The sequence below is a fragment of the Mastigoproctus giganteus genome, chromosome 1 (assembly GCF_048544385.1).
Source record: "Mastigoproctus giganteus isolate SK-2022 chromosome 1, ASM4854438v1, whole genome shotgun sequence".
NCBI lineage: Eukaryota > Metazoa > Arthropoda > Arachnida > Uropygi > Thelyphonidae > Mastigoproctus > Mastigoproctus giganteus.
This window is the reverse complement of record NC_143575.1, coordinates 191,906,607-192,050,785: the sequence shown is the minus strand read 5'-3', so window position 1 is coordinate 192,050,785 and position 144,179 is coordinate 191,906,607.

The window sequence follows — 144,179 nt, the reverse complement described above, 5'->3', positions numbered from 1 at the left end:
CTGGAACTTGTGGGTTGGTCACTCACACACTAGTCAGACTTTTGTGGATTTATTGGATGATTGTTTTCTGCAGCAGCATGTTCGAGAGGCAACCAGAGAAAGTAATACTCTTGATCTGGTTATCAGCAGTGATCATTCGTGTATTAAGAATTTGCAGATAAAGGAACCACTAGGTGGCAGTGATCACAGTGTGCTGAAGTGGGATTTACTCAAAGAGGTAACTACCGTCAGGGGTAAAGGAAAGGGTTTTTGCTTCCGTAAAGGGGAGTACAGTGGTCTCAGACAGTTTTTAAATTCTGTACAGTGGGATCGACTGACGATGTTACAAACAGTAAATTCTAAGTGGGAAGCATTCAAGGAATTAATCGTGGAAGCTACTAGACTTTTCATACCGATGAAGAAATATTGTTCAAGGTTTAGGCCTAAATGGTTATCAAATGAACTAATGAGACTCGTGACAGAGAAGAAAAATGCATGGGATGCATATAAATTATCAGGCGACGCAGAAACCTGTAGCAGATATAAGCTAGTCTGTAATCAGGTCACAAAGGAGGTTCGGCAGGCAAAGGCGGATTACGAGAAATCTTTGGCAAAAGATGCTAAGAAAAACAGCAAGGATTTCTTTACTTATATAAACTCTAAAAGGAAGGGGCTGAATATGATTGGTCCACTTGACATCGATGGTTCGACTGTTGATGATCCTGCTCAGATAGCAAACAAACTGAATGAGTATTTTGCATCTACATTCACACGTGAGGAATCATTACAGTTTGAAAATGGAAGAAGGTTATCAAATTGTAGCAGTGTGCTTAATGATTTTGTAATAATAACATTCACACGTGAGGAATCATTACAGTTTGAAAATGGAAGAAGGTTATCAAATTGTAGCAGTGTGCTTAATGATTTTGTAATAACTGAGAGCAAAGTGGAGGAGAAATTGTTGAAGTTAAACATAAGAAAGGCACCTGGGGCGGATGGGATCTATCCAGTTATATTAAAGGAGGCGGCAAAGCAACTAAGCAAACCCTTAGCCATAATTATGAGAGCATCCTTGGATTCAGGGGAGGTTCCCACGGACTGGAGATGTGCAAATGTATCCCCAATTCACAAAGGAGGTTCGAAGGGTGACACGAATAATTACAGACCAGTTAGTTTAACTTCTGTTCCGGGTAAAATAATGGAGTCACTGGTTAAAGATGCATTGCAGGATCATCTAGACAAGACTGCAGCAATAATTCAGACACAGCATGGGTTTGTTAAGGGAAAGTCTTGTCTGACAAATTTGATTGGTTATTATGATGTGGTCACAAAGGAACTAGATGCAAAAAATAATTTTGATATCATATACTTGGATTTCAGGAAAGCTTTTGACACTGTTGCGCATGGAAGACTACTGTACAAATTGGAGCAGAATGGTATTAAGGGTAAGTTGCTACAATGGATAAAAGGATGGTTAAGTGGGAGAAGACAGAGGGTGGTAATCAATGGGTGCTGCTCTTCGTGGACTAATGTTATTAGTGGAGTCCCACAGGGTTCGGTGTTGGGGCCACTGTTGTTTTGTATATTTATCAATGATATTGATGAAGGTATATCAGGCTTAATGTCGAAGTTTGCAGATGATACAAAGGTTGGCAGGGTTGTTAATGACAGTAATGGCAGTGTGCTACTGCAACAGGATCTAGATAATTTGGGCAGATGGGCTAAGAAGTGGCAACTGAAGTTTAACCTTGACAAATGCAAAGTACTGCATATGGGTAGAAGTAACCCCAGAGAAACGTACCAACTGTGTGGTACTACACTTAAGGTGGTAGAAAATGAAAAAGACCTGGGAGTAATTGTGCAGTCAGATATGAAGTTTTCTGAGCAATGTAGACAGGCTGCTAGGGCAGGTCATGGGGTTTTGTCAATGATATATAGGAATTTTGCTAGCAGGGAAAAGGAGGTGATTGTCCCTCTGTATAAGGCAATGGTCAGGCCACGCCTTGAGTACTGCGTACAGGTCTGGAGGCCTCATTTTAGGAAGGATGTAGATTTGCTTGAGCGTGTACAGAGAAGAGCAACACGATTGGTGAGGGGAATGAAGGGATCCTCTTACCAAGAGAGGCTTAAGTTCTGCAAATTGCAGTGGCTGGAGACTAGGCACCTGCGTGGTGATCTGATTGAGGTCTATAAGGCCTTGAATGGGTTGAGCACGCTGAATTCTGATGGGATCCTCCCACTTGTTCAGAATACGAACCTACGGGGACATAAGTTCAAATTAAGAAAGGATAGATGTAGAATAGATGTGCGGAAATTTGCCTTTAGCCAGCGGGTGGTTAATTGCTGAAACAAACTTCCATCTGTCGTTGTGGAAGTTGATAGGTTAAATAAATTTAAGGAGGAACTGGACAGGCAATTGGAGGGTATGGTGTGATTTTTTTTTTTTTTTTTTTTTGGCTGATGCTGCATAAGCTCCTACACTGCTTTCTTGCATCAAGTGCCACTACTACTACTACTACTACTATAGAGTCATCACATGTGAGTAAGCTGTACGAAAGAGTGTTGGAGCGGAAGATAAGAGGAACGATTGAAACCCAGATGGCTGAGGAACAGTATGGCTTGATGGAGAAATATTATTAAGATAACAAAGAACTATGGATGGCATTTTTATACATAAGGAAAGCGTTTGGTGCCTTGAAGAGTGAGAAAGTGTGAGGAGTTTTGAGAAACTTGGGGATAGGAGAGCATCTTGTGGAGAGAATTAAGGATATCTACACCAACACAGTGAGCAAAGTAAGAACTGCGGTTGTGTTGACAGAGAGCTTCGAAATAACTTCAGGTTTGAGACAAGGAGGCGTCCTGTTATCGCTGTTATTCATAACTGTTATGAATGATGTTCAATGTAGAGTCGCAGAACAACTTTGACAAGATCAGATGAAAGTGACGCTCTTTGCAGATAGCCTCTGTATATGGGGAGAAAACAAGTGCAACGGCAAGCTGATGAGTGGACTGGTCTGGCCAACGAATTTGGACTAGTTTTCAGTTAAGAGAAGAGTGAAGTAATGGTTCTAAAGAGGAGTGGTGAGCCTGATGGATACATCGCAATGGAAGGGAAAGCTCTGAAAATGGTTAAAAACCTTAAGTATATTGGAAGTACCATCACAGACTGGTAGTGATAGATGAAGAAATAAACAGAAGGATAAAAGCTGCCGGGAATTTCTATAGGCAGGCAAGAAATCTGATCTGGAGCAGGAACATACCATTGAAGTGTAAAAAGGCTATATATCAGACCTATTACGTACCAATTGGGACATTTTCATCTGAAACTTGGACTATGAGGAAAAAGGATAAAAGCAAAATGCAGAAGGCAGAAATGAGATTTGTGAGATGCATAGCGGGAAAGACAAGACGTGACAAATTTAGAAATGATTGATGTGATTAGGGAGAGAATTCAGGTAGAGAGAGACTACAGAGTAGGATCGAAAGGTCCTGCTTGAGATGGTTCGGACGTGTCAAAAGGATGAACGAGAGGCGGTTGCCAAGAAGAATGAAGTGGAAAGACATGATGAAGACCGATGTTATTTAGAGAAGAGGAAACTGGAACGAAATCAATGAAGGAGAGAAGTTCATGGACAACACGTGGTGGAGAGGCTTCTTACGTCGACCCGTGGAACGATGATGGATGATGATGTAAGTGATAGTTAATATTATATATATGAAATACACACTCTATCCCAAAAAGTACGATCCTTTATTCAGTATCGAATCGGGCCACCTTTTGTTTCGAATAACAGCAAGTGTGTGGAGCAGCATAAACTCTGTAACGTGTTTTAGTCTAATTGTAACCATTCTTCCAACAAAATATTGCGTAGCTGCGACAGAGTTGAAGGAAGAGGACTTCGTTGCCGAATAGCTCTCTCCAGATCTACACATTCTCAGTAGGATTGAGACCAAGTGAATGCAGGGACCAGGAAGATGGTGGTATTTCGAAAGGTATAGAACTGAAATTCTAGAAGACTATATATATACAGTCGGAGCTCTTTATAGCAACTCTCTTTTTAACGTCCCACTCGTTATAATGTCCTATGTGGTTGGTCCCAGTCAATTTGTCATTAACCCAATGCTATTTTATGAGCAATCGATATAACGCCCTTACGATACAACGACCGATTTCTAATTTAGGTGGTTGTTATCTAGAGCTTCAACTGTATAATAATAATAAAAATAAAACGTTTTCTGCTTCTGTTCGATAAACAAGATAGATGTAGTTACAATATATGCAATGAAACAGCCATACCAAACTTGTTCGGGAATATTTTTAAACGTTTTTCTTTTAAATTCACGCCATAATATCATTATTTCAGCGTTCAACAACTTTCAGTTTGATAAAGAAATAAAAATTAAATTATTAGAGAAAATTTGCGATTTATTAGAAAATATTTATAAATTATTTTGTATTTTATACATTTTCGATGTTCACTCTGGTTTAAACTTGAAATATTTTTGATTCACTGAACTCAACCTGTGCGCATGCTATTTGTTTTTCAAGCACCTGACATCTTTTTATCCGTACTTTGTTTGGTGTTAGTTTCTGTGTTACTTTTTTAGTGATGGGCAGTCTCTGCGGTGGGTTATTTATCTTTTAAGAGATAACGGATTAATTGGTCACGTGAGCCACTGCTGTGAGGACCTCTTTCAGTATTAATTGGTCACTCATCAAATAGCAGTTGGCCACTCCTTTTTTCATGGATTCTTAAAGAAAAATGGATGATAGATGTAAGAGTTCCGGTTTGCTTTCTTAATATTTGTAAAGTGCTGGATTTTACTTATTTTACTGTATTTGCTTATTATATTAATCGCAGCAGATACTTGAAATATGCGTAAGCTTTCGACTGTTATTTAAATCCAAGAGGAAATAAGTACAGTAGTACAAAAAGGTGAGTGAACATAATGTTGCAGTAGGGGCAGTGAAGTAAAAACAATTACACTGCTTTTATATATTATTAGTTAATTAATTTGTTACAAGATAATTAGCTGTTTAGTTTTCACTTAATCACAGAAAAAGAAAAAAAATTCAGTTTAATTTTAATTGCGGTTAATTTCGATTCTATATCTAGTTTTGCTAATGATAGCAGCATGTTCGAAAGGCAACCAGAGAGGGTAATACTCATGATCTGGTTATCAGCAGTGATTATCCATGCATTAAGAATCTGCAGATAAATGAACCACTAGGTGGCAGTGATCGCAGTGTATTGATGTGGGATTTACTTAAAGATTTAATTACCATCAGGGGTAAAGGAAAGGTTTTTTGCTTCCTTAAAGGTCACTATAGTGGTCTCAGATAGTTTTTAAATCAGTGGGACCAACTGATGATGTTACCAACAGCAAATTCTAAGTGGGAAGCATTCAAGGAATTAATCGTGGAAGCTACTAGACGTTTCATACCTATTAAGAAATATTGTTCAAGGTTTAGGCCTAAATGGTTATCTTATAAACTAATGAGACTCGTAACAGAGAAGAAAAATGCATGGGATGCATATAAATTATCAGGTGACGCAGAAGCCTGTGGCAGATATAAGCTAGTCTGTAATCAGGTCACAAAGGAGGTTCGGCAGGCGAAGGCGGATTACGAGAAATCTTTGGCAAAAGATGCTAAGAAAAACAGCAAGGATTTCTTTACTTATGTAAACTCTAGAAGGAAGGGGGTGAATCTGATTGGTCCACTTGACATCGATGGTTCGACTGTTGATGATCCTGCTCAGATAACAAACAAACTGAATGAGTATTTTGCATCTACATTCACACATGAGGAGTTATTAAGGTTTGAAAATGGCAGAAGGTTATCAAATTGTAGCAGGATACTTAATGATTTTGTAATAACTGAGAGCAAAGTGGAAGAGAAACTGTTGAAGTTAAACGTAAGAAAAGCACCTGGGGTGGATGGGATCTATCCAGTTATATTAAAGGAGGCGGCAAAGCAACTAAGCAAACCCTTAGCCATAATTATGAGAGCGTCCTTGGACTCAGGAGAGGTACCCACGGACTGGAGATGTGCAAATGTGTTCCCAATTCACAAAGGGGGGATCGAAGGGTGACACGAGTAATTACAGACCAGTTAGTTTAACTTCTGTTCCAGATAAAATAATGGTGTCACTGGTTAAAGATGCATTGCAGGATCATCTAGACAAGACTGCAGCAATAATTCAAACACAGCATGGGTTTGTTAAGGGAAAGTCTTGTCTGACAAATTTGATAGGATATTATGATGTGGTCACAAAGGAACTGGATGCAAAAAATAATTTTGATATCATATATTTTGATTTCAGAAAAACTTTTGACATTGTTGCGCATGGAAGACTATTGTAAAAATTGGAGCAGAATGGTATTAAAGGTAAGTTGCTACAATGGATAAAAGGATGGTTAAGTGCGAGAAGACAGAGGGTGGTAATCAATGGGTGCTGCTCTTCTTGGACTAATGTTATTAGTGGAGTCCCACTGTTGTTTTGTGTATTTATCAATGATATTGATGAAGGTATATCAGGCTTAGTGTCGAAGTTTGCAGATGATACAAAGGTTGGCAGGGTTGTTAATGACAGTAATGGCAGTGTGCTACTGCAACAGGATCTAGATAATTTGGGCAGATGGGCTAAGAAGTGGCAACTGAAGTTTAACCTTGACAAATGCAAAGTACTGCATATGGGTAGAAGTAACCCCAGAGAAACGTACCAACTGTGTGGTACTACACTTAAGGTGGTAGAAAATGAAAAAGACCTGGGAGTAATTGTGCAGTCAGATATGAAGTTCTCTGAGCAGTGCAGACAGGCTGCCTGGGTAGATCATTGGGTGTTGTCAATGATATACAGGAATTTTGCTAGCAGAGAAAAGGAGGTGATTGTTCCTCTGTATAAGGCAATGGTCAGGCCACACCTTGAGTACTGCGTACAGGTCTGGAGGCCTCATTTTAGGAAGAATGTAGAGTTGCTTGAGCGTGTACAGAGAAGGGCAACAAGTTTGGTGAGGGGAATGAAGGGATCCTCTTAAGAGAGGATCCCCTCACCAATCTTAAGAGAAGCTTACGTTCTGCAAATTCTAGTGGCTGGAGACTAGGCACCTGCGAGGTGTTCTGATTGAGGTGTATAAGGCTTTGAATGGGTTGAGCACGCTGAATTCTGATTGGATTCTTCCACTTGTTCAGACTACAAATCTAAGGGGCCATAAATTGAAATTGAGGAAGGACAGATGTAGAATAGATGTGCGGAAATTTGCCTTTAGCCAGCGGGTGGTTAATTGTTGGAACAAACTTCCATCTGTCATTGTGGAAGTTGATAGGTTAAATAAATTTAAGGAGGAACTAGACAAACGTTTAGAGGGAATTGTTTTGTATAAATTTTTTTTTTTTTTTTTTTTGGCTAATGCTGCATAAGCTCACACACTTGCTTTCTTGCATCACATGCTACTACTACTTCTAGTTGAGAAACCTTGCCCTGCACAGACAACTTCAACTTCTCCACTGTTGACCAATTCGTTAAATGCTTTTATCCCGGCAATTCTCCAATAAGGCGAGGAAAACTTAGTTAAGTTCAACCCTGCTTAAACTGAGTCATGTCTTATTTTTCGAGAAAAGTAGTTCTATGGTACTTAGATTTCTCGACAAGATCACTCATCTCTATTAGGCGATTGTCCTGACTTAATCTTTCGTGATGACATAAATCAAAAAAGACTGGGTTTTCTTTTTCGCTCTCGATGTTGCTTTACTTCCAAATAACTGCATTGGGGAAAGGGAAGAACCACACGGAATTTTAACGGAGACTGATTTGCGGTGCTAGAAAGGTGGGAGCCAACATCTAAGCAACCGCAGACATTGTCGACTGCTCGAGGGCTACCGTGGCGGGAATGGTCAGAAGAGGGACACAAAATCAAGCAACGTTCCGGGACGGAGAAACCACCACTGGTTGACAGTCGAAGTGAACGGCAGTTGGGCACGTGCTGTTCGGTACAACGGGCAGCTTACGATTCTTCAATTATCAGGGGATTACAACTAGGGCGAAAAGAGAAACGTTTCTGAGCACACCATCTCTTGGGGAGAGGCCTAAGGAATAGGCAACCTGTTCATGTGCCCATGTTCACCAACTGTCATCGGCACTTTGCCTGCAGTGAGCACGGGAGCGCCGTTTCTTTTCCAGCCGTCCATTCTGATGAGTCATGGTTCAGCTCCATTATGCCGATGGACGGTTGCGTATTCGACTGTGGGCAGTTGAACGGCTGCAACAAGACCGTACCGTTGGGCGAAAAGAGACCATGGCTGTGATATCATGGTTTGGGGGATATTTTCATGGACATCACTGGGTCTCATCTCCATCGAACACGCTCTTGCTGCCAGATACTGCCTCGGCATGTCTCTGTATTTTCCCGACTGCAGGTCCCTCCCCCTCTGTCTCTGTGGACAACTTGAAGACTAGGAACATGTCTCTACTACCAAGACTCGTAATCCTCTGGCTTTCTTCTGCAATCTGCATACTGATGTGTGTTTGCGTTTGGCACTGGGTTTCATGCGGTGGTTGTCGTTTGAATTGAGCATTGAGCTGGCTTTCCTACCAAGTTTTTTTTTTTTTTATTATTATTATTTATAGTAGCCCTTTTGAGGACAAGTTTTCAGTCTCTCAGCTTTCTTGGGGCGTATTTTATTTTATTTTTTCAATTTATTGTTAATATTTTTATTATTCATTTATTTATATATGCATCTTTATTTTATTTTTTCCTGGCCTTATGCTAGAGACGGAATTTGGACTCCTGGGTATGGGGCTACTGATATCTGCTGCTCTTTCACTCTACCAGTGGATACGGGAACTTTATTTTTAAATGATCCAAACTTGCTTGTTGCATTCTGTGCCGGATATTTTTGGGTCCACCATGATTCATTCCTAGTTATGGCGTACTTCCTCGTGGTGTAGACCGGCGCTGTCCAGGCTTTCCAGGTGAACACACACACACAACCAGAACATACATTTCTGGCCGTTTTACAGAGTCCTGTAACTTTACAGAGTACCACGGCCGAGTTGAACTAATGCACGATTTCACAAGGTTATTAAGATGGAAGGCGGCCCAACACGCTATTAGGTAGGTGGTCATAATAATTTGGCGCATAACTATATATCGCCATTCCCTTAAACTATTTAAATCTGACTATACAGTAGACTCTCAATTATCCGAGTTTTGTATAATGTTAATGTTCCTTTTCTACTCATTGGGTAGTATATCGTCCAGAGTTATGTTTTCGGAGACCGAAGTCCTGGAGGATATTTCAGGCCTAGATCAGCATCTCCTACTGAGTCAGCAGCAGGCACATTTAAGTCTACTGAATATATTTATAATTTATTATGTTTCAGTTATTATACCGCATATTGAGTACAGAATACAGATCTGGAAGCCTCACTCTAAAAAGGATTTGGATCTGTTGGAAGGAGTGAAGAGAAGAGTGACCAGAGACAGAGAAGGATACTCTTACCAGAACACTTCAGCTCTGCAAATTGGAGCGCCTAGAAATCTCGAATCGTTGTGTACAATAAATCTGGGTTCATTGGTCTTTCTAGTTCTAGGGCGGCCTCTACTAGGTTTTCTGGTTCCTGATTCTCCATATCTTCTCTAAAAATAGTGAGGCACCATACGATCAATATTGGGCCATCTATCTTAATCCGTTTGAGATTGGCTACCATCAGGCACACTCCAGTACAAACATCCAGTAAGGTGATTGCTTTTTGAAATTCTCAACGCGTTGACAAATCTGAGTTCTTGGTTCGATGCGATTGCACTGGGTGGTTGTTGTAGGGTTTTAGTAGCATCAGCAACTAAGGCTATATTGCTCCCTATAGATGTCTGCAAATTGCGTGGTCAGTTTGCTGTTCGTTGGACGAAAAAAATCGTCCACCCGGTATGGAGGGTGGTTATTATATAAACTGTGCTATCCACGAGGCCATGTTGGGAGGCATTAATCCATTTTCCTGCTGTCTGCTCCCTGATTTATTGTGATTTTTGGATAGGAAATGTCGGTGATGATTGCAGGCGTTGTTCAGGCATGTAGTACCTAAAATGAACGCATGTAATGATCCGTTCATTGTATGTTCACAGTATACGTGGAAAATAAGTTACATAGTAGATGGGATGCTTCAGTTTTTTTTTTTTCCTTAACTATTCTTTGATACTTTTGAGAGAAAAAAAAATTAACGATGTGATATAAATAAGAGATATATTAATTTAAATATAAAAATGTCACCAGGGAACCTTTTTTTTGACCTTAGATTTTTTTTTTTAATATTTGAAAAATATTGTTCTCTTAAATCTTCGGGATTATGATATAAGATTAGTATTTTTTTTTTTTTTTTTAAACCATATGCAAGGCGGTGTTTTCATTCTTATCAGCGTATAATTCATCATAATTGATGGTCAGGTCAACTTGTTTATAAATATTACCCATCTTTATAGGCAAAATATTTGCATATTCCGTTAAAAAAAAGAAAAAAAAACACGAAGAAGAAACTAGATAATATTCGCATTTGATTTAGGATCTGCTTCTGTCCCATTTTAAATATAATCATCAAAGAGCGATAATGTTGTTTAATTCGTACCATTACCAGCAGATGGAGCCACGCTACCTACAGTGATTTTGGTTATTCAAAACATTTCAAAAGTGTCATTAAGGCTTAAAATTAGTTTTATAAAAAAAATTAATTTATAACTATATTTTAAAGTAGATATTTATTATTTTACATTTAAAAGCAGATGCTTATTTAATTTGAGAATAGAACTTGAGGATGCATAGGGCCAAATTAAGTTACGATTTTATTGTATCTTAAAATAAGATATACAGTATTCATAAACCTTTATAGCCTCTCTCGACGTGGGCACCAGTCCGTGCTGAGGGAATCTCCCAGTGATGCTGCTGGTCTGCCAGATTAGCATCGCTTGGATCTAACGCCCATATCTCGGTTTCAGAGTTATATCATTGGAATTCGGCGTGCGCCGCGATGTGCGAAAACTCGGTAAGGGGGGATCCTTGTGGTTGAGGGACCCAGCCTTGATTCACCACTTCGGTCCCTGCTTCCACAAGACGGGTGGTCCTGTACCGGCCAGACTGGGATCAATCGGCAGGTGATTCTTACTGCTAGGGCTAACTGTGTTCTAATAAGTCTCCCTCCGTTTGGTCCTGGGATGGGATCAAGGCTTATTGGAAACGTGGGTATGGTGCTCCTAAGCGAACTTGGCGTCCCATTCGTGTACGCAGTACCTGCTAGTTCACGAGTGGGTGTTCCCTCGTAGGGCGCCGTAGTGGGTGAGGTACTTAGGGCATCGGAAATTTTTACCTTACTCATATGAGTAATTGAAATTCTATTTCTTCTGGGGCCTCCAACAAGACTCCTATCTAATCGATCGGAAGATACCGATAACTGCAGTTAAAAAAGGCCCTGAACTGAGGACAGACCACCATCTGTGACACCGCTTTTCCTAATTCTCCATTCCATCGGAGAGCAGGCACTCTGGAAAATTTCACCTTTCTTCTTCCAAAAAGGATTAGAAGGGTTGACAGGATCTCCAAAATCTGTCAAAAGGCTACGTTTTGGAGACATTTTAGTCGAGGCTGCAAGCCAAAAATATGCACAGCAACTTCTGAAAGCCACATCGTTAGGGGTTTACCCATCATCGTGATCCCCCATAAAACCCTCCGCGCCTCCGTAGCCAGGTGGGCAGGAGCAGCAGTGTGTAGCACACGCTTCTTGATTAGACCGGGGTTCTAGCCTGTGACCACCAAACACGGAGAATGCGGAAAGGTCAGGGAATGACCACCGCATATCCCGGAGCAATATGGCCTTAGTTGCTAATTCTCCTAAAAACCAAATAACAACAACAATAAAACTCTCAATTTTTCACGCAGTGTCATATAAGAGTGTTACCTTCATGTTTCTGAAGAAGACATCTGCTCTGAATTAAGAGATCAAGGAGGGACGGCTGTCAAAAGAATATCGATGCTGAAGGATGGGAATCTCGACCCTACCTGAGTTCTCACCCTAATGTTCAACACCCCACGGCTTCCAAGTTCCATAAAGGCAGGATATTTAAACTGCCCAGTGAGGATTTATATTTCCGAACCCACTGAGATGTTTTAAATGCCAAAAGTACGGCCACTCTCAAACAGCTTGTCGTGCCACCCCTGCCTGTGCTCGCTGTGGTGCTAAAGACCACGAGAGCAAGGAATGTTTAGCTTCTAAGCCAAGTTGTACTAATCGCCAAGGAAAACACCCTGTGTACTCTCGAGCATGCCAGCGGTGGAAAGATGAAAAGGAAATTCAAAAACTAAAAACAGAGCTGAACATCTATCAGTAGGCTAGAAAACGCATCCAACCAAGAAATAGCGCCAACCCCTCATACGCCCAGAAAGCTTCTGGGAAAAGTACCATCGGTACTCAGACTGATACGAGTATTCCACCAAGGGAGTCATTTACTCCCATTGAGCGCTATTTATTAAGTTCCCAAAAGCCCACTCAAAAATCACAGTCAGCCGCCACTCCTATATCTGTACCTCCTAGTGCTCCACCACTTCCAAAACACAGTGCTAAAGAAATTCCAAAGAAATTGGAATGCCACTCACAATCCAAGAAACAATGGATGTAGAAGATAAGGAGGTACAGGATGGGTCTGTCCTGTAACTCTTTGCTAAAGAAGAAGATATATATACAGGCCAACGCTCAGTCTTTCCAAAGAGAGGTAAATCCTGGACTGAGAAAACAAAGCCCTCAGCTCTTCGGAAGCCACCAGATGGACCCAATAAATATAAATAATGGGTACATTTATATTTCTACAATGGAATTGCCGTGGATTCCGTAGAAACAGTGATGACATCAAGGCTCTCCTGAGTAAGCATGAGCCGACTTGCTTTTGCTTACAGGAAATGTATCTAAAGGCAAACGAGGATCCTTACTTACGTACGTAACTGTTCAGTTATTAGCAGAGACAGAACTGGGGATGGACCTACCCACGGAGGATCTCTATCCTTGTGGGCAACCACACCTCCTTTCAAGCTATGGCACTTCTACTACCTTAGAGGCTGTAGCAGTTCGTCTTTCTGTAGGGTTTCTCTTAACTGTTTGCTGCACGCATTTGCCACCTAGGAACGACATCTCCCATGCAGACCTTGAAAATCTCATTAAGCAATTGTCACCCTCTTTTCTATTATTAGGGGATTTCAACGGACATAATACTCTGTGGGGTAGTTCTGACATTAATAGAAGAGGTCGCATTATCGAGCGATTGCTTGAAAACAATGATCTGGCCCTTCTAAATGTGGGATCTAACACCTTTTTCCACATGCCTACCTGTACATTTACTGCCATTGATCTTTCCATCTGCTCCACTTCCCTCCTGCCTCTGAGTACATGGGAATTTGAAGAAAAAACTTTATGGTAGTGATCACTTCCTGGTGGTATCCACCATTTCTAATCGAAGACAATGTCACCAGTCGAGGATACCACGTTGGAAGTCCGATCACGCCGACTGGAATGCCTTTCAACACCTGACAACATTCAGTACCACTTCGGTCGGCCAGGGGCCAATTAACGAGCCAGTAAAGCACATCACAGAAAGTATCGTCCAGGCAGCGGCAGTTGCAATTCCAAGGACATCGTCACGGTTTCTACGTTTTCCAAAACCATGGTGGGATGCAGAATGCACAACAGCTAGGAAGGCTCAAAACAAAGTATGGGGAATATTTCGTCGTTACCACACCACAGATAATTTAATAGCCTTCAAACGTACATTTGCCAAAGCACGTTACATCAGATGTCAGAGCCAAAAGGAATCTTGGATCTGATTTTTATCTTCCCTGACACGGGTTGCCAATCCCAAAGCTATCTGGGACAAAGTTCGGAAAATGAAGAGCAAATACATCTCACACCCTTCATCGATCCTGGAACATAATGGATGTACAATCATAGACCTAACTACAATTACAAATACTCTCGGGGAGACATTCACTAAAGTATCTTCAGAAACATCTTACCCCCCAGAGTTCCTCGAGCTGAAACAAAGGTCAGAAAAACATCACTTGAAGCTAACATCACATGACAACCGTCCTTGCCTTTTCGAAACCAGGAAAGGATCCAAAAATACCAAAAAATTACCTTCCTTGCTCTGACATCTGATGTAACGTGCTTTGGCAAGTGCACAATTCTTTCCAGGATCTTGCAAATGTGCAAGGTCCTGGAAAGAATGGTCAATGCTCGTCTTTTGTGGTATTTAGAAGCTAACGGCCTCCTTTTCGGGATACAATGTGGCTTCCGAAGGAACAGATCAACACTTGACCATTTAATCCGCTTGGAAACATCTATACGTGATGCTTTCCTGAAACGCGAGCACCAGGTGTCGGTTTTCTTTGATATGGAAAAAGCGTATGATACAGCTTGGAGATATGGAATTTTAAATGACAACTTTGGTCTTAGAGGACACATTTCCCTTTTTATGAAAAATTTCCTTGTAGACCGGACTTTCCAAGTTTATGTGGGATCCACCCTCTCCCGGCCATTTTGCCAAGAAGAGGGGGTTTCACAAGGATCAGTTCTAAGTGTTATGCTTTTTGCTATCAAAGTTAACTCTATAACTGAACAACTTCCTCCAACCGTAAACAGTGCCCTCTTTGTAGACGACTTTAGCATCTTTTTGCAGTCATGCAATATGAGGGCCATTGAAATACAATTGCAACATGCCATTGACCACATCATTTCTTGGGCAGTGACTAATGGTTTTAGGTTCTCGCCACAGAAGACCGTCTGCTTATACTTTTGTCGCAAACGGAACCTTCACTCTGAACCAGAACTTAAACTCGGACAAGACATCATTCCAGTAGCACCCGAGACAAAATCGTTGGGGCTCAGTTTCGATAAGAAGTTGAATTTCTACCATATACCCGTCAACTGCGGACAAAATGCACGAGAGGGTTCAACCTCCTACGTGCTATTTCCTCCAATAAATAGGGAGCAGACCGCTCCAGTTTACTTCGCCTTTATCGTGCGCTTGTCCAATCTAAATTAGACTATGGGTCCGAAGTGTACGCATCGGCTAGAAATAGCGTACTTAGGTGGCTAGGCCCACTTCACCACCAAGCCATCCGTATTGCTACTGGAGCATTTAGAACATCCCCTGTCCAGAGTTTATATGTTGAAGCAACTGAACCACCACTGTCATTCCGACCAAAGCAATTGCCTTTAAAATATACCTTTAAATTAAAATCCCTGCCGGACAACCCTACGTGGACATCCGTTTTCGAGCCACGATGGAAAAATCTATACAAGACTCGTCAGACTGCCAACCGTCCTTTTGGTATCCGTGTCCAAGAGCTGCTCAGAGACATGAGTGGACATGTTTTGTGTCTTATGTACGGCGGCGCCTAAACGTTAGTTCAACTCTGCCATGGTACACTGTGATGAGTACAGAGCTCTGTGAAATGGCCAGATACAAGTATGGTGTGTGTGTGTTGTATCTGGCCACTTAGCTACTAGGGAGCAGCGATCATGAGGATGGCTGCTCCCTAGTACCCGTCCACGCCATGAGGAGGCGGCCCACAACAATATGCGTACTGTCAAACGAAAATGACAAGGTAAGAATTCCGCATCCACTGTAGGAAAAATCAATTCCAGTGGATGCCAACAAATCCCGTACCACTAGAAGCCAAAACCGGTGGTACCAGCAGATAAATTAAAAAAAAAATAATAAATATTAATAACATAAAATGAAATGAGAAAAAAAAATAATAATATTAAAGTAAAAAAGTTAATAAAATTAAAAAATAATAATAATTTTAAAAGAGATATAAAATAATAACAATAATAAAATTAAAAAAATCAGAATTCTAAAAAATAAAAAAAATGAAAATAGGCAAAAATAAAAAAAATATATGTATAAATAAAAACCGCCAAGAATAATGAATTGAACACTGGTCATGTAGTTCTGTGATAGGGTGGCAACCAGCAGTAATCGAGTCGTTAGAAAAATCAGTAGTTAAAGTCTGGTTCCCCTTGGTTCATAATAAAATTTCAGGTAGACTTGGCCAGGGTGACACATGGTAGAACAGAAGACTCAGTGGAACTGATTCCAGGAAGAGAGGAAAAACATATACAGTCAATAATGGTAGATGAAATCACAATTCAGTTATAAGGCAGATATCCTGATAGTAGGGAAGCCAGCTGGCGCCGTCTGTTAAAAATTTCTTTTGCAAATTCTTGGAAGATTTCAAGAGTTTCCTTATTTGTAATTAAATCGTATTCATTTCCAGGAGCAACGTGATGAGATGTAGTTGAGATCTGTTGCTGAAGGTCTTGGTAAATTGGGCAAGAGTAAATTACGTGTTGCCAGTCCTCGATGCCACCGCATAAGCAAGAATCTGCAGTGGTCAGATTAAATTTTAAGAGTTTTGCATTCAATGATCCATGACCTGTTCAAAGACCTCGACATCATGGTAGACAACGTTACCCAGTCATTAAGGCACCCACTTCCACCCTGGCATGCTCGTTTACTGTCATGCGACATCGACATTAAAAATTGGGGTAAGTCCATAACTCCATCTTCTGTCTACCAACAACTCTATGCTGCCCACAGAACCAAATATTCTGACTTCTTGTCTGTCTTCACTGATGGCTCGAAGTCGGAGTTGTTTGTCGGATCTGCTGCTATCTGTCCAAGTCGTTCTATATCTGGAAAGATTCTCCAAGAATGCAGCATATATACAGCTGAGTTGTATGCTATAGAGTTAGCCTTGGACCACATTAAAACCCATAGGTATCAAAGGTGTATGGTGTACACTGACTCTCTAAGTACACTGCAGGCTTTATCGGGGATGAGGTATAATCCTCACCCATTTGTGACCCGGATTCAGCAGACGCTACACTCTCTGTCTGAGTGTTCTTTCGACATTCGTTTCTGCTGAATTTCAAGCCATATTTTGATCAGAGGGAATGAACTGGCAGATGCTGCGGCCAGATCTCTAGAACCCCACAACACTCATTGCCTGAGTCCCCTATACAGACTACAGGCAGCTAATACACGCTAAATTACTCTCCTGACGCAAACTATCTCATAGTCTCGAAACTGCCAAATGCTGTTCGATTATATTCTTATCGAAATGATTATTTGTAAACTCTTCTAAGTTGCGTGGTTGTAAGCAGAACGGACTTCATGAGATCATTGGAACAGGCCATGGTCTATCGATGAATAGAATATTCACTAATGCAGCGTGCAACGGTTTGTAATACAATACGTTTAGCAGTAGGACATCTAAGGTTACAGAATAGTTTGACATACCTCTGTAAACATACAAATCCAATTTGTTAGTGGGATGCTCTATGTTTAGACAGTTTATACTAAGTTGATCTACTGCGTACGCTTAATATTTTATATTTATTGTTGGACATCATTTATTTTTAGCAAAACTCACTGTACAAATGATGTAATTCAAGGATTGTAACATTCTTTGTGTGGCTTCTGTTAAAAAAAGAACCGTTTTGATAACGGTTAATATTATAATATCTAGATAACAAAGGGATAGCGAACCTTTTCTGTCTGCCAAGAAAACAGGGAAATTCTTATCGTTAAGACATTCCCTCTCACCAAATCATCATGGCTGCCCAATTCAGTTTTGAATTTTAAACTCTTCCCTTCGACCACTGTGGCAGACAATTCATTCCGTTGATCTACAAGACACTGACCGAACAAACTTCAGGAGATCCAGCCTTCTGTTACTATTCAGAACGTATTTTTGTCCTCTAGTTCTTCTCCCTCTTCCTATGCGAACATTTATAAATTCAGAATGAGTAGATCTTCACATATACAATCTGTAGATGTGAAGAGCTAAGCACAATTAAGTTTCATTTACAATGTATAGACTAGAGGCAAAGATATATTACCCTTTCTGTTAATGCATATATGCCCTACAGAGAAGTGGGTTTTATATTTTTATGTCTTCTTCGTATCCAGTATTAAGCATAGTAGCCTGTTACAGTTTCATCCCATATTTGCGGGTGTCTGCTTCTGTCTCTGAATTAAGGGCTAAGAGACAGAATTTAGCAGCACAGGATAACTGTATCCTCCAAAAATGTTATTTTGCAGACAAAGCAAAGTTAATAATTAACGTGTTGATAATTAACTTATGAGTAATTCTCTCGCAAGATTAGAATATCTTTAAACGAATCTACTTAATCCGTATTTATTTTCCATTGATGAAGTTCTTCTAAATAAGAGTATCTTTTTATTTCTTATGTTTTTCTAGATCAATGCAACATCTGCATCTTATTTTTCTGCATCAGAAATCGGTTTTCTTCTCCTTTTTAATGGCTGTTCCTTTGCGTGTCTTGCGTACTCCTTTTACCCTTTTTCATAACTTCAACTCGTTGCTGGTTTCACTAACAACTCTTTGTATATTTATCGACATCTCCAGCGCTCTACCGATCCCCAGCATCATCTTCCGTTCATGTCCCTTAATGAGATTATGAAATTCACTTAACTCCGGTAATTGGTAATATAACAAGACGACAGCAGTGAGTGCTTTGTAATTATGGCTTCTCCAGGTATCACTTTACCATCTTGCACTTCCTGTCTGCTTTTCCTCTTACCAGGAAGAAACCTATTTGATCATAATTATTTCCGCTTACCCACCATCTTGTATATTTATCGTTTTTTTTTTGTTTTTTTTTTCATTGATCTCTTATTTGTTTTTAATAAAAAATATCGCTATTGATTTTCTTTGTTTTGAAATTTTAAACTTCGATCCTTAAATAAATTGAAAATAATTAAAACATAATTTTATTTTCTTACTTTTTTTTGCAATTACTAAAGAGACAATTATTCACGCACCTATTTAGATAGCATATATAACTCTAGTTGTTTATTTATACATTATATATATATATATATATATTTGAAAATTTAAATACATTACAGCATGTTTTTTTTTTTTAAATAAAGGATCCTAATAAAGGATTCTTATTATTATTTTTTTAAATAAAGGATCATAAAGAGAAAATTATTCACACACCTTTTTAGATAGCATATATAACTCTAGTTGTTTTATTTATACATTATATATATATATATATATATATATATTTGAAAATTTAAATACATTACAGCGTGTTTTTTTTTAAATAAAGGATCCTAATAAAGGATCCTTATTATTATTATTTTTAAATAAAGGATTCTAAAGAGAAAATTATTCACACACCTTTTTAGATAGCATATATAACTCTAGTTGTTTTATTTATACATTATATATATATATTTTTTGAAAATTTAAATTTATTACAGCGTGTTTTTTTTTTTTTTTTAATAAAGGATCCTAATTTATAATGAAATATAAGTTTCATAAAAAGAAAGAGCCAAGAAAGTTAATCAATAAATATAAGATGCTTACAAAATTTACCTCTTTTTAATTGTGATAGTTTACACTGAAGTCTGAAATAGCAAAGATTGATTGAGATTAAAAAAAATAATAAAATAAATATCTTTAGAGAAAGTTGCCATATGAGAACAAAACCAGGGAAGGTATATTGGCACTTTCCAAACCATACTGGACATCATCAGAGGAGTTAAAAGTGGATGTGCAGTCAAAGGAACAGATACATAAAGTACAATTTTTCTCTCTCTCTCTCTCTCTTTCTCTCTCGTCCTTCAGCATTACAAGACTATTATCTTTATTGTTTACCTCCTTTAGCACTCACCAAGAGGCAGGCTTCAACCGGAAACAATCAAGAGCAAAGATGCCACGTCTCAAAACGTATTTCCTATCTACTATCGGTCATTGAGGATGGAATGTTACTTTAGATAACTACTTGAAATGTCACCCGTTTGCGCGCTGTCTTTGACGACCAGGCCGCAGGCGTTCTCCATACCCCCCTCATCCCCTGTCCCCTTTTCACCATAGCGCATCGGATCCTAGAGTATCAATTATAATCTGGCCCGTAGCTTAACTCCGGGAAATGCAAGTGTCGTCAATTAAATAAAGGAGTTAAACCAGCCGCTATGTCTCTCTGACAAGATGAATCTCTGCGTCAGGAACAATTAAATCGCACGCACGAGCCTTACGGTATATTACAAGAGCGGGACGGAGAGCCTTGAAGCATTAATTATGGACCTACAAAGATCATTAGCATGGGCTACTCGGTATACTGTTATTGTCAAGTGAGTGCTCTCCTACTCCTTTCATGCTAGTTTTCTCTAAACCGACAATGATCTAAACTACCGGTATCCAATTTTTATCTCTCTCTCTCTCTGCCCCCCCGCCCTCCTATCCTCCTCCATTCATGTGCTGTAGACTATTCCTTCCCGAATTGCTTTGCACATCGATGGATGTTTGCTATTCGAGATCAAAGTGAATTATTCAGTAACGGATTAACTGAATACCCATTCGGTAGATTCGGAGGCTGTTCAATAATGCACTTTGAAGCCGTGATTGTTGATAGGAAGGGCACGTGGTGATTTGGCCTCTAGATGTCCCTTCTGTTACAGGTAATGATTTGCAAGCAGTTCACGAAATCATTTGCAATTCTTTGGAAAATAGTTGAAGTATTGTTCGCTAGATGGCGCGTCTTGAAAATTTGTTTCAAATAGTTTGTTTGTGTATTCAGTTAATTAGTGTCTTATTGAAAATGTAAAATAAAGGCAAAAATATTATAAAAGGCTTTTTTAAACGGTTAATCTGATAGAATTTAAGTAGAGCATTCACAGCTTGGTATATTTTGGAAGGGGGAGTAACTAATTTAATTTTTATACACTGAGTAGCCACTTTATTAAGTACACTTAACCCTTTCATGAATTGAGTGCTATTTCAGTAACATCATCATGCTTTTCCAACTGATATTAATAATAATAATAATAAAGCAGGTGCGTATTGGTCAAGACGAAAGATTTAAATGACTTTTAACGTGGAACAGTAGTGGGTGTCGGACGAGCTGGTATGAGTATCTCAGAAACTGCAATCCTGCTGGGATTTTCACTTACAACTGTGTCTCGGTTGTATCGAGATTGGTCCACTAACCAAATAAGAACCAGCCAACGGAAACAACTCTTTGATGCGAGAGGCTGACGTAGGCTGAAAGACTTGTACAGGAAGGCAGAAAGGCCACAGTCAATCAGACAACAACGCGGTACAACAGTGGTAACCGAAGTGGCATTTCAGAAGCGCAACTCGTCGCATTTTGTCACAGATGGAGTGTCACAGCCAGTGACCGAACCGAGTTCCATCCCTGCCAGAAAAGCAACAAGAAGGTACGCAGCGGACTCAGGAACACCGGACAGTGGAGGATTGGAAACAAGTTGTTTAGTCTGACGAAATTCAGTTCCTACTGCTTTATGCTAATGGAAACACCAGAAAATGGTAAAAATAGCAGGAGTCCATGAATCCATCTTGTTAGGTGTCACCAGGCTGGTAACGGCGGTGTGGGGTGGGGAGTGTTGCCTAATGCGCCATGTCAAAATTGGTTCCAGAGACATGCGAATGAATTAAGCCTAATGCAGTGACCTCCCCAATCACCCTTTCTCAGTCAAACCTTAATGGTCTCCATTTACTGTCTCGGTCTCAATCAACTGTTCCATCAACTCTATGTTACGGTCTCCATCAACTGTTCCAGTTGATGGAGACCGTAACAGAGTGATTTGAGGATATGGGTGTGGAAAAGATGGATTGGCCAGCCCAAAGTGTTGATCTGAACGCTATCGAGCATCTTTGGGTTGTATTGGATTGTCGGGTACGTGCACATCGAGATGGCCCAAAGAACAAGGTCGAACTGGTGGCTGCGTTGAAGGCCGAGTGGAGGAACATATCACGTGACATTTATAAAAAGCTGGTTAAGAGTATGCCGCGAAGATTAAAGGCCGTCATAAAAGCAAAAGGCTTCAGAACAAAATATTAAATAACACAACAAAAGCCCTTTTTTTTTTGTCTAAAGGCAGGTGTCCAGATATTAATGGTAAGGCAGTGTATATTAAAATACTTTTAGGAAACTTAACACTTTTCAAGGTTCATCTCCAAGTTTATGTAGTAGTAGTAGTAGTAGTGGCACATGATGCAAGAAAGCAAGTGTAGGAGCTTATGCAGCATCAGCCAAAAAAAAAAAAAAAAAAAAAAATCACACCATTCCCTCCAAATGCCTGTCCAGTTCCTCCTTAAATTTATTTAACCTATCAACTTCCACAACGACAGATGGAAGTTTGTTCCAGCAATTAACCACCCGCTGGCTAAAGGCAAATTTCCGCACATCTATTCTACATCTGTCCTTTCTTAATTTGAACTTATGTCCCCGTAGGTTGGTAATCTGAACAAGTGGAAGGATCCCATCAGAATTCAGCGTGCTCAACCCATTCAAGGCCTTATAGACCTCAATCAGATCACCGCGCAGGTGCCTAGTCTCCAGCCACTGCAATTTGCAGAACTGAAGCCTCTCTTGGTAAGAGAATCCCTTCATTCCCCTCACCAATCGTGTTGCTCTTCTCTGTACACGCTCAAGCAAATCTACATCCTTCCTAAAATGAGGCCTCCAGACCTGTACGCAGTACTCAAGGCGTGGCCTGACCATTGCCTTATACAGAGGGACAATCACCTCCTTTTCCCTGCTAGCAAAATTCCTATATATCATTGACAAAACCCCATGACCCGCCCTAGCGGCCTGTCTGCACTGCTCAGAAAACTTCATATCTGACTGCACAATTACTCCCAGGTCTTTTTCATTTTCTACCACCTTAAGTGTAGTACCACACAGTTGGTACGTTTCTCTGGGGTTACTTCTACCCATATGCAGTACTTTGCATTTGTCAAGGTTGAACTTCAGTTGCCACATCTTAGCCCATCTGCCCAAATTATCTAGATCCTGTTGCAGTAGCACACTGCCATTACTGTCATTAACAACCCTGCCAACCTTTGTGTCATCTGCAAACTTCGACATTAAGCCTGATATACCTTCATCAATATCATTGATAAATACACAAAACAACAGTGGACCCAACACCGAACCCTGTGGGACTCCACTAATAACATTAGTCCACGAAGAGCAGCACCCATTGATTACCACCCTCTGTCTTCTCCCACTTAACCATCCTTTTATCCATTGTAGCAACTTACCCTTAATACCATTCTGCTCCAATTTGTACAGTAGTCTTCCATGCGCAACGGTGTCAAAAGCTTTCCTGAAATCCAAGTATATGATATCAAAATAATTTTTGCATCCAGTTCCTTTGTGACCACATCATAATAACCAATCAAATTTGTCAGACAAGACTTTCCCTTAACAAACCCATGCTATGTTTGAATTATTGCTGCAGTCTTGTCTAGATGATCCTGCAATGCATCTTTAACCAGTGACTCCATTATTTTACCCGGAACAGAAGTTAAACTAACTGGTCTGTAATTACTCGTGTCACCCTTCGATCCACCTTTGTGAATTGGGGACACATTTGCACATCTCCAGTCCGTGGGAACCTCCCCTGAGTCCAAGGATGCTCTCATAATTATGGCTAAGGGTTTGCTTACTTCCTTTGCTGCCTATTTTAATATAACTGGATAGATTCCATCCACCCCAGATGCCTTTCTTATGTTTAACTTCAACAATTTCTCCTCCACTTTGCTCTCAGTTATTACAAAATCATTAAGCACACTGCTACAATTTGATAACCTTCTTCCATTTTCAAATTGTAATAATTCCTCACGTGTGAATGTAGATGCAAAATACTCATTCAGTTTGTTTGCTATCTGAGCAGGATCATCAACAGTCGAACCATCGATGTCAAGTGGACCAATCATATTCATCCCCTTCCTTTTAGAGTTTATATAAGTAAAGAAATCCTTGCTGTTTTTCTTAGCATCTTTTGCCAAAGATTTCTCGTAATCCGCCTTTGCCTGCCGAACCTCCTTTGTGACCTGATTACAGACTAGCTTATATGTTAACCACATCGCTTTATCACAGACACTTTTGATCACTATTGAACCTTGGAAGTAACCAATTAAATTATTGTATTTTTTTCCTTTTTTATTGTGTTAACATAAGAGCTTTAAAAGTTATTTTTAATTAAATTTATCTACCTTTTTTGATTTACTTTAATTTTGAATTAATACCTACTTAATACTTGATAAATAATACTTAGTATTAATTAAGACATGGCCAATTAAAAAAATTAAAACTTAGAGCCAATTTTTTTAATATTTTAAATCCAAGTAGAACGCCTATATATAACGATAACAAATGTACAAATATTTTGCTTCTTAATTGCGAAAAAGCTCACCAGATGGCGGAGATGGTCCTAGCATCAATTTGAACACAGTTTTTGTACTTTTGGCTTACAATATTAAGGCTTTCTTAATATTGGATGAAATGAAGATGTTATCACGAGAATTTGAATCTTACAATCGACAGCAATCAAGAAGTACAAAAATCACCAAGAGCTCGTTTAAAATTTAAACTTAAATTTCCAAACTGGATAAAAAAAGAATCTAAATTAGAGTTGAGCAGTACAATTGCCTCAATGACTACAATAAACATTATTCTCCATGACTTTTAGCTGTTTAAACAGAAAACTTTTTGTGACCACACTCTCCTTTACATTAAAAATCCTATCTGACAACGAATATTGATTTTTGTGTCATATTTTCCAACAGAAGATTTGGCTCGTGTGAGTATCATGGATGCTGTGGGTAGGGAGAAAATGATGGAGAAGAAATATGAACGTCTTAATTATTCTGTTATCTTCATTCCGCAGCCTTCTTCCCGAGATGTTCATTAATCCAGACATAATTGCAAACTCCGCTTATGGGAGGAGGATAGAAATAAAAAGAAAAAAAAAACTGGCGATTCTCATTTGCATCTAGTTTAAATACCCTCTTTGTGTTCCTGCCAATGGCTCCCTTGACAGTGTTAAATACTTAATGTAGTGTCTCTGGCTTCTTCGTTTGGGTTAAAGTTGCGATGATAAATGGCAACAAAGGTCTCTTTGGTTCGTTTATGGCCCTTTAATTGGTCCTCTGGCATTAAGTGCGTTGGAACGCGATGAACGCCTGGCATGTAATAGTTAAAAGCCTCTCTCTCTCTATCGTACTTTCCACAACTAATGACAAAATCTATATTTCGCGGGATTATACTTTGCCAATATTGACAACGCTGTCATCTTGCGGTTTTTATGTTATTTCCTTGCCATACCTGAAAGTGGACACACCTCGAAGTAGTAAGTGTTCTTTATCCAGTTATCAAATCATATCTTCATATTTCAGCTGTTATTTAAGAAGAAGAAGGTTAAATATAGTTTCTAATTCAATTTTGTTTTTATTTTGTTTTATTCTAAGGAGGAGGAGATCTATCTTTCTTGATTCATAACTTTTTATACGTTAGTGTATATATTCCGCGATATTTTTTTTAAATTAAACCAAATCGGGTCATTTATATAATCACGATTCAATAAATAATATATTCGATAGATTTTTTCCCACGCAAAGTTATTTTCCATTTTATTTTTTCTGAGTTTAACCCGATTTAATAAAACATTGTTTTGTGTTTATTATTTTCCTCTCTTGGAATCATTGTGATTCCAGCTCAGTAAGCGAAGATCGACCCTATTAATTCGTATAATTCCTCTCCTAAATATGCACCTGTTCGCTGCATGTTTAGAGGAGGATTTGAGGAATCCTCTTCCAAAATTTGTGCCAACTGGATCAATGTATATGATGAGAAGCTTAACCGAAAGGGAAATGCCGCTAACATAATATTGATTAGATGCGATGTTTGTAAACTGCGACAGATTAATGAAGAATTGAAGTGCAAAGTGAAGGACTACAAATAAATAGAATGAAACAAATTCAAAACAATATTGTTAATTGTTTAAAATGCATCATTCTGCACGCCTGGATATATATTAATTTGTTTCTGAATTGTGTCTCTAGATGGCGGCACGATACATTTTTTTCTTCCCCTTTGAAACAATTCAGAATATAAAAAGCGAGTTGATATATTTCAAGAATTACTAATTATTTTATATTATTCTATTCTATTCTATTCTATTTATTTTAATTATTATATTTATTTTAAACTATTATAGGGTACATTACGTATCCTATAATAGTTAAAATAAATAGTTAATATCTAAAATAAATTTCTAGTAGATCAGGCTAACTTTGTTAATAGAACACTTCCATTTATAAAGTTTTGAAAACATCGGATGAAGCACTAATAACTAAAAACATAATTTAAAAGTTAACTGAAAAGATTAGTTAAATACAGAACAGTTAATTAGTAGTCAATGTGAAAAACTGAGAATGATTAGTTTTTAATTAATTATAAGAGAAGTTATAATTTCTCTTAGGAAAGAGAAAGTTAAGTGGTGCAAGATCAGGGAAGGGATCTTAAAATTTTATTGTAATCCTCGATGCGATAGAAGAGACCTCGAGCGTCAGGTGTGTACTCATATTGATAAGAATATTGTAATCACTGACCTGAAAAATACAAATACATTACAAAACATTTCACCGTGCAGTTTCAAAGAGCAGCATTGTGGCAATTATTTATGAGGTAATCAACAGCGAGTTGAGAGAATCTTCTGTTGTCGAGTTAGATCACTGAGAAGAGAAGTTCACGGGGTTGGGACAAGGGTCTGCTAAGTCATAATGAGTTTGGTTTAAGTCATATTTCATTAACTGGAAAATTGTATCGTACTTCAGTCAGAAGAGAAGTGTTTGATCGCTTGTGTGTAATCTTCACAATGGAATTAAAGGTATCATTATACAGGGACATCGTTAAAGTCTGAAGAACACCCCGCGATCATTTCTGAAAATAGAATTCTTTCAAGATGTTAGAATAAGAAAACGAAGTGCGTCTAACTTGAGTATTTGCTTCAGCCATTGCTGATTGTCACTCTGCAATCACCTATTACGAACTGCTATGGCTGTTGGGGGTGAGGGGAGGGGAGGCGGAATGTCTGATAAATCTCCGTCTCTAGACCTCTTAATGTCGTTCTCATCGTTGGCTGCGGCATCGTCGGAGATGTAAACGACTTCCGCGCCGAAAGCCGAGATAATTACAAGCAGTTCGAATTAGAGCAGCTAATCGCCGAAGACAGTGGCTTTTCTACAAGAACGCATTCTCTTGAAAAGAGCGCCGAAAGGGGGTCAAGGGATTGCCGAGTACGAACTTGTAGCGGGGAGAAGTCAAGCGTTTTCTCTCTCTCCTCGGTTAGACTTAAACACCACAACTTTTGTTCCCGCGCGCAAACTATGCGCCATCATGATGTGATTTAATTAAAGCAACGTCTGCTTCGACGCACTTTTACACCGCCATGGCCGCGATTTTTAATGAGGGTAAAAGAGGCAGTGCAGGGAGCTTACGGAGATGGTTCATTTTACACGTGCCAGGATACTTGGTCGATAAATCCCCGACAATACAGAGGTTTCTTCGAAGTCAGCATATGTTGTATTTAAAAAAAGAAAGACATCTATAATAATTCATTACACAGATTTGCCACCAGATGGTGCTGAATTTGTGTGCATTCGAACTGGCTGAATAGTAGTTGGTATCGTTTAGAAAATATGCCAGGAGCACACTTCGATTTTGTTCGCTTAAATATACGTTTCGGTATATTTAAGTTAACCTTCTTCTGGCGTAACACAAAAAACGCGAAAACAGTCGCTTATAAACGATAAATTTAGGACAAAACGGACATTACATAACTGCACCCCTTTCTTTATTAAAAATCTGTTCTTATATAGTGTATATCTTGTAGAGAGCAAGAAATATTATTTTTTCCCTCATTAATCCTTTAACGTTCTTAATTTTCGCCTTTTCCTCCCTTCTCTTTCTTTCCCTTTCAACTCATTTTCATTTCCAATATTTATCTTTCTTTCCTAACTCCTCTGTCATCATCATTCCATTCTCATTGTGTTGTTTCTGTAATTTTTTTTTTTCTGGCAAATCTTTACTCACTGGAACCAAGCAAATGCTGTCACCTCGGGAAACAACCGATCGATTTTGTTTGAAAGCACCATCCCACGTGTTTACTTCGAGCGCGTGTGCGGCAATTAACTGCATGTGCTCTAATGTAACTCACCCTGATTTAATGCGGATGTAATCTGTTTAAAATATGGGAAACTGATAGAAAATCAACGCTGTAAACAGAAATGTGCGTATGCGTGAACACTCTCCATTGTGTATCACAGATGTTGTATAACTATCAAAATGAAATACAAATCCAATGGTAAAGTATAAAGTATAAACGATAGTTTCCTTCGGAAGTTTGAGCTTATTGTATCAAGAATTAGCCTTCGTAGCAAAATGCTACGTTAAACATACAAAGTTATTTTCAAGGTACGTTTCGGTATATTTAGATTAACCTTCTTCTGGTGTAACACAAAAAACGCGAGAACAATCGCTAAATAAATTTTCCTTTTCAAGTGATGGTAACTGATTTTGGGAAGGGAATTCGGAATTATACCGAATTTCCCCATAGTATTAGGAGGTACTAGACATAACCTCATTGTTTATAGTGATGTAGTGTCAATTTTCGTTACAGTTAGAACCTCTATATTTTTCTTACTGGCATTAGGTCTATCATTGGTCACTAGATGGCGACACCGGGCGGTTGCTCTTTTCGAACAGAATACTCTTGTTTATCACTCTACCAGAAAGTATTAATTTCTCACCTAAATGTTTATGTTCACCTAAAATTGAAAATTAAGATAATTTTAAAACACAAAATAATCAAACATTAAGATTATTTTAGAGAATAAAATAATAAAAACTTCAGATAAATTTTAAAGCATAAAATAATAAACATTAAGATAATTTGAGTACAAAATAATAAAAATTTAAGATAATTGTTAAAGCATAAAATGATAAAATATTAAGGTAAGTTTAGAGCATAAAATAATGAAACATTAAGATAATTTTTAAAGCATAAAATAATAAAAATTTAAGGTAAGTTTTAAAGCATAAAATAATATAATAAAAACATTAAGATAATTTGAGCAGAAAATAATAAAAATTTAAGATAATTGTTAAAACCAAATAATGAAACATTAAAGTAATTTTTAAAGAATGAGAATTACGTCTTATTACAGTCCAGTTAACATTTTGGAAAATTCCTTGGAAAATAACTTGGAAAATAGTTTAAATATTTTCATATTCGACTATGAAAACTATATAAAATATATATATTATATATTCGTGTTCATACTGCGCATGCGTTAGAGATTTCTTCCTCAAATGATAACTTATGTGGACATTTTTGTTGAAAAAATTCTTTAACTCTTCCAAAGCGACCCCTAGTGGACATTTCAAAAATATTTCCCAAATTTTAAAGATATATTAAGCGAAAAGAACTGCTTATAGCAGTTTGAGACTGAGGAAGTGACAATTTTTTTTTTCTTTTCACTTTTCATCCTCATTGATCGACAGGATTATTTTCCATCTTTTTGTCAGAAATCGATGCTTCTTGTTTGTATTATTCTGAAAGCATTCTTTATCATTTCCCTCATATGGTTAGACTTGTCAAAGCAAATATCAGGGAAAGAGGAGGGGGGGGGAGCAGAAGTAGCCACGCTCTTACGTTAATATATGACTACTTTCGATTCAGAGAGTGCGCATCCTTCATATCTCAGGGCAAACAGATGAGAATATTAAGCCAGCATACTAAGAAGTATCTTCTGGAGAAGCGTTTGAGACCAGCAACGTCTAATGTCATACCCAATGCGAAAAACAAAACAACCTCGTCTTTATGAAGACCAAAATCGAATTCTGGAAAGATAAATACGCTTGTCTGAGGGTGCAGATACATCAGAAAACACATATATGCATCTTCATTTCGTGTCGAGGATGCTCGTGCTTGCACACGGACGCTATACGTCTTTTTTTTTTTTCTGTTACGCCCGCCATCGATGCATTAAACCGGACACAGTAATGTCGTGTTTACTGCCGCTATGAATCACGTGGCTACTACTTCCGACACCGTTTCCCCGTTTCAATCATTCCATTTGGAACCGTTGTCATGGTGATTTTCTAACTATGCGGTGTGCGTTCCGTGCGAAGAATCGTAAACGGACGACGATGCCGTTTTCAGTTTATTTAGAATCCGCTACCGATGCTCTGTAAGTTTTGTGTTTATAATTTATGTAAAATTGAGACAGCGCGTCTTTTTTTTTAATTGTTGATAATAACTGCACGTGCATTGTAGACGCGCTAATATATACAATCTTTCTCTGGGAAACCCAAGAAAAGATTTATTTAACTGTAAATTCTCAACGAATGCCATCTTTGACTGCTCCATTCTTGTGGCTGGGGGGCAAATGGACGGGTCAGGTATCGAAGTGTGTTCCTAATGTATCAGTCGATGCGCGCGCGCGAGAATGGAAGAGCAATGGGTGAACATTAAATTTTTCTTCGAGCTGGTAAGAGTGTACTGAACCTCATAATTCGTTATTAAAGATTACGATTATGCAGATTTACTTAAAATCACGTGCATTTCATCGGTGAAGTCCTGCAACTTTTGAGACAGAGGTTGCAATTAACTTACTGCCTTTATTGTACATGTAGGGAACAGCCGCATTTTGAATGTACCAATGGGTAAACGATATTTGCTACTTGACTCATCGATCCTATATTATGGAGCTACAACCACCAATTGTTGGTAAGGGCTGTACAGAGTTCTGCAACTTCGGTTTTCATAGGAGAGCGGCGGCGCATAAGCCAAACTTCGCCAGCCCCAATCAGCAGTCGCAGTCTTGCGTTGTTTAACGAAAGCTTTGATGGCCAAAAGGGAATGACACGCTGTTGAAGTGGGTGGTGACATCATTGTGAAACCGACATGTTTAGAATAATTTTGGGAGAACAATGTACTTTTCCACTGAAGGGATGCTTTTTATTTAGAGTAGTGAACTACCGAGGCAACTCGTGGGGAAGTGCCACCACATGCAGCGGGTTTGCTCATTGCTGCTCACGTACACTAATGTTTTATAGCTCTTGTAGCGTGAAACTATGGCCCTAAAGTTACTTGGGCTCCTGCCTTTATTGATACATCGTATTGTTTGCTTAAAAAAATGCCAAATATTGGGATTACATTGTAGCGCAGTCTGGTTAACTGAATGTCTGTAAATAGGTTTCCTCTTCTTCTTTTCCAGGATGAAATACAGGTTGCAGAGCTTGGACCTTGTTTTTCATTAGGGATGACATAAGCCTCACTTAGTTGATGCCTCTGCATCAATTATCTCTGAATTCTCTAAATAATTTTCTGATACCAACGCTCTTTTGTTTACTCTTGTTTTTTTTTTTCTCTTTTTTTGGATTTATCTTCTGTCCGTATCCCCTTTAACCTCACCTAACTCCTTTTCGTTTTTTTTCTATCTTCTGTCATTCTCAGTCTTTCTTTCCATATCAGTGCAGCGCAGAACCAAAAGTGGGCAGGCTCTTACTGGGTTTAGATCCCTCACTAAATCATGCTTTACTGCATATCCCGATAAACATTGTACACGTCTGAGCCTCGACGATTCTTGCACAACGACCTCTTTAACAGGTTTATGTATCCTCGTCCCCAGTCATTTATGCCTGGCGAAGTTTACGGTGTGTCCTTAGCTATTCGTAGAAAGAAAAGAGAGTGGCAGGCACCGCTTACGCACAAAATATTGGAGAATAAAGACAGAGGGGCTCGCTATAAAACTCGAGGATACGTTCGGGTCAGGTGTCAAAGGAATACGTGCTCTGTAAATTACGCTGGATCTTCGCAAAACGTAATGGCAAAATCGATTAAAGACAGATTACACGTAAGATGTGTCTGTAAATTTAGCTTTCGCGTGCGTCCTGAATGCACTCATTTCTTCCAATGCATCCGTACATTCAAAGAATTCTTTTTTCTTTCTCCTTCTTTTCCTCGAGTTGCTCTTAACCACGGGTGGAAGCTGAACATCATCATCTTACCGAAGTTTTCTGGTCACGATCTGCGATTGCTGCAAGCGGGGGAAGATTTCGTGCGAGTTTTAAGCAGACAGACTTTGTTACATGTTGTACTTGATCTACGCGTTGTGCGTCTGTAGCGTGCTGCTGGTGATTTTAACAAACAAAGGCTGTAGCCAAATAGCGATTTGGATTAGGTGAAGACAGTTTTATGGAGGTTTGGTAAGAGTTTAAATCTACGAGTTGCCTTTATCTTACCTTTTGTGAGCTATGAAGAACCCGGCCCTTTTCCTGATGATGTCAGTTTAGAAATAAGAACTGGTATTTTGCAGATTTTTCCTCGTAGAATTAAAATTGTCCAAATTAACGCCAAGTTGGGCTTTCTGCCAGCGAGAAAGACAGAAAGCGATGGAGGAAACCAAAGATGAGAGACTTCGAAGTAGCTGAAAGTTTAAAATTCTTCAGACGTGTAATTTTTCTCGAGAAACTATCGCCATCTGTAATCAGACCGAGGGTGTAGCAAATCCTCTGTTATTTCAACTGCAGCGAGTCGTTATTGTCTGTTGATTTAGACCTCCCCACCTTGGCCTTTACTCCCTGCTTTGTTTCTCACCACATCGCACTGTAAAAATGATTCCGACTCCTTCTCCCCCCCCTCTCCTCCCTCGCTAAGAGCCCCCTAATGGAGCTAGTGTGGTTAGTGAGATGAGCATTGTTGATGTCTCTGTCACTGAGGTTTGCGGTTCTGCTTCTATCTTCATTTACGTGCCTTGTCTTAAGACTCCCGTGTATCTTCAAAGAAAGAGCTCTCCTAAGACATTTTAGCCTTCTCTGATATTTCTCGTTTCTTTCGGGACGCGTTCATATGGCCATTAAGGAAGAACCATACCATTTATATCACTTATATGGCCTTGTCACAACGCACCTTTTCAAAACAAGCTATGGGAGACCCGCTAGATAAGAAACATATTCTATCATTACCATAGCAACGCGTCATCCTTTGGTAAGAAGAAGAAATAATCATCGGAGAAGTCTCTGTGAGTTGTGGGAATGCATTTTCCATGGCGTGATTCCAAACTGTGCTAATATTTTGTTAGCGTGTTTGCTTAAAATAAACTGCTTCGTTGCTTAGAGTGCTTACAAGTCGCATCTGGTTGGATTTTTCTACCGGTATCTCTCAGAATTCATTTTCAATGGATAAGCTGAAGTTCATCCATGAACACTTTCGGCTTCAGCCAGAATATTTTATTGGGCGTTTATACAATATTAAAATGACGTATATAACGTACCTTAATTTATCAGTTCTCGATTATCCGAATGTAAACCAGTTCCAGTTTACATTCGGATAATCGAGGTCATCCAATGCCTTCCTCTCTCTCTCTAATATATTACGTTTATCCTGATATACGACACGATACTATACAGCAAAATATTCATTAGTTGCCACATTATAGCTACAATTAAAATTCGTTTATATTTAATCTCGGTTGTTACTGGCAATTTCTTTTAAATATTTATAACCGGAAGATTTTCGTTTTATCTCACACGTTTATTTTCTTTTTCTTGCTTCTTGCTGCCTCTGCTCTTCCCCCCAACCCTCTTCTGCTGTAGCAGGAAAGGACAGTTATACGCAGAATCCTGCTGTGTGGGATGTCCATCTCTGACTCACAACAAGAACGCTCTTGTCATTGATTAATGCCCAGCTTTTACGACAGACAAGGTTACTTCTAAGGGGCGGTTTCCATCACACTTGACTTCGTTAACTGAGGGTTGTTTGAGAGGCTGAATGAAAAACTACCGTCTTCTTGTCTTTCCGAATTCTAATTATGTTGTTCGCGCCAGAAGAGATACCAGAAAGCCCTTAGACTTTCATTGAGGGAAACGCGATGCCATGTTGGCATCTTAGAACAGTATTAATGGAATCGAAGCTATAATGTGGCATCTAATGAATATTTTGCCGTAGTACTGTGTCGTGTATCAGAATAAATGTAATATATTACAGGGAGGAAGGTATTGGATAACCTCGATTATCCGAATGTAAACTGGAACTGGTTTACATTCGGATAATCGAGAACTTTATTTTCTTATTGTTGTAGAAAAAGAGTAAGTTGTAGGAGAACTTGATTTGGTTTTTTTGATATAACAAACTGTGGTCAGTGAAGCAAATCCAATTGTACAGGATGTCCCAAAAATTTTTTTTCAGTTTTAATCGTATGTTTTTACCTCAATTTGTCCCAAGGAATCCTGATTTATGGTTAATGTTCGCAACTTCTTTGGACAGTTGGATAAGATGACTGCACAGCAACTTAATATCAGAGAAAATATTATATTTTCTACAAACAGCCGCGAATAAATTGGGTTTACTATAATAGAGATTATTCTGTAAGTCTAGTGGAGAAAGCGCAAGCGGAAATTTGTTGGATAAGAGATTCCGCTGAAGTTGTATTAATCACCTTGATTCTGCTGCAAACTTTTCGTAGTAGAGGCAGCACTCGCGCGCGCGGGTATACACTTAAAACTCAAGGACCATAACACTAACTCAGAATGTCCGCTGGCGATGAAATTTCTGACTTCCATGAAAGGCAAAGGAAGAAGTGATTTGTAGAGTACAGATTTTCCAGAGAACAAATCCTTACGCTACGGGCAATTTAATTAGAAGTAGCTGAACAATTAATGATAGGAATGCTGGAAACACTTAATGAATTAATTTCATTTAATTGAGTATTCTGGGACGATCCATAAATAGCTACACTTTCATGAAGGGGGGTCAAAATATGAATTAGTTGTTAAGATATAATTGAAAGTTTGGAAGACGAACAAAGTTTGCTTTAGGTTGAATGCCTCCTCAACTCTTCCCCAACCCCATCATAAAATTTCGGACCTTCAGTAACCTACATGCTCTCAATTTAACATTAGTTTTTCACTTAAGAGTTATGATTTTTAAGTAAAAAAAAATTAGGCTTAAGAACTAATAGTTTTTCTATGTCACGTCAGTACAATTATTAGGCTTAAGAACTAATAGTTTTTCTATGTCACATCAGTGCAATTATTAGGCTTAAGAACTAATAGTTTTTCTATGTGGCATCTGTACAATTATTAGGCTTAAGGACTAATAGTTTTCTATGTTGCATCTGTGCAGTCATTAGGCTTAAATACTAATAGGTTTTCTATGGTCCCACGTGACTTTCTGCCAGTTGCGCTTTTATTTCTTTGTAGCCATCCCATCAAAGAATTTCTATCTTTTTCATTGTTTCCCATCCTTGGGATGAATAGGTAGGGATGAGGGGGGGATCTTTTAAAACCAAAGTTCGCTTCCAAAATGGCAACTATTTGACTGCACTCACAGTCCCATCTTGAACTTTCCCCCTGCGGCAAATTCTCAGTGTTATGGAAAGACTTAGTTCGTGTCTGTTTTGACTGAATATATTTATGTTGTGGGGCAATTGTAAGTAAGATGACACGGAGCGCGAGACTCGTGCCTCCAGTGTAACGGCGTCTATGATACGAGTTGTTGTAAGAAGTTAAGTAACCCGGAAAAAATCGACTCTAATATAGCTTAGTCCTCGGGAGACACGTAGTTTACTTTCATTCGCCAGAAGACATCAAAGAAAAGCGGTGTAGACCTGATCCATCGTCAACAGAGTACAAAACGTACGGTACACCGGTAGCAGTGACATGGAAGCTTCCCCCATTACACCGAGAGAAGATGTTTCAGTGGTGCATCCCTTGAGAGGTTTGGTATATATGACCAGTACTCGGCATTCTACTTCAGTCTCGTCAATCGATGCTAATGGCTAGAAGTCCTCTCTGCACGCGCAAGGAAGCAAACGTAATAATCCACTTATCTTGGCTTCGGTAATCGTGTTAGGAAATTCACCGACAACACGAGAGTATTAGGATTTTATGGTTTAGTGGCCGACAGAGTGGTGGCAGCAGTGTCGTACCTGCTGCTCATGTTTATCCTTGGGCATCTTTCCATTAAATCAAGCCACTCGAAAATTTCTACACGAATCTTTCATCCCACTTACTGTTGTAGTATTTAAAGACGCCGTGTACTACTTAGAGGGAATAATGTCTTTATTTACCGATTAGGCTGCGTCCGTGTTAACTGCCGGCCAAGCGTTAAGATTGCAACGATACTCGTGAAATTCGAAAGTCGACTGATTGAAGTAACTTAGGAAGAATTCGTTTACCTCAAGGCAAGTTTAAGGTTGCTCAACGCTGTTTTATATAGGTTTTGATTTTTGAGATTTTTCTGAGCTGCTTCTGTCGTGGAGAAGTATTGATGACGGTGTGCACCAAGTAGAATGAAGAATGTCTTTATTTACAGTTATCTCAATACTTATTCAAGTTGAGTTCGGAACTGCTGGTTTACCAGGACAGGTTAAATAATTGGCTTATGCTTCAATTTCATGAAGAGTCTGCTGATTTCATCTGAGAAGTAAGATGGTGCGTCTCTTCAATCGTATCTTCAGTCGTAGATGTTGGAGAATACCTCAATAGACATTACCTCTGCGATGGAGGGTACAAGATATTGAAGATGATGGTGCTCTTGGCCTGACTGCCGCTGACTTCTTTTAAAGAATGGCGAATTGTGCCCAATTACCAACAAATGTTCCTAAACTGAAACAGGATCATTGAGGCAATGATGTTAATTACGCTAGAACAGCAATTTTAAGTCTCTGTTTTTTTTCTCGAGAAATCTGGTACATTTCGTGATTTGATGAGCTGAATACAAATTTGAAGACAGATATTGCCTAGCACCCACAGATTTGGAGAAGAGTGCAGGTTATCTTTCTGTACATTAAAAAAGTTTTCCTCCTAGTGATATTTATTCGAGCCAATGGGAGAAGAGGGCGGGGCAATTACGTCGCTACAAATGCGAAGGTAAATAATTACATTGTTGTCGTCCTTTGAAAGATAACTGCCTCCATAACGTTCACCAACCTCATGCACGAGTTTCACGCACGACATCATTTGATGTTTCATTGTAATGTCAGCTGATGGAGGAACCCGATATAGTTTGTATATTTGTAAATAGTTTAGTATTTTGTAAATATTTGTATAGTCTGTAAATATTTTAGTCCTGCTCTTTCGGGTGCAACAATATTCCCCATGCATTATTGAACCCGAAGCAAAAGGCCTTTTCCTAAGTGTGACCTATGTAAACACAGGTAAATAATTATATAGTGATATTTATTCGACCTTGAGAATGCCGCGTGGTGGGGGATGAGGTGGCTAATAGAAGAAGAGGGATGCGAGTCACGTGGTACGTGGGAGGGGCAGTTACATCACTACAAATGCACAGGTAAATAATTACATAGATTATTTCCTGATTAGATATCAATCATGGTGACATATGATTGATGATGCAGATGTTCGAAACCACAGGCGTCACCTATGGTTTCCAACATCTGCATCATCAGTAATCTTGTGACGAATACAGAACCTCTGTAAAATCCAGAAAACTGCTGTGTGTTGCATGTGTAGTTTAGTGATGGTTTCTTAGTCGTCGGGCCCCTAGTGGGACTCCACGTTTCCCGCTACTGCCACTGGAATGTGAGCCAGGCTGTCCACAGTATCTGGCTGCTCTCCATCAGGGGTCGCTTGAGCTTCCTGACGACAAAAGAAAAAAAAAAAGGACGAGTGAGGAAGAAGATAGCTGAAGGATGGGAGTAAAAAGGGGGAGGAAGAACATCACTGTGTTTCGACAGGTGTGTCTTTTACGTACTTACTACGTCATATCTCTACATTTTACGTAGAAAAGTGTGCACGAACAGGGGGTAAAGCCCCCTAGTGCTTATTAAAAATTAATGAAAATTTTAAATGTAGTCAACTTTTATAATGATCAGGAGCCTCTCTGGGTTTCCACCTCCTTGGAAACTCTTCTCAATATCTGCAGTAACTTAATGAAAACGTTCACGGTGTTCATCACCAACGAATCCAAGATTATTTAGGGAAAGCTTAAATGGGAATTGGAGGAAGTGTACTTTTAGAGACATACTGAAACTGCAGTTTTCATTTTTGCGATTTTTTGAAATTGCTTACTTCTTTTTGGATAAGAAATCTTTGTTGTAAAGAATTCTTTAATTCAAAACGTTGTTCACTGGCCGGTTGATTTTTAGTCTTTTCGACTACTGTGGTCATTGGAAATAATGGCTGCTGCTCCATTATCAATCTACTGCAAGATGGAAACCTCCTCAACAATTCATGTTGTTGAGGACCATAATCTGCCCTGCTGGTCCAGTGTGGAATGGCAGATTGACCGTATTCAGCGGTCAGGGGCTTGAACCCCGGTGTACTCAAAGCGCATGTGCTACTACACTCTCACTCCTGACCACTCGGCTATGGAAGCCTTCAACATTAGCAATTCTCAATATTTCTAACCATCTTTAAATTGAACACTGACCACCAATAGAAATGATTTTAATTTATTATTGTGCAAGTATTATTAGGGTGATTTTGGATTAAATATTATTTATCAAGGAAACACGTTTGTTAATAAAAATAAACGGGAACTAGCCAATGTTTCTTTTTATGCTTAAACAGAACAAACTAATCTTTGAGCGTTGCAGGGATGTTCCACTAAAGTGGCATTTATAACTCGTATCAGACTCACTTGATATATCGATCCTTTAAAATTTTAAACGTTCACAGCATTCACACTAGATGGTTTTCTAAATGTAGTTCTCTCTCTCTGATAAAACTAGACTACTAAAGATGTTGACGCTTTCATCAAAAGTATAAACTGAGTAGGCTGAACAAGTCAACATAGACGAATCATTGCATAAATAAAATTTTTATACAAGTTTGAACTGAGAAAAACACTTCAGCTTCGCAATAGCCGTATTTCTTTTTCACTTTTGAGGAGAAAAAAATAGGCATGTTGTTCCATCTAAACACTGCTTTTTCAAATATTTATTTTAGTGTGACATTCGTTCAGAACTCTCTGCCTTACAACCTCTCCAAGCACACCAAGATGATGTATTGTTTATATTTTCAGATTCGGCAAAAATCGCTTGATGCGCAAAAATCCCACAGTTCATCTTGTCACCCACGTTGAATGTATCGCCTGGGCCTTTCTGCACACAGCACTGGGTGGGGGTGGGGGGGGGAGTGGTTCTGTGTTCGCGACAAGCCGCTCACTTCCCGAACTTGATTTATGTGTTTCCTGAAAAACCTCCAATCTTTGCCGCTTACAAAAGGCGTTGTATTAATCATGAAATACTTTTTTCATGGAGATTTTCACATTGTCTGCACATTCGTCGATGGCTCCAGAAAGGGGAAACATTGACTAGTCAGCCGGAAAACTGGATTTAGATTGAAGCTAAGCCGAGATCTCTTTTGCCTTCTATTTGTTTCTGTTACCATGGAAACAGCTTAGGAAATTCGAGCTTTAGGAGATATTATTTCTAACGGTTCCTCTTGTTTCATGTTTTCGCGATAGCTTTTGAAGCTTTTGAAGTTCAGGTTGCAAACAGTAAACTGTAGTATCGTTGAGGAATTGAGGCTATTCAGTTTTAGTGAGTTCTTTATTTGGGGAATATTGAAAGTAACTTAACATAATCGTAGGTTATTACTTCTTCTAGGACAGCGCTTGAGAAACTTTGTCGCCTTAGCTACAGAAGAAAAAAAGAGCGAGACATTTTGTTCCATTCTTTGGAATATGGTGGACAATTGTTAAAAAAAAAAAATCTAAAATAATGTAATTGCACATTTAAACCAGAAAACAAAGCCAGCATATTGCAGTTGGGGAACTACACTAGGATGGCGAAATACTAAATCATGTTTGTTATTAAATATTTATGAAAACAGGCCATGTTTTAAATAAAAACATGGTCTATGTTTTTATGAATATTGAGGTTGAACATCCACCTATTTATATGGTGGGTCATTCACCTATTTTAAATAAAAGCACGGTCCAGCTCAAGCTTCTCCCTCACTGTAAAACTATCATGGTCAAGTACAACGCTCCTGAAATAATCCTTCATCCTAACAGCCTTCAGAACTATTCAGTTCTCAGTAGGATGGTAATCATCAATCATCAGAAAGTTTGTTCAACTTTCTGATGATTGATGGGTCAAAACTTCTGTAAAGGAGGGCCATAGCCCCCTTTACAGAAGTTTTGAGCCCTCACCGTTATTACGTAGGGAAATACCATTGAGTTATAGTATTTAAGAAATAGAATTATAGGAACATGTTAGAACACGTTTCTACACGATCATCCTACAAAATCGCACACTAAAACAAGTCTCATTATTTTGCTGCTGTATCTGATATTTAATAAAATAAAATTAGGGGAAAAATACACAAGGCAGACAGAAGAGAATAATAAAATTATCTGTATATTATAAACGCCTAGTGTACTTAATTAAATTTCTTAGTCGCAATTAGCATAGTTATAAAATTCTGCAGTAAAATTAAAAAAACTTATAATCATTTATTTTTAATAGTTATTAAAGGCAAGCAGTGCTGTAGTTAGCTTAGGTTCGTCGGTATTTGCTGCAAGACATTCGTATGTAATGGTAAGTAGATAAGATTTGAAATTAGTTTCCATCGAATCAGATATATTTAATGTCTTTAAATTTACAAAATTAAACGTTTAAAGGGTTAATGACCTTATGGTCATTATAACTGCATTTAGATGGGAAACACGTCTTCCATTTTAGGTACAATTTTCTCACCTAGTTCTAAAAATTAAGAACGAAATGTGGAACTCGGAAAATGCCTATTGTTAACTGTAGCAGTTCTTTCAGAACGTTTCACATCTTATCAGAGCAATTAATTATATTTGAACAGTTCTGAATTATTCTAAATTTAATTCTCTGCATCTATAAAAGTAATCTAAGATTATTTTATGCATTTGTCTTCAAATTCTCGATCATTGTCGAATAAATGAATTTTTATAAGAGATAGTTCCAAGCGTCACCGCTAGAGGGACCTAAAATGAACAATGACGGAATCAGTGGACTTTTGTAACGCATGGTTCCAGGCTTCACCGCTAGGAGGCATAAAACAAAGATTTGATGATAATAAATAAATAATTAATGATATAAATTAATAATTAATGATATGAATTAATTTTATATCGCTTTAAAATAAATAATTTATAAATAATGATATAAATTTGGTATTTCCTTTTAGTAGTTCCCTATTCCGCTAGCAGGGGGCGCCATGAAGTGTACTTAGTTTCGGTGACTGCTTTAGTAACTGGTTCATGGCTCACTTTCAATATAAAACCATATACCATACAATAAAGCGAAACAAGCGGGCATTTAATTTTCAAGAACACAGCTATTCTCGAGATATGAAACGAAAATAAAGTAATAAACCACGCGGGTGGAAAATTTACTTCTATTATTATTACCGGAAGTAATCACCGACTGTATCGGATCGATTGTCTTAATGGCACTTCTCTTAAACAACTGCCTAAAATTCCAAAGAGTTAGCTATGAAGAAGAACTCGTAAAGGCAACACTCGCACGTAAGATACCGCATAAGTAATCCTTTGTTTGCCTTATCTCATCATTACCAAAGGCAGCGAAGATATTGGATTTTTCCAATATCTTTGCAGTCTTTTTTTAGGAATTCTTTCCAGTGTGTTGAATGAGGTGATCTTGTATCGTCCACTCAACAGTAATACAAAACTATATAGTTTAATAGGCGATAAATATATCAGTAAGGTTAAGCCTGACTCATAACGTGTTGATATTGAAGCCTTTTAACTTTGATAATTCCCCACATCCTGGAAATGCCATGAAGATAAGCAGCAATGCGTCTTTGGTGGTAGAGGGTGTTTTTTTGAGGTAGTACTGATGAGGTTTTGCTAAAGACATGTTCTATTCTGTGTACTACGATGCATCTAGCCGTTTTCTTCTTATTCGGCTTATAATAAAAGTCTGAAATACGATCGGCTGTAATTACAATAGATTGAAGAAATTTGATCGTAAAAGCAAGATGATCTGTGAGGCTTTTTTTCTTTCAAGAAGGAACTCGTATGTAATATAATACTGGCCTGTGATAGTTGTAGTCCAAAGATGAATTAATTTATTTTTTTTTAAATTAATTATCAGCAGTATTCGTGGGGACGTTTCACTAGACTCAAGAAATACCCAGTGAAGTTCCCTGCGTGATTATTTTAGCATTTTGTCTCTTTAATCTTGAACAATACGAATATGTTTTCAGTTGTTTTAAATTATATTTCGCAAATAGTAATTTCGGCTGTTCTATGCAGATTAATCCGATGCATTGGATCAATCTTTGCAAAACGAAAGGTACCTGCGCACATTGTGCAGAGGTCGTTTTTAATAAGAGGTATCTCTGCAGCTTTATTGTGGTAATTTTTACTTAAAAAATTGGATTTCTTTAAAGTGCATCGTGAATGGTGATGACGATGTCAATAAGTATTTGGTATAAATTAATTATTATTCTGAACGATGTTACTTTCCCTTAAAGTAAGGAGAAAAACAATAGGCGGCTCAAGGGCTTTCACTAGACCTCTCCACTTCACACTCACTACGGAATGGATGTTAACACACTGGGACCCTCTCTCTGATAAAGTGATTCACCGACCTTGAACCGCCGACTGAACTTTCCTTACTGTACTCATATTTTTATATTGTGAAGTGTGTCGCAGAAAACCTGAAAACTCGGAGTTTTTCTTCCAGCAAATAGCAAATCGACCACAAAACGCAATTGACAGACATATGCAGCGAAATATGGCTGAAGGTACTGATGCGCCTAAAACCTTACAACAACCAACCATCATTCTTATGAGTCCCGCATGATATTGTGTACCTGTACAATCCTTATCAGTTTCTGCTAATAAAGATTGTTTCGTGTTTTTTAGGTTACACTTTTGTTGCTGATTATCTTTTGTTATCAGAATATATATTGCCCTCCGAAAATTATCCGGACCCACGTCAGTTTCATATTGACTCACTGTCACTCACTTCAGTAATGTGTCTGTCCCCTTTGGCTGCTGTGATATACTCCACCATCCTAGGTAGGCTTTCCATCAACGAACGATAAACTGCAGGGTATAGCGTCCTCTATTCCTCGTGCAGAACATTTGATGATGATGCGCCTTCTGCGGAAGCTCCGGAAAGGTCCATTGACGAGATGAGCTATCGATGCGGGACGTGTTGGTTGGGCCTTCAAGGATGACAAAATACCAGTTCACCCCATAGATGTTCTATATGGTTAAAATTGGAATTCTCCACTGGCCATTCCGACTTTTTTACATTCGTATCCATGAACTGTTCTTGAACAGCATCCAGCAGTATGTCATGGAGCATTATCCTGTTGAAATGAACATGCGTCTGTTTCAAAGATCTGCCACATGGTAGGCTATGGTGTTCATGATCCCCGCACAACCATCAAAGATCCTAAGCCATACGATGAGAAACAGCTGCATTACCGAATGTTCTTCTCCGGACTTTATTGGAACCATGCACTCCTGCTGCAGAGCTTCCTCCGGGTATCCTCCATACCGACGCCAGGTCATATGATCGAAATAGGGTGTAGCTGGATTCCTCAGTCCATAGAACTGATTTCCAGTGCTCTACGGACATGGAGTTCTCGCCTTGTACAGTGATGAAGTAATTGGTATGATTAGACTGCTAATTACGGTTGATTTTGGCTGGCTTATGCGCCGCCGTTCTCTCATAAAAACCGAGGCTGCGGAGCTCCGTACGTTTTGTGTTCGTACAAACTCCAAACCAAGTTGATACCTTAAATTCCTGATTGATTATGGGAAGTATTCAAGGAATTTATCCTGGAAGCTACAAAAACATTTTTTCCAGTGGCAAAGATGCCGAAGTGGATGACAAGAGATTTTGAAGGATTAATTAAGCAAAAGAAAGAAATAAGGGACAGTTATGGACTGATACGTATTTAAGTGAATATTATAAGCGTATATGTAACAAAATCGCTGATGGGGTGGGACAAGCTGAAGCTGAACACTAACAAATAGAGCTAAAAGTGGAAGCAGAGAGAGAGAGAGAGAGAGAGAGAGAGAGAGAATCAGATAAGCTCTTTTATCTAAGTAAAGTCAGAGAAAGCCCAGATGAAGTGGGAGATGAGTTAACAGGTACTTTAGAATGATCTTTATGGTTGAAAGATCATTTTAAACCACGAGGGATCAATAACAAGGCATGTGAGTGCCTCATCTCGTTATGGTTGTTAATGAGATCATTATACTCTCAGACGATCCCTCTGGGTTGAAGCGCTAACATGCCCACAATCTATAAAGGAGATGCGAAAGACCAGTAAGTTTGATCAATGGCGGAACAATCATAGAATCTCTGGTTAAGGATATAATATAGGACCATCTCGATAGAAATCGTATTAGTAATGGATCTCGGCATGGATTCGTGAAGGGGAATCTTGCCTGACCAACCAAGTTAATGATAACTTGGTTGGTCAGGCAAGATAAAGTCATAAAACAGTTGGATGCAAGAAACAATTTTGACATTATGTCCTTTGACTTCAGTAAAGCTTTTGATACGGTTCGTCATGAAAGGCTGTTATATAAACTTCAGCAAATTGGAATTACCACTACTACGATCCTTCGTTGGCTCAGGGGTTGGCCTAAAAGCACAATATTCTCATTGGAGACAGAGTAGTTATAAATGGACAGTCCTCAGGATGGATCAATATAGCAAGTGGATTTTTTTTGGGATTAGAAAGCAAGCATGTGGATTCTATTAGAAATCGGAATGTGGATTGCAGCAATTGGAGTCTCTTGGGGATTGGAAAATTAGAAATAGTGGTTTCGAATCATCCGTATTGCTTCAAAATGACTTAGATCGGTTGCATATATGGTTTTAAAAATAGCAACTGAAGTTTATTGGTTCTAAATGTAAGATTTTGCACCTAGGGAACAGAAAACCAGGAGCTGCAATTAGTGGTTATGAAAAATGCAATTAAAACAGTCGACTAGGAAGGATCATGATGTTTATGATATATAGGTGAGTAGAGAAAAGGATACCACCGCCCCTTTGATAAGATTGCAGTAAGACTGCATTTAAAATATTGTATTCAGGTTTGGAGGTTACACTAGAAGAAGAACTTGGAACAACTAGAGAAAGTTCAAAGAAGGGCAGCCAGATTAGTAAGAGTTGCAAAGGTTGGTTGTTTGTCGTAGGGTTTTAGGCACATCAACATAGGCCATAGTGCCGTACAAAGTATGTCTGTAAATTGCGCGTGTTCTGTGGTCGATTTGCTGTTTTTGCTGGACCAAAAATTCGAGTTTCCCGAAGGGAAAAGCCGTACTATCATCGCCTGAGACCAACTAACTCAGCCACGTCTTAAAAGAGACCCATAAAAGTTCCTCGCGTCATTGACAGGATTTGAACTCGTCTTTTTCACCCGGTATGTGGAGGACGGTGATTATACCAACTCTGCTACCTGCGAATCTGTCTATATATAGAAAAATACCTGAGTTCAAATCCCATCAGTGAAGTGAGGAATTTTTATGAGTCTCTTTCAAGACGTGGCTGTGTTAATCGGTCTCAGGTGAGGGTAACCTGAGACCGACTTTATTGAATGTATATATTCATTCAATAAAGATTTATTCATTTAACTTTCTGGGGGAGCGAGATCTTACTAGTGTATATAAGTTGCTGAAGGGGATTCGTAAAGTGAATGAGGGAGAAATATTTTCATCAGTAGAAGAAACGAGAAGTGCGAGTTAAATACAAAATTTTAAGGAGTAATAAAAGGTTGGATCTCATGAAGTTCGGGCTGCGTGTTGTAGATCCTCAGTGCTCGAGGGATTTAAAGGGGATTTAGATAGTCACTTCTTTGGCGATGGAGAAAGTGCGAATGATTGACAACTGTTTCCTTTTTTCCCCCTGTTTTTTTAACAGTTCAGAAAAAAACTTCGTTTCTTCGCATCATTTAGACATTACTGATTCATCTCTGGATATATAAAATTCATATGTCTACAGTTCGATCCAAACTAAACTTTCAGTAGGAGGGGGGATTGTAGGACTTTCTGACAGAAGGGGGAGGTCAATTTGGATCTCTCAGTTTGAAACAATATCTGAAATAGACTCGGTTATCCACCATGTTGAAAGAAGTGAAGAATAAGTTACATTATCTCCTCCTAGAAACCTTTTCTCACGAGAACTGTTCACTAAATAAAAACGACAGCCTGACACTCAAATATTCTGTAACGGGAGAGCATTACAATTAGTATAATTATACGCATTGAGGAAAGATCCCTATATCGTTAATATAGGCGATATTTCTTCTTTTTTTTAAAAATTACTTCTTAAATAATATGTCAGTGTCCATCGTGGTTCATGTCAAGAATAATTAACTCTCATAATAGAAAACCCCAATGGCTTTTCTATTATGCGGAGTATAATTTTCAGCCCTGACAATAAAACCTTTCTTCGATATAAAAGGAGGTTTTTCTTCAGCCACAAATTTATATTTCATAAATCCATCCACCGCATTGATAACCAGTATCAGATTACCCTGTATTCTTCGTTTGAATAGAGAAAAAAACATCTCCTAACTTTTAAACTCAGCTGGAAGTTTTGCTGTCCTTTTTCGTATTAAAAATAATCAGGAAATTAGGGGTAATATTGAAGATATCGCGGGACAGCTGTTTACGTTTATTAGCGAGTGTTTCCTCGGTAATAACTTTCTCGTATCTATTGGCAAGTGGGTCTCATTATTTTTCATTAGATGGGATTGGGTTTATAACGAAAAACTTAAAAGTCACCATAATAATAACCTTTCTTAATTAAAACCTTGTCCCTAGTCGATGCGGTGACACGAGGAATATTTCCTTATTAATTAGATGCTGTAACGCACGCTCGACTTTCAGACATTGAGCAATAATTAGAATTCTAGCTAAGGGGCGAAACCTTCTTCATGGTCGCTTTGGGATTTATTGGAACTCTTAATGACACGCAGATTAATAAGTGGCAAAAGTCTGATGAAGAGGAGAGTTTTTTGTATGTTATTACACGACTGTTTATGGCATTTGCTATTAGCCAAAGAAATGGATGTTACTTTGCGGGTGGAAAAAAAATATATTAATAAAACATCAAACCCACAGGACACGCATTATGGTTTGTGCGCCGGTTTAATTTTGGTACTTCATTCTCGAGATTTCCTTTAAGGCAGGGTCCTCTTAGGAAAAGTTCAAACGCTAATAGCGATACGATTCGGCACTACAACAGAGAATTTTTTTTCCCTAATACGCTGTCGAAGTTTCTTCTGGAGAATTAAGATTCTTATGCGCATTTTTTGTATTTTATTTTCTTAAGTACTTCTTGTTTCTTTTAATTATTTACTTAGATTTAAGAAAAACACTTCGTCGACTTATAGAAAGGAATTATACATCGAAGAAATCAAAGTTTTAGGCTTAAGAAACAAGATAGCGAAATGAACCGGTATTAGTATGATAAAAAACTTTATCTTAAAAAAAATTAAAAAGATTTTTTAAATTTTTGGAATGTAACAATGGAATGTAACGAAAATGCGAGACGAAAAAAGTAATTGTTGACAAATATTTGCATTGTTGCAGTCATATCATAAATATTTGTATTGTTGCAAATTTCGCTAACCTCTTCCAAGCTAAGAATGTTTTCACATAAAACATTCTTGTGCGTACAGGGTACATACTTTTTTATTTTCCATAAAAAGGTTGTTTCTTTTGGTTCAATACATTTATTAACCGTATATAGTTTCTGTTCTGAAGATGTAGATAAAATTTCATCAATTTACCCGAAACACAAAAAATATGATTTGGAGAATCGAGACAAATTACCGATCTTTCTATCCTCGTTAAAAAAAATAAAAAATAAAATGTAGCTTCTGAAACGTGAACGACTTTTGTGTGCCACCCTATATATACATGCGTGCGAGTGAGTGAGGCGTTGATGTCAGTAGTAAAACCTACCCCCGGTATTTCCATAAATTATTTGAACAATGCGCCACGTACTAGTGACGTAACAATATCGTTCCAAAAGACGTGATATGGTAAGTATTTGTGATAACACGAATTCTAAGAGAGAAATCAACAAAGCGGATTGTCTGTCAAAAGCCAAAAGATAAAGATAACAAAGAGAGGGCGGAAATTGTATGTTCTTACACGCACACACAGTTCGCTCACGTATGTGAAAGAGAAAGGTAGTAGTGTATTAGCACCGGGATAGAAAAGTGTGGCACTATTTTTCTCCATATACCTTCGGTGACAGCTCCAACACAAAGGTTGATAAATATTTATGCCTCGCTCTCTCATTCAATGACATTCACGGTCTTGCATTGGAACAACCATCAGAATGGTTGACGCTGTAGCTTGACATATGTCGACGTTTGCTCTGGTTATGATTGATGTAGCGGCACTAATAGCAAACTTTGGTGAAAAGCAGAAGAAAAATACCATTCTGATAGCGGCCATGCAAACATCTTTTACTAGAGCTTTTCAAATTTCACTCCGAGCGCTTGGCTAATTTTTGCAGAGGTAGCAAGTTGAAAGTCATTCGTAAAAAAAAAAATCAAGGCTCATTAGCTGAGTGTTTTGATTTCTCAGGTTCTTAATCTACGAGAACTTAGAGCAGCATGATTGCAATAACAGGTTACTTCATGTTTAACCTTTTAGCTTCGGTTGGTTTTCGGGTTAATTCAAAACGGTCTTTTCATTCGCATTGACTTAAAAAATCAGTGTAATGATTTTTCAAATAATCATTGACTTATTCAAATCTTAAATAATCATTGACTTAGTCGATTAAAGTCACTGAATTTTTCAAATAATCACTGATTGAAAATCATTACAATGATTTTTTAAGCCAAGTCAATGATTTGAAATTTCAGGTTGGCTAAAAATCATTACAATAACTTGACTTAAAAATACCATTGTAATGATTTTTCAAATCATCGACTTCCTTTCAAATCATTGACTTAATGGATTACAATCACTGACTTGAAAATCATTACAATGATTTTTTAAGTCAAGTCAATGACTTGAAATTTCAGTCAGTTGACTAAAAATCATTACAATTTGACTTGACTTAAAAGTCAATTCAATCATCAATTCGTTTTATCAATCATTGCAATGATTTTTTTCAGTTAATGACTTGACCTCTCATTTCGTTTTCTTATATAAAGTTTATTTATGATATTATTTGGTGTATTATTAGTTGAATATGCATTCTAAATAAAAAATATATAAATTAAATATTTATTTATATTTTTTGAGCTGAGAACGCTTAAATTTTAATTATATTTTATTATAAAATAAATGATTTATTTTTTGTTGGCCTTTTTCATCTTTGATATAAACTTTTATTTCGGAATCGCTTATGTAACTTACTATTAACTTTTGATCAGTGAATTCGAGAAGGATTTGATAGTCAGCAAAACCTAACATTTCACTCTTTTTTATAAAGTTAATATAAAAAATTGTACATCAGTTTAAAAATAAATAAATAAAAAAATAATTATATTTATTTGCAAGTGAAACTCAAATAATTTCGAGTACATAAACTTCAGGTGGCACGTTGCTTAAAATATTTCAAGGCGTATAAAATAAAGCAATATGGCCGCATTATCTGATTCGGATAATCGACGTTACGGATAATTGAATCTCTGTTATATCTTGGTATCAGAAATATGGAGGGGGTAATAAATAAAATAAAATGACCACATATTTGTAAACTGTTTATTTTTACAAAGAATTTCGCGATCGCGGATATAATTATTGGAAAAACAAAAATGAAAATAATTAAACACCATTTCTCTCCATAACATTTTCATCTCTTAAGAATTGAAAATGATATTTTTCAGGAGACCTTAGTCAAAGATGAGTAAAAACCATAGCAATATGATGAGGTAGACTCGAAATAACAAGATGGATCTTGAGCACTTGAGCCACCTGTTCAAACTTTGGTGGCGAAGAAGCGTACATCTTAATTTGCATTCGCGTTAATTCCTAGCCAATAAGCTCCACTTTTATCCCCCCACAGTTTTAGGGTAATCCCGCAGTAATAACCCACCAGTCTTTCGTGCGGAATGTACATAAAATATCTTTCTTTTATATATTAACAAACACCCGGGTGTTAATGAGCTGGTAGGTAGCAACAAGCCCTTGGATGTTGGCACACGATGAGGATCAGCTTTCCAGCGATTTTCTAATGTCTTATTTTTGCTCTTTAAGAAAACTGGAAAGAGAGAAGTGTGCTTAATTGCAGCTGCACAAGTAATTACAGTTTTAGTCTCGTTGTGCACTACTGCCTCACCTTTAGGGTTTTATAGCGGAGCGTGCAAGTTAAACAACGCCAAACAGAATCTTGCATGTTCCGCTGGTTGGAGAAGAAGAAGCGTTGAAGCTCTTGATTATTAGCCCTTTTAGGTAGCGCTGTTTATCGGTGGTAATGGATTGTGGCTGATAATTATCACTTGGCACCATTAGCTCTATTTACATGGCAGACAGAGAGTCAAGAATGAAAATTTCTTGCATCGATAATGGGATGTGTGCCGTGTAATAATGTGGCTGAAGGCAAGTGACACTTTCCGACTCTTTTATTCAATCTTCTGTTTAATTACACGTTGCTGTCTTCTTAACTCGTCCATCTATTTTCCTATTATCGATATTTCTACTGCAGTGTACGTATACAAGGTCTTTTGTAGCACGTAGGCCGTACTTTCAGGATCGATTCAGCACCTGAAAGAGATGAAAAAATCATGTAATCATCCTATTTTGAACGGATGCGTAAACTATGGCTGTTTGAATTAAAAAAAATAACGATGGTGATGGAGTTTTCAGTGGTAAAAAGAATAAATATGAATACTTATTACGAATTAAATCTCTTCTTATACTCTAGAGTTATCAACATAACTCTAGCTTTCCTGGAAACTAAATAAGGTAGGTGGAAATGCAAGGGTTAGCTTTGTGTTAGAAGTAGAAATAATAATGGCAAGCTTATAGCAACAACAACAAAATTTGCCTCATCTGCTCACCTCTCTAATAATTTGTCTTTCCATTTCTTAAATTTATTTAAACTGTCAACTTGCACAATACCAAATGGAAGTTTGTTCCAACAATCAATCACTCTCTGTATGAAAGCAAATTTTTGAACATCTATCCTACAATCATTCTTTTCAGTTTAAATTTATGTCCTCTCATTGTCCGAGCAAGAGTGAAGGGTATCATTCGCATTAAATTTACTCCAGTAAGCGTACACATTTGTGTTCTTGCCTAACCTCCTTGTTCTCTGCACCACACCATTCTAAAATGAGGCTTCTAAACCTTCAGATGTGGCCTAACCAATATAACGTAATAATCACCTATTATCCCTGCTGGAAAAATTCCTGTATATAATTGACCCATGAGCTGACCTAGTAGTCTGTCTGCACTGCTCAGAGAACTTCATATCTTTTTTCTTTCTGCAATCTTGAGTGCGGAACCACCCAACTGTATGCTATTACTGCTTCCCACACGCAGTATACTTTGTATTTTTCAATGTTAAACTTCAGTTTATACTTCTCAGCCCATCTGACTAATTATTTTAAGTTTGTTACAGCTTCATACCCTGGTTTTTGTCATTAACCACACTGCCAACTTTTGTATTACCTTCAACATCTTTAATAAATATTAAAAAACAGTACGGGGCCTAGCAGTGAACCCTGAGGGACTCCATTATTAACGTTAGTGACGTTAACAAATTTGTGACGAAGTTTTCAAATATGTTAAGAAACATTTTTAAAATAAATTTTCAATTTTGAATAATGGAAGCATTCAAATTTATTTATGTATATCGCAAAGTTTCAATATTTATTTATGTATATCGCAAAGTTTCAATATTTATTTACAGTATCTGTTACCATCTTGAAGTTGTCAGCATAAATTATACAAACCCTATAAATCGTGCTGGTGTACGGCTAGATCATTTTCAATATGGAAATCAACAGTGGTCCTAGAGATGAACCCTGTGGGACTCCACATAAATGAATACAATACGTAGATGTTGCTGTATGATGACGGAACTAGCTAGTCCGGAAATCAGTCAAAGCAGCGCGTTGAGTTTTTAACAGATAAAAGGATTTGCCTAATGGATGACGTCATCCGATTAAAAACGACACTAGTTACTTTACTTTAGGCTAACTAAGTCGACAAATGTAGTCGTTTTTAAAGAGCGCGTGTTACCGTGACAAGCGACAACAGCGTCCCCAGACGGTCTGGCTGAAAAATATTACACATAGCAGCGGTATTGATGACGCTATTTCAGTTTTCATTTAACCTGAGTTAAATGCAAATTTCATTTTCTCTCTTATCTTTCTAAATTTCTCTCGTCTCTGTTCATTTCTTTCTTATCTGTATCTTCTTTTTTCTTTTCCCTTCATTTCTTTTCTTTCCCGCACCTAATTTCGTACTTTTATAATTAAATTTACATTTTCTCATCTGTTCCACACACCTTTTTCTCTTTTCCATTTACCATATTCTACCCGTACACTTTCCTTTCTCATTTTTTTCCCTTTAAAGAGAATAAGCACTTCGTACAAAGCGAGAAAAGATGAGTGGAATAACAGAATGGCAGAGAACGACAGCATATCGAACAGATGGAGAGGCAATCTCTTAGCGAACATGACAACGCTCCTGCTAGCATCTCAACCATCATCCGCATCGCGGAAAAGCAAAGTACATACGACACTAATGTAGGTGTTATTATTTCGTCAGATTTCATGCAAGCCAGTAAGGGCCTTTCGATTGGCGGTTACCTCTACTGACAGGGACTTATTTTAAACAGATTAAAATTTCGACTTTTATAATGGAGAAAATTTTATCGCCACTTCTTTAATGATGATTATCAACCTCAGTACTGATAAGAGGATCTACTTAAAAGGAACTCAATAATTAGCTATTTAGCGGTTTTTTTATTTTTTGTATACACCCAGCTGAACAAGCTTTGGATGTACCATTAGCTCATTCGATTGTGAAAGGTCAGGGAATTTCTACAAGTCCTTGGCAATATTTGATAATTTAACCAAGATAATAAGAATTCCTTGTCATTAATTTGGTGTGCAAAAAGCAAAGTTTCAGATCTCTGGGTTTTCGTATTCTTGGAGTTATGGCGCTGACAGAGAGACACAAAAGGTCTTTTATCATAATAAACCTTGCAAAGCTACCCGGTGCCAACACGAATATTTTGCAGATTATTGATAATTACGCAAGAATAACGAATTAAAATTTTCATTTGTCATGCCACATCCTCCTACACGTGAGTAATTTCTGGATTTTCATCCCGGATAAGTGAGAGATCGACCGGTGAATATATAGGAACATGTACTCAATATGCGTCTTATTTAGCAATAATTTACAGCATTTATTAAAACTTTTAATTAACATATATTTCCTGGATATAATGATAAATATAAGTAAATTCAAGTGGCTAAACAAAATTTGAAGCAATCCATCAAAAATAATACGAAAAAACACATATACAATCCATGGTACAGAAGTATCTCAAGTGCCTTAAAAAATTCGGGAATCTTTAGTAGCACAAGAGAAACAGCCACTCCTGCGTAGCTCGACGAAGATTCCACTAACAAGGACATCGGTCGGACCTCATTCCTGTTTATCATTTTGAGTTATAGCATCTGAATCGATCTAAATTGGTCCAGCCTTAGGCCTGAGACTGTAACATTTCAGCAAGTTTGTCACCACCTTGCTCATAGTTCTGTTCTTTTTTCTTTCCGAGGAATGCGAGTGCCTTGAAAGATCTCCATCCACCAGTTTAACATCCAGTGCATTAGTGAAATTCTTAATCAGTCCAACCTTGATGTGTAAAGGGGAAGAAAAACCTTTTGTGGATCAACCAATGGAACATACTTTTACATTGCTTTTTCTGGGAATATATTCATCTCTCTTATCCCAGTGTTGTACGACGCAGTGTTTGGCTGTTGCACGACTATCCCACGAACACAGGAAACAACAGTATTTAGTGAAACCACCTTGCAACCCAACAAGCAGTCCAATCACTTTGAGATCACCACAAAAATCCAACCCTAGTCATTGTAACGTATAGCAGCAAGAATCTGGAACATACTATCGTAAGTTTCTTTCAGGTCAACAGCATGAGGAATTGATGGTAAAGTATTTCCATCATGAAGCGATACTGCTTTCAAACTTAGCTTTGAAGCACCAAAGAACAAACGCCATTCTGAGGTACTGTGATCAATGTTCAGTTCGTGCATAAGACCAACGACGCCTTTGCAGACACACATGTTGTTTTTCATTGCAAAATATCTTCAAAACTCTTCGTTTCGCTTACGGTATATTGTAATGTTTGTACCTTTGGCGAGTAAGTTCCACTGTTGTAGTCTGGATCCGAGTAATTCAGCCTTCTCTTTGGGTAAGCCCAAGTCTTTGATCAAGTCGCTTAATTCTTCTTGTTCAATGTAGTGTGGGACCTTTTCTTTTTTTGGCTCATAGTCCAAATCATCTGGTAAAACGATTTCTTCTGTACCTTCATCACTATTTCCAATACCCCAAGATTTTGGTGGCACAGGTACTGGCAGTTCTTTACCGTGTGGCATTGGCCTAATTGCTGATGTGATATTTGGATATTTGATGCAGTGCTTGCTCTTGGAAATGCCCTTTCATCGAAATGATTATTGGGCTCGCACCAAATCACAGGGACGACAAAAGGTAATGCTCTCAGCTTGCCATATAACCACAGCCTTAAGTTTGTTGTACAAGTAATACAACAGATATGCGGAGCACAATTTTTTTCTTGGTCACCGACCTCTGAGTTTTTGGGATTAAGTGTCCACAAACATAACAGAAGTTGTTTGGGTGATTGACGCAAGTTCTGTGCTTTGTCTTCTTTGTTACGGTGAAGAACTGCCAGTACCTGTGCCACCAAAATCTTGAGGTATTGGAAGTATCTGGAAAATGTTTAAAATCAAAATATACTATATTGCAAGAACAGTAATGATTCTTGCTTAACTTTTAGCCCAATAAACAAAACCAACCAAAAGTTAATAAGTTTAAAATTTGTATTTTAAACAGTAATTATATCTTTGTACAGAATCCGGTTATCTATCTATATCTTAAAACTGAGACGTGATAGGAAATTTTTACGATTGATTTTAAATTCTATACATAAAACTTGACCAGAAACAACCATTGATGTGCTGGACGTAAAAATCATGTTGGGTAGTAATCGATTATTTCCATTATCGAAATAATTCGATTATAAAATTGAAAATCATAGTTTATATATAGAGACAAAAGCCCCAGGAATGCTTTGGATGCTACAGAGTCATTAATGTCCATAAGACGATCATTGACAATGGATAAACGTCCCTTTTCATTTTAATGTTGTTGACGTGCGTGTTCCTGGACGCAGGGAACAAAGGGTCCTCTTACATCACACGAAGTAAACAACAGGTTATTAACAATTCGAGTTCGGCGTTGTAATTTGAGCTAACTGAATTATAATCCGGATCGACATATAATAGATGGACTTTGTGCGTTTTGGTCTAATCGAAATTACGGTGGTAATACCAGTATCCCCGCATTACCACGGCTTTACTGTGGCAATTTGTTGTGTGCTGGCTTTAACTACATCCTTTTCGTATTCGAAGCTCTGAAAACGCCCACGCGTGCTGTCTCGTTCCACCTTCCTACGAAACACGAGCCTTTTCTGTCAACATTAAGCTTTTACCTGAACTGGCCCGACATATCCTGTTTGGGGTGGACGGAACCGTTTAAAGAGGATTAAGTGTCTCGCCGGCTGGTTCGAGGATAGAGTGGTTAAGTGAAACAGCAGATGTAATGGTATCAAATTGCCTTCGAAACAACTGGTTTTGGCTCTTTTAATTGAATACGTGTGGTTTGCGCTTCCTCTTCAACGGCGGTAATTGGATCTCCACTAGGTGGCAGTTAAGTAAAGTGGCTTTAAGTGCGGTAGAGCTTCTTTGGTTTTTTTCTGTTTCTTTTTTTGTTTTTACCGATCTGATTTCGCCGACGTGCTGCATTTTCTCCGTCTTTGGCGACCATTGTCTTTGTCGATGTTTGATCTGGGTAAATACCGTCTGCAAACGTCTGGGATAGTTGTAATTACGGACCTCTCGATGCACGTGTGGTACTTGCGTGGCTTAATGCTTGGTCCTTCTACTGTTTACTTGCTGTGGAAGAATGAAAAAGGATTTTTCTTTTATTTGGAATATTTCCATTTCGTTATTAACCGCTGTAACTTAAGCAGCATTCACTGTCACGTGTAAGATAGTAGAATAGGACAACTTCTTGAAAGTTTTACAGTTATTTTTCGATCGATCGTTATAAAACTTAAGAAATAGTAATTATTGTTCAAGGTTCTAGGCATTATACGTTGCAGTTTGATGAAACAACGTTCAATGGAGTTTAGCTTTTGTTCATTGTTTTCATTTCCAAATGGTTGGTTATTTTCAGGATTCGTAAATATTGAATTTCGGTGGAATATTCATTGTTCAAGATCGATGACTTTTGGGTTTGATTCGTTGTCCAATTTTAGTGTTTTGTATCAGCTTTTATAATTTCTGAATTTGCCCGGTGGACGAGCAAACAGAAAATGCAGGAACTTTGAAAAGTTTTTGAGATCTTCAGTCGTAAACAAAATTTAAAGTTTGCTCATATTACGACATCCTAGTCTCACTCCAACGAACAACATCGTGGTAGAATCGATTACCCGACCGTGTATGTCTGTATATGTCACCGCATGCGCAAACACTAAGGTGCTCATAGGCACTGGGCCTTTTGGAGGTGGTTTTGAAATTTGCTAAATTTGATCCTGTTTCACGTAAACAACCAGTTCATTAAAGAAGGCGTCAGTACCTGTACCATGCTAAGATCCTACTAATAATGAGGTACGCGATTTGTTGGGAATAAATCAATATTTATAGGTTGCTTGTCGTAGGGTTTTACACGCATCAGCCGCTTAGGCCGTATTGCCTCGTATATAATGTCTGTAAATTGCGTGTTCTGTGGTCGATTCGCGGCTTGCTGGATGAAAAACCCACGTTTCTAGGAGAGAATACCATGATGTCCTTGCCTGAGACCAACTAATTCAGCCACCCTAATTAAGAAAAAGGCCCATAAAAATTCCTCACGTCATTGACGGGGTTCGAACTCAGATCTTTTCCATCACGTGTGGGAAGGACGGCGATTTTACCAACTGTGCTGCCCATGGGGAAGTGCCGGGTCTTGCGGTATGGTGCGTCGGTTTGCTGATGGACCCAAAGTTGTCTGGATACACTGTCATCATGAAAGGGTGTATTTGGTTGGCGACGATAGAAAGTGAAGCTTTCCCATCAGGCCGTTGTTTAATGGTGATCAGAGAATCCAGGACATCCCAAGAAAAGTCCGCCAAACAATAACACCATCGCCTTCTGAACATGAACAGTGTATCCAAACACTATGGCCTCACGTTGCTTTTTCCAGATGCGGATACGCCCATCACCATTATAGAGTTGAAAACGGATTCATCCGATTTCCACATCTCGGTGGTCCTGTGTTGGTGCTGACGTGTCTATGCAAAGCGCAGTTTCTTGAGTCTCTCAGTGAGCGTGGGTACCTGTAACGACTGTCGACTGCTATAGCCTATAAGAGCTAATGTCTGGCGAATAGTGCATGTGGATATTGGCCTTGCTGTTCCTACGTTGTACTGGATGGTTAGCTTGGTCACTGTCCTGCGTTGCTGTGTTACGAGAATTTTGGCTGGTTGTTCGACTGCTGTTCAGCCAGTTAGCGATAACTCGCGACACCACAGAACGGAGTTCCAATATATTAAATTTGATATATTGCATGTTGAATTTAATATATTGGAGCACTTGATTATGTTTAGGCCTCGAAGTATACAGTAATATTTTTGTGGCTGGTAACAGATGGTATCAATGACTATGAATGATGGTTCGATGCTATCAAATGTAATACTGCCAAAGTTTTTTGGTAGCATTACATTTGGTTGTTTCTTTAGGTTATTAAGGTCTCAATTATATTTGCTTCGTTGGCGGTTGAGGGGAATTTTTGTTGGTAGAGTTATATGATCTGCATAAAGCTTATAACCATTGTGGGGTAATATCAAGGTGCTCAGAATAACCGTGACTAGGAGACCGGACCGGACACCTCCTTGTGGAATACCAACACACATCTGATGGCCGAAGGTCCTCTTCTGGACAGTTAGTCCGACACTACTTTTCATAATTAATGCAGTAAAGAAGGCTAATGGGTCTCTATTTATCTTAGAAAGAGTGTAAAAGATACTGGAGGGTTGAGATATCCAGGCTCTGAAAGACTGACTCTGTCAGTGTAAACGATTGTCATCTCGACATTGCTCTGAGAGGCAAGTGTGGTGGTTGAGTGTATCAGTGTGTTCGCTGTGAGTTGCTGTTCCCGATTTCCATGTTGTTCGGGTTGAAAAACCGGAATAACTCATGCGGATTTCTCCTTTCTCCTGAGATTGGATAACAACAGTCCCATGAAGAGGCTTTAAACATACCTCAAACTTCAAAAGGAATTCGAATCCAAACTTCTGAAGACGAGGGACAAGTGGAGACTATATTGTCACGGAAGACAAGAAGTACTGGTTCCTTATCGATAACCACCAATCAATCTTTAATCTTCTTTTAAAACTTAGATTTTAAACACCATTAAGTAATAAGTCAAACATTGCTTTATTAGCTTAAAGATAGCCTAAAGATGAACTAAATTTAAAAAACTAAAGAACAGATTCCTTAAAAGTGAGATTTAATACAAATATGCTCTTTCACCACACTGAACAAATCTGTATGGGTCCCATTCATGATTTTTAGAAAGTCAGGATCACTGCCCATTCTTCCTTTTATTTAAGCTAAAATTTCATCCTCCATATATAGAAAATGCGTTATATATGCATTTTCCAGTTTCTTACAGAATCCACGTGGTGCAATCCCATAGGTGCTCAATTGGATTGATATCTGCTGACTGGGCAAGCCCCTTCACGATTCTGCCATGTCACTCTGGCCTTGTAACATGACACATTATTCTGTCGAAAGAATGCATACGGATACAAAGCAGATATCAAGGTGTGCGGTTGGTTGGAAAGGATTTCCAGGTAACCTCTGGCATCCACGCGTTGCTCCACTAGTATTAAGAAGCCAAATATGCACTATGTCCCCTATGCTATTTTCGCAGTGTTTCCTCCCATCAGCACGAAGCTGGATTAGTCAGCGCACTTTTCCAATCCTCCATTGTACAAATGTACAGCATTGGTGTTTCTGAGCTTGCTGTAATCATACGTACCTTCTTGTTGTTTTTTCTACCAGCGTTCAGTAAATTGGGGATTCTGAAATCCCTCTTTGGCATTTCAGAACTCTCAATTCTGGTTTGCTATTTGACTGACTGTAACCGATTTTTTGCTCTGCACAACTCTACAACTTGTCAGCCTCCATTGGCCTCGTATTAACCAGCTGTTTCAGACTAAGCCGGAATAAAGGATCCGTTTTGGTTGGATTTATATCTTCATTGGAATAATCTCGATACACCCACGACACAGTTGTAGTGAAATCCCCCCCACCAGAGCTGAAGTTTCCGAGATACTCATACTAACACGTCTGGCACAGACTACCATGCCATGTTCAACGTCACTTTAATCGTTCATATTGCTGATTCTCGTACTGAATTGCATACATCCACAATCCTACGTATCTTCCCACCTGTAGGATAGCTCTGTTTCGTGAAAATGGTACCTAATAAAGTGGCCACTCAGTATAAATGTCAACTGCACTTGAGACATAGCAAGCCGACCAGAAAGATAATTTTGATTAGGAGTTACCACTAAAGCAATTTTATTTCTTTGATGTATTAATTTGTTTTCCTGAGACGAAAAAAGGGCAAAAATGAAACGGGGAATTTATTCGACGCATGCGGGCTTCGTGGTTGGACTTAGTACATTAATGATGACTACTTGGCTTCGTAACACCATATACTGAATTACGGGCGCGCCACCATTATTAATTATACAAGGCAGGTCTGCATTGGTTTGTGAAGATGTTTTCTGGACGTTCACTGTGGAGAGAGAGAGAGAGATGTTGCTTAAAAATTCACTGGAGTACACGCAGGCAAAGAGGATGGAACATGCGCTGTCAAAACAACCTTTACGCCGTGCATCGTTAAAATGTCATTTAGCCGAACATCAAATTTTCATGAAACCGCCTTTCGTCTCCCAGTTGAAATCTGGCGTACAAGCAGCTACACTAACCAGGCAGTGAGGTTACCTTCACAATCAACAAAGACGTCATTCACGGGGGCAACTTCAATTCTCTGGAGCAGCAGCAGTCTCTTAGCGCATCAGAATCTCTAACACAATTTAGGGGGTCTCTTTCAGTTTCATCCGCCCGCATCTAAAGAGTAGCAGAGATTACCGAATACTTCAGTATCCGTGGCTTCTTAGGTCTTTCGACGCTGGCTTGTTTACTTCCCTGTTTTCCCGATAGGGTCATCAATCATGAAGGGCATACCATGGATTTGTTTCTTATTTTCGGTGATTTCCTCCGCACATTTACAAGGTCCTCTCCAAACGAGATTTTTTCCGGAGTTAAATTGAGATCATAAAGGGGAGAGAAAAGTGGGAGAACAAGTTATTTATCTCCCAATGCTGTTGGACTACGAAAATATATGTGGATTCGTATAGCATTTGAAATAAATGAATGTCTTTTGAGAATAAATGTATTAGAGCTACCACTTTGTGGATTAACAGGATTAGATATCATTTTGGTTGATTGAGTATGTGATCAAGGAACCAGCAGAGAATTCCTAAAGTGGTGCTTTGCTAATGAACATACTTGTTGATAAAGGTATCAAGTATCTTAATTAGTCCATGACAATGTTTGGAGAAGTCTACGTTCAATTCTAGGTTCTGGAGGCCTTCTTAAAGGCGCTAATTTCATTCAGAGGAAGTAGGGTTTTTCCCCGTGAGGTATTCTTGATTCTTTTAGTCCATCAACATGAAAATCTACCAGTGAAAACACAATCCAATCCAACAAAACCTAACTTATGGATTTCAGAATTGTGGATTCGATGCATTTAGTCCATGCAGTTTTATTTTTACATTCCTCCCTTTCCTAAAGATGGGAGAATCTCTGACGCACTGACGAAATGAAATACGTATAGGGAAAGCAGCTCTTCCAAGCTGGGCCCAAAACAAAGATAAGATCCCCTTCACTCTCTGATCAGAATGTAAAAAGACAGATATCGAATACTAACTACTGCCTCTTAAATGGAGAAAAAACTATTACATAATCCTGAATTGTTTCCATTTGTTTCTAGAGAGTACTTCGATGTTAAATAATTAGATGAACCCTTGTCTTCTTAGGGATCGATAGAAAATTCTGAACGCAAGAGATACTTTAACAAATTGTTCCGTGTGCATTGGAGAGTTAAGAGACGTATAATACATTAAAAAACCTTAAAGTGAATCGGTAAAAGCATTAAAAAATGATCTCCTTTCGTATTTTCTTCCACTCAAGTTGTTTCAAATATCTTCCTGCAATTATCGTTTGATTAGTTTTATGCATCGGCCATGACTGCAGAACCTCAAGAGGTTCGTTATTTTTAACTCTATAATTTACCTGACTGTTCATCTTTCTGCCAACAAGAAATCCCAGAACACCCTCAAGCACCAAAGGATTTGCGTGTTTCATAATGAGGAACTTTACATTAGCTCACAAAAATCTTTCTCTCTGTCCATCTCTCTCTCTCTAAATCTGTACGATAAAAAAATCAATTGTATTTATCGCGTATTAATAACTTCCACTCTATTTTTTGTCAGTAGAAATTAGCCCACCTCATTTTGGGAAACAAAGTTGTAAATAACTGACGAACAATAGTTATTCCGATAAATCCTCTATCTCTGAAGCTAAAGGAAAAACATAGGATAATAATACTTGTCTAATTAATTGGCATTTTTCTTGAAAAACTGCTTTTCATCCCGATATTACAACTTTTCATCCAGATAACTTTTTTCCCCAAATAAAATAGCAGATTTTTACTTGAGTGACGTAAACTGTGTTCCTGTCTCGTCATATTCTATCGGGAATCATCAGCTTCCGACGTCTGGCCGAGTTTCCTCAGATGATTTATGTTCTTTGCTTTAATATATCGCATCCATCTGTCACTGCAATAAATAACATCTTTTGGATTATTCAAGAACTTAAAAAAAATACCCTATCGGAAACTTGGGTCGGAAGAAAATCTATTGTCCTATACATATATTTATTATTTTTCCTCTTTATGTTGTCTTCTTTTCTTGTAGAATGATGGTTTCATTTATATTTTGAACTCTGCCCAATATGTAGATTATACAAGAAGTAAAAAATTCTTAGGTCCAACTTTTATTATATAATTTTTACATTAATTCAGTATTTTGATAATTGTACGACATAATAACTAACTTTAATGTCAATAAACTTTAAACTCAACTGTAAATTTTCGCAAGAATCATCCCTTAACTGGGTGGTGCATCTCTTGCTTTCGAAAAGCAATCGAAAGAGCCATCCAAAGGGCGCAACATAGGTGCTTGCAGTAACCATTAGCAGTGTGAAATATCTGTTAATTTGGGGTAACGAGCTTCGATCCTTTTAACATAATAAGGTCATTGTTTAACATCATTAGACTGTGGCATTAAACTTAATGATGTTAATTCTAAAACGGAAATAGGATTTTGGTGCCATATACAATTGTTTTGAAAACCCATTCAAAATGTTTCTGTTGTGCGGTTCAAAGCGGACAGATCAACTATCGGCACTTCGTTCTGATTATAATGTAATTTATTTATATTTATAAGGTAATGGTATAATTGGAGATAGCGCAGCTAATTACGGTGCCTATTTACCATAGACTGTCTTTAGCGATTACGAGGGTAATGGTATTGTAGGGAAAAGTCTTTATAATGTCTGCTCAATAGACACGTGTTTGTTTTGAGCGATTTTCGATTTGTTTCTGAAGAAGGCTGACAGCTGATGAAACGTTCGCTGTATGGCTCAAAAGCAGACGTTATTTAGAATGTGTTTTTGCCCTCTTTTTTAGAATCAAAGCAGACGTTTAGAATGGTTTGTTTTTTACCCCTTTTTTTTTTGAAGGAGAAGCTTCGTCTGCTGGAAATATGTAAGGGGAAAAATACGCGGTTAACATTAATTAATGCATCCATCTTCTTAAAAAAAATCCTAAATATTTTCTCTTTCAGAGTTTTAACATTTCTTAAGAGCTTTAAGTGAATCCATATTTCGTCTTTAATTAATTACAACCCATTTTATTTACTCACACGCTGCGAAAGTCCACGAAACACATCCAGCTACAGAGTAATTAAATATTTCCCCTTTAGGCGTAATAAATAACTGGAAAAACAACAGATTTTAGTCAAAATGAATACGCTAAGTCATTTTAACCATGTCAGGTTTAATGAGATATGTCATCCGCATTCTGGTACACTCATCGCTCATAGAACACGTTGGAGATAGCCTTTAGAGACAACGCTGCTCTGGAGAAATGTCCTGAAAAATATTCCAGCGAGATCATCTTTTTTTTTTTATAATGTAAATGTATATATAATTCTGATTGAGATTAATTATACGTTTGTTTTAAAATAACATTTGGTTTAGTCATTTTAGGTAAAAAGAAGGGATTAGACAGATTCTTAATTTACAGTTTTACAGGACAAATTCGAAACATTTTCAATAATGAAATTTGTAAATAAAGATTACCCCCACCCCCTTACGTATCTCGCCACGTAGTGCTCGAAAAGCTTATCAAAGAAGCCGTAGAAGAGCTACTCAAGATGAAGCTAATCGTCTCCTTGGTCTTCATTTAATTTGTGTTCGTGAGGGATGCTTCCTACCAGGTGGAAGCATGCCAGTTTTCATCTAATTTCAAAAGATTCATCGAGACCTCATCTTGCTTGTAAGGCGTACAGGACCCATACTTCTTGTCAATCCTGGGTAAGGTTCTAGGGCATCTTCTGCTTTATAGGCTGTATACGAGGCTAAGGTCCTGTATACCCGCCCTCAGTTAGGATTTAAACTGGGCAGATCGATTATAGTTACTTTATCCACCATTCAACAACTTGCATCTTCCTCCAGGGAAAAGTATAGCAATATTTATAGAATTCATGGCGGTTTTTCATATATGGTTTGGTGGCCCAGCGCTCTTAAACGCGTTAAGGAGGCTGGGTGCACCAGGTAATTGTTGTTGTTGTTGCAGTTGGATTTTAGGAGTTTTAGCAACTAAGGCCATTTTGCTTCGTATATGCAGTCTGTGAATTGCATGTGTTCTGTGGTAGATTTTCAGTTTGCTGGACGAAAATCCCGAGTTTCTGAGAGAGAAAACCATGCTACCCTCGTCTGAGACCGATTAACTCAGCAACGTTGTTAAAATTCCACCCGTCATTGACGGGAGTCGAAATCAGGTCTTTTCCATCCGGTGTGGAGAGGACGGTGATTCTTCCAACTGTGTTACCCACTATTCGTAATATTAGTAATAGTTTAGTACCGTTCTTTTTTTATCCTCGTGAGTAGCAGTTGGTATGGCCACCGTTCTCTCCACACTGGCTGGGAAAAACCTGAGTTCGAATCCGAATTTTTAACAACGTGGCTGTGTCAGTCGTTCAGGCTAGGGTAGTATGGTTTTCTTCCATCCTGGAAACCCGTTTTTTTTGTCCAGAAAACCGCAAGCCGACTGAAGAATACATGAATTTATAGATACAGTATACTGACCCATCATAGCCTTAGTTGGTTTGACACTTAAAACACACAACCAAACCAATCAGAAGGGGAGGATGTGGGAGTGGAAGATACCTGGAGGAAGCCTGCTGCTGGAGTGCATTGTGCCAACAATGAAGTTCAGAGGAGGTGGAGTTATGGTATGAGGGCTGTTTCTCATGTTGTGGCCTATGACTTTTGGTTTTGCGAGAAATCACGAATGCCAACTGGTACCTTAATGTTTTGGACGATTCGATATTGTCTATGATTTTCTAGTTCTTTAGTACAGATCCACGTTTGCTTCAACAGGAATATGCCATATTGCCGGTGCTCTTCGCGAGATGCTAAGAATGAAAAATTGGTATGAATTTAAAGAGTTCCCAGTTGGACCCTATGGAATATCTGTGGAATGAGGGTCAGTCCAACACGGACCACATCGGTAGCTCCATTGGTCGCTGTTCTGCAGCAGGAATGGAGGACAGTATACCCGCTACTATCATTCGTCGGTGGAAAGCCGATCTAGGAGGTAGAATGTGTCATAGCATCAGAGGGGAGGACCGACGCACTATTGAAGTGAGTGGAAAACGTCAGTGTGAAACCAATCGATGTCCACATACTTATTGAAGGTTTGTGTGTATTACCTGTTATGTTTTTAATGTACTAATTCTAAGGTGTCTACCATAGATGGCTGGCTGTAGTTGCAGGTGTGAAATACTTCTGCAGATAAACTGGTTTAATAATATATGCAAGTAATAAGGTGAAGTTTTAGGTGAAGAAATTATTTCTCAATTAGACAACTGACACATTGATCGATATGGTCTCGACTTTTTCTGTTCTAGAACTTAAAGGAAATCATAAGGTTGGAAGATGTGAAAACAAAATGTGAGTCCTCATCTATAAGAATCAATGAGCATTCATTGGGCTTTTTTAAGGCCAAGACAGTTAAGGCAATCAGACACAATATATTATATTCATAAATTACGGATATTTAGGTGAACTGCTCGTTGGTTTGCGGGATGAAAATGCAAAATTTCCGGGAAAGATTTTATAGCCCGACGACTTTCATTTCTAGCTGTATTATGATGGCAAGACCAGGTGATGAGGAATCCAATATGGTGCAATGTGCTCATCGTGTTTGGTGGATACATTGTACGCTAGTGGAGCAGTCTTATGATGTGGAGCTTGTTTAGTTAGGGAACACCAAGGCTACTGCTCATTATTGCAATATTTTCCTCCATGATGGAATGGACAGTGTTCGTTTGGGTTGTTTCAAAGATTTTCTGATTTGCGTGATGAAAAACCCGAATCTAGCGAAATATAAAATCATTGTCGAGGCGAATCGTTGTGTTCCAGTGACCAATACAAGTCACTATCAGGATGACGTTTCTAATATTTGTCCTCTGGTTGCATATAGAATGAAACGCATTCTTAATGGTCCACAAAGATATATTCCATCGAGAAAACGCTAATATATAAAATACTAAATCTAAATTGCAATATTATAAAGTCATATTTTCGTCTTTCTCTGCCTGGGTAATTGATAAAGTGGAGGAGGACAATGAGTAACTCCGTGACATTTCTCTCTGATGATAATAATTTATCGACTCTCCAAGTGCTGAATGGCAAATGTGGAATATTAAGGACCAATGCGTGTTTCTCCATTCACCAAACTCTTCGTGCTACTTAATAATAATACGAAAGGGACCCCGTCCAGACCGAACCCGACTACAAACGATCATATTGAACAGAAGTATATTTGGGGTGCTTAAACGGGGAAACTGGGTAATTGGAAGTTTTCCGAGCCCCATAACCGCACAAATAACAAACGGTGAGCGTAGTCATGACAACGGCTTCACCTATATTGAAAGGATAGAGAGGCAATCATTTAATACAGCTCTTCAGGGGGACCAGCTAATAGAACCAAATTCCCAGTACATGCTAATGAACTTTAGTCAATCACCGCCAGAAGAGAATAAAACGGTGTAATGCAATCGCTCGCGATTCATCCCACGCCTTCGTTACAACTCCTTTGTGTATTATTATTCTCTTTCAAAACAGGGCCCACACGGTAACAATGTCTGTGTGTTATTGGACGAGTTTACCAATACACGGCGATTTATCAACGACATGGCAGTCAGCTTGGGGATCAAATCAAATGTGATGTCAGATTGTTAGGACAGGATAGGTGGATAATGACGTATTGTGCTCCTTTTGTATTCTGCGCAAGATTTCTCATTATGGGATAACTGGTGGCCTTGTTAAAATACGAATAAAGGATACGCCATAACATAAAGCTAATGAAGAGAAGAAGTTTAATATTAATTCAAAGGTATTAATACCTTAAAACCCAAGGCAGAACCTCAGTTTTCTGTATTTTTCCCATTGATATTTCTTATTACCATTCTTGGATCTGTTCGTTGTTTGCCTCTCATTTACTGTGGCATTATCGCTTCCTTAAATGTAACTGTGCTTTTATTACAATGCAATGTTGTCCTTGCAGCTATCTAAAGTTTCGGATGGCAGTTCTACAGATGGGGAAAGAGTCCGTATTGTGAAAATGTTTGTTGCGCAGGAGGCGAATGTGGCACATAGCTCTAGGACATACCAACTTTAATGAATACTGTAGATTGGTAAATCAACAATGAATCTACAACTGGTAATACATAACTCAATGAGAATGACATATCGATAAACAGTAAACTCATGGGCCGAACGTAAATGACTCTCTGACTTTACACAAGACTCGACGGTTGTTCTACATGTTGTTCAAGGAAGAAATCCGAGTGGAAGCGATGTTCACTAGTGCATAACAGTTCTCCAAACTCCGGGAGAGATTGCGGAGGTGTTTGTTAGATAGTAGTATGTCTCCAAGAGCATCTTAAGTGTAGTTGATAGGTGTGAGGTCGTGAGATCACTTTGGAATCACTATTAGGATAATGGTGTTCATCTTAAGATGGCAGTCAACCAGTCTGGCGACGTAGCTGGGGAAATATCGTTTCCTGCAAGATGGAACTGTTCCCGGTTGCACTTCAATAAGGTTTCACATAAAGATCAAGGATAACATCTGCATACTCTGTGCAGATGTTGTTACTGTAGGGTTTCAGGGGTATCAGCCACTTAGGTCATATTGCACCGTATATATTATGTTTGTATATTAGTATCTTCTGTGGTTGATTTCCCTGTTTGCTGGACGAAAAACCCGAGTTTCCAGGAGAAAAACCATGTTACCATCGCCTGAGACCAAATAACTGAGCCACGTTGTGAAAAAGTCACATAAAATTCCTCTCATCAACAGGGTTCGAACACAGCTTTTCCAAACTGGTGTGAGGGAGGACGTTGATTATACCAACTGCGCTAGCCATGAATTCTCTGTGAATTTATTGAGCCTCCTAAGAGCACATACTGACCAGTATCCAAGTTAGTACACTTTCCCTGCCAAACAGAGTCCCTTTTGATGATTATCGAGGACATTTTTTGCCCCTGGTCCCTCCAGATGAATGTACGCCTTGAACCAATTCTTTAGTGAAAATCTGGAGTCATTGATAAAAAAAATGTCACCACTCCAGGCTTGGTACCATAAAATCTTCATATCTCAGTTGAGGCAGTTGTCTTCTGTGATGCAGTGCTAGTCTTTAATAGAGGCGACCTTCGGGTAGCCTCCTTGGTATGGTGAAGGTAGATAAACGTTTATTTGGCGGCTTCAAGATCTGAACGCAATGGAGTGTTATCAAAAGCGTATCTTCCTCTCAACAATCAACGTCTTCATTCTGGATTATTACCGTAGGTCAGATGACCTTCTAGTACTAGTCCTTGACTTTCTGAAACGTCAACTTAGAATCACAAATTCTCATTTCCTGATTCCAAGTTTGACGTCGTATTTCTGAAAGTCAGCATCAAAATGAAACAAAACTAAAATGACGAACGAACAGAAAGGCAATGTGAACTTGTGTTCTATTGAAAAAAAAAAAAAAAACGACAGTAGACACAGAACTTTTGCAAAAGGGCTATGAGGAATTTGCTGCACTAATATCTATTGCATTTATGTTCTTATTTATACTCCGGCACGACCACCAGGTCAGAGAAGTTTACAATAAATCATCGATACAAACGTTAATCGTATTTAGTAGTCACGGACTTGAACCCCGGTCCACTCAAAGAGCGCGTGCTACTGCACTCACGCTCCTGACCACTACGTCAGGCTAGATGACATAAGTCGTCCACAGATGGAAGAATACCGCACAGAACATGACCCTGCTCCAATTTCAGTCAGTAAAATTGCAAAGGCCTGGGTTGTTAGTTATGGGAGCGCACAAAATTACTTTGAAAGAATATATAGGAATGATGTGTTTGTCCTTGTTGGGTCCATCGACACCTTGCTCCCGAACAAAGGCAGATTGGAGTTGATATCTGTGTTCTTCTCAAAAATACCTACCAAAGACATAAAAATTATTTTTAAAGCAGAATCACCAGACAAGTCCTGGATCCACCCCGGATCGTGAATAAAAACAATGAAATTCGCAGTGGAGCATAGCACATCTGCATCACCAAAGAAAGTACGGTCCATGAAGTCTGCTGGAAAGCGTATGACCATTATTTTTTAATATGGTCATACGCTTTTTCTCATCATCTTTTTCTTTTTTAATATGGAGTTATGAAGAAACTGAAAAAGGTTCTCCATGATAGTTTTCGAGACTTTTCATTTGTTCAGAGATATCTGGATTCGAATTCCATCGATTGAGGAATTTTTAAAGGCTTCTTCAATAAGGGTTGTAGTTATCCCAGGCGGAGGGAGTACAACGTGCAAATAGGCCGTGAATACATACCTGTACAGACATAGCACACAATGGCGCAATATGACCAAGTAGGCTCATTTCTTAAGAGTTAGAAATCACTGTACATAGCCTATTTAGTTATTTGTGACACTGCTACACATCACTGCAGTTATCTGCGTGACCCGTTGAACTATGGTCGCAATATCTTGCTTTATATATTTAATAGTTCAGTGCTACTAACTGGATTTATCACTCTTATTTTTGGAAAAGGCCGGATTAAAGTTCTGTAGATGGGCTAAGGAATTTTTTCGAGGCTTACGACCAGATCTGAATTAGTTAGTCTCAGGTAGAGAGTCAGTTCTCTCTTTTCTTTGGTGTTTTAGATACTGTGATAAGAAAAGGGAATATGCTGACAATAGATAGACATCTTTTACGAGTAGTTCTTGATTCTAGAGCGAAACTGGGTTCAACTTGAATCAAGAGATCAAATATAGTGCTGGATACAAAGGTTGGTATAACCAGTGCTGGCCATTGAGAGCAGGACAAAATAAAGTCACTAACTGTAACGCATTGAGGCAATATTCATTTTCATTCGGAAAACAGGAACATTTCCAGAATTTACCACAAAGTTCTTCGAGAGAAAGAACTAAGAGAGATATTACACGAAACAGTCTCGTCACAAACACACATAAAACATCTCGTTTACGAAATCCTGCTGAGATAGGTGTCGAAAAGAATGGAGAATATCTGGACGGGTGTTATTATATGGAGAGACTCTTGGATGCTATCGAAGTCAATAGACAGTTAAATCATACGAACGTTGACATATCGAGGACAAACATCGAACAAAATCTTTTTTATCACTTTTATATCTTCTTCACATAATATTTGACAAGAATACAGTGATGGTTGCAATTCCAAAACCGAAACATCTGCGGACAGAGTAGATGTGGTCGGAGGTAGAGTTGTGGAACTCACTCTCTCTCTCTGTTCATGTTTGACAGAGGCTTTCTTGTATTTATTATATTGTTTGCATAGCAAATATTTAGATTCTGGTGAAGTATGATGCATAGACGCTGTTTGATTTTTAAGGTGAAGCACAGGGAGATCGCTAGAGGAAGAAGCAAGCATTAAAATATGAACTATATGCACTAAAAAGCGAGTCAAATATCTGCTAAAATATGCACTAAAACGCAAATATATGCACTACAATTTTTACGTTTATTACTTGTTTATTACAATTAATTGAACCAAAGTTTTTGTGTTTAATGTGTTAAAGTAATAAAACCGTTTATGAATTCATCTATTTCCCTTAAAGTGTGAAATCCTGAGTTCTTTTCCAAAAATTATTGTATTTTCAAAGTCCCCACGTTTCAAGTTCGGCTATACAACTAGGTAACCTGCTGAAATGTTTCTGGATGAACAAATCTTTTCTAGCCAAAGAATCAGAAAGCTTGCCTTAGCGCTACCAATAGCCGATGAATGCGTACCATCCAAGGAATCAACAAATTATTTTATAGAATCAAACTTTTTAGCATAAAACGATGCCGCTTGTAACCATGTTCCCCATCTTGCGAGAACAAAATCAAGTGGGAGAGGAAGGATAGATGGCTTATTTCTGTAAGTTTCTATCCTCGAAGGAATTTTGACACAATCTTTTTCTACATTAGAAACAAGTTTGTCAATTTCACCAAGGTTCTTTCTAATTTCCTCTTTGCCAACATGCAAGCCATGGGTTTAGCAAGTAACATGGATCAGATTTGGATAGAAAATTTGGAACTCAGAAGCGGTTTTAACCATATACTTGCGCTATGGGTCGATTGTGGTCTCCCAGTCTACCAGATTTCCACTGTCTGATAGTGTAGCAGGGGTTTTCGCATTTTTACGTATGATCTGAAATTGCTCGGTCTCTTTCATCTCGTTTTTTACCTCCTACTTCTCTTGCTTCGAGGTCCTCAGATGGTACCATTTGGCCCAACGGTTATAATTCGCGCGTTTATACTGCGCGGTTTAACTCTCAAAGTGCTTATTTCCTTCCCTCTTTAATATCGACCCTACCAATAAAACACATTCTCTTCCGTTTTCCGAAATTACAGGGACTCAATTGATTCCCTCCTCTTAGCAACTGCTTCTTCTTCTACCATATTCTTCCTTTCTAAAACAAGTTAATTAATTAACGTTGCATTTGTATATGATTTAGAAGTTCGAAAGCACGTGGTCTCCGTATTGGGATTCTGGGCGCTTTTGCGGGGGATAGACAGAAAGTGAGAGACAAAGATCTCTCTTTATCTTTGTCTCTCACTTTCTGTCTGTCGCTCCCAAGAGGACGAATAAATAGATAATGAGGAGAATGGATAGAGATAGAACGAGAGTGTTAGAACTCACGGCCTGATTGTGATAGAAAAAGTTTTGCACACCATTAAATAAATTCCTGTTCATCATAAAATAATTTTTTCACTTCAGTTTCCAACTATTTTTTTGTGGTCCGCACCAAACTTGTAAGTACTTTTCTTGTGTTAGACGAGCGATCATAGTCACCCATTATAGGTCAAAATACAGGCAGTGATGAGAGGTTTAAGGATGTGGATTGGCACGACAGCCACATAATGCTTCTTAACCTGTGTTATTTGGGCGTCGCCTGTTCTCTTCTTAAAAGAAAAAAAAAAAAAAACCCGAAGGATTAGTTTTCTTAAACCCACATAGTGAAGGTATCTTGGGCACATGCGTACATTTTCTATGAAAATAAACGTTAAGAATAAAAATATTTATTTTTGACGCTTTTCTCGTACTCCATCAGTATATCAAATAAATTCTGTGTATTACAAGGCCAAAGGATGATTTTGCGCAACTGAAAATACATTAATAAAAATAAATTTCCATATATTAACATTTAACATGATTGAAGTAGGCGAATGCCTAGCAACAATTAAAAATAGGTTTGAAATAACATCATTATTTCCATTGTTGCCAAAACCATACGCAACAATTGAAAATAGGTAAAAAAGGTCATTATTTCCATTGTTGCCAAAACCGTACGCAACAATTGAAAATAGGTACGAAAAAACGTCATTATTTTCATTGTTGCCAAAAGCATAGGCAACAATTGAAAATAGGTTTCGAATAACATCATTATATCCATTGTTGTCAAAAGTAATAATTGAAATAGGTGCAGTAGGGAAAACAAAATAGTCATCTGCTTACAGTTATCGATTTTTTTGTATTTTGGTGTAGATACGGATTTAATGACATTGGTGCATAAACAAATTTAAAAATATCTTAATCACCTTCAGAAATAGCGAAATTAATAACTGTCAGGGTTAATTTAAATCACCCGAAAATGAAAAATCGAGAGAACAATATTTCATCATTACAAAATAACAGCTTTTCCTTCCATCTTTCATTTAAATAACATTGAAGATAGAAAGAGCGGGTAAAGGAAAGAAAATCCATAAACTTTTTTAGGGGACCCCTGAAAACACTTCATTAGTTTTCTTCGATGTAATTAACGAGTGGGAACAATGGTCAGAGTTTCTTTATGTATGTAATATAAAACGTGTCACAGGTGAAGTTGATATATCGACACAGTTGCTATATATTTCAATTAAATGATAATGAATTACGGCTACTTCACATAAAGGTGAGAGCCACCACTACGTACTCTGGTAAAATATTAATCACAGGTGCCAAAAGGCAGTGATATACAAGGATATATTAATAACTCGAGAAAATGGTAATAAATAAAGAAATTGGGCACGGATAGAGGGGAAAAAAGTAAATTATAGTTAATAAAAAAAAAGAAGAAACGCGTTGTATGAATCAAGTTCTTTTACGCCATCTATGAACTAACAAACTTCACCTGGCTGAATTCCAAAAAAAAAAATCGTTGAGAGTAGCCAGCGCCCTCTCTCGGGATTTGGAATAGCACATAAAATGTCTAGTTATTTTATAACTTTCGTGACTTTCCTAATTGAAATGTCGTGTTTCTATAGTTCTTTATTAAAGCATTAGAGATGATAGTGGCGCCATCTGTCTCGGATGGTGTAAGATTTCTTTAGCCACATTTTTTTCTATTAAAGCAAGAAACCAACTGCATTATTGTACCTATGACGTCATTTTAGTAGTTCGTTCTTTGAGATAAATTTAACGACGCTTCCTCTGCTCGTGCGATCCATTTCCCCCTTCCCTCATCACGCTTAAGATACTTATTTGGCACCACTCATTTATTTAGCGAAAATTATCTTACCAAAGGAAGTATTCACCACCGCCCGGGAGATCGCGATTCACAGATTGAGTAGCAGAAGATTCGTTTATCGGCTCTATCTCTTGAATAATAACAATTTGAAATGCTAACAGGATTGTTTTCAATTATTTAAACTAACGGTAACAGATGAGATCCGAAATACGTTTATGTAGGATATAAATTAACCAAAAAGTCTTCTGATTAGAAACACAATCTCCAGTTGCACGTAGAAGGTGTAAATAAGATCGTTCCTCCCAGATGAGTTTTTTTCTTTTTGCTTCCTGTAGCTGCTCTAAGTGCACATTTGAGTTTCAAACTAACCTTGCTCCCATCTTCGAGGAAAAAAGCAGCCGTGTTAAAAGTTGGACATTTGATTAAAGTCGACTCAAAAACAGTGTCCAAAAATAATTATTTTATTTTTGCTTTCATCTGAAACGAGCCGGTAGAAGGCTTGAAGTCAATTCTGATGGGAGTAAAATCCAATAAACCTTCTCAGTTTCATTAAAAGAGTGCAGTGACACTAACATGCTGTTTCCCGGAACGCATCTCTGACTGCAATTGCTCTCTGCTTAACGATTCTGCACTCTTTAATATCATCCGATATTAGATTTTATCTGAATCTATGTTGACACAGCATAACATTAAACTTCTTTCCATTTAGATATTAAGGTGCTTTTAAAACAAATAATTCATCGTTCCTAATGAGATTTACTTCTGCAGGCAAGCTAATGCAATTTTTAAGATAGTTATACTTTCTTTCGTTCTCTTCTTTTTTTTTTTTATCCATTCTTCAATGCAGACTCTCCAAAGTTCATTTTCTAACCTGTTCGCTGTTGATCATAAAGATTTCTGAAAAATTATATTTTTAAATTGTTATTTGAAATTTCTTTCCTTCTTTGGTTTGCCTATTGGTTATTCATCTTTTTTTTTTTTTTCAAGTTCATTTAAATTATTTTGACTCTACCTGTTCTAACGATCCAAGTCAGTGGACCCTAGTGGCCTAACACGCTGTTAATTATCAATTTAACGTTCTGTTTTCTTATTTAATGACAATATTATGAAGAAAAAAGGTGTTAAAGTAAATTTTGAATTTAATTAAGTAGAAAAAAAGTATAACTCCAGTTAAATTTTAAGAAAATGCTTATATTTTATTTTTAATTTTTTAAAATAAAAATAATCTAAACTTTAGTGATATTGAGCATGCTACTATTCTTGTTCGAGACCGTTTAACTCAGCCACTTGTGAAAAATACTAGAAAAAAATTCCTCTCGTCATCGACGGGATTCGAACCCAGGTATTTTCCATCACGGTGTAGGGATGGACGATGATTATACTAACCACGAGGCTTAGCTGCAATATTTGAAAGTCACTGGGATTATAAAGAGTTTTATAAATGGCACAAACGTTAACGGTTTCAAACGTTCATTTAAGCTGTTTTACTGAAGTTTATCTTCTATAACTGCGAGCACTTCAAATCGATTGCGTGAAATATTAATGTTCTTTGAAGATGCATTTTGGACACGAACTGCGGGTTGAAGAATAAAAATAAGTTTATTCTTTTCAAGATGGAAGTTTACTAGCGCCATCTGCTGTTAGTATCTCATAACAAACATCTCTGCGTGTGTTCAAAAGATATTCTTTTATCGTTTATTGGAGATTGTGTTGAAGTAAACTGATAAAGAGTAGGATTATGATATCCCTTCTTCTGTTTAATGTCTTTCGCGTACAAATCCATCTGTTCTTTTCTCTTTTGACCTCCAGGGGTTTATTGGCAATTGGAACCTAACTGCAATGCCATCTATCATAGAGACAAGACGTGAACAGTGTGTGCCAACCTATCACTCTCTCATTACTTATCGGATTATTTGGAACCTAGTTGATCCTTGCGCTACAGAACCAACAGACAGACATTAATTGCCAGAGACTCCTAGCGGTTGCTCTCCTCTGTCACCCAACGACCATTTCTTAATTAGGGACCTAGCGAGGCAGGACGCTCCGTCTTTTTCCAACAGTAACAAGCATTATCTTCATTGTCAGAAGGAACTAAAGACCGTACGATAGTGTCATGGTGTCATTTCGACTTCCGGCATGTCCTACTAATGTAGCCTTCTTCGTGTATTAAATATGTTCAGACAGTTGGGCAACCGGTGGTCTTTTTTTCGAGTTACATTTTCAACTTATATCAAAAACTAAAGCAATTATTAAGATTTTGTCAGTCTTAAGAGCCCTAATTAAAAGAAAAGGGCAAGCATGTTAGTATATTTGATTCTTTGCCCGATATATATAAACGAAGGGTGGCCAGAAAGTTCTGAGAACAGGATATATAATATGTATTAATAAATTAGAGAATGGAATTGATTCACAGAATGATTTAATGCAAATATGGGTCGTATGATTTAATTGTCCAAATCCACATGAACATCTTTATAAGATAATATGAAAAAAATTGCATGTCAATGTCTCATGCAGTTTCTAAAATATTTAAATTTTTCTGTTAGTAGATGGAACAAGAGTCAGAAACTCGAGCATCGTTCAGTAATCGAATTTTTGACCAAAGATGGTGGAAATTCTAAAGAAATCCACGAAAGAATGTCTGGAGTATGCTACTGTAGTTGCAGGATGGCCGACAGAGTTCAAAAGAGGACGAGAGTCAGTTGAGGATGATTTAAGGTCTGTTCGGCCATCTGCAGTAAATAGTTCTGAAACAGTTGCCATCGTTGAAGAAAAAAAATTTAAAAGGGCATAATTAAAGTGCCTGAACATGAAGAATACTTAACATTCCTTATGGGATCATTTTAACAATAATGTATGAGCGTTTGGGAATGTCCAAAGTTTGTTCAAGATGGGTTCCCAGAAATCTTCCAAGTTATGACAACCATCAGAGAGTGGAATGATCAAAAGAGAATTTAAAATTAATTCTTGCTAATCTAGATAGATATTTATCTCATTTGTTGACTGATAATTAAGTTTGGCTACATTTTCATTATCCTGAATCTGAATTAGAAAGCATGCAATGGGAGCACGGGATCTCCAAGACCAAAAACGATTCGAACCCAACAATCAGCTGGAAAAGTGGTCTGGAACTCAATATTCTGGGACACAAAAGGGTTGTTGTTAATTGATTACCTTAAACTAAAAATACAATAACAGAGGAATATTTATGCTAGCCTTATGCCAAAGTTTAAAGTTGAAATTCGGTGGGAAAAAAAGGATGGTGGTTGGATCATCGTGTGTTGCTTCGCTATGATAATGCAACTGTGCGCAAAGCCCGGATTTCACATGAATGTGGATTAGGACAGTTAAATCAATGGCCCATATCTGCATCCAGGTGACTATTATTCGTTCAGAGCTAAAAGAAGTTTCTACCTTCTATATAGACAAGTGGAAACACAAAAGATTCATGAATAAGAAAGAGCGTGAATGGCTAGAGCTTTGTCCACAGAGATGTTAATAATTCTTGCTGCATCCAGAAACAAAAAAATAGGATCTAAAAGAAAGTGGACGTCTAATGCGTGTGTGAAAACAGTTGCAGTGACCAGATTCCTTTTAATTAAAGTGTGTTTGTGTGTGGTGGTAGGTTCCAGCGCGAGCACAGTGAGAATTAATACTATCCGAGGGTGTTCGATAATAAAGTGCGTTGCAGGGAAGCCCGGGGAAGTGTGGGTAATCGTTGTCTGTCAGATCCGGTGTAGTAGGCATTAATTTCTTAAATGGAAGTGGTAATTAAAACGGGGAAAACAATCTGTGAATCGTAGTGGAAAGTTCATTAGAAGCGAAGAGTTATAAGTGCTTCTAATTTTCCCCAAAATCGAAACTTTGTCTTTGACAGAAAAATAAGTGGCAAACATTCTTCAGGCTTCACCACAAGCTCGATCAGGACTGTAATGTTGGTGGGGTTAATTAAGGTTGGTAAGGTGTTGAACAGTTTACACATAGCTATAATATATAGCCCCGGTAAATTACTCACCGTCTCTCCACGCTGCTCTAGCCTTTACTTCCTTCGTTCGGGGATGCCTTCGGTAATCTTCCGTATTTCCTGCACCCGCGCGCAGTATTGAAGATCTATAACCCGAGTGATTAGTTGGGTTCTGGCAATTCATCTCTCACTTAGTAAACCAAAACTTCTTTCCGATCGTTGTTGACCTGTTTCTGCACGAGCTAGCGAAGCGGAAAAATCTGTTAAACGAATAGCTTAACGTATTTATTAGCATTATCATCACTATTAGTGCTATTATATTGGTTAAAACGTATTGCTGATGAAATTCAGGCGATTAAATTAACGGCGTGGATTACAACAGGCGTGGACTACAACAGAATGAAAACGTCATATATCGGAGGCAAAGAAGGAAATGAGGCGATAGTGAATTGTGTCTACAAACTGCGTAATCTGTAATCGGGTCTTTCTGTGTTTATGGAATGAAAAACCCGAGTTTCTGGAAGAGTAAACCAATAGCATCCTCAGCATGGAATTCCTCTGGAAGTCGATTAATTTGATCTCCACTACGGAAAAACATTGAGTTCTTCTGGCCAAGCCGCCTGGGTTAGGAAGCTAGAAGGAACTTTTTCACACGGAAAGCAAACTTGAAGAAGGTTGCCGTTTTCTTTTCCCTTTGGTGTTTGTTGACGCCTACACTACAAATTATCTTTGACCAAATCGTCACGTCCACCGAACTGTCTAGATTGAATTGAGGTGCCAGGATTTCGAAAGAGGAAAGAGGAGAACATTAGATGCCTTTTGAATGACGCGTCAGGAACTTTTCAGTGTTAAGAGCACAAACCGCGTCATCCAGTACTAGTCTCTCTGGTTGTCTTTTACCCATTTAGTCATTAGGTCCGCCACCACCCACCTCAGCATCTTATCATCGAATACTGGCTGCCACATTGGTTGGGAAAAGTTAACACAAGCCATTTATTATCTCCAGCCGGATCCTTTATGCCAGCCTCAATTGAAGAACGTGGAAGCCCAGTCCAAAAGGACGTTAGGGTCCTCAGCGGGCTCATAGAACTCAACCTTCAGCGGAAGAATCCACACAGATATCCATTGTTGACTTCAAAAAGCTTGAGCATCCCAATGCTTTGTAGTCTTATGTAGAGAAACCAAAAGCTATTCTCAAGGTACGTTTTTCTCCGGGTTTTCCGAAAATAAAACCAATTTCGTTTTTTTATTTCGAAAAATCCAAGAAAGAAAAAGAAAGGAATAAAATAAAGCTAAGAGCAACTGTAGTTTCACAAAAGAACCTTTAATAACACTATAAAACTTACTACTTAATCGATGTCGTGGAAATGATTGCCATACGCGAGCTCTGTATTCTGAATCTCCTGCCTTTCATCACTCCCCAAGGCAGCGGCTTTATTTCTGTTAACTTTCCTCTCGTCTAAATAACTTCATAATTCCATTTGCAGAGGAGGTCTGTAATTATTTTTCGATGTAATCGCAGATTCGTCATTTTCTTACCTAATAGGTTTTTGCTTGATGCATCAGATTTCCATTAAAGCCAAAATTATTTCGCGCAACGGGCTTCTCATGCTCGGCGGTAATGAGGTTTTTAAATGTGACGTACAGTCACGAACTCTGGATTCATCATTAAATTATACTTCTGGATGAGAACGGATATTAAATTGCAATAGACAAAATTTTGTCCCCATCTCTGTTCTTACTCTTTTATTTCATTTCTTTGTTTCTCTTTAATTTCGAGTTTTGTATCTCTCTGACTTCACTTCAATTCCATTTTCCGGTTATTTTTTTAAGCTCTAAAAATTTCCTCCTCACCAATAACTTTGTTTTCAGTCTACTAATAACGTTTTATAGAATTTTAATTAAATTTATTTATTAATAATTCTTTAGATCACATTGCTCAATTTCGTCAAAAATATCTTACGAGTCCCTTAGTGATCCACTTCTACTTTTATGTGCAAGATATGTACATGGTAATGTATATTTTATGTACATTTGGGTTTTATAACCCTAAATTTCGATAATTATGGAATAATCTGAAACTCGGGTTTTTCGTCCAGCAAACCGACCAGAGGACAAGCGCAAAAACAAGCAAACCGACCAGAGGAAACACGCAATTTATAGAGTTATTACAACATGGGTTACATCTTTAATAAAGTGCTTCACTCTTCTCAATATCTTTTATTTGATTTAATTTTAATCTTCACTTAAAGCTAAACTGATTTGCTGCTTCTTGATGTCGATTAATTGTATGCTAATGAACTAAAGGTTCAAATTTTACCAGACTAAAAGTACGTTTGAGCTCAAACATTAACAGAGTATTAAACCAAATTTGTAAAGTACTTTAATGGCAAGTTTTAATGAAATATCCTCTACAAACAATCTAAATTACAATAAACAGGAAACATCTTACAATAAATTCTAAAGACATCATTAGACTTTCCATCAGCAAACTCAGTACCTTTCTGTCCATCCCCCGAATAGAAAATAGACAAACATTTACACACGCCTACAGTGTACCTTACATTTCCTTTACAATGATGCATGTTTGTCGTTTCTCGTTCAAAAGCGATCCGCGAAAGTTTTCAAAACAATCCTTCTTTAAATTAGCTTGTAACGTGACTAGCATTGCAATTAATCTCGGTGCAGTCATTCTGTTTGGTAGCCGACATCAATTATCCTCTAATTTAGTGTTTATCTGAAGCTAAATAGACGAAGCATTTCATCAAAGGAAGACGTACATACACACAAACATCTCCAAGTAATCGACAATTGTCTGTAGAATACCAAGATGAATAGACAACCACGGTATATTCCATTTCTATTCTTTGCAATGTCTTTGTCTAGACCATTTACAAGTTTACGAGGTCTATCTACTTGTCTTTAAGCTCCTAATGGAAGGAAAATACTAATGGATAGCTTGTTGGGGGATTTGCGCTAATAATCCAGCCAAGGGGGAAGTAAATAAATTACATTTGGTGTGAGTCTTGACTTGTCATTACTGCGGCTTAATTGTCCTAGTTGTATGTGATTGATGTCAGCCGATGACAAAATAATGTTTGCTTGGGCACAAAAAGACTGTGACCGCGCAGTTTATACCTGAGTATTTATTTAGGTGCATCCAGCAAATTCACAATAAAAGGGAAGCCTTTAAAACCTGGGTTCGACTCTTGTTGGGACAAGAAATTTCGAATACTCTTTTTTACATCGTAGCTCATTTAGTCAGTATCCAGCGAGGGCTGCTTGGATTTTTATATAATACGAAATTTTGGCCAGTTTCTATTAGAGTCACTTTTTGCCCAAATTAAAACCCGTAATTTGGGCAGAAGGGGTGAGTTCCATTAGTTCTCTGAGGGAGTCTAGCTCCAGATTTCACCATTCTTTAATTCAGATATTTCTCCCCTGCTGTATTGTGGTCAGTAGATAACTGCTCTTTCCATCATATCTCAGACATTTTCAATTGGGTTCAGATATAAAGAATTAAGCGGCCAGGGTAGATGTCGGAAATCTTGGGACTGTTCCTCGAACCAATCAGATACAATTTTTGCATGGTGGACTGCTGCGTTGTTATCTTTAAAGAATTCATCGCAATCCTCATAAAAATGAAGCATTGCTGGGTGAATATATTCATTGGAGGTAACACGACCATCAACAGAAAGATATCCATTGGAGGTATAAGCGAACCTAGCCTGTATCAACAGAACATATCCCATACCATAATCCATCTGCTTGAGTGGTGACACTCTAGATGCATGGATTCATGAGGTTCTCGCTACACTTTCAGTCTATCATTGATGCAAAAAACGCAAATCGAGACTCGTTAGACCGCATGACATTTTTTTTTCACTGCTTGGAGTGGTCTTGGAGTGGGCGGAACCACTGCAGTTGATTTTTTACAAAACGAACTGGCTTTCGTATAGACACAAGACTACCAAATCTCAGATTCTTCAACATCCACCGCATAATTCGGTTGGAAATGGATCCTTCTTTGCCTAAACTGATTCAGTCATTTCTTGCGCACTGGGTAGGCCCCAGTAAAGCGTAAAATATTTATCTAATACCAAGGAACTTAGCTCATATCATACTTTCAATTATTTATTGACATCAGTTGCATTTCCAATTTTTTGGTCGTCAGTGTACATCTTACTACAGCATATTTTATTGCGAAAATATTGAAGAAAACAGGGTGTTACTATAATTTTGTCCACCCGTGTATTTATACTGCCCTCTGTGTTATTTTATCTTGCTTTTCTTAACAGCCAAACTATGATTGAGGCGTTTTCGAAAGAATTTTGCTATTATTCTTACACAATCCTACCCAAACCCATCAATCGCTGTTTCTGTTCGGTTTTTCTTTGGCCTTTTGGGTGTTTTTAACTGCGTCCCCAGGGCAGATAGCGCAGCCTTTCTTAAAAACACTTTTGTGTACCTATACTCTCAGAGTAGGCGCATAACCTTTTTGAAAAGGTTGCAGGCAGGTTATGAGCATCAGATTTTTCACAGGAGGGCAAATATAAGTCAGAGAGAGAGAGAGAGAGAGAGAGAGAGAGACCTATCAAATGTATTCTATAAGTTATGCCATAATGCTTTTCAATTTATCCGTCTCATTCACCATTTTGTCATGAAAATTTATAGCGTTTCCAGATGGATAAGATCAGATAGAAAAAAATGATAGTGAATGAAATAGTTCACCTCATTTTTTAAATATTTTATTCAATAGAAAAGAACGATGGAGATTGATTATCATCCACATCTAAAAATATTTATTTATTTTTTCATTTAGAGAATCATTATAATACTCAAATCATATTGCTGACATGGTTTTTGTATTCGTAATATCTGAGAGGATTATACATAACAATTTTTAGTTTGTTGGGAAATATTATTAAAGATAATTCATCAATCCTTATTTTGCAACATAACATTTTGGAATAAAGACGGATGGAACAGAACCAGAACTATGTCCAGCAGGTGCTAAAATTGATGATGTTACGAACCAGCTCTCAGTTTTTAAGGGTATTAAAAGGTAAAGGGATCCTAGTGGATGCTAATGACTTAAAAGAAACGATGACTTGGTCAAGAAATGTAAGGTCAGGCTGAAAAATATCGCGAGAAGGAACAAAATGTTCTTATGTCTGCAATTCGGCTCAGTCACCACAGGAGGTAGCATATAATAAGAGCCTTGTGGAGTCACTCTATACTTGAGTCCAGAGTTAATCCAAAAGGTGTCGGAGGAGAGTGAAATTTTTCTCATCGTGATCCGCCCTAGTTAACAGAAGAAATTTCGTTTGTAATGATGGAATTAATTTGAACAGAGGAGGTGCAAGGGCTTTTCCTAGAGTCATTTAGAACGCCTTAAGAGTTTAAGGGAATTGACTAATTCAAGATGACAGAGTCATTGGAATGATACAGGTTAGTAACACCTGCATCATTCCCTCAAACCACTCTGTTACGAACCCAACAGTATGGCATGGCGCGTTGTCTTGCTGATACAGGTGGCGTTGCCTTCCTCGAAGTATTGCCATGATGTTGAAAGTGCATAATTGTCCAGGATGTCCTGGTATTGCACAGCATTCATGGTTTTGTCGATAACGACTAATGGGCCCAAGCCAAACCATAAAAAGCAGCCCCATACCATGTTTCCACCAAACTTCATTGCTGGGAGGATACAATCAGGAAGGAACTGTTCCCCTGGCATTCGCCACACCCAGGAACGGTCATCAGAGTGCGAACCTCGACTTGTCTGTGCATAGGACTGTTTTCCACTGCTCTACAGTCCAGGATTCGCGCTCCTTACACCATGTTAATCGGCGTCTAGCATTGTTGAGGTGATCAGTATCTTGTGAACAGCTGCATGGCCATTGTAACCTATATTATAGAGTGTCTTTCGTATTGTAGTAGTGCTGACATTGGTCCCAATACTCTCACAGAGGGTTTGTGTGAGTTGAGACAATGTCAAATTATGATTTGCGCGCACAGTTCTTCGCAGAATTCTCTTGTCCCGTTCTGTTAGTTTTCAGGGTTTACCAGGCCATTTTTTGGCAGATTCAGTCCCATTCCTTTTCCATTTGAATATGGCGTCACTAACCGTTGACCTAGGGATCCCCAGATTGACTGCGATGTCTCGTACAAAACGTTTGCTTATGTGGCATCCTACTATCACTCCACGTTGGAAGTCTTAAATATGTTGAACGTGTGATCTTGCATGCCCACTTTTGCAATTCTGTTCGAAGAAGAGTGTGCATATTTATATCAGGTTCTGTGACGTGTTGCATGCATAGGATCTGTTTCCCCATCCATGGAGGGGTGTCTGGATATTAATAGTAAGGCAGTGTATATTAAATGGGCTTTCGACATTCCAGTTCTTAGTAAACGCGCAGCTTTCAGTAAGAAGAGGAATGTTGAAAGCCCTCGTGGGTAGTACGGTGGGCATGCATATCGTAATTTCGATACCGCGTGGAAAAGAATTGAGTTCGAATCCCGTCGATGATACGAGGAATTTTTATGGGCCTTTTTCACATCGTGGCCGAGTTAGTCGGTCTCAGGTGCGGGTAGCGTTGTTTTTCATCCAGGGAACATAAAATTAATCACGAAACACACAATTTACAGACATACGGCGCAATATGTCCTGAGTTCCTGATGCGCCTAAAATCTTACAGCAAAGAAACCAATGAGTGTCGAAAGAAAGGGAAAGTCCTGCTTCTTATCAAAGGCTCTCTGAAATCGATTAGACTGTACCCGGAGTCAGATCAAGTTCAGATGGATGCTGAGCAAGGTTATATGCGGTAGAGAAAAGATGACAGTTGGGGTATGTTACAGATTAAAAGAGGCTGAAGAGTATAACAAAAATGAAACCTCTACAGGCAGTGTCAGTAGGCAGCCGTGTGTGATTGTTTTCAACCTATCTCCTATTTACTGAAAATCGTGGACTGGCATGGAGAAGTAGATTTTTGAGCCACCTGGATGATTATTATTTATTCCAGAATGTTAAAGAAAGTACAAGGGACTCTAATATCTCGAGTTGTTGTCACCTAGGAGGATCCAAACTACAGGATCCTCGATGATAAGCAAAATGGGTAGTGTCCGAAAATGGGTAGTATGTGGTTAAAGAAAAAGGTGACGGTTTAAACTTCAACAGAGAGGGCACCGTAGCGAAATTTATATTCCGTGGACTCTATTAATTGGAGAGCCAACTACGAAAAGGAGTGAAAGTCCCTCAAAAGAAAGATGCCGAAGTGGATGACAAGAGAGACTCTGGGATTAATTGAGCAAATAAAGCATGGTCAAACCTATTGCGAGATACTGATTTATAAGAGTATATATAAGAAAACCATGATTAAGGCAGACGAAAGCTGATTACAAGAAATCCATTATAAAAGAGAAATAAAATGGAAACAAATAGTTATTTTTGTATGTGAAAGAAGAAGGCAGCGAATCAATCAGATCAGCCCGTATTTCATCGAAGTGGAAAAGTTGCAAAAAGTCTGGCAGACGAGTTGAATAGATAGATAGATAGATAGATACATTACAACGATCTTTCCAGTTGAAAGACCTTTCGAATCACGAGGGACCATATACAGGAAATATTGTACGCATCCTTTTACACTAAAAGAGACTGAGTGCCTCATCCTGTTGTAGATGCTAATGTGATCATCATTAGACTCTGGGACGATCTCCCTGTACAAATGTACTTAGGAAACACTAACGTTTTCCCAATCCACAGGGAAGAGCGAAAGACGTGATCAATGGTAGGAAAGATCATGGAGTCTACGGTCAAGGATACAATACAAGACCATCTTCGAAAGGAATAGTATCCTCAATGGATCACGGCATGGGTTCGTTGAGGGGAACCCTTGCCAGACCAATGTACTTAATTACAACAAAGTATTAAAAAGTTGAATGCAAGGCACAACTTTGAAATTATTTACCTTGACTTCAGTAAAGCTGTTGATACTGTTCATCATGAAAGGTTATTATTTATGGAACAAATTTGGATTAATGGCAAGACCTCGTTGGAGCAAAGACTGGCTAAAAGATAGGAGACGAAGAGTAGTATTGCATGGATATTTCTCAGAGTGGATCAGTGTTAGGGCCATCTCTGTTTCTTATCTTCTTTAATGACATTGATGAGGAACTGCAGTGGAATTTTTTGAGTGTGTTCATGATTTAAAGGTAAGAAGTGTGATTAGCGACCAGAACCAAACTATTTTACATCTAAATGATCTTAGCTCGATTTCACAAATGTGAAAAATAGCAGCTGGAGTTTTGCACCTAGGGAACATAAATCCCGCAGTTATTTACAAACTAGCGGAGGTGAATTAAAAGTGGTTCGGGAAGAGAAACACTTAGGGTTTCGATTACGATTCAGGGTTACGATTCAGTCAGACATAAAGTTTTCTGTGCAGTGTAAACAGGCTGCTACGAAGGTACGTGGTGTCCTGTCTATGCTATTTAGGACCTACGCAAGTAGACAAAAGGACGTCATTGTCCCTTTATATAAGACTATGGCAAGACCGCATTTATAATATCTTTGATGTGGAGGCAGCACGTGAAGCAAAGCGGAGCTTCTAGAATGGATTCAAATAATGGCAACCAAATTGGTGAGGAGTGCTGATTGATGTGCATATGAAGAACGGCTTAGAAGGGTGCGCAGTGCAAAGCTTGGCAATTGGATACGTATCTTGGGGGAGGCCTCAGAAGGTAATCAGTAAATCAATAGATTTTTGCTGGATGAAAAAGGTAAGACTATTTGCATGGCAACATGCAGTAAACGAAAAACCGCTTTAAACGTTCCCGGGTGAGAAGTTTGTGCTCACATTACATGCTCAGTATTCATTGCTGAAGCAATTCTTAACATTTCAACAATACCAAAGATCGTCTTAATTTGTTTTTTTCCTAAACATCTCCAATTAACCGTTCAGGATTCTATACGCACACGCAATCATCCGATGATTTACTTAGAAAAGAAAGCTCGTTTTATTTATTGTCACTTAACAAACTTAAGAGAGGAACTTAATTGTGTTGGCCAGAGCTCCTTTAATTAGAGTGCACCAGGGGCAAAGTAGGCAACAGAGGCTTTGCCTTCTATCCTCTATCTCCTCATATCTTAGCACAAGCGCACCTCTTTCTCTAATCTAGTGGCGCATAACAGTCGTCTGCTCTATCTCCCCGTCTCTGTTTACCGGCTAAAGAGAGAGAGAAAGAAATCGCTTTCCGACGTGAGAAGGCTAGCAAGCGGAACGTACGTATATATTGATTTGGTACAATCACAAATAATTATTTCGTCTATACGTAAGGAAGGATAACAGAAAATAACTGATATTGTGATTATCTCTCTCACATTTGGAGAGAAAGGTCAGAAATTTTATGTAATATAACGCGAAACATCCTGTGAAGTATTAATTTTTAGGGAAAATATTAGGTATATTTAATTTTTGATGTTAAAACACCTATAGCGGCACCTAACGATGGAATGTAACGAAAACGCGAGACGAAAAAAGAAATTGTTGGCAAATATTTGCATTGTTGCAGTCATACGACAAATAATTGCATTGTTGCAATTATACTGTTCAACAAATGGCTATTGGCTTGAATTTCGCTAACCTCTTCCAATCCAAGGATGTTTTCATATAAAATAAAATATCTTTTTCTTACAACGTGGTTTATTTGTTTGTAAATTAATATTTAAAAATACACCATCGATTATACAACATAATATATATATAATAAGAAAAATCGGCTGCTTAGTAATGTCATTCAGCTGGTTTGTAATTAGTGTGTTAATTCGTTGTTGGTTAGCTCAGCTTTTGGCATTCCGTGTCAGTGGCTGTGTTTGGTGGTTTGGTTTCGCGCAGGTTTTTCAAGTATCCAAACCGCTTTTGTGAAACTCAGCGAACACGTGTTACTGCTAAACAAAGGTAACTCGAAATGGCTAATTATGCTAATTACTGTTAATTACGTCGAGGTGATGAAAGAGTGCTGTCAACCTAGTGAACGAGAGCCAATCTTCCACCCTTCCGCAACGTCGACTATATTTGCAGGTTCCTTCCACATAAATTTTTCAAGGACATTTTTCTCTTTGAGGTAATTGCTATTTGTCTCGCGTATTACAGGGAAGATGAGCATAATCTGAACTCACAGTATGCTTAAAAAGAGTTCGATATATATTTGGATTAATTTATCATTATTATTTAATAAGTTATTAAAATGTTTGATGGAGTTTTGGGCTCAAGAAGAAGAATGATTTATCACAAAAATATCGATTCACCAGAAGCACCCTTTGCGATAGAAGAGTCCAGTACACGCTCTTCGGTTCGATAATTAAAGAAAAAAGAAAACTTAGATGAAACCTAAGTTAAGAAATCACACGGTTAACTCCTCTTTCTCTCCCCACAAGGTTTGATTCATTGAACAACCAATCTCCATGGACATAAATTGGTGAAACCACGGATGTTGCGAGAAATCTGGGTACTTCAGTGCACTCACACGACATCTTGTGTGATCAGTAGCTGTAACCAATAGAGAACGCATTTATTACGGTGAAGGAACACAGTTCGTTCAAGTTCTTCCCGTGTTTTTTCTTTTTTTTTTTCCGGTTCTTTCTTTTTTCTGGAGCATACAGAAGCCACCAACACTTGCAAGTCTTGTTGGTAGTTAGCCATCGAGTGGCTTCTTGCGGCAATGCTTCTGTGCGCGTGCACTGAAGCGGACATAATATCGGCTTAGTCAGGTATCAGTAATCGGGTTAAGCAAGAGTTTTCTCTGTACTCAGAAGTAGATCGAATTTTTTTTTTCCCCTTCTGTTTTTCTATATTGTTTACTTCTCATTCTGTGAATTAGAAATTTTGTTTCGTGTTTCTTTTTTAAATTTTGTTTGGTAATGTAATGAGCATCTTTTGATGTCTGTTCTACAGAATAAAAATATTTTAGGTTTAATGAAAGCAAATTAACTTTGATACCAACTTTTCTTTTATTTATTTATTTTTAAAAAGATACATTAACTTACAGTGTAATGCAAGCTAATGCACTTGGTTTAGATTTAAGTTTAATTCCTCTCCGAACCTATAAAGGTTGGGGGGGATTAAGGGATGTTCAGGATGAGAAAGATTTGAGGATTACGATGCAGAAAGTCGCGAGGCTACATGCAATGAAAACAGGTGGAATAAAAGAGCAGTAATGTTTTTTCTATGATTTATTGGATTGCAAGGATATAAAAGGAAGGTCATTATCCCTCTTTTAAGATGTTGGTGACCCACACTTGGTATATTGTATCCAGGTCCAGAGGCTGCATCCAGGGAAAGATATATTGTAGAACTTCTGGAGAAGGTGCAAAGAGTGGCCACTGGATTTGTAAAAACACTGTGGAGATTTGAATGAGGTGCATAAGGCCCCGAGGGGCATCATTAAAACGAATGAGGGAGGAATATTCTCATTGGTGAGTAAGAAAAGAACCAGAAGGCACAAGTATCTTAGGGAGTTCCAGAGGGGAATCTCAAGAAGGGTTTTAACTATCGACTGTCGATTTTCTAATACAGAATGCAAGTTAGGCAGACAATGCTGGAAGCAGTGCTGGCGAAGCGTGCTAGATAGAGAGAATAATGGTCAAAAGTGTAGTGAGTGAACGTTGGAATATCAATCCAATGTCCTCTCCAGTGATGTCTTTACCATCACTTGTTATTTCAACATATGGAGCTCCAATTTGAGTTTTTTTAGGGACCTTCGGGCATGAGCATCGCCGGATATTTATTTAGTATGAAGTGGAAGTGAGTACGCACCTTGTAAGGTCATGTGGTTGTCCATTGACAATTTAATGTTACAAATTCTTCAGAAACATGTTTAAAATTCAAAGGGGGACAGATGTCTTCTTTTATCCCACTTCAATGATATAACCACCCTCATACTGTTTCGTGATCGCTAGGTTTTCCATCTTTTCTCAACGTCGGACGCTCTTCTCTTGGAAAGAATCAAATGATTCTTTCCAAGATCACAGGAACTCGATAAACTACTGACATGACAACTGATAATTTTGCTTCTTTAAGCGTCTCACCTCGACTCATACTCTTTGCTACTGATGTATTTGGTATTTATGAATACTGTATGTTCATACAGTAACTTACAGAATGCATCGCGTTATTGGCTGGCAGCCGTCCCTCTGGTCAGTTATTCAAAATTAAGGACCGCAAAACGCGAGATAAGTTAGATTTAAAGAGAACTTTATTCATAACAAGAAATTAAACTATTTCTTGTTAAGTCCAAAATTAACTGGTACTCCTAATAAAATGGCGAGTCAGTATACATTCAGCATCTTTTGACATGCAAATCCTTCGAACTTTCGGCTGCTACAGAGGCTGAAAGAACGCGAAGAGAAATGAGAAAAGGCACTTCTTCGTAAACGGTTCTGTCTTTCAATCATTATGACACTTATTCGGTTAGAAGACAAATTCGGGGGTTCTCTTGCTCCCTGGCGTTCTTCTAGATCGTAAATTGCCGTATGCGTGCTCAAGGGTTACTCGGAAGTTCACGATAGTGAGGAGAGGATATGTCGTCTCGCGACAGGATTCTTCGTGGAAGGCGTAAAATTGTGCCGGTCGTGAGGTAGCGAAGTACTTTAAACCATCTACCCTTAGTGTCATCAACAAACTCGTGTGACATAAAAGAGGTCACACGGTAACGCTTTAGTCGCGTGCGACTTCTCCTCTCATCACGTCAGACTTACACCTCGATCATTATCAGATCACAGGAACTCGATAAATCACGTCTAAGGGCTATCCACGCGCCATTTCAGAGAACTTGAAGATTACTGACTGTTCGGTATAACTACAACTTTCTTGGCTCTCATACAGTTGGTTTTATCTGCTGATGAAATGCGGATTTTTTTATTTTTTCATTCCAAATTGAAAATTTATACCAAGATATTGTTAATTTTTAACAGTATCAAAAGTACTTTAATTACATTTGAAATTATTTATGAAACCATCTTCAAACAATAAAAAGGTACATTAAAGTGCATCGTTTTATTAATTACTAAAAATAAAATATTAAAATTAATTTCATTAATCACAATTAATATTAAAAATACGAACTTTTTCTTATTAGTAATAGTAATATGGAGAAGGCAGATAATATATCTCGCTAAAAAGAGTTTTACATAGCAGTGCCAAAGAAAGGACACGTAGTCGCTTTAGATACTGGTTTGAGCTTCGTAGTTTTCAGAATTAGGAAGAAGAATGCTCAATTTTCGGACAGTATTAATCGTATAATTGAAAATAGCAAATATTGAATTATGTATGTCGATAACATATCCATTTGGCCGGAAGCTTGTTCAAATTGCAGATAAAATTAGGTGATTTCCTATTGGACAACTACCAATTGTTCAAAGATCCTCTCCTGCATTGTAAAATTTGTGTTATTTCACGAAGATTAATTACTATAATTAATAACCACTCTTATACCACGTGAAATTAATAATATAGTTTATTGAGCTTATGGCAAAAACCACTATACATTTAAGGTGACGTTTCAGGCATCTTACTGATACCCATCATCAGACCATGCTGCTGATACTACCAGAACCAGTATGCGCATTAGGTTTAGCAGCAACCTGGGCTATCAGACAACAGCTGGTAGAAGCAACAGATAAAAAGCTTCTGGTCAAATACGTCCAAACATATTAAGTGCCTAATCCTACGTATACCTCTCCAAAATCTCATATCAAGAAACATTTTAGTGTGGAACACTGGATCATGAGGTGATTCCTTCGAGTTAGCGGCTACTCCCCGACTATATCCAATTCGATTCTTCGATACAATTTTGAAATCATTTCCTCGACTGAAATACTTAGAGAATAACCTTACTATTCTTTGTAAGCTTGTCGCTGGGATACTAATGGTTCTGACGTGACTCGTTCAGCAACCCAGAAACTCTCGGTGAGATGAGTGGGTGCTGCTTCACCAAGCTTTCAAAAACTCGGCTGGACTCATGAGACTATTCCAATCCAATACTCTCAGCGTACGTAATATATTTAGTGGTTAATACGCTAAAATATAAGCCTCTAAAAGACCTTATCGTGCAAGGGCTATGACGGCCTCTAATTGAGCACTCATCACCAATTTTCGTTGTAAATTTCCTGCGATGTATTTTGCCATTCGGCCTTCAAAAAGGCGACCAGTTTAGTTCTGCTTTTTGGCCGATCTCTCTTCACACGCATCCGACGATCCAATTGGTCTCAAAGTTATTTGTAAGGACTGAGGTCTGGACTTTGGACTGGCCAGTCCAACTTTTCGACGCTCATGTCCTCAAACCAATCCGCCACAACCCGAGCACTACGGAGTGCTGTCCTGCTGATACAGGTATGGGCCTTCCCAGACGTGCTGCTATAACGTAATGAACACATTATTGTCCAGGATGTCTAGAAAGACCTTATGGTCCCAGGCCAGACCATCACGCTGCCTCCACCAAACTTTATCGTCAGGACGATACAGTACGACAGGTGCCTGGGTGTGGCGAATGCCCTGAGAAAGGTACGACAAGTACCCCTCTCAGGGCACCTGCTAATGGCTGTCTTGGGTCTGAGCCATTTATATTAAACTGTTTAATACTGATTATAAACGTTTATTAAAAAAGAGAAAATTATCCTTTAAATTTCGTTTTTAAATTTATTTAGTCTTTCTTTAAATTATTGCTTAAATTAAAATTATATCGCTGGAATCACTGGGGGAAACTTTTTATCGAAATGAACAGCAAGGAAAATAAATCTCATCATCAAAGTATTCGCAATTAGTGAAAGAAATATGTAAATTGTTCGTGTATTATTAAAATGAACAATCTCGTCTCTTACGATTTTAATAATAAATGCACATTATTAAGAGTTTTTATGAAAATTAGAATATCGTATTGCATAAAAGATTAGAAATATGCGTTACTTGTTAATTGAGGCGCAGTTCGCTTTTTTTTTTTAATAAAAAGTGATAGAAAATTTAAGTATAGTTTACTTTTCTGCCTGGATGCTTAGAATACTGTACACAATTCGTTAGCTCTCGACTGACATCTGGATGGGGAAAAAGAGTCAGAATTAATTATTGTTGTATTAGCATCAGATATCTTTAAAGGTAACGAAGAAAATGGCTAAAAAGTTGGATTTTTATTCAGATGAATGCAAATTTCTTATAGAAGGAGCAGGAAGTATGAATATGTTCCTGGATAAACGATCTTTTTATACATAAAGTTGCGGATTATTGCAAATCAGCAGTTTTACGTTTCTTCGTAATTTATATAAAAACGTAGTTGATCTTTCGATAATTTCCGGTCATGCGCAGAGAGTTCATTATGTAGTTCTTTATAAGCGTTATGTCCTTTATGGTTCTACGAGCTGGAAAGTTCATAGGTCTTTGAAAAACTCTAGTTTCTATTGCAGAATGAATTGGTAAACAAACAAAGTTCACCAAGAAGTCTTCTGGCCATTATCTCTAAAGAATTAACCGAATCCAAGGCGGTATTGATTTCTGTTGACATAAAATCCAGTTAATTGATGAACAATCTGGCTTTTAATTATCGTATTAATCCCAAGACATTTATGTTTGCAGCCATTGCCTTTTCTAGGATGTAGAAGGATGGAGCCTCAGCTAAAATTAGGTCAATGCAAGGCGTAATGTCTGAGGCAGTTTTTTTCATTCGGGCTTAGTACTGCGACATTCATCCAATTAGGGGATTGTGTGTTAGCCGATTCGTCACATGTGTAATGTGTCTGCTACTGCACGTTTTCAAACAAGTGGTAGTCTGTAGTGATTGAAGGTACTAATAAAATTGCTTACTCTACAAGTACTTTGGTCCCAAATGGCAAACTTCTTGAGCAAAAAAAAAGGCTGTTTCACTGATTTAGGTCTTCTGGCTGTTTCTTTTAACGTAATGAAGGTACTAAAAAGGTATCCCTGTAACGAGGAAGCTTAACCCGATTTCGATACTCCTAGAAAGTGATTTCAGCTTGGTTTGTAGAAAAAAAAAAAGATTTTTAAAGTTTATCAGCTTTTCTTTAATTCATTCAGCATCAGTGTTTCTATAATTGGTAAATTTAACTCTTTTTCGACCGGCAAAGCGGGTTCAACCCGGTTTAAAAAAATAAAAATGATTGCATTGCGAATAGTAAACAGATTTTTGAAGGGATGTAAGAGAAGTAACTGTAACTCCTTGAGGATATGAGAAAGATCTTAAAAGTAGCCAGCAAAATGAAAACGGATTTCTAGAGTCCATTTGGTAATTTTTACTTCGAATAATGACTTATTTAGTTTATTCATACCTTAATGTAGTCCTGCGGGCCCTGTTTATAAATATAATTATATAATTCGTGCACTTGACACTCACAAAGCATCACGTGATGTACAGTTCAATAGCCAGTTCGTCATAATTGCGTATACAATTGAACGACAGCGAAAAATACACGCCATCCCAATGTTCTGTGTCAGCTATTACCATAACACAATTAGCCCGTGAAGGGTAGCTAACATCGGTAGCTTTCTGGGAGTAATTAAGCATAAGTGGATACATTTATAGGCTGGGGGAATGTCTAAGTGATGGATATCTTGGTAATGATCTTGACAGATCTATCCGCCCAGAAGACATATGAACGCATTCACTATCATTTTTAGCTCATTATGTCATTAATCTTAACACACGACTGCTTTGTACTGTACCCTCATCCACAGCTAGAATTGTGCGTAAGTCTAAAAATAGTTTTTGTGTTCTCCGGATGAACAAATGGTTTTGGCTATTGTTCTCGTAGTCTCGAAAGGAACCTTAGAGGAAGAGTGTTTTATAACTGGAGTATTCTGGTGTTACCTATTCATCTGGTCCCCATTTAATGCCATTTACTTAGAAATTCAATCCCAGTGCAAACTAGTCGAGCTTAATGATTTCGAGCTTAATGATTTATTTTATTTTCAAATATATGATTTATCGTTGTAGATGCAAAACTCAAGGACAGTATTGCAAGAAAAAACATGTTAGAGAACGTGTTCAAACACGTTCAAACGTGTTCAGACTGTATTTGATGATCCGACAGTATGTTCATCTTTAAAGAAATACTGGAGTATATTTGTGGAGTTTATAACTCCACTTTTAGAATACTACATCTCCACTGATAAAGAAAAACGAAGTCAAGTCTGATGTCTATGAAATAAAGTTGTCTCACTGTACTTTTTTTTTTTCCTAGATGGTTTCATCCTTGCATTCTGGAATCTTCTTTGATAAATTCAGATCTCCGAAAAGATAATTTACTTCTGATTGAAATCATTTGAGGAATCATTGATGTATATGGCTGAAAGTCGATACATAAATTGATTTAAAGTTCCTTCAAGTGTAGTTCCTTCAAGATATTGGCAGGTTCTCATCCTAAGATATTTTCAAAAAGCAGATAGCAAATTTGGGTATTGTATGAAGTTTCTCGACTATGAAGAAAATCGAAATAAACTAGTCAGACAGAAATAGAAAACATTTGCTGGGTTCTTTAGATCTCTCTCACGGTATCTTCGGAACTTCAAATAGTACTGATGAATGCGAACTCTGTAACCATTCTTTCAACTGCCTTGCCCACGAGGACAACATATGTGGGGAGAAAAGCTTTCATTTTGATGTCTAACATTGCATCCAAGTACAACATTCTTAATCAGTGGATAAACACTTATTGTTGGAATTTCATGACAATCTTTTGACTAATAGTTGAGGGACATTGAACGTTACACTACCTAATAGGTGTTCACACTCTTCAAGTCACTAAAATCACCAACTTATACTAAAGAGAATAATCAGTGATGTTATATCTAAATTAAGATGGCGTTTTTATCATTATTAAGCGCACGTGATGTATTTTTAAACATTGCACTTTATTTAGTTTCTCTCCCTCAGTATTTACGAACATTTATTTGCGGCCCTTTACTTCCTGTTTAGAGAGGGCGTCCTACAACTTTTGGCAGCGTAGTGTACAAGTTACATTGCACAGTGGCGTCTTTCTTTTCGATCAGACTAATCCTTTTAGATAAACGAGCTACAGAAGAGTTTCTCAAATGTATTTACTACAATCCAGGAAATTTCTCGGAGATTGAGGATTAAATACAACTCAAAAATTAATTAAAATTTTTACAAAGTTTCATTTTAAACAAAAAAGCCAAAAAAACCCGAGATCTTGTTTTTGTGTAGTTTGTTTTGAGAACATCGGGAAAGTCTGCATTCATTTAAGTTCTTACATCTAAGGCCGCGTACTGACACACAAAAAAGCAAGCCAGAAAAACGATACATCTCATCTTGGTAACACGACTGCAAGTAGAGGATCCCCGTGTCATTCATTGGAGCTCCCCGGAAGCTGACTGAACACATCAGAGTGACTGCAGTGTAATTTAGGATGGCCTCAATGCTCTTCGTACGCATTACTCGATGGACAGAGGTTAGGAGTTTTCCTCTGCTATACCTGGACCTCATTAGTTTGGCATTACGGTGTTGTTTGCTAATGTACGTCCCGACAGCCTCATCACTCATGAAAGACAGATTGAGGGATTATTTCTTTCAGTTATTTAGTTCACCTGTCTTGAGGAAAGGGCTGTAGTTTCTCGAAGAAAACGTAAAAGAGACGCTGAAGATGAAATCCTTTTAGCCACTTGATAGAGCGCATGTCAGACAGGAACCCATTAATTGCAACGAGAATAAATAGGGACGAATGGATCGCAAGTTTGCGATAAATATTATTCGGTGATTTGAATTTGAAAGCGGATGGATTTTGGGTAGTTTAGAAGAGGAGGTTAGTGATACGTGAAGATTATTTATGTTAGCTGTGGATGGATTCTCTACAACTGTTCCTTTTGATTAAAATTCCCTTTCTTAATGCGCTCCGATATTTTCGCGTCTGTTGCGCACTCATGCGTCTCTATTTAATTAAAAATGAAACTTGGCTAATTAAAAATACCTATGAAGTGTTTCCTTATTGGATATGCTGGTGATGGGGATGAAAGGCTTCAACGTCATCCTTCAAACTATCAGTTTTTAATTTTGAAGCCAATAAACAATTTTTAAATACAGATTTCGAAGCTTTTATTTAGAGAGAAACTTCGCTAATGCATACTTGTGTTCGTGACAATCCAAGACTAAATATACACTGCCTACCAAGATATTAGCGAATGTATTTAGCAGTGAATTGGTTCTGTAGCCTTTGGTGATTATTTAAGCAACCGATTGTAGACTTTTGGCGCTGTCTGCGCCGATACATGTGTCACCTCCTCTGTTCACCTTCTAGATTTTCATTTATAATCGATAGGAAGCGGGCGCATATCGAGTTTGATTGTCTAATATTTTGTTAGGGTAGTATATTACTTAACTGTTTGACTTCTTTTTCACCCGCATTATTCTGGCGAGGTCTTTCTGATATATTCCATCTGGATTCTTTCATTAAGACATTTGGATTTGCGCTCACCTATTGTGTACTTCAAATAAAGTCGTACTGGGTTCGTAGTTTGCCATTATCACTGCAAAACCGTTATCTTAGAGATTATTGGCTTGCGGGCATCTGTCACACACCAGATACCAGTTGGGCACGTGCCTTTCATAAAAGGATAAAAGTCGGCCGAATCCTCTAAAAATGGGGATGTATGTGTGTATGGGGGGGTGGAAAGATCATAGAAACTAGATTGTAAAGTCGTGATCAGATACAATAGAAAATAAAGAAGTGGGTTCTTTATATTTTGGCCCCACAATGGCTCTATTGTCGGTTTCAAACAATGGCCCAGTGAAATTAACAAAGTTTTATTTCTGGTGCAGAGAAACGATCGAACATCCACGCTCAATTGTTGCTTAGCAACACTGAGGAGAGAAGAAAGGTATTTTGGATGAAATTAAATGCAGTAGATGAATGTTATACTTTTCTTGGTTATTGATTTCTTTCTGACGGAATCAGTCTTATTATTAGAAAAACCAGGCAATGGGATTCATATCACTGTACAGGATAAAAGTTATCAAAACTCTTTGAATTTTTATTAAATTCTCAACAATAAAAGCCCATTTTAAATTCACACTGGCTTTAATGAAAAGTAGGAAACAAACACGAATAGCTCTATTATTATCCCGATATGGCCACATACAAGGAGATGGGTGGGAGGGGGGAGGAGGAGGAAGCATCTTCTTCATGAGTTTCAAGTTTCTCATCAGGGTTTCGTTTTGTTCGTTGATTAAAATACTTCCACCAACTACCTGTTTTAGTTTTTAACAGCGTACGCAATAACTTCAAAATGAACACCGTAAATATTTTCAGTGTGAATGATAGACAACTCTTAGACAGCTCCTTTCATTCCTTCTAACTCTAGTGAATTTGTTTTTGGACGAATAGTTCGCCTTCGCATACATTTCTTATCGTAAACTTAATGGAACATCACGCGTCAACCCTAACTTGGCTAAAACTGACAAGTTACAAAGTGTTTGGGTCTTATCAGGTGTCACTTCTGTCGTGGCTTGTTAATAACCAGACTATCTTTTCGATCAATAGATGCTCATCGGCTCTTTGAACAAAGAATAAAATACACATTCACAACGATGCTTGTTATTTCGTTTTACTCACTAAGTCATTCTTGGATAAGATAGAATGTAAGACATCTCGAAGAGACCAAGTCAAAATGTTTCGTTGTTGATAAACAGTTTTAGGAGACGCCGATGACTGCCCTTTTTTTTGTCTTCACAGGCTTGAAAGTGGATTTAATCAACGATTTCATTTTCTTTATTTTTTAACGAATGCTACCAACCCTTAATGCCTCTTTAATCTTGATTATCTTTAGGATAATCGTCATCATAAATTCTGAAACGCATCATTATTATGTTAATTTTCAATCCATGGTAGAATCCAGTGGAAAAAAAACACTCGATTTTTGTTTTCAACGTTGAATTCAACTATTGAATTTGTTTCTGCTGTTTTTCCATCAACCAATTCCAGCTAAGGCGGTTAATAAGATAGAAAAAGTGCGTTTTTTTGTCGGAAGGAAGGAAGAACAAAAATAGGTCATTGGCACGCAGTAGCATTGCAGTTTGATTGTCATCCAGCTTTCATACAGATGAATTGGTATGTCAACATTCCTTTGTCCTTTTCTTCCAAGTTAGACAAAACCAAAACGCATGAAAATAATACAATTCGATTTAGAGATAGAACTGTCCAATTATTGGCAAACTTTTCTACGATTCTAGGAAATATCTCGTTGGGAAGAAGATATTTGTTAAATGTGACACACACAAGAAGAAATATTTCACATAATACGAAGATTAATAAGGGTAGATATTGATTATTTTCATTTAGAGAATTATTAACAACATTTAAAGTTTAATTATAAGTCATAAAAACATTCAAATCATCCGTTAAATGGTAAGTATCCAAGTATGACATTAATTAACAAATTTAATACAGGTCTGCATCTAAAAAAAGAGATAGAACTTGTAGAGCGAATCTTTTTGACCTTGTTGATAGGCGAGTCAAGAATTGGGGTGGCCCATGAGGAGAATTTGGCAAGAGGGTACATTAAGGGAAATATTTTAAAGATATTGGCAAAAATTAGCATCAGAGAAAGTAAGTATATTGCGAAGAGCAGTGGATATTCTTCGACGAAATGTCCTAAAAGAAAAAAACCAAGTCAAAAAAGTAAACAATAAAAAGGAAATCCTGTAAAGCTTGCCCACAAGGAGTGGATAAATGAGCCTTTCATCTTAAATTAGTGAATCCTTTTCTAAGAGCCTTTTAGCTGTTGAAGTGACTATAAATATTCCCTCGTAAACTTGCACAGAGTTCTGTAGATTTGTTTGCACTTTGAGCTAACTACTCGCTGTTCCATTTCCAAACTTGTTTACAAGACATTTTCCATTCCCTCTGTCTCTCAGACAGTCTGAGAGACAGAGAGAGAGAATAGAAAAGGAGAATTTCCTTTATCTAGAATAGTTTCTTTATGCTACGTTTAGCATCCTTCATCACCAATCCCTCCTTTCTCATTTGGGTCAGTTTTGGAACTCCAAAACGAAAATTAGAATTGGTCAACGTACATTTTGTCCTTAATAAAATTTCCACTCAAATGTGACAACTTAAATAGTTGTTCGATGGCCAGAAAAATTGCTTTTATTCTATTGAAGTACATTTGATCAGCAATCGTTGAAAATACATCGTGGTTTCATTTTTAATCTTGAAGATTAATCCCGTTTAAGCTCACCTAAGAAATAAATAATCCTACCGGATGGTATTCTTTTTCTTAGTGTGGAAGCCTAGATGAACTTGAAGAAAAAGAATTATATCGGATTATAATGATTCATATAATCTACCGGATGAGATACATTGAAAGAAGAAGAGTGTGATATTTAAGTAATTCCTTTAAATATGAAATAAGAATCCAATAAGAACTCATGGGTTCAGAATGACATCTTGAAGCTTTTGACTATTGGGTAGTTTACATATTCTCGAAGCTAGAATTAAATTCTTTATGTAGATAAGCGTTGTATGGTAGCTCTTCTACTTGCTATGGATAGCTTTAGGCAGGCTGGTCGCTGCATGATCTTGAATAGAATAAAAGAGGGTGAAAACCGAGTCAATTGAATTTTCCAGAACATGAGGTAATGGAAGACTATTTGATACATCTGAGTGTATCAACACGTGTGTTGCTAAACCCACTGTCGCTATGTAAAAGAAGTCATCTCCAGCGATGTACTCTCTAATGCACGAAGCCCAAAAAAATACAGCAAGTTCTTTCATGGATGTGGAAGGGACTTCTCTTTGAGGGCAGTTGGAACTAGTGGGGGGGGAGATGGATTTATACTACTGTATATGACATATCAGCCTCCGGCAATGCCTTCTCCCACCGCTTTCTGAGGCCTTTCACGTTTATCGCCTGTCAATCTCTTTTTCTGAAAAGAGGAGGGCGGAAAAGCGTGAAATATTTCGGCTAACACGTCCTCTTGCAGTTGTGAGCACGGAGAGCAGCCACGGGATATGAAATATTCAGGGCGACATGCTACTGAATGGCGATGGGGGTTGGGATGGTGAGAGATAGGCGGTGATAATCCATTGATTTCTTTTTGGCCTGCATATCTTAAGCGTGCTCTCTAAAGACATGCGGAGCGCATTGAGAAGATGGTGGTGGTGGCGATGGGGGGGGGAGTGGTACGAAGTGGGGGTGATCGTTGGGAAACAGACAACGTCCACGACATATCACACGGGGTAACAAGTGAGAGAAGAAAGCGTGTTGGCAATGACAGGTGTGGATGACGTTAAGACTGGACTTGCTTTCATGCAATCAACTTCTTCGGTTTTCTACCACAGCATTCCGCCTCGGCCTCGAGGCTTTCTTCTTGCACTTACGGAGCACGTGCATGGTACTTTGACACGCGTTTACAAGAACACCGACATTTTTTTTTTTATGCCATAACGAGTTAGATATAATAACTACTTTGTCCTTTCGTGGTTTTTTTTTAACTTTCTTTCATGTTTTTCTATGTGTTTTGCTATCTTCTCTCTCTCTCATTTGTTCGGTTTTATTTTTATATTTTGTAGGGATTTTGTTTTTAACTTTTTTTAAAAATTTTCATTTTCATTTTACTTATTTTCTAATTTTTATTTTTGTTTTGAAAATTTCCGATTTTAACTTTATTGTTCCTTTTGCGTACTAACTATTTTATTTTTCATATAGTTCTTTGTTTTTTTTGTTTTTTTTTATCATGGGCTTTCTGCTTATTCCCACCAACCTCCTCCCCCCACCACTTTCCTTCTTTTTATCCTCTCATTCTTTTACAACCGCAGCGAATCCACTGTTAGAGTTGTGCTTATAGTATCCTCATTTACAATGTCAGTAAGTCATTTGTTATTCATTTTACACCTTGTGTGGGCCATCGTGCGCACCACAGCTCGTAGAATGGCCGCCCTCCCCACACCGGGTGGTAGAGACCTCAATTCGAGTCCCGTCAATGACGAGAGGAATATTTATGGGCCTTTTTCGCAACGTGGCCGAGCTAGTCGGTCTCAGGCGTGGGTAGCACGGCTTTTCATCCTGGAAACTCAGATGTTTCGTCCAGCAAGCAGAAAATCGACCTCAGAACACGCGCAATTTACAGACAATGTACACGGAGGAATACAGCCTTAGTCGCCAATGTTTCTAAAACGCTACTACTACATATACTATGTGTGAGGAAGACAGGACAGTGATTATAACTCCTCGTGATATATCTCACCAACTCTCATGAAACTCTTTAACCTGAATGTATTTCCTTTACTGGGATCAATAATGGAATAAACTTCTGCTGTTTGGACTCTGGACTACGTAAATACATCTTCCTACTTTAGAAAGTTCAACAAAGGGCAATAAAATACGTCACGAAGACAGACCAACAAGTCGTGCTTCATCGTAATAGATACAAACCTTGGGTAAATATAATTCTCAACTGTTGCCTAACTTTCCACCAAGATCTACTCGTAAATCACAGACGATTTTCATCTAAACTATCGGACTGATTATGGAAAGGTAGTTTCATATATCCACTGGAGATTACTAATGATCACGAGATAAATCCTCTTGTATTCATTAATAATCTTGTATTCAACCAACAGAGACCAAATCAGATTTTCTGACTCTAATTCCCTCATAATGAGCAATAATTAATATTATTCTTAATTGACATAGATTTGGGAGGAAATTAGATTGCCGTCTTCCCACACTTGGTAGACAAAGGCTGGATTCGATCCCCTCAATGACGCGAGGAATTTTTATGGATCCTTTTAATTGGTCTCAGGTTAGTGTAGAATGATGGTTTTTCTCTCCCGTAAACTCGGGTTTTTTGTCCAGCTCCTACAACAGTACAATATATCTGGGGGGGATGAAAATCCTGAAGATCCAGAAGAAGAAATCACGCAGTCCTCTTCAAAGACCGAATAACTTTGCCATTTTATTCTGGCTTGTATTCTGGACACTAGTATCCTATTGATCATTAACATAATAATCCTACCTTTAATGGAAGCCATCCTGATAATGGATTTTTCTATTTAAACGTTAATCGCATTGAGAAGAGAATAGTTAATGAGTCCTTTATTAGGACATAACGATCATATACTCCAACCCGGGCCATCTGTTAATTGAAAGGCGTCCAAATTTCAAATGGGATTTATGAATCTTCTCATTACATATATAAACACCGCGTACACACATACAGTACGATGAACCTATGAATTAACACGGAGTAATTAAATCTTGCTTGTCTGTATGCGTGCGTACTTTAATTATTTAAAAGATGACGTAATCATATTAGAAGGTAAACGCAGTGAAAATGAATTACTCATATGGACTTGTCGTGTTCACTTACACAATTGAGATGAATTTATAATGGCGTTTGCTAATAGAAGCCAATTGATATGGACGTTGAAACATAGGCGCATACCGAGAAAGGGTGGGGGGGACATCCTCGTGTGTTCATCCATTATATCTATTAAATCTTTCCTAACAGAGCCGGGTTGGAGATTGTCTACATCGACTGATTAGCGCACCAACCTTATGGCTCAGAGTTTAATAAACAACGTTAATGTAATCTTGTTGACAGATTCATGAAGTTTGCATTGTTTCCATTACTAGTTTTGTAAGAGTTTAAAAGCATTACTGCAATTTATGCAAACTGAACTGTTAACGCGGGTGTGATTTAATAGAAGACTGATGTTTTAATGACGAATGTTCCGTTAGGGCCGTTTTGCATATTCAATTACGTACAATTTTACGAAAATCTCCAGCTCGAAATCAGAGCACTTGGGAAACCGCTATGATTCACTGATTATATTTGTCCTAAATCTACCCTTTGCATTATTTCGATAAAAAAAAATAAAAAAAACAGATATGCGTTGTTTAGTTATAGATGAAAACAGAGAACTTCAACTGATCATCTTCAAGTGAACTTTCATCCTTGAAATTCAAAGGATCAGTTGAAGTTCTAGGATGAAATGATTACATACAACTGATCCCTTAAAGTTCTAGGATGAAATGATAAAGATTGAGACTCTGTTCACTGAAGAATAGAGTCCCCATACTTTGTCAAAGGATCAGTTGAAGTTCTAGGATGAAATGATGAGATACAACTAATCCCTTGAAGTTCTAGAATGAAATGATGAGATACAACTAATCCCTTGAAGTTCTAGGATGAAATGATGAGATACTACTAATCCCTTGAAGTTCTAGGATGAAATGATGAGATACTACTAATCCCTTGAAGTTCTAGGATGAAAGGATGAGATACAACTAATCCCTTGAAGTTCTAGGATGAAATGATGAGATATAACTAATCTCTTGAAGTTCTAGGATGAAATGATGAGATACAACTAATCCCTTGAAGTTCTAGGATGAAATACAACTATGAAGTTCTAAAATGAAATGCAACTGATCCCTTCAAGTTCTAGGATGAAATGTAACTGATCCCTTCAAGTTCTAGGATGAAATGCAACTGATCCCTTCAAGTTCTAGGATGAAAGGCAACTGATCCCTTCAAGTTCTAGGATGAAATGATAAAGATTGAGACTCTATTCACTGAAGAATAGAGTCCTCATTCTTTATCAAAGGATCTGTTGAAGTTCTAGGATGAAATGATAAAAATTGAGACTCTATTCACTGAAGAATAGAGTCCTAACCTTTATCAATTAATCTTTTTCACCCTGCTTTAAGGAAAAAATTCGACAAATGTTTGATCTAGAAAAAATTCCAAGCCACTTTTGACTGCATCAGAGTTGCTACACCCAGTTCCACTCAGGTGTTGAAGGGATCTGAATAGATGATAATTAGGTGGAGGAAGGTCTGGGGGGACTTTCGTAAGTTACGCAAAGTTTCGTGCACGACGTCTTTTAGATTCGCCAACGAAAAATATAAGTTGAAAAAAGAAAGAAAAATAAAATAAGAATTTAAACGATTCAAAAAAAAAAATTATTTATAAATATGCCGTATAACATGTAAGTTATTGAAATCTTATCACATCAATTTACACTTCACAGCCCCTTTCTAAAGAAGGGAACTTCGATCTCTAAGTATCTATATCCTCACATTACTGTAATTACTTTGAGTTTCTTCTTCTACACTCTCCTCCACAGTCGTGAAACGGGGATCAGCTGCTGAACCTTGAAACGTAGCCAATTGAATTAAGTGTAGTTTGATGTGATAACGCTTCAATAAACATCTTAGAACTTACGTGATATAACAGTGTTCTTATTTCCTTTAATTTCTTATGAATAACCCATACTCTCCCCCCTTAAAGATAATTAAAAATAAAATAGCATAAAAATGCGATATTTGATTTTTTGTAAGCTTGTGTGGAACGAACGCATTTTTGAAACATTTCTGTCTAAAACTTGAGGGGGCGAAAAACAGGTAAGAAAAGTTGGAAAATCTGATTGATGCCAAACAACGCATTTTAAATGCACTCCAATATCGGGGGTGGGTATAGTAGGATCCAACTACAAATCTTTTTGCTTAGAATACACCAGAGACAGGAAAAACCAAGTTACGAGGACACAGCGAGTGAAATCAAGAAATCAAATACTGGTTGATGGTACGAAGAATCCCTCAAGAAAAACCTTTCTCTCCGAGATCGCAACTCTTGTACGCGACGAGCAATTTTTCACGTGCACGGAGGCTGCCCGAGTGGCGCAGATTACGTATTCAACGAGAAGTTTGTAAAGATATTTGTAGACGGATGGCACAATGACGGGTTGCTCCATTTAGGCGCATTTACTTCCATTTGTCCGACCAGAACAGACGATGTTTGAGGACGTTGTTACCTTAACTACCGACATATGCAAATGGAGGAAGGGATGGAGGCATTTTGCGAACGGAGAAACATGAAATAAAAACAACAACAGATAACTAACGTTAAAGGAGAGTTCCATGCGAGTCTCAACTGCGCTTCAGATACAGCAAAAGATGCACTGGATACTGATGCATAGACATTTAGCTACACTGCAGAAGCAACAAAAGATGCCGTGAATATGGGAGCAGAGACATTAGAAGCTTGAAAGGGATTGCAATCTCTTGGGAGCAATCAACAAAACTGATTTGAAAAGCGAAGCACATAAAAAGGACAGAATAATTCCAGTTCCTCCCACCCCAGTTTTATGATAATCCACTCAAATCCTTATCAATCTTTCTTATCCATTGAATTCTCTTCTAGTTTTGGTGTACCTAACTGACGAGTCCACGGTAATGATCGGCAAAGATTATTTTGGTTCTGAACAATTCCATCTGTTGAACATTGATCAGTTAAGCTGTCAATCAGTATTTTATGATTTTGTAGGAGTTTCTTGGACTCAATATTACCTCTTAACTTTTATTTCTACAGTACACTGCCAGTTGCATTATTTTATTGCTTTATGTAGAGCTGAAGGTGTCCCTTGACTTTTGGTGTGAAGGTACTTATACACTTGCCAAAATATTCGAGACTTGGTACATTGGATACTTGAAGTTTATAACAGATTTATCCCATTTTTCTTGAAATCTCGTATTGTTGATGGGACAGGATGATTCCAAGTTCAAGGACCCCAGTGACTTGAGGTAAAAAAACTCTGTCCTATTTTATTTTCACGATGTTGAATTACTCTCTGGAACTCTGTCAGTTGTACAATGCAAATGATCAGGCCAGCCTGCACTGTGAGAATGTTTCCTACAGCGTATTTTAGCTCTAACAGGATTGTGTTGTCAAGGTAACTTATGAGAGACACATCCTCGTGGGAATACATGTGCTGCATTAAACGTTCAGTAAAGCGCGACGCAGGTTCTTCGGCCAACGATATTTTTTTCTATTTGATAATACACTGCTCCAGAAAAATTAACAAAACACAGAATACGTGGTGTAACTCGTGCAGCTTGCGATGAAGCGGAACAAAATTTGGTATGGTGGTGTGCCACAGAATAACGATGAAATGAGGAGACAGCGAGAAACTCCGGACAGGTATAAGGGACATTTATAGGGGTTGTATAAGAATTCCCAAAATTACCTTTAGAATTACCTTTCTCTGATGTTGGATGGACAGTACCACATTCCTTGTTGTCTCCAGATGAAATAATGTCTAGAATCTGTTTGTAGGCTAAATCGGGACTCATCAGAGAACAGAACTGTATCCCATTTGTCAGGGCTCCAATTCACATGTTCATGGCACCAGTTTCGACGAGCTTTGCGGTGGCTTGGAGTCAATGGGATGCAAACCCATTAGCTCCAAGAATTTGGACCCATTGACTCAAGAATTCAAGAGTCCACTTGAATTGAGCCTTCTTAACACAGTCCGGTTGGAAATGTTTTCAATTGGCCGCAGCAACCTCAAGAGACAGTTGATGACAGAACATCGTAGGGTTCCATCTTGCTGTTAGAGCCAGATAGCGGTCTTTTCTGATTAATAGCCCTCAGGCGACTTTGGCCAGCTCTTCTTTTAATGGTTCCTATCTCCTGAAACTGCTTCCATAGCGCCGAGACGATACTGCGTGACACATTAAGCCAACGTGCCACGTCTGCCTGCGACTTCCCGGCTTCAAGTCGTCCAGCTGCCTGCCATCTCAAAGAATCGCTTAATGACGATAACTTGCCATCTTAAGTACTGGAGATCTGGCTATCTCACTGAACAAGACAAAAAATGGGAATGAAGTGATGTGGTCGCAACCCATGTTTTTATAGGTATGAATAATTTGCATAATGTGCAGCTCTGTAAGGTAGTAGATCGATTTCTGTTGGATACACTCGGAATTTGTATTCTGGGATGCCTATCATATCAAATATTCGCCTTCGGCGGCACTGTTCATAATAAACTATTCATGAAAAACATTTTGTTCTGTTAATTTTGTCGAGCAGTGTAGTTTACCATTGATGGTTTTATCACCACCACAGCCTTTTACCTATTGCAGCGCATAGTGTAAGCCAACAAAAAAAAAAAAAAACAATGTACTAAAGTAGTCAGCGTTTGATAGGGTGCCTACCTGGATGATTTGTTTACTGAGTTCTCCAACAGTCATAGATTTAAGATTATGGCTTTGGACCCAGCAACTATCATAGCCTGTAGATTGACTCCCTGAATGACTCCTTTATCTTGTGAAACAAATCAAAGTCATCTTCGTACTCAAGTCCAAAGATGACACTTGTAGATTGAGGAACCCAGAGTCTATTGAACAACCCTCGAATAGCTTAGAAGTCATCCAAAAATGCTAAGTTTTCTCTTTCGTTCTGAAAGTTTTTTATTCCATAAATTCTTCCTCCTAAAGAACGTAGTTGGAGAGATGGAATCAGTGATACCCTCTCTTAGAAACTCATTCCACTCCCACTCATATAATTGTTTCGTTTCATATGAAATTCTAATTCAACTAGAAACGTATGGAAACGTATCTCCACTATTCACAGTTCTTTTCTGAACTCCGACATAACTTTTGTTTATTTTCTTCCATCTAGTATACTTCCATTCTCTGGAAGAACCTTCCTTTTGACAACATTCGTGAAAAACTACAACCCAAATAAATTTAAGTCCACTCTTAACGAGTCTCTTTAAGTCTTGACTCAATCTGTATGCGGATTGAGTCAATCAATATTAGAAACAACTTTTTGTTGACCATCCTATCATGTTTAGGATGGTCAACAAAAAGTTGTTTCTAATATTTTTGTCAGTAACTGTTGTTTGCGAAACCGACTTTTGAGAATGTATGCACGTGTCAACTGCAAATAAAAGAGAGAGAGAGAGAGAGGAACGATAAAAAAAAAAGTAATTAATGTTACTCGCAGATAAAACAACAGAGCCGCCATGTTTGTTGATTACTTCCCTTGCTGGCTGGTGATTCCAGCCTTCCATTATAAAGCTCTCGGAACTTAGCACGCGCATTTTGATGCACAGTTTACTTAGCAAACACTCCAGTAAATATTTCACGTCATTATTAATACCAAGAGGTGACCATCCCCGGAATGATAATTCGTTAGAGAAGAAAAGTCAACGGGCATTAATACTATCGGCAAAGAAAGCCGAGATAACTGGAGTTCTTTCTTACACCAGAGAGAGTGTGTTTACCAGACTTAACATTAGTATTCAACAGATGCCTTGTTTCTCCTATTACGTCTATGGCAGAATTATACGGGACATTAGCCCAGTGTCCATTCTGATTGCCACGGATTCCTTCCATTCGTTTGGTATTAAGGAACCCATACGAGAAAAGAAATTTGGTTTAAGGATATCGGAAATTAAGATTAACGTAGCGTTAAGAGGAGGAGTACCCTACCGATGTTGCAAGCAAAGCAGAGATGGGGTCGTTTAATAAAGAGAAGCAGAATAAAGTAAGAAAGGAGGAAATGGATGTGGAAAAAGTCTGTCTTCTTAGCTACTCATGCGTGTTGTTTTCTAATGCACGGATGAAGTCTTTAGGATGGGAAGGTGGAATTATTTCGAGCACGAGAAAATCAACATTCGGTGTTGCCTACTGATTTTTTTTTTGTTGACCATAACACATCTCAATCGTTTGTTCGTGTGAATAGAAATTAGTTCATCGAAATCGATTGGACTAAGTGCCCTTCGGGACTGAGGAGCTGTTAGTAGGGGTTGCCAACATTTGTTAACTGAATATTCAGCTACTAATGAGGTGGTAATTAGCCCACTTTCGAACTAACACACAGATGAAGAGGAACCTCTATACCGTTGGCATCTAATTACGAACAAGTGCGATCCGTCTGACTGCTTGATTGAGATACAGGGTCGAAAAAGAACGCCTTTGTTCTACCATCTGAACTTCCAGTTAGTACTGAGGTTATATTTCAGTTTTAATTGCTTAAAATCAAAATATAAACAAAACTTAATCAAGATATTGTACAAATTTATTTGTTTTGTGAATAAAATCAGGCGTACGTTCAAAAAAGACAATTTGTTGTTCTGGTAGGGTTTTAGGAGCATTAGGGACTAAGGCCATATTGTTCCGCGTATTTCTGTCTGTAAATTGCGCGTGTTCTGTTTTTCTGGATGAAAAACCCACGCTACCCTCACCTGAGGTCGACTAATTCAACTACGTTGAGAAAAAGGCCCATAAAGATTCCTCAATTCATGGACGGGAATTCAACTCAAGTCTTTTCCACTCGATGTGGGAGGAGGGCGGTTCTACCAACCCACGAGGGCGATAGATAATCTACTGACACATCTGCAGCGCTTTCTAATATCAACAACATCGTTTTGAATATTTCGTTAGTTTAACAATTTAATGATAGTACTCCTCCTGGCGTCAGAATTTATAAATTCAGTTTGTGTTTTAAAAAAAAGAAGTATTAACTCCTAGAGAGTAAATAATGTATTCAATTTCTCCTCAAGAAATTTAATTAATATAATTATCGCTTAATTAAGACGAATCGATCTTAAGAACGGTAGAAATTGAAGAATTTTTCCAATCTAAATCGAATTTCCAGAAATATGGTGCCTTGAGTCAACAGATTTTTGTGAATTATGAGAAATCTCCAGGAGACTTTACGTCCACTCTTTTTGTTTCCTTGAAATATTAACAAGAGCGTCAAAATACATTGGGGAGTCAACTTCTGAGTAAAGATTGCATCATTTTCCCTTGTAATCTCTATTTTATCATCTTGGTGGAATTTTTATTGAATCTCTCGACAGTTTCTCGTTCTTAAGATATTTCTAGAATTATTTGATATTCTTGGGAAAAAAACCTGAATAAATATTAGGCTGTGGATAACATGGAAACAAGATAATCTAATTGCACTTTTGAAATCTTAGTTTTTCGGTCTCTAATCAGTAAATACGTATTCCATCCTCTGGGTTTTAACTCTGGGCGAATAATGTTTAAATAGATTTAGCTTCAAACCCACGAAAAAAAAGCGCATAAATATTTTTATCTTTATAATCTCTAAGATTCACATCTTTTCTAAGAATTACATAAATATCGTTCTGAGAGACCATCAAATTATGAATATTTTTCTAGCTTAGAGTTAATGTAATTTTTATAAATCATTAGCGTGTTCTCAGAGTTCCGGTTAATTGAAAAGAAAAATTTTCTTCTTATTCTATGGATTATTATCTCAGTCGGTTTCAATTAAAATGTTAATAGAGTTTGGCATCGGTGTGTTGATATAACCTCATAAAAAGGAGGTTTTTTTTCTTTCATTCTTTAAGATGTTTCCGAATAGTTTTCTTTGATTCATTTGTTGGATACAGGATTCGAACGTGGGTGTCGAATGAATAGTGATAAGACATTACCAAGATCAAAGATGAGATAGCTTTGACAAAAAATAACTCTTTAAGCTTTTTTTAGGGGGGGGAAAAGGACACTTTAAGTTTTTACAACGATGCGGTATTTGTTTTAAAATCCCTCTGTATCGTCTTCTGTACCACATCAACCACATTAGCCATTTGTTGTGCATATTTGCATTTCTCAACGAGTTAATTTCGCTATTTGTTCTTTTGTCTTCGGAGAATATTTACAGAGTCGGATTTATTTGATAGATGTTTACTTTGGACAGATAAATAAAATTTCTTCGAGTAAATATCTTGTTGTTAACAATGTCATTGAAGAAATTTAGTCAAAAGAATTCTAAAACAGGGAGAACAAAAAATTTATTATGGTTTCACACCAGGAATTTCAAAAAAACAAAAACTGAAATATCGGAAAAGTTGGTTTGCATACACTGCCTGTCCACTTTGATAGGATCGTGTAGGCTTTGGTTATATGTAACAATATCTGCAAAAATGTGCAAATCGAAGAGGCCATGCGGTGTGTGAAGAGCCCTGCAAAGAATGCACCACCGGATTGGAGATCTTATAGCTCCCTTGATGTTCAAGAATGCAGAGGATGGACTCAGTCTTTCTGAAGCAAATCGACGAATCCCGATTTACGCTATTCAGCGCTGATGGAAGAGTGCGTTGGAACCATCCTGTTGTGTACTGACAGTGAGGTTGCTGGAGAGGGTGTAGTGGTGTGGAACGTGTTTCTGTGGCCTGTTCTTCGTCCGATCTGAATCGCTGCGTCTCGTATCCCCTTTCATGGACAGGGGCACTTTCAAGATGCCATTCGCCTCTCCAAATATGTGAAAGAGTGGTTTGAGGAAGTCTTCAAGAATCTGCCTTGGTCAAACTGTTATATTATGGCCAAGACCGAACTTATAAGCCATGTGTATTATGTCCTGAGACCGCCGAACTCAGCCACTCAATGAAAAAGCTCATAAAATTCTCCGGACCTTTTCCACCCGGTGGGGGGGGGGAGGACGGTGATTATAACCACTATGCTACACATGCAGACAATTTGTCCTGATCATAGTGTATAATGCTTATAGTCAAGCGGCCCCGGGGAACCCCCAACTCCCTTTAGTATACTCTGTGTCGCAGTAGAAACTCTCTAAACGTCAGAGATAGCGTGAGTTATTGTGTAGTCCGGGCAGTTAGCATTGGGTTATGTTGGTATGATGTTCTTCTCGCCCCAGGGACGAGAAACCAGGAACACCCCATTGCCCGTCCAACACCGCGAGGAAGTGAGCCAGATTATAGAATGTAAGGTTCTCTGGATGGTGCGGACCAAAGCGTCGTCGAAGCTTTCTATGAAGGGCCCTAAAAAAGGAGAAAGTTTTTATTGGAAAGCGCTTGTGAGGAATAGTTTGAGTAGAGGAGTACAGATGAAGGTAAAACAGGTGGATAGTAGGAAGACTTTCACCTAGAAAAAGAAGTTAAAGGGAAATAGGGGCGCCCTTGTGGTAGGAGCCCATCCTCCACAGGGGGAGGGCTGTTAAGAACAGAGAAAGATTCAGAGTGTAGAGTTCTCTTTGATATAAATATACATATTTTGATATAAATTATTTTGTGATATAAATATACACATTGAGGGTGCATTTTAAACAAAAATTACCCCTTAATGGATGTTTCATACACATTTTTCCACTCTCTTATGCTCACATTTGCTCATATATCAAGGATGCATAAACACTCATGCATGTTTATACCTCTGGTACATGAACTTTTACAGGAATGTCAGACACATTAATTCATATTTATACACATATAGTATTAGTAGTGGCAAATGATGCAAAAGCTTATACAGCATCAGCCAAAAAACCCGTTCCCATTTCATCCACCCATCCATCTCCTCCAACAGTTTGTCTACTTCTTCCTTGAATTTATTCAAGCTATCCACTTCCACAACATCATACGGAAGTTTGTTCCAATGATTGATTACCGTAACCATCCTTCCTCCATTTGAATTTATGCCTCATCATGTCCATAGAGGAAGAATCCCATCAGCATTGAGCTTGCTCGAGCCATTCAAAGGCTTAACCAACTCAATCAGAAAACCTAGCAGATGCCTACTCTCCAGAGGCGCGATTTGCACAACAAGGCTTTCTTGGTAAAAGTGCCCTCGTGGGTTGTACAGTTGGTAGAATCGCCGATCCCCCACATTGGAGTTCGAGTCCCGTCGATGACGTGAGGAATTTTTATGGGCCTTTTCCACAACTTGGCTGAGTTAGTCGGTTTCAGGCTGGGGTAGCATGGTTTTTCCTCCAGCAAACAGAAAATCGACCTCAGAACACAGGCAATTTACAGTCAGTGGACACGGAGCAATATAACCTTAGTTGCTGATGCTCCTAAATCCCTACTACAGCAACAGTTGCATTAACTTGAAGGCCTTGCAGATATCTCCAGTTCGATAACATATTCAATAATAAACTACTATAGTTTAATACCTGGCGAATGGAGTATCATTATAATGATGGTATGTGCATCTGTTATTAAAGACAATCTATCTTTAGAAGTTCTTGTATTTTAGCATTATTTGGAAGCAATGATATGGTTAGCGCCATTTATAAAACAACTCTATGGTGATTGCAGAACCGAGAAATGTTGTTTTTATCAATGTTTCGGCAGTAAATATTAATTTAATAGATTATTTCTGAAGCCTTTAAAAAAATCTGAATGTTATTGTCTCATTTTATGCTTTATAAAGATAAGAAATTTTTAACAGTAATTATTATTGGCCTTCCAAGCAACTTATCCCCGGGGAAGATTTAAAGCATTTTTTACCCCAGCTATCATAAGTTCAAATATCTCCTCTTCATCTCTATGGCGGTCATTATCCCACCATACTTATGCAATTTGATTTTACTCCAATGCGCTATTAACTCTTAAATGAGAACAATTGATGTAGTGGGAGGACTCAGCCAGATCATAATATAAAAATATTATAATGTTTCTTTTTTTCTGTGTTTTCGAAGCATTAAGCCCACCATTTATCACAGATCTTATCGCTTAAGCCTCGTGATAAGTACGTTAATGATAGAAGGCAAATGGACTTAAAACATACCACAAATTTATTCCCAACTGCTGGCAGCATTTCAAATAGCCTTTGCAGTATGATTAATATTCTCCGACCACATTTAAACGAAAGAATCTAAGATAAGGAACGGTTTTATTTTTGAAAATGTGTTTGTGTGTCTTTAGGAACATGTTGCAAATATGATAACATATGTTCAAAATTATTCCGATTAGATTTATAGGGAGGACAGCGATTGGTAGAATCGCTGTCCTCCCCACACCGGGTGGAAAAGACCAGAGTTCGATTTCGATGACGAAAGAAATTTTTATGGGCCTTTTCACAACTTTGATGAGTTAGTAGATCTCAGACGAGCGCTGCATGGTTTTTTCTCCCGCAAACTCGGGTGTTTTGTCCAGCAGATAGAAAAACTTACCAAATCGACCACTGATGCTCTTGAAGCCCTACTTTAACAACAACATCTGATCTAAATCCAATTGAGCAGGCTTGGGGCATACTGGAAAGGACATTGAATGCTATGGGCCATACTGGACAGGAAATTGAATGCTATGGGGAATACTGGAAAGGACTTTGAATGCTATGGGGCATACTGGAAAGGACATTGAATGCTACGACCATCTATCTGACAATGTGCGGGCATTACTAGACGTACCGTGCAATGCAAGGTGGTAGTGCTACCATAGGACATCCTGAAACACCTTGTAGAGTCCATTTCAAGACGTGTACCGCCTGTGCACGGGAAAAAGGTGACTCAAGAGGCATTAGGTAGGTGTTGTTAATGATGTTGTTCTTATTGTAGAGTTTAAGGAGCACCAGCAACTAAGGTCAATTGTTCTGTCTATACTGTCTGTAAATTGCGTGTGTTCTGAGGTCGGTTTTCTGGATGAAAAACCCGAGTTTCGGAGTTCCCTCTTCCCCGACCCTGGGTGCCAAGCGTTATATTGGTCCAGCGATGCTCTGAGCGATTTATTGAGCGTTTTCTCACTGCGACAGTTCTTGTTAAGTTTTGAAAGTTTTTCTTACGCTCCAATTAATTAATCGTAAACTTATTCTTACAAACTGTAAGTTTCAGAAAGGAAAACTACCTTTATTTTTTCCCTTTAGACCAGTTCATGCTATTTATTGTAATATTGATATATACTCGTACATATAATTACAAATATACAATTATAATAACAAAATAAAAATGCATTTCCAGTAACAAAAAGTATAATATTTAATGAGAGATTTGATAATGTTTATGTTATCAGTGAAGAGATATCTGGATCGATATTTGTCCTAGCAATGCATAGAATATTTTTTTAAATTTACGTCAGAAATTCCATTAATTCAAAAATGTTCGTAAAACCCTATTACAACAACGTCCTGCGTCCCTCTGGTGGGAATATGGTCTTAGTTGCTAATGCTCCTAAAAAAAAAAAAAAAACCAAACCAAACCAAACCCTCTGGTGGGGCCAGTAACCTGGGATAAAAAATGCGCTCTGTCAGAGCTGGATAACGATGTTTCCACCTTTAGAGCTATTGAGCTCATGACCCAATACCAGTGACACTGGAAATGACTTTTTTAAACTCAGGAGGTTGAAAATAACTCCTCAAGAGGAAATACCATCATTCCTAATTTTACTCTCTCTCTCTCTCTCTCTCTCTCTCTCTATCAGGTCAGACTTTCAGTCAACCGTGTCCCTTCCTTGTGCAGAAATGCATCGAGTCTGCTGCAGGCTCACAGAAATCAGTGAGGCTACTCCAGTCCGGGAATCTTCTGGTAGAGACTGTTCAATCCCAAAATTCTGAAAAAACTATTAAAGCTGAAATCTTTTGGTGGAAATCCAATATAAGTTACTCCCCATGCCACTCTAAACTCCTCAAAGGGATTATTAACTGTATCAGAGGAGGAAATTGTCCAAGAGCTACATGAACAAGGTGTCATCCAAGGAACGAGAATCACGACTCGAAAAGACGGTAGTCTTGTTCCGACAAGGAGCATAATTCTCACTTTTGCCTCTCCTAACTTACCAACAGCTATCAAAGCAGGTTATTTCTGCTGTAGCGTCCGACCTTACATCCCTAATCTTATCAGGTGCTACAAGTGCCAAAAATACGGGCATTCCCAAACTGCATGTCGTAGTGAAACAATATGTGCCACTTGTGGATCAAAGAAGCACAACCAATCTGATTGCACTGTTAGCACTCCTCATTGCCTAAACTGTAAGGGTAGGCAATGAGGAACAAAAAATAAAAACAGAGTCAAAGCGGACTTGTGCCACAGCGATTCAACGTATTCTGCTTATTCGGAGATTTCAATGCTCATCATCCTCCAATAACCGACAGGAAAGATAGGCAAATAGAGTCCCTGCTTGATGCTTATCAATTTTGTTGGACACTGGTGAGCCAACCCATATCCATTTTTTAAAGGATCCATGACTGCAATAGACCTTTTAGTATGTTCTTCTACCACATATGCCAATATGGTGTGTCAACCTTGGACAACCCAGTAAATAACGATCATTTACCCTTTTATTTTCAAGCTCCAAACAAGGGTAACCTTTCCTCCTGTGGCTCTTTGGAATGAATATGCCTCTCGTGTTCAGGTTGATGATGATATAGTCCAATCGCAGTCCACAAATAATGTTACTGAACACATAACCAACCAGGTTTTACAAGATGCACCTCTGCAATACTAAAAGCTTTGATATCAAAGCATAAACACAACAATTACTGGTAGAGTCAGTAATGTACATATGCTAAACAGCAAAAAAAAACTAGAGCCTGGAATCTGTTTTGTAAATTCCCTACAACTAGTAACCTCATTAATATTTAAAGACTCAAAGCCAAGTGCCACCAAATAAGAAGAAAAACGAATAAAGATGCCTGGATTAGTCAACCATTAACAATGACACAGACAGTAGACTCATCTGGAGGAAAATTCAAACACTGGATAACAAATAGAATGCCGTCCCCGGCCTCAATATTAAACTGGAAAGGCAGGAGCTATCCTCACCGGCAGAAATAGCGAACATCTTAGCTGAATCATTTGCTAGTATACTCTCAATCCAATCTTTCAACAAAGACTGGCATCTGAAGAACAACGTAAAATGGACTTTACTGCTACGGTATCACACCCGTACAACCAGCCATTCACATCAACAGAACTTTTAGAAATTCTCAATAAGAGATCCAATAGCACCGCTGGTCCAACGGCGCCTCCGTAGCCAGGTGGGAAGGAGCAGCGTTGCGTAGCACACGCTTCTTGATTAGCCCGGGGTTCGAGCCCGTCACCACCAAATACGGAGGATGCGGAAAGGTCAGGGAATGACCACCGCATATCCCGGAGCAATATGGCCTTAGTTGCTAATGCTCCTAAAAACCAAATAACAATAACAATAACCGCTGGTCCACCTGGAATCTACTACATAATGTTAAAAGAACTAAACAACAAAAGCTCCATGTTAAATTTCTAAAATCGAATATTTTTAGAAAATACTTATCCAAACTCCTGTCGTCACGCAATGTCTCAGCCTTCCCGAAGCCAAGAAAGGATTGTGCCTTTCCTTGTAATTACAAACCGTTTTTACTGACTTTCTATTTAGGCAAATTCCTGGGAAAAAAAAGGTTCACAGGCCTCTGACGTGGTTTCTGGAAACTAAAAACTTGCTAAACAATAATCAGTGCGGTCCACATTAGATGTGGTGATCAAAGCAGAAGCAAACATCCGCAATTTATAAGGAGACAATACCTGGTTATAATTAATCTGTATATTCAGAAAGCCTTCGATACCACCTGGCGAAATGGTGTTCTTCTAGATCTTCATGGCTTATATGACTCATATAACTCATCTTCGGACGGGTAGAAGCTCCCTTCTACATCTCTATAGAACCCTAATCGGTTCCATTTGGACCATGGATCACCAGTCTATGAATCATCAAGGGAACATTCTCTATTACTTCTGAATGCCATCCACATTAGGACAGATGTGGGAGCCTTCAGAACATCCTCGGTCCACAGCCTGTATATTGAGGCAAATGAATCTCCTCTGCGCCTATGGCGAAAATCCTTATTGTTAAACTATGCAGCAAAAATTAAAAGTAATCCAACTCATCCCAGTCGGGAGTACCTGATTGACCCTCAATATGCCACGCTGTACCATAATAAAGCTAATAAAACCTGCCCTGCAGGACTTCGATTGAAAGAGCTCATGCACAGTTGGGATATTAATTTTCAACTTATCTTTCAAGACGTTGCTACCCTGGACTTCTTTCTCACCTCTGAGTGAAAATTTCTCTGTAGAATGGGAAAAATGTTTCCTAGCAAACATCAACTGTCAGCAGCTACATGAAGCACATACCTTGGAAAACTCAGAAGAACTACGTATCTATACCGATGTCTGCAAAACAGATGCAGTATCTATACTGCGGAATTATATGCAATACAATTACCCCTAGATAACATAATCACCACTTGTAGCAAGCTCTGATATATACAGATTCCTTAAGTGCGGTCATTGTCATTCAATCCACTTTTTAACCCTCTCATTCCATTCTGAAACAGATCCGTTCTAGATTGTGTCATTATCAAACCTCCAATCAGGTGGTCATCTTTTGCTGTATCCCTGTTCATGTCGGCATCCCAGGTAATGAATGAGCAGATCGTATTGTTAACCATCCCGACAGTAGATCTTCCTGTTAGCCGAAGGAGCCCTACCCTGATTACAGATCCATTATTAAAACAGCACTACTGGAGATAAAAAAAAAGAACTGCAAATATGGGCATTTAGTTTCAGGAGACACAGGCGAGAAGAAGGGATTTTGGCCGAGTCTCTGCATCGGTCATCCTCATTCAACTCATCTGTATTTTGCTTATTGGTGAGAACCCTCCTCAGTATTCATTCTGGCAATCAAGCATATCCTCAACAATGAAGTATTTGGAAATCCAACTTCAGATCTCTGGTCAACTTGTAGGAACCATTAGCTATATCACAGATTCTTGGCAATGATGCAAAATTGGAAGAACTGTTTCAATATTTAAAATGCGTAAATTTCTAAAAGCGTCTATAAATAATCATAATATGAAAGGTTTACTTCTGAACCTTTTCTTGGCTTCAAGCCACGAACAGGCATAATATAGTCTACGTGGCCTTTGTGCCAAAAAATCCTCAAAACAAACGTCCCCCTCCTAATTTCTCCAATTAAAGATTACCAAATGATGAAATCCTGGGACATTGTTCAGAACAGATCCGTCAGTGCTAACGTTGGCGAATTTCTGCGCACATCGCTGAAATTAATAATTTTATGGACAAATTGTAACGGGTATATTCGAAAGTGAGAGTTTGTTACGTGGTGGCGCTGTAGTTGGTTGTTCTTGTGCAAGTTCGTGCGGGTGTTTGATTTTCTGTGCGACATTTATATTATTGTGTTGGTGTTTGATTTTAAAAGTGAAATTCATATTATAATTGTGCTGGCATCCTTCTAAGTAAGTCTCCAACTTGAAGAATTTTATCATTAAACTTGCTAAGTTACCAAAAGGAATTCTAACGCTGCTTTGTGTTAATAGCATGGACGAACTTCTCTCTTGCTTTCCGGTGAGTACTGAGCTTAAAAGGTTTGAGAGAATTTTCATTTTAGTGTTTGATTGTTTTTTGGAAAGTGCTCTTCTGTTTTCTTTTAATGTGAACAATACTGGGTTCTGTCACAAACGTTTAATGACATTCTGTGACATTTTTCGTTCGCACAATTTAGCGAACCAAATGAACCCCTTAAATTGAACGAACTGGCGATTATTTAGGGTGCGTTTTACAGAAAGAGAAGCTGGCGTGAAATATAAATGATTGAAAATGTTGATAACTCCTAATTGGTAAGGGATAATTATAAATACGATAATCCTAATATTTTATAATTCTAACTGCGCAAATCCGGATATCTTCTCTACTGGTTCAGTCACCACGGCTTCTACGCCACCCCCTACTACTTCAGGAATTCGACAAGTCCTACAAACAACGTTATCATACTTTACAGCTGTGTGGCGAGCGGGTGCCTTTTACAGAAGCAACTCCCCAGACCTCGCATTTTGTTTTGACTCTGGTTATCAATTTTGTTTTACTGTTATGCAAATCTTCGCTGTTCTCTCTCTCTCTTTCTTTTTTTTAATCGCAGATAATAGCCTTCAAAAGTATATGACTGATCATTTATCGTGCTGTTTATCACCTTAATTTTTAAAAGTATTCTTGGCTTCGAAATTGGTGAAATAGTCCAATCTGCCTTTAATTTCTTAGGGAATTACAGATTATTCTCAAGCCTTTCGTAGTTCTTCCTGTACCACTTCTTCATAGAATAAGAGCTAAACAGTTAGGTAGACTGGCTCAACAGCTGTTGAACAACCAACTAAAGGTCACACCCATGGTGAGCGCAGTGCTGCTCCTCTCGTAACACAGCAGAGACGCAGCGCAGTGTCCCACCCAACCACCCAGTAAATGTAGGAATAGCAAGACCAATATCCGCATGGACTGTGCACTGGACATTAGTTTGTATAGACTATGGCAATCGACAGCAGTTACGTTACCGGTACCCATGCTCACTGCGCCTTGCATTGGAACGTCAGCAGCGACATGTTAAAATCTGTCACCTGGCCTGACGAATCCCGTTTCCAACGCTGTCATGCAGATGGGCGTATACGCATTTCGAGAAAGCAACGTGAAGCCATGACACCTGCATGCACTGTTGCTATTCGGCAAGCTGGAGGTAGTGGTGTTATGGTTTGGGGACTGTTTTCGTGGCATACCCCGGGTTCTTTGATGATCATTAATGAACAGGTCGACCTAATACACCCCTTCCTGATGACAGTGTATCCAGACAACTCCGGCATCTATCAAGACAACGCGCCTTGTCGCAAGTCCTGGAAGATTACTAACTGGTTTCACAAAACGGCGATGAATCTTCGCCCTCCCATAGCTGCCCAATTTACTTGATCAGAATCCAATTGAGCATGTCTGGGACCAATTTGAAAAGGACATTCAGTGCTACGACCATCTATCTGACGATGTGTAGGCATTACTGGACACATTGTGCGACCATTGGATAGCACTTCCACAAGACACCCTAAACCCTTGTGGAGTCGCATGCCAAGGCTTGTATGTTCTGTATTACGGGCGAAAGGTGGGCACAACGAGGTATTAGGTAGTTTTAACTAATGCAAAGCCAACTCAGTGTATTTTGGAAATGGCATGCCTTACCCATAACATTATAGGTTGGGTCATAATATAATGTGCTTGTACCCGAATACTATATTTCATTCGACCCTTATTAATTAATTTAAAAAAAAAATTGTGGCATATCAAATTACTTTTTTTTTGCTTAAATCTTCGTAAACATAGAAAATAACAAAAAGAAAAATACCAAAAAATAAATAGAATAAAATTTTCTTATAATTAATAACGGTTCCCTGCAATCATAAACCAGCAACCATAAGCTACTTAGTATTAACAGTGGCAAATGATGCAAGAAAGCAAGCTTATGCAGTATCAGTAAAAGAAATCAATCCATTTCACCTATAAATCCCCTCCAACACTTTGTCTAGTTCTTCCTTGAATTTATTCAAACTACCCATTGCTACGACAGATGGAAGTTTGTTCCAAAAATCAATCATCCTCTGACTGAAGGCAAATCTCTGCACGCCTATCCTACAACCATCTTTCCTCAGTCTAAATTTATGCCTCCTCATGTGCATAGTCTGAGAAAGAGGAAGAATCCCATCAGAATTGCTCATGCTGAATCTATTCAAAGCCTTACACACCTCAATGAGATCACCTCGCAGGTGCCTAGTCCCCAGATGCTGCAATTTGCAGAAATTAAGCCTTTCTTGGTAACAGCAACTATTTGTTTCCCTCATCAATCTCGTTGCCTTTCTCTATACTCGTTCCAACAGCTCTACATCCTTCCTAAAATGAAGCCTCCAGACCCGTATGGTCTAACCATTGCCTTCTACAACAATATAATAACCTACCCTAGCCCCCGCTGGCAAAATTCCTGTATATCTTTGACAAAACCCCATGAGATGCCCTGGACCTGTCTGCACTGCTCGGAGAACTTCATATCAGACTTCTCAATTACCTCCAGGGGTATTTCATTTTCCACTACCCTGAGCGTAATACCACACAGTTGGTAAGTTACTGCGGGTTACTGCTACCCACATGCAGCACTTTGCATTTGTCATATTAAACTTCAATTGTCATTTCTCAGCCCATCGACCCAATTTTCCTAGATCTTGTTGCAGCAGCACACCTTCATTGCTGTCATTAACCACCCTGTCAACCTGTGTACCATCTGGAAACTTATTTTAAGATTAATATACTCTCATCAATATCATTAATAGATACAATAAACAACAACGAACCCTGGGGGACTCCACTAATAACTTTAGTCCACGAAGAGCATTGTCCATTGATAACCACTCGGTATCCTACTCAACCATCCCTATATCCATAGCAGCAACTTTTCCTTAATGCTCCACACTGTTCCGATTTGTACAGCCGTCTTCCACGTGCAACAGTATCAAAGACTTTCCCGAAATCCAAGTATATGATATCAGAATAATTTTGTGCATCCAGTTCCTTTGTGACCACATCGTAGTAACTGGGGATACATTCGTACATCTCCATCCCACAGAGACCTTCCCTGAATCCAGAGGTGCTCTGCAGAGACTTGTAGCATTTCAGAAAATTAATCTTGTCGGGCCAGTGAAATGTTTTGTTCATTTGGAAATCTATAGAAAAATAATACACGTAGTTCTTTGGTCCTACAACTGCTTTAAGAAATGACTGTCTGTTCTTCTAGAAAGGATCCCGAGCTCTTGCTTGAAAGGCCACGAAATAAAATGTTATATTTTTTATTGAAACAATTTGTCCAATTATTATTGAAACAATTTGTCGAATTATTTTATGTTAAAATAATAAAAATTATGCTTCAAATAAAGCAGGAAAGAAAGTCATTATTTGGGCAGGAGATGGTGGAGAAAAATTAGAAAGTACTGATCTGGCTAGTGGAAAATTTCATTATAAATGTGGCGTTAAGACCATAACTTGTTGTATACGTGAGAAATAAATCCCAGTGGTGAACGAAAAGATTATTCAACAAAGCAAGAAAATAAATCTTAGAGTAATAGACGAGAGTAGTTAATGAACAAATACTGCAGAGCTTTTGAAAACTTTTCATCCAGCGTTAGAAATTAATTAACAGCGTAGAACAGATTAAAAGACCGAACTGTGTTTATGGACTGGAAAGTTTTGATTAAATTATTTGTTTTACGTTCAAGTGAGGTTAGTTGTAAGTTTTTTTTGCATCTCTCTTTCTCTGTCATCTCTCATGTATCGACTAATTACAGAAATCCTGGTTGAAGGATGAATATTTGCATTTAATATGGAAGTGATTTGAACCGTGAAAGCCTGGCAGAGTGTAATCATTATTTGTTATTTCAAAATAACCCATCAACTCCCGCTAATGCTTCTGTAAAAGGACAGCTTCTTTTGATACGCAAATCGAAGGTTGTTTATTATCGTCATAATTCTTCAAAAGATTAGGAACTCTCAGCTTAAAAAATACATATACACTCACAGGCCAAAAAGTTGGAAAACTTATTGGACTCTTCTTTCTGTAAAATCGAAAGATTCGACCGGAGTGGTGCGGCTAACCCCAAGAGAAACTGTGGAAAAAGACCATGTCGTATGACGAGTTTCGATTTATAATTTTTGCGCCAATGGCAGGGTGAAAATGTGGCTTGAACCTCATGTACCCGCCCATTCAGACTGTCTTGGCCACCACTCAAGCTAGAGGTAGTATCATTTGTATATGTTCTGTTGGTACAGCCTGTCTGCTAGTACTATTAGAATCGTGTTACCTTCAATGAATATAGTTCTATCATATCGGATCAGCTTTACCCTGCACGGCTTCACTTTAACCCGGATTGTGATGGATTCTTTCAAGACGACAACGCAACTATCTGATGGATCAAAAATTGTATCTTCGATGGTTCAAGGAACATTCCAACGTTTTCAAAATTTAGCCTATTTATCCGCTTAATTCTTCAGATCTGAATCCAATTGGAAATGCCTGGGTTGTGTTGGAAAAGGCTGTTGGACTTCGCAGTGGTCTGTTGAACCACGATAAAACAGCTGACAGATATATTGATAGCAGAATGGTTAAATCTGAAATTAGGCTCTTTCAGACACTTAATGGAATCTATGCCATCATGTGTATGGGCCATAATTCGGGAAAATGGTGGCGCTAATAGATTTTGAATAAAGGTTTCTAATTTTTGGCCAGTTTGTGTATCTGTATATACAAAAACTTTGAACTTTGTATTTTATAAGAATTTGAATTCGAATTAAACGTAATTGAATTAAAAATTAGCCAATTGAAAGTTAATTTGACGTTAACAGGAAAAATATTATCTAATTTAAAATTAAGATATCTCTTGATTTGACTTCAAAGCAAAATGTGACACGAATTTAAATTTTAATTTCACCTCAGTGGAAAATACGACCCGAATTAAAATAATTCCATTCATTTAAATGATTAAATAATGTGAATGCGTCTTTTGAGCATGCTGAGATATTTTTAAATTATTTAATTCTAAATATTTGCTTGAATTACACAATTTAATTCGTAGTGTAAAACAAATACTTTAAAAATCACTGCTGACTTCGTAAAATGTTAATTTAAAGTCCAGTAATGTTTATTTGGTTTATTCAGATGCCAGACTAACTTTACTTTCCTTTAATTCATGTCACTTTTGTTCATTCGGGCGGAAACCTTGACAGGTAAGAAAAACGAAGCTTGTTTATTTAAAAAAGTTCAATTTGTAAAGGATAATGTCTTGTATTGAGAAAACGGACACTGATAACTTGTGTTCCTTCAGCCTGATTGAAACCAAACCAGTTTCTCTTGCATGTTGTGATCTAAAGAAAGACCAATTGCAGTTGCATCCCTCTTCTACATAAATAGGTTATCAGTGGCAGACTGTTTAGGAGGTAGCGCTGCAAGGTCTGTAATACCAGTGTACAAAGCGCAGTGGGATTGAAAGCTGTTTATATTTGATTTTCTGACTACAAAAAGTCGAAAACGTAATTTGGCTGCAATTAGTTCTATATTATTTATTTTGTAATCAGCGTCAAACTTTCAGCCCTTGTTTTCAATATCATTGACTGGATAGGGACTCAAATCCCAGAATCTCTTCAGATTTTTGGCTATAAACAGAAATGAATATTCATAATATTCATAGAAACATCAGATATGATTTAGAAGTACTTTCTGCGTTCATCTGAACGAATATTCAATAAAGAAATCGTGCAATAAGTGTGGATTTTCAGTCAAAGATCTGCAGGATTGAATACAATGTTAATTTTAAACAATTCTCCAGAAGCAAACGCAACGTCTGCGCATATGCGTGCACATCTGGCCAGATATGCACATGCACTGCTTATTGCGACATATTTCATTAATGAACATAACCATCAAATTGGCCTCGTGGGCAGCACAGTTGGTGATCATCGTCCTCCCCCACACCGATTGAAAAAGAGATGAGTTAGAGTTCAGTCGATGGCGCGAGGACTTTTTATGGGTCTTTATCAAAACGTGGCCGAGTTTGTCGGTCTCAAGCGAGGGTAGCATGGTTTATCCTGGAAACTAGATTTTTTCGTCCAGCACGCTCAATTTTACAGACATCACATATGGTGCAATATGGCCTAAGTTGCTCCTTCAACCAACTCCATCAAATTTCATGTCTCTGTGTCCATTCTTTTCAGATTTATGGCAAATATAATCAGCCTGACCACTGAAATGCCGTGTTAGACTTCCGGTAACTTGAATTATTCCCAGCTCTCAAGAAATCCATTCCAAACTGAGAAAATAAGAGAGAGAGAGACTGAATTATTTACTCTTATATTTTTCAGACCTTTTTTTGTTTAAGTCGTCAACACTTCCTGATGTATGTAATTATTATGTCCTAGAGAATGATCATCGAAGTTTCCGTCTAAATAGACATGCGGACATCTCTAAGAAACTCTTGAAGCTTCAAGTTGAGACAGTGAAGTGGAAGTCTCACGCTGTAAATAACACATTATCTCGTGAGCGACAGTTAATGCGTTTTGAATATTTAAAAATGTCTAGCGATATTAGATGTGATAATGGCCTTTGATGATACAGGCACCGATGCAATGGTAGAAGAGAATCGTTATCAACCCTCGGTTCGAAGAGCTATTAAGAGTTCTGAGAATTAAACTTGTCAGGAACAGCTGTTCGTGAGGGCGGTCTTTTGGGTTGGGTACGTTCTAAGGGAGATGGAAAAGAGAGTGGGAGAAGGGGGACGATAAGTAGCCTGCATCTCTCGATACTCTTAAATAATTCTTAGACCTTATAAACCTCAGAAGATTTCTTTCGAGTCTTGTATATATTGGATTGATTGACGCATCACCTTTAGTGGATGTCCATTCTATTGCAGAATGTCATAAACTTCGATGTGCCATTGGGAACGAAATTACTTCGTTAAAATGCAATATAATTTGATCACCGAGTCTTTTATTCGTCAAAGACATTTCCCCAACGTATAGATACGAAACTCAAGTTTAACCGAATAGCATTTACTATGAACAATATGTCCAGATGTCGCTTTTATCAACTTGGGCAATGTTTGGTTGCGAGTTGAAGAGATGTGGAAAAAAGAAACAGAAAGCCATTCCGATCACAAATTGAAATTGGTAGGGATGTGACGAAGCATAGAGATACAGGAGATGGCTGCATTCTTTTTGTATTTTTTTTAAACTCAAATACTTCACTCGCCAATAGAAACCTGATGAGTTTTAGATAACGTGCCTGGTATTCAGGATTCCACGTTGTTTATTTAAGTCCTTCAAGTCATTTACAAACACAGATCACTGCGTAAATGAAGGCACTGTCTTTAGCAGTAGTTAAGAACAGGAATGGACAACGAACAGATGGTTATTTTCAACGCCTGTAACACAGTTTAGAAATGTAGTCTCTCTAGTAATTAGTGAATATTTCTCTGGAGAAAAATAGAACTGGAACAATAGTAATTACCCACGGGGAAAGTTAAGAAGGCATTCAAGCGGTGTCACAAATTGTCTGACGAGAATTTAACGATGTTTGCTGATCGGAATGTTTTTTTTTTCCTGTGTTCGGAGGAAGGACAGAAGAAAAATGGAAGAGCTACCCCATCATGGCTTTTTTTCCCCTATAGAATACTCCATTTTATAAGCTGTCATTCTCAGTGTACATCAGGGCATTCCATTATTATTCTTATGGGATGTGATATAAAAAATAACAAGAAATGGGCTTTCTCTGATGAAGATTTCCATTTAGGACCAATAGAAGGCAGTGTTGATTAGAAGCATCATTAAATACTGAACCAAAACATCCAATTTATCGAAATGTACAGTGCATTTATTCAATATTTGTTTTCTTATACATTTTATGATATAAATCTATTCCATCTCTTTAGTTTTAACAGAAATATATTAAAAAAATGATAAATTACAACGTTTGGTTTCATGCCCAACGAAAAACCAAACAAAAAATAGTATCCAAGTAATTTTAAAGAAGTTGGATCGAACATATCAGCCTCAACTATGTGAGTTATCAGATGAAGACCCTTTGAGCGAAGTAATTTCATTTTTTCCGGTTGGTGGAGCCACCATCGTTCCGAAACTTATATATCACATTTGGCCCGTTATGGTCTCTCTAGAGGAAAACTATTATGGCGTAAACCGACTCTCTGATCACTTTAAAAAATACCTTAAAGAGTACCGCGCTGTGGAGTGAAAGATGTTTCTAATTTTCAGGGTGGATGCTGCGAGTCTCCCTGAAGGCGAAGCCCAGTTTGAGCGAGCGCAACGTGCGCGGATTCCCAACACTTGTCAATAGCGAGTGTCACGTGACCAGGAGGCCATAACGAGGGGGGCGGGTGCCGATTAAATGCGCCAGAAGTGATTTAAGCCGCCGAAACCATCGCGCGATCATCGCAAGTCCACCAGTTCCTGCACTACACGTGACATTAGGAGGTCACTCTATCAGATAATAAATGCCATTATGCACTCGGCTGCCAACTCCTCCTAATTAACGGACCTAATTGCCAAATCCGGATGGCTGATGTAGAATCTGCACGCTGGCTTCAGAGTCATGCAGTTCCAGCTGGGTTAGGCTTAACGACCTGTACAAGGTTACATGTAGTGGGAGAAACACCACGAGTAATATTGCCACGCATTTACCTTTGTTCCTTCATACCCATCTCTTTCTCTCTGAGTTTATTGTCTTCATTTTCGTCCTTCCTAGAATATTGAATCATATTTTGAAGAGTAAATTGCAATATCCTAAAGAGTAACGTACTTTTAATTTCTTCTTTCTTTGAAGTACTTTCAGTTCGCAAAACAAAACTTTCTTATTTAATTATTCCACTTATCGGTTGCCACTTATCTCTAATAAATCACAAAATATCTTCAGACCTTTCAAATTATCTTAAATAATCTCTTAAATATTTATCTTCTTAAATATTCTCTTTAATATATTTCATATGTTTATTTAATGACGAAACTTTCGCGCCTACAGGCCATAAGACTCCCAGGGTTGATGGCATTTACCCTATAATCTTAAGGGAGGCGACGAATGAGTGCATTGAACCATCGAGGCTAATTATGAGAGCATCACTGGATTCGGGAGTGATTCTGTTGGCTTGGAAAAGTGCCAATGTATCTCTAATACATAAGGGCGGTTCGAAGAGTGAAGTGGGAAATTATCAGCCGGTTAGTCTAACTTCAGTAGTAGGGAAAATCGTGGATACCATGATCAAGGGTGGAATTCAGGATCACTTAGATAGAAATGGAATTCTTAAGAATACTCAGCATGGTTTTATAAAGGGAAAATTATGTTTAATAAATCTGGTTAGCTATTTTGACAGGGTCACCCAAAAGCTGGACTTGGGTGACCCTGTCAAAAATTGCAGGATTGTTTTATTGTTTTATTTTAGTCAGCGAATTATAAATTACTGGAATAAGTTGCCTACATGGGTGGTAGAGGCTGACAGTTTGGGGAAATTCAAAGGTCAGCTGGATAATTACATACCAGAGGAAGGAAACGCATAAGTTGTCTATTTCCTTTTCTCTTATTATTTTTTTTTTCTTATTATTATTCTTTGTTATTTTATTTTATTATTATTTATTTTTTTGGCTGGTGCAGCATAAGCCATAGGCTTCCTTGCATCATGTGGTCATTGCTAATACTAATATTAATATTTAGCTTCTTAAAGATCTCTTATTAGTAAATTAATAAGAGGAGTTTACCTCAATATAGTACGTGGAACACTTCCGTATGATACCCTCCAGAAATTAAAACGGAAAAAACGAAAAAATCGACAACTTACCGGTACATTAAAGTAAAATATAAATAATTAAAGTAAATTATAAATAATTAAATAATCAATTTAACACAATTCAAAATCAATTCAAAACAATTAAAATTCAAATTAACGCAATTAAAAGAATCTAACGAAAATATTCAAAACGATTTTCCTTCCTGAAGCTGACAATGCTTTTCGACCGACTGTCGTGATCACAGGAATGAAAATTACCGAATCCGGCTAAACCTGCAACTTAAATAGTGATTATATGTCTTCGCGCATGCGCGTAAAGGTCCACGCATCGGAGATCAAATATGGCAGCCGAACATTAACAGAATTCTCGTGTAATTTAATTTCAACGGTTTCTGCAATTAATAGTCGCGTATAATTACGTTGAACGTTAAGTATTTTGGCCTCGTTAAATAAAAAAGTATGTTTTTCGTTAATGGCATGAAACGCTAATTCTGACGTTGCTGAACGAGAAGCACGAACTGAGGCTTCGTGTTGATTTACACGGATATTAAGAGAAAACCGCGTCGAACCCTGATAAGACGAGTCGCAATCACCGCAAGAAATGTTGTATACTAGATCATTAATTTGTGTTGCGAACGCCGAAAGAACCGAGCGATTGTTCAGTATAGTGTGTAACTTCCGTATAGGCCTAGCTATAATTTTAAATTCGGTATCTTTAAAGAATCTGTTAAGCTGTTTGTGCCACTGTTCAACATATGGGACAGAAATAAAGTATTTTTTGATATTACTATTGTTGATTGGTGCAGTATTTTGTATCCTATCCTTAGCTTGTACCCTAATTCGATTTATTGTGTTAATGGGATAACCCCTGTTCAAGAATCTGCTAGTTAATATTTGTATTTCTGAGTCTAAAGCAGAATCCGTCGTTGAATATTTATAGGCATTTAGAAATTGATTAAAGATAATCGATCTTTTGTAGGTGAACGGGTGGTAGCTATTATAATGTAGAAGCATACCGGTGTTTGTGGGTTTTCGATAGATGCTAAATTGTATTTTGTTCGAGTCCCGGGTAAGCGTGAAATTTAGAAAGTTTAATGACTTAGTATCCGTATCTTCCCTTTCCAATGTAAATTTGAGTCTAGAATGAATATTGTTAAACGAATGTAAAATATCTTGGATAGTACTACTATTGGTAATAACTAGAACATCGTCTAAATACCTCCCATAGTATGTGATACGGGGACGAAAAGGTGTCAAATGTATCTGCTCAATCGTTGAGAGATAGATCTCTGACATTAAGCCACTCAGGCTCAAACCCATTGGTAATCCAAAAATTTGTTTGTACACCTTGTCTCGAAAGGTGATGTAGTTAGCCTCAACTAATAGTTTAATTAAGTGAAAAATCTCCTTTATAGGCAGCTTCGTATAATTAATCGGTGTCGAGTTTTTATTTAACATATCCCAAATAATATCTAATGTGTATTCAACGTTTACATTCGTATATAATGAGGTAACATCTAATGAGAATAAATTGTCATTGTCGCCGAGTCTACAGTCTTTAAGATTATTAAATAATGTATCGTAATTCTTAATCCCAAATTGTATAACCTGTCTAAAAGGTTTTATAATGTTATATACATGTGTGGCTAAGGCTGAAAATGCCGAGTTCCTGTAGGAAACAATAGGTCGAATCGGAAATCCAGGCTTGTGTAATTTTACCTGACCAAAAAGTGCAGGAATATTGTATGTTCTGGACTTCAATTCCTTCAACTGAACCATAGTAATGTAGTCGTTTTTACGATATGTGGTTAACGTTTTATTGTATTGATTTACCAAATTGGTAAAGAGTGTCGGGTCCACTTCACAATAAGTGGAGCTATCAGATACAACTGAATCTAACTTATTAATATAATCATGTTTATCTAGTATTACCACTGTATCTCCTTTATCTGCCCTCTGTATAATAATGTCCTTATTTTCTCGAAGTTCTCGTAAAGCTGAACTGTCATGTGTATTCAATTTAGGAAGTCGTGTTTCTTTTATGTTATTCACTACTTGGTTAACTTGTTGAATAAATACATCTTTTTGTGGAACACTACGAAGTCCAAATTCAAAATCAATTACGCATTGTTTTTTTGGCAGCTTTCGAGGTGGTAAATTATAATTTAATCCTTTGGATAAAAGTGAAATCTGGTCCTGCGATAGTGTACACGAGGAAAGATTTGTAACCTGTTGATGTGTCGGTTCGTTGGATACTGGGTGAGGGGGTGTTCGTGAACTAGCCGACATATTCTGTGGTAGTGCGTTATGTGTCTGTGGGGGGGATGTCACCCAACTCGTGTGAACTTGGTCGCAAGCTCGCGACAATGTGTTAGAATTCGTATGAACGTGTCTTGAACTATTCGATAATGTTTGCAACTTATTAACGTGTCTGTTTTTTATTTCTGAGGCTTGTGCTTCCCGTCGCACTAAGGTACTCGGCCCAAAGTTACCATATTTCTTTCCTAAAATATTGCCTTCAAAACATCATCGTTCCGAAGTTTGCCAGGGTGAATTTAAATCAAAAAATTTCAGGCATAAAACAACTATCACTGGCGACATCACGTAATATTGTTAAGCTTGCCTTAAAATCTCGATATTCGGATAAACAAAAATACCTTTCCCAGGTTAGGAAGCTTCGCGATAAATTAAAAAATTATCTACATCCGAACGATTGGTCTGTATTGAAGACCTCCATAGATTTGCGACGTTTTTTATTTCTGTCTGTTTTTTATTTCTGAGGCTTGTGCTTCCCGTCGCAAATCTATGGAGGTCTTCAATACAGACCAATCGTTCGGATGTAGATAATTTTTTAATTTATCGCGAAGCTTCCTAACCTGGGAAAGGTATTTTTGTTTATCCGAATATCGAGATTTTAAGGCAAGCTTAACAATATTACGTGATGTCGCCAGTGATAGTTGTTTTATGCCTGAAATTTTTTGATTTAAATTCACCCTGGCAAACTTCGGAACGATGATGTTTTGAAGGCAATATTTTAGGAAAGAAATATGGTAACTTTGGGCCGAGTACCTTAGTGCGACGGGAAGCACAAGCCTCAGAAATAAAAAACAGACACGTTAATAAGTTGCAAACATTATCGAATAGTTCAAGACACGTTCATACGAATTCTAACACATTGTCGCGAGCTTGCGACCAAGTTCACACGAGTTGGGTGACATCCCCCCCACAGACACATAACGCACTACCACAGAATATGTCGGCTAGTTCACGAACACCCCCTCACCCAGTATCCAACGAACCGACACATCAACAGGTTACAAATCTTTCCTCGTGTACACTATCGCAGGACCAGATTTCACTTTTATCCAAAGGATTAAATTATAATTTACCACCTCGAAAGCTGCCAAAAAAACAATGCGTAATTGATTTTGAATTTGGACTTCGTAGTGTTCCACAAAAAGATGTATTTATTCAACAAGTTAACCAAGTAGTGAATAACATAAAAGAAACACGACTTCCTAAATTGAATACACATGACAGTTCAGCTTTACGAGAACTTCGAGAAAATAAGGACATTATTATACAGAGGGCAGATAAAGGAGATACAGTGGTAATACTAGATAAACATGATTATATTAATAAGTTAGATTCAGTTGTATCTGATAGCTCCACTTATTGTGAAGTGGACCCGACACTCTTTACCAATTTGGTAAATCAATACAATAAAACGTTAATCACATATCGTAAAAACGACTACATTACTATGGTTCAGTTGAAGGAATTGAAGTCCAGAACATACAATATTCCTGCACTTTTTGGTCAGGTAAAATTACACAAGCCTGGATTTCCGATTCGACCTATTGTTTCCTACAGGAACTCGGCATTTTCAGCCTTAGCCACACATGTATATAACATTATAAAACCTTTTAGACAGGTTATACAATTTGGGATTAAGAATTACGATACATTATTTAATAATCTTAAAGACTGTAGACTCGGCGACAATGACAATTTATTCTCATTAGATGTTACCTCATTATATACGAATGTAAACGTTGAATACACATTAGATATTATTTGGGATATGTTAAATAAAAACTCGACACCGATTAATTATACGAAGCTGCCTATAAAGGAGATTTTTCACTTAATTAAACTATTAGTTGAGGCTAACTACATCACCTTTCGAGACAAGGTGTACAAACAAATTTTTGGATTACCAATGGGTTTGAGCCTGAGTGGCTTAATGTCAGAGATCTATCTCTCAACGATTGAGCAGATACATTTGACACCTTTTCGTCCCCGTATCACATACTATGGGAGGTATTTAGACGATGTTCTAGTTATTACCAATAGTAGTACTATCCAAGATATTTTACATTCGTTTAACAATATTCATTCTAGACTCAAATTTACATTGGAAAGGGAAGATACGGATACTAAGTCATTAAACTTTCTAAATTTCACGCTTACCCGGGACTCGAACAAAATACAATTTAGCATCTATCGAAAACCCACAAACACCGGTATGCTTCTACATTATAATAGCTACCACCCGTTCACCTACAAAAGATCGATTATCTTTAATCAATTTCTAAATGCCTATAAATATTCAACGACGGATTCTGCTTTAGACTCAGAAATACAAATATTAACTAGCAGATTCTTGAACAGGGGTTATCCCATTAACACAATAAATCGAATTAGGGTACAAGCTAAGGATAGGATACAAAATACTGCACCAATCAACAATAGTAATATCAAAAAATACTTTATTTCTGTCCCATATGTTGAACAGTGGCACAAACAGCTTAACAGATTCTTTAAAGATACCGAATTTAAAATTATAGCTAGGCCTATACGGAAGTTACACACTATACTGAACAATCGCTCGGTTCTTTCGGCGTTCGCAACACAAATTAATGATCTAGTATACAACATTTCTTGCGGTGATTGCGACTCGTCTTATCAGGGTTCGACGCGGTTTTCTCTTAATATCCGTGTAAATCAACACGAAGCCTCAGTTCGTGCTTCTCGTTCAGCAACGTCAGAATTAGCGTTTCATGCCATTAACGAAAAACATACTTTTTTATTTAACGAGGCCAAAATACTTAACGTTCAACGTAATTATACGCGACTATTAATTGCAGAAACCGTTGAAATTAAATTACACGAGAATTCTGTTAATGTTCGGCTGCCATATTTGATCTCCGATGCGTGGACCTTTACGCGCATGCGCGAAGACATATAATCACTATTTAAGTTGCAGGTTTAGCCTGATTCGATAATTTTCATTCCTGTGATCACGACAGTCGGTCGAAAAGCATTGTCAGCTTCAGGAAGGAAAATCGTTTTGAATATTTTCGTTAGATTCTTTTAATTGCGTTAATTTGAATTTTAATTGTTTTGAATTGATTTTGAATTGTGTTAAATTGATTATTTAATTATTTATAATTTACTTTAATTATTTATATTTTACTTTAATGTACCGGTAAGTTGTCGATTTTTTCGTTTTTTCCGTTCTAATTTCTGGAGGGTATCATACGGAAGTGTTCCACGTACTATATTGAGGTAAACTCCTCTTATTAATTTACTAATATCATTATCAACGTAGAACATATTGAGTATTACAGCTCTGATTCATACTATCTAAAGATCTCTTATATATTTACCTTCTTAAACATCTCTTAAATTTTTGGCTTTCAAGTGCAGAGCTTGGAAACTTCCAACGAGAAATGCTGCACTATAAAAATAAACTACCAGCAGATGTTTGCAAAGAATTTACATCCCTTGTGGAATTATGACATCGGTTAAATGCGTGTACAGCTAGCGACGTCCTTGCAAAGGTCTCGTGAGAAAAATCTGCCACAAATAAGCGGAAGAATGTGTTCGTAAGACTTATGAGAAGTTAAAAACATTTTTCCAAGTAGTCTTAAGAGTTCTTAAGGAATTTAATATACTCTTACTTAATGTATCCTTAATTTTCATTCGCCTGAACTTTGGTCTGATCGTTAAGAAACTTATCGTCCTTAATTTCCTAACATCCTTAAATGTGACAGCAGCTCCAAGGGGCGTTATGCATAAATTATTATTTATTATACAACATTACGTATGTTTTATTTAGTTTCAGATTGTTTAATATTAATTTTTTTATGCATAGTTTATATCGCCAACTACATCTAGTGTCAATAACCCGTATGTGGTAGTTTTTAAACCCTTTTATCGTTATTGTCAATAGTCTAGTGGCGTTTTTACATCTCCTGGACTCGTCATCGGACCATTATACGTGCCATTAAAAACTCTCCTCTCATAAAGAGGAAAATTTACTGCAGTGAGTGTCCCATAAATGCTGATATATTAAGCGATTACACCATTATTATAGCGAACCAGTTGAATTGTAAAAACTGGTATGACGCGACACTTGCCTACTTAACACAAAAAAAAGGGCTTTAAATTGTTGTATGGGGCGACGAGATAAGAACTGATGACTTGACGGATTTTTTGTCTATCACTAAGCGTTTTATTACTAAAATTGCATTAAAATTCCTGAAACCTACCTGATGCTCTTTTACCGTGGATGCAATCAATGTTCCGATACTTTTGACAAGGCAGCGTATATGGATTATATCAGTGTTCCGATAACTTTAACAAAGCAGTATATATACGAGTGTTTTATTATTGTATTGTTACTGTGGTTTAAATGCGTGATGTTGCAATATTTTTGATAGGGCAGTGTACTTAAAGTACAAATATCGGAAAGAGAATTAAATACACGCATTTAACCTTTCTTCCGATACTTTTGACAAGGCAGTTTATACACGAGTATTGCGTTATAATAATCTATTACCGCGAGTTAAATACTCCAATGTCCTTATACTTTTGACAAGACAGTGTATATATTCGAATAGGTGCACCACCGATGAGCGCAGGCTTAGATTCGGATATCTCCAACAATGCATGTTGCTTGGATATCTTCAGCAACAGTTTGCCAGCTTCCATTATCAGGATTAAGGGGCACCATCCGGTCTACTAGCATTGTTAGTTGTAATCTGATAAGGCTTTTAACATTTTCTAATGAGGAAACCTTATAAGTTTACAAGCTAGCAGAGTATTACACGAAATGAAAGGCTTAAAACAAGAATGGGTTGTGTGCTTGGTATTAAGAAACAGAAATAGATGACTGAACAACTTTGGAGACTTGGCTGTCTTCTTGACGCTACAGTATAAAATTTTAAAAGCCAGTGGTACGAAGTAGTATTAAATTTGAAAGAAAATGCATGTCGTCTCCCAAGTTATCTTGTCTTTCTTCTCTAAATCATTCCTGATTTAGTAATGCAATAAACAACTGGCGCTGATAAGGCCCAAAAGAAGTTCTCAAAACTTCGTGAATAGAAAAATAAAGGCACGTAAGTCCCTATTTTTAAAAGTTCATTTAATCCTCTTTACTTTAGGTTAAATTCCACTGTACCCTCACTAAAGGAATTATATTCATACCTTAAGGGGAAACTGAAGCCTCCATGTTTTGTAGGTCTCCGAAAATCCCGTGGTGGTTCGATACGATCGAAGTTTGCCCACCGGAGATTGAAGATATGATGAAACGAGGCTGAAAGTCTTAGGATCCCATTGCTCTCAAAGCCTATTTAACTGTTACGTCTTATGGTACAGGCAAAGTGTAATATAACAGAAAAATACTCTACGTTCCTACACTCTAAGGTACTTTATCCGCAGGGTATTACTTCAGATTCATCAAATTAACTTTTTTTTCTCTCCTCTTGTTATAAGAGGGTTAACTTTAAGGGTTAACAAATAACAACAAAAAAAGGCTTCGTACATCATTGTCTTTTTTTACGAAAATTACTGTTGTACTTTTCTTTTGTTTGTCCCCAAGTCAGCCGGATTGTTCTCTGAACAATCCGGCCTGCTTTGAGGGAATTCTATTACTTATGCGAAAATCAGTCTTGGTTCTACTGGTAACAGTTACAGCGTTGTGCACTCCGCGGCTTAAATTTGTATTTTGGGACTGCCGTAGGGCCCTATTGAATATTTTATCATCGCTTTCAGTAGAAAGTTGGATTGCTAAAGACGTCTAAAAAAATCTTTTTGTTTGTTTGAGACAAAAGCGGAACAAATTGGCGCAAAACAAACATTAGAAATCAAATAATCGATTTTGTGAATTTGCATTCCTATAAGAGTAGAAAAGAAATCGCTAAACTACTTTATTGTTGTAAGCGCGCGCATGCCAGCAAGCTACTCTTTGAAAAAGACATTTATTGTTGTTATTGGCGAGCCAGTTAGCCACCATATAAAATAAACATTGTTGTGCTGCTGGTAGTGCAGAAGATAGCCACTATATCAAATTAACATTACTCGTAGTGGGGCACGAGACAGCCGCTATATGAAATAAACCTTTGTTGTGCTCGTGGTGCTGCACGAGATAGCCACTATATGAAATAAACATTGTTGTGCTACTGGTGGTGCACGAGATAGCCGCTACATGAAATAAACATTGTTGTGCTCGTGGTGGTGGTGCACGAGATAGCCGCTACATGAAATAAACATTGTTGTGCTCGTGGTGGTGGTGCACGAGATAGCCGCTACATGAAATAAACATTGTTGTGCTCGTGGTGGTGGTGCACGAGATAGCCACTATATGAAATAAACATTGTTGTGCTCGTGGTGGTGCACGAGATAGCCACTATATGAAATAAACATTGTTGTGCTACTGGTGGTGCACGAGATAGCCGCTACATGAAATAAACATTGTTGTGCTACTGGTGGTGCACGAGATAGCCGCTACATGAAATAAACATTGTTGTGCTCGTGGTGGTGGTGCACGAGATAGCCGCTACATGAAATAAACATTGTTGTGCTCGTGGTGGTGCACGAGATAGCCGCTACATGAAATAAACATTGTTGTGCTGATGTAGAAGATAGCCACTATATGAAAATATTTTTTGCGCTGGTATTCGCGTCCTATGAACTCTAAATGAAAACAGTCATTTATATGACTATGAATACATTATCTTGAACAAAATATGACGCGAAATAACGTCTAACTTTAGAATTTGGATTTTGCTTTTTTTTTTTTTTTTTTCTGGAAAGTGCGTTCTTGTTTTAAATTAAAATATTCTGCAATGTACAAAAGATGGAAAAATGAAACAGATGATTCCAAAAATGATAAATGTTCTCAGTAAGTAATAGCAAACATACGTCACAAAATAAATAAATAAAAATAAAAAATAAATCATTTGAAACGTTTGACTTTTTTTCTCTTTTTTTGGACCTTAGATTCAATAGCTCTGCCATGCCAAACTCTGACGGGAAGGAAACAAGCTGGTTAGACAACATTTTAATAATATCCGTCAAGATTAGCGAACATATAAATAAATTATGGCGAAACTAAATTGAAAAGTGAGGTTTCGTCTGGAACGGCTTCGTAGCGAATGTATATTTATAGAATGAATATTGAATATCGTGCCGGTGGATTTTGGCAAAGCAGGTCTAAATTAATACGAGTTTCCCGCTGCGACATAGTCGATGACAAATTCCATTTGTTGGTGAATAATCTATTATTCAACTGGACCTGTGTAGTGAGTCTTACAAACAACGTAGCGTAATCTCGCGTGATAAATCCATGCGATTCGCTTAGGGAATATTATGTGAATTAATGAGTCGACACCGGGTACGATATGCAGGGCAGAAACATATTTATCCTAGATGTAAATTACCTGCTTTAAGCCCCAGAGTTCCCCGTGATCCAAGAGTGTACAGACACACTACTTCAGATACTGATGGAGTAAAATATTTAAATCCCATGACATCCCCTAATAATTAACCAGAAGGCTGGGATTTCGCGAGCCACTCAAGTGTGGTAATTTGAAACAATTTCTCACCTAATAACTCGCATGACTTCTAAATCTTTATTACGGTGCTTAGCGAATTGTTAAACATGTTCCATGGTCGAACATGTAGTTTTCGACAGCAGCGGTATGGCAATGCCTCTCCCTTCATTTCTTTCTCAAGTATTTGTTCCCCCTTTCACCCCTCAGTGCTATTTTCTGCCTGCTATCTCTGAACAACATACTTTTTGTGTAAATTGATTCCTGCTGGTGGCAAGGTCCTCTTGAAATTGTATTGGTGGGCCCAGAGTATGAAATACATTGTTGTACGAGGTAGCCAATAGCCGTTTTAATATGGAATTTTAAAATGCGTTATCCGAATCAAATAATGACGTGTACCCCATGCGATTTCCCAGCATTCCTTTCATTTAAATTACTCCATTCAAATGTTTTAGCCACAGTCAAGATGGAAATTTGAAACTCCCAACATCGTGATTTTAGTGTTCAAATTGAACTTTAGAGAAGTGGCAATCCACCATGCAAAAGTGCACCCTTTTTAGGGAGTATGTTTCTAGTTAATCCTTTTTTAAGAACTCATTGCAAAGTGAACGAATAGAAAGACAAAAAAGATCGAATAGCGAAGAAAATTTCTCAAGACGTTGCTCTTGCCTTACCACTCCCATTAAGGCCAGTGGTGTGGCACTTCGCGTGATACTCGAACATCAAACACAAACGCATCTTCGTGTTTATATTTGATGCTCGAGATTTTTGAGAACCGATTGATTTTCTTATAGATTAACTTTATCTCTGTATAGTAAAAACAATACTGTTATTTCAGTTTATCCAATTCTTTTTGATGTTTTTAATTCTTGGATAAATCCGAAATTGTTAGCCATTCATTTTTCGTGCCCCGGACTTCTCAAGTACTAAATGAGAGGAGGGAGGAAGAACTGTTTCAAATGTATATCCTTGACTGGACGTTATAGCAGCGTCAATAGCGACATCACCATCGTGTCTGTTACGATCATTCGTAGCCAACTCTAAATCACCGGTCTCTGGAGTATGACACACACGCCCTCTCCTGGCATTTTTGTTCGTATAAATCCACTTGAAGAATTGCGAAAAAAGAACAAAAAAAGGCCACAAATGAGATTACTTTGAAGAGCACCAAGCCTGTTTATCTGACTTTCAAGCAAGGTCGAATAAAATATCGTGGATAGTTTGCACACGGCCCATTTTTCTTCGGCAATATTTAATATTTCTTCGGTTCTCGGCAAAACTGGTGACATTGTTTCTAAAGCACGGAAAAAGAGAGCAGACCTTAAAATTTGAAGTTTTGTAGTTTCTTATATTTTTTTCTTTCTAAGAACACGACGCCATTAATAATCGGACGCTGAACTATTGTCGAGGTTGAAGTCATCGGTTACTTTTGCGTTAATTGCAATTAACAAGCAAAACCCTTGGAAAAGCAGGTTAGAGTTCTCAATCATTTGGCCTCAACTTTTGGAGCGACGCGCACCATCATTAATTTGATGAAGTTAAACTCAAGGGACTGGCAAATATACAAGTGAAGAAACTTCTCATAGATTTAAGTGTATAATGTGTTGATTATAAATACAGGTTCCATTTATTTTTGTTCTGTACGCTAATTTTCAAATTTCCGTTTATTTTCAAACTCGTCAAACATGACCACGACACCACCAGTCCTGGAACTTTATTACCACACCTCGTATATTTTAAATTTTAGGCATACAATTACACAGGCGTGTTTATTTATGAACAGTTTCTCCTTAATGTGGACTTTAAGGTTAGTTTTTTTTTTTTTTGGCGCGTTCGCATATCCATAAAATTCCTATTGTCTTCATCGGATCCAACCGTCTGTCTACTTTAAACGAGTGGAGTGGACGAATCTTCGTGAAATTTAATACTTGGATCTTTTAGAAAACTTGTCGAGCCATCACAAATTTCATTAAAATCTGTGCAGCGTAGTCCCTGGGAAGGTATTAAGATCAATTCCAATCCAATAGCCCATGTAGCCCACATAGGAAGTTTCGATTGCCAAACATTACTCTGGTATCGATATTAAATGTTCATCGCATGGTTTGTTTGTTGAATCGGAATTAGACCTAAATCCTGTGGAGTTTTTAAGTCCAATCCTGATTCCACATTCCCTCCCTCCCCATAGAAAAACGCATTAAAGTTGGAACAGCAGCTCTGATTATTTTTATAATTTTGGGGGTTAGAATATTCTTCAGGATAACAAATTACCATCCCCAAATCGATAATTCTGACTTTCCTCCTCACCTCCAACCAACAGACGGATCACATCGCTAGATTCAAGTCCAGTGATCTGCCCAATTTGTCAAAGGTGTGTTGTGTTATCAATCTGTTAGTCGGTCTCATGCGATGGTAGCATGGATTTTTCTCCTGGAAACCTGGGTTTTTCATCCAGCAAAGAAAACGACCTCATCTGCAATTTATATACAATATACAGGAAACAAGAATATATGGCCTTAGTCGCTGATGCTCCTAAAACCCTACAACAATAACAACTGGGTGTTCATGTTTTTCTGACTAGGCACTGTAGCACAGCCTTCAAAAGGAACGTTATGAATATCTTTGTTAAGAATCAGCAGCTATTGTTAAGGATTATTCCACTTAACCAATTGCGTCTGTGCAGTTGTTCTTAGGAGCACTTTCCGGAATATTTGATAGGTAGAGGCACATACTTATCTTAAGATTTTTGCCTCGGGTTACACTGTTCACTAATGTCATAACTCTCCGGATGCCGTTTTATTTAAAGCTTTTTACTTTTCCGTTGTTTGCGTCTTGTTAGTGTTGATGTGCACTCATTACCCGCTCCAATTTCAGCTGCTTAGACATCCCGAATGAAAATTAATAACCAACCTTCAGAGGATAATTGTGTCCAGGTTTCTCATCACGAAGTTTTATTTCTCATTAAAATTCTACTAAGTCATCGAAGTGAAAAGCTAAATCCATCGAAGTTCTTTTCAACTGCTGGAACCGTTAATAAGAAAAATCATTTTAGCAAACATAATTTTATCTCCTTCTTGTATCTCGTTAATTTCTATACAATCATTACTTGGCAGAATTCTTTCGAGAGAAGAATTAATGACACCGCTACTATTACATTTTTTTGCTGGCTCGGTATCGGATGACTTTTCTATCCTTCATTAAAATTTTGCTATAGAGATCGATGCTAAAAACAAATGATATTCAGAAGTAAGGCTGAAGCTTAATTCTTTTATTCCCAGCTCAATCCAGTTTGCAGAATCCTTGAGAGCCTACAAAATGGATTTATTTCTGACAAATTTTTAAAACATTCTCGAATAAGGTAAATATTTGACTTTCCAACAACTCATTAACTCATACTAGATCAATGCTAAAAGAACAAAGAAATATTTAATCGGGATAAATGAAACTTAAGTTTTGTACCTGAAACACAATATTTGCATTTTATTTAATCTTTGTTTTATTAATTCTGAATTCGCAGTTCATAATGTCTGTGCTTCAAGTTAAAAAGCACCACCGAGAAATTATTTTTTAGTCTAATTTGTAGAATAAACATTGATTAGCCAATCTCAAATAGATTTGATTTGCTTATGCATAAGCAAATCAAATCTTGTATCCATCTTGAATTGAATTGAATCTTAGCCCAAGTTAACGATGCAATCAAGATGGATACAATTCTTGTCAGAATATTTGAGCTGGAATGATGCTAGATGGCTTTACCCACTAGATTGTGGGCTCCTTCAATTGAGCTTATGTTATATTCAGTATACTGACTCCACATAAAATGGTCTTTGTTTCTTATACCTCCTCCTACAATGAGTTCCTTATTATACTGAGTTCATCAATATAACGAGAAACAGAGGGCATCAGAATTTCGCTAAACCACCACACTATTTCTCTTTATTATGGAACACGTCTAAAGGAGCCATCACTGATGCTTCTGCATGCTCCAACGATTTAAAACAGAATTCATGCGCATAGGCTAGAGTGTTTGCTGTTATGAGGGCTGTTTGAAAAGTAAGGGAGGGAACTATTTTGTGGTGAAACTGTTCCTCTCCAAAGTAGTGAAGCGTCAGACGAATAAAACACCTCATGTAACGTTTTTGCATATCTAAGAGACTAAGATAGAAATTCACCAGCAACTGAAAGCTGTGTGTGTGGTTGAATATTCATACTCGAGGGCAGAAAATCTATTTGGTGGTGATGAATTTAGCATGTTTAAACCTGGTTGAATGGAAATATTCCTGAAGTATGCGAAAGACCTTTGACTGCTCTCATGGCACGGCGAGTTGGTGCCTGAATAAGATGGGTGAAGATGTGGTAAAGTAATGTATTAATGTGCCTTCATTTATGTGTAGTTTCAATATTCTCTGATTAAATATATTTTCATCAAAAAACATCGAGGATCGAAAATTACCTTACTTTACAAACAGTCCTCGTACTTTTCCCAAACTCCTTTTATGTATGAAATCTCTCATTTAAAAATGCAGCACTCATTTTTGTAAAGTTTATTGATTAATTATTCAGTTAATATTTACCTGCAATTCAGAAGAGAAAATTGCTCTATAATATTTATAGATTGCTTTGTAACATGTGAAATTATCAAAGGTATAATATTAATATACCAAGTTGAAATTATGGCTAGGAATAGTTTACTGTTCAAATGCAAAAAAAAAAAAAACCCCCAAATTATACGGAATTAAGTCATTTCAATATACATTAAATATGAATGAAACTTGGTCTCCAAAATCCCTCTCCTATAGAAGAACGGAAGAACCAACAAGAGCTAAACTTAATGTGTTTTTCCACTCTTTCAATTTATCGCTGCATCCATACACTAAAAACAGCAGCATTAACGTTAGGCTCCTGCAAAGCGTGTTTCACTGCATAACTTCGGTGTATGTCTAAGTTGCTCAGTCATTTGATGCCATTTTAGTTAACTAGAGAAGGTTCTTTTGCTGTTTGGAGGGAAACTCAAAAGAAAACTGGTGCAGGCCATTAGAGTAATTTCTCTAGGACTTTTATTATAATCCTATTTGAA